At 45.3% G+C, this 121896-nt stretch overlaps 1 long non-coding RNA gene across 1 annotated transcript; it reads right to left on the reverse strand.

Annotated features, from left to right (window-relative positions):
* Positions 1–62061: 62061 nt before the first annotated feature.
* On the reverse strand, positions 62062–121673 carry LOC311611660. Its single transcript, XR_014793137.1, has 3 exons — positions 121629–121673; positions 63206–63293; positions 62062–62564 (listed from the first exon to the last, which is right to left on the reverse strand). It is a non-coding gene; the product is annotated as an uncharacterized lncRNA (long non-coding RNA).
* Positions 121674–121896: the final 223 nt, after the last annotated feature.

Genomic DNA, 121896 nt, shown 5'->3' on the forward strand with positions numbered 1-121896 from the left:
TTTAGTTAATTTAAATTTTAAAAAACCACATGGAGCTAGTGGCTACCATACTGGACAGCAATGTAGATTAGTATAAGGTTACCAGTGGCATCCAGGAAGCTCTGTGCCCTCTATAGCTCACCAGAAAGCAAGCCAAGCTCATCAATGGGCACTAAAAATATCCTTGGTAAAACTCAGCTGAAGCACATTGTTGAAAAACAGCAACTCATTAGGAAGTCTACAGACAATTCTTGTACCCCTTTCTGTTTCTCTCTCATTTGCAATATTTTGAATTATTAAGAAAGGCTGGGTCTGGAAAAGTATGCAAACACGGACCCTGAGCCCTACATGCTGGCACAAGAATAAGAGTTATTTAATCATTACTGGCAACCCTATAAGGTAGCTATTATCCCCCTTTTTCAGATGAGCAAACTGATGCTCAGGAAGTTGAATAATTTGCCTGATACTCAGCTAGTTTGTGGCCGGGCAGGAATTTTTGCCCAGATCTATTTGATTCCATTATATTCTTCACCATATGCATAAACATTCCATAATTCAAATCGCAAATGTACTTTTCTTCTCCAGTCTCTAGCACACAAAACATCTGGCCCCCTGATTGTTTTCTTTCATTTCCCCTTCATCACTGGTTTGATTCGAGAGATGCTAAGTAAAAGCAGTGTCTGGAACCACTGAATATTAATATCTAGCATCTGCAAAGCACTTCACAGTTTACAAAGCATCCTGACATTTAGTATTTATTTGCTCTCCTCACAAAACGTGTGGGAAATTATTGTCATTGCCTTTTCACAGGGATGGAAATTTAGAGAAGCTATGTACCCCACAGCTAGAGAGAGGTGAACCAGGGCTCAGACCCAAGGCATACAGACTGACAAGACTGGCTTATGTGCTGCTCTCAGTCCCTAGGAGGCATCAGATAGAGTCTGGGGCAGGCGGATAACAATGACCCCTTAGCAGAATAATGTTTTTAAATACACATAATCAAACATATAGGATTTTAAAGGAAACAAATTATATTCCACAAGAATGTATTTTAATCAAATGTGCAATGCAGTGTTATACATGTGCTTCTTTATTAACTAAACCAATATTCTACCAGCTGGTCTAATAACTTTTGCAATCTCAAAGCAGTGATCAGTGAAAATTGCATTTTAGGTATGTACAACAATGGTAATATCCTATGAAAATATCCTTAATTTCTGATGTAACATAGACACAGCTACTACTCATATTACTGTAGTTTGCTGGTCACATTTATAACTAAATAAAATACTTAATTTCCATTAAGTTTCAGTAGAAATAAACATTTAGTTTTTCCCCCATCTGAATTCACAAACTCTTTGAGTCCCATTCATGGGACACCTAAGACCATCCACTTAGGACTTCTTAATATGGGATCTTTAAAATCCTCAGATTGGATTTGCCTTTCCAATCAAGCAAATGGTCTACTTATAAAATGCATCAAATTTTATTTCCAACCTCCCTGCTATAAGACTAATGAAAACCAATGAGAACATTTGAGATTACTGGTTTAGATTAAGCAAGAACCAGAAACATTTTGAAGGCCATGATAGTCAACTGGCAAATTCAACTTCTGATGTGTTCTCACTATAGTGCCTGAGAGTCATTGAGTGTTCTATGTATCCCATTATAATGACCATGAGCACCCCAATCAACCATCTCATATCTATGTATCCATGTGGTACCTTCCTACCCAGGGCTCAGGAAAGTATGTCCCAGTATATCCTTGGATAGTTAGAGGCTCATGGTTTCTTCTACACACACACACACACACACACACACACACACACACACACACACACACACACTAGAGGCCCAGTGCACGGATTCATGCATCAGTGGGGTCCCTTGGCCTGGCCTGCACCCTCTCACAATCTGGGATCCCTCAGGGGATGTTGGAGAGCCAGTTTCAGCTCAATCTATGCAGGCCAGGCCAAGAGACCCATCAATGCACAAATTCATGCACTGGGCCTCTAGTATGCATATAAGATCTTTGGTTAATCTCTTCCCACCTTTCCTCTCCCCATTTCCCTCTGAAATTCATCAGTCTGTTCCATGTTTCCATGCCTGTGGTTTCTGCTTCTGTGTTGAGCACCTGCCCCCTGGTGGTCAGTGAGTGTCATAGCTACTGGCCAGTCAGACAGTCAGACAGTCACTTAGGCTTGAAATTTGTGCATGAAATTTGTGCATTGGGGGGGAGGGGTAATCCCTCAGCCCAACCTGCACCCTCTCCAATCTGGAATCCCTTTCACAATCCAGGACTACTGGTTCCCAACTGCTCACCTGCCTGCCTTCTTGATTGCCCCTGAATGTTTCTTCCTGCCAGCCTGATCACCCACTAATCACTCCCCTGCCAGCCTGACTGAATCCTAACTACTCCCCTGCCAGCCCGATTGCCCCTAACTGCCCTCTCCTGCAGACCTGGTCACCCCTAACTGCCCTCCCCTGCAAGCCTGGTCTCCCCTAACTGCCCTCCCCTGCAGGCCTGGTTCTCCCCAATTCCTTTCCCCTGCGGGCCTGGGTCCCCCCAACTGCCCTTCCCTGCAGGTCTGGTTGCCCCCAACTTCCCTCCTCTGCCAGCCTGGTAATCCCTAACTGCCCTCCCCTGCAGGTTTGATCACCCCCAACTGCCCTCCCTTGCAGGCCTGGTCCATCTCAACTGCCCTCCCCTGCTGGCCATCTTTTGGTGGCCATCTTGTGTCCACATGGGAGCAGCCATCTTTGATTGCACGGGGGCAGCCATCTTGTGTATTGGAGTGATGGTCAATTTGCATATTATTCCTTTATTAGATAGGATAGTTGATTTTTAAAAAGAGAATAAAGAAGGGATAGAAACATTGATATGAGAGTGTAGTGTGGATCACCTGCCTCCTGCATGCCCCCTACCAGAATTAAGCCTGCAACCCAGGCATGTGCCCTAACTGGGAATCCAACTGGTAACCTCTTGATATACAGGATGACACCCAACCAATTGAACCACACTGGCCAAGACTCATGGTTGCTTCTTTTGCTTTCATTTTAAACCTTCACTTCTGTAACTGATTCTCACAATATTTCATCTTGATAGTTCAGTAAATAGTATGATTATCCCTGCTCTATAGGTGGGGAAAATGAGGTGCAAAGTGATTGAGTGACTGCCCCAGGGAAGAAAACTCAGGGCTCCCAAATTTCAAAATCCTATTTACACTTGAGAAATGTGAAGGGAAGGGGTAGAGAAAGCAGACAACGGAATGAGGTCAGGTAAATCAGGCTGGCTGGTGCACTTTTAACCAGAATGTGCTCAAAGTTCCCAGAGTAAACACTTGAAAAAGAGAGAAAGGTGACCCTGAATTTGTCATCTTAAATTTCAAGGATCACACTGCAGATGGCAGCATGCCCAGACCTGGCAAGAGGGAGATGTTGGATGTGTCTACTGGTAAACTTCTCCAGAGAGATTTATAGTAATTTCTTGATGTACCCAAGCAGAGTGACTGGCTGTCCCAAATCATTCCAGAAATCATATAGGAGAACAAATCAGGGAAATGGCATTTATACCAACTCACCCTTGAGTAAATCACTTTATTATTTTCCTCAAGTATCCTATGATGGGTGAGAAAATCACTGAAAGCCTGGTTTTCCTTTCATCATTAGTCTTAGCCCATTAACTGAATGATAAACAAGGATTTAATTAAAAGCTACTGTCAGATTTAAAACTTGTGACACATACCAGGAATAAGCTCGGTAGTTGAAAGGGTCATAGTCTAGAGCAGCAGGGGGAATTCTAAGAAAGTTATTAAGCTGGAAATTCATTTGCTCCAGTGGAGAAACCCCAAAGACTTGATTTTAACTTGTCAAGGATCCTTCATTTGCTTTTCATCTAGTGAGGCATTTGGAGGTTCTTAAGTATTTGGAGCAATCTATCACTCCCTGCCCTTTTCCTTCTCTCTCTGGGAATTTAGCAAAGGAAGTCTAGGGCTAAAATATGAACATATAATTTGTGTGTGATATAAATAAAAACCAAAATGTCTTTTCTAAGATTGGTATACAATTATTACCAAAGGATACCAATTTCTTCAGGATTATACTGATAAGAGGGATGTTTTGGAATTCAAGAGAAGATGCACTTGTTCCCGTACTTTTATTACAAGAAGATACCACACATCCACAAGAGGTGGAGGGAGGGAGGATGAGAGGAGTACCAAGGACTTGCCTAGTGGCCTGGGAGGTCCTTGTCATACTACCATAATGCAGAAGAGACCAAGGAGCATGGGAATTCTTCCTTCTGGGTCAGTGGGAACAGAAATAAACACTTGGGAACCTCCCTCTATTGTCCTCTTTCTGGGGAAGGGAATTAAGAAAAGGGACTAGGGAAAGCAGAAATAGAGTTGGTTATGAAAGTCTGTCTATTGTTTGCACATTTCAAATACCTGAGACTGACCCCCCTCCCCCTCACCTTTTATGATATCACCAGTAGAGCTCAGGCACGGCCCCTAGTCCCTCTGCACATGCAGCCTCTACCCATAGAAACTGGTGTAAGAGAAAGAATCCCACACACCATTTTGGCCTTTGCACATGTGGTTGTGTTTATTGTTGTTGTTTCTCATGTTCAGTCTCCTGGATGGTGGCTGATGAAATGTCCACAAGCTCTCACCACCCAGTGGGTGAGGCTCACATGCATCATCACATACCTAGCCTGGTGGTAACACCTCAGCCATTCTCACTCCTGTGCAGGAAAGCATATCCGATGCAGGGAAATGTCAGGGACATTATTCTAGGGATAATACGAAAAACACTTTATTTATTTTCTTAAGTAAAGAATCAGCACATTTCATTATAAGTGCTATAAGTAAGACACTGCCTTAGACCACAGCTTCAGATCCAGGATCTCCAGGCCTCATCCTGCAAAGGCCATGATGCTGGTGGGAGTCATCCTGACATCCAGATTAGCAATGTTGGTCTGTCCCTTTTGTCCTGTTGCCTGTTGGCAAACTTTGAGAGCTTGCTGCAAGTAGACAGTCCTGGGATTATAATTAAGAGAAGCCAGGCTCTACCAATTTCTCCTATCCTGTATGTTTTCCCTAGACTTCACACCCCATCCCCCAACCCCCCTACCTCCACATCCCCATATTCTACTGGCTAGCAGTAGGCACATGGAAGGAAGGCTTGAGTGACTGCCAACGAGACAACAAAAAGAAGTCTGAACTCGGTGAATGGCTTTATTGCTCAGTATTTAGCCTCAGGATCTCCCAGGTAGGCAACTCTCTTTCCCTATTTGCTGTTCACCCTGAGGAATCTGAAATTTAATGAGGTTCATATGAGAAACACTCATAAAACCATAACTGTCCAGTGAATCTCTCCTGCTGGGGAGGTGGGAAGAGCAGAGAGTTTCATTGTGGGCATCACCAGAGCAAGGGGGAGACTGGGTAAAATAACTTTGCTAGGGAAAATAGTGCTTCCTCCATTGTCTGTATTTCCTCTCGATGGTTCCCAGTGGCCTCCTCAGTTGCTTCTGCCAGTGAGTAGAAAAACTTCCTAAATAATTCAGCACTTTACATGACTCAGCTCAACCAGAATCAGTTCTAGGATCCCAACATTTCAGGTCAGCGTTCCTGGTGAGACAGGCTGCACTCCAACCAGAACTTGATGGGGTGACCTGGAGGAGGACCCCCTGGCAGGTGAGAAGGAATATTAATTGGAAACTCAAAAATAAGATTTTTCACTTCGCCAGTGGCCCACACTGGATTGCAGCCATTAAAGAGTAATTAAAGAAATCCTGTGTCAACAACTTCCTGGGAAAAGGGATATGGCCTCAGGGAGACACTGGACCTTCAGGTTTCTCCTTCAGCTGGGCAGTGAGAAGAATCAATGCCGGGCACTGAGTCTATGATTGGGGCATAACTGGATAGTTTATTTCTTGGTGAAGACTAAAGAAAAGTAAAAGCGGAGATGGTAAATAGAGAGGAGGTTTGGCGGGTTGGGTAGGGACTCAGACCCTGCTGGCTGGACAGTCCCTAGCCCAGGTAATTCATTTAGTGCTTGTCTGGTAGTTGAGGGTGTTTTTGCTCTTGGGAAGAGGAAGGAGTTGGGAGCAGAGGATATTAAAGGAAAAGAAAGATGAACGGCAGTCATGGTACCCTTTCCTGCACAGAGTCTTTGTACTTAGAAAGTGATACAAGCTTGACAGGCCCAGAGATCCATGAGATGATCAGAATTATCTATTTTGCAGAAAAATAAAAATAAGATAAGTAGGATAGTCAGGATGGGTCCTAGAATGCTGCTGGAGAGGTGGACGCAGGTGAGGATGGAAGGCCCAGGTCTCACCACACACAGGCAGGCTGGGCCTGCCTGATGCTTCATCACTCCCTCTCAAAATCCATTAAAAAAGAAAGCATTCATTTTCATAATGCTGACAAAGTCTGTCAGGGACCCAACTAAGAAAGAAACTTTAATTTCTATGACTAACCTTTGATAATGATTGTGATGAGAATATATATTGAAAGCACATTGAGAGTGAAATACTGGCACGCTATTAAATGCAATGTGCTTAAGTGACATCTTTTAAGGAAGCCCGATAGCATCGGTGACCAGCAGTCATAGCCCCCCTCACTGAGGTGGGCATCAGGCTGACTGGTAAGCTCAGTGGCCTTCCAGTCCCAGAATCTCCTGAACTGTCACAGTGGCTGACACTGGTGGCCACATTCCACCCCAATATAGTCCCCAACAAAGGTCAACCTCATTTTTCTTATTATTCCAAGAGTTTTTATGACTGGCATTAGGAGTGAGCGAAGCACTAAGGCCATAGCAAACCTTTCTCATTGCAGATACCTTCGACTTGGCATAAACTGGTTTGCATTTGATTTCTGCAGGACCTCCCCACCCCGCCCACCAACACCACCATATGTCTGTGTGTGTGTGTGTGTGTGTGTGTGTGTGTGTGTGTGTTTTCAGATCGCCATGACTTTCTGTTTCCCTTCTCTGCCACCTGCCACTTCTCTTCTTACTCCCCTAGCTCCACAAAATAGCTTATTTTGGCCACTACCTGGATGAGATGATACCTTGGCAGAGAGAACCTCCTGGCCAGATGTGTTTGTTTCACAGTTCCAGAGCCAAGGAGTGTGGTTTCCTGTGTCTAAAATGATGAAGCACCAGTGTCATTGTGGGTAAAATCTAAAAAGTGCTTTGGGCAAAAGAACCATATTGTTCATTTGACAAACGTGGTATCCGAACAAAAGCCACTTGACCCTGGGAGATTCCAGGAACCACAAATGAATGTCTAGTCACAGGGCTCCCTTGCTCTGTCCTCTGGCTTAGACTAAAACATTAAGGATGAAATTCAGAATGTACCATTTTTTAAATACTAATAAGTTCCTGTCCTTGGTCAAGTGCAGAAAGCGGAACCGAGCACCACACTGGCCTGATGTTTAGAGGGCTGATGAGTCAAAAAGATGCGCCAGAAGGCTCTTTGCAAAACTGGTGATAACTGTGGGAAAGGCTTAACAGAAGGTAACAAGAGATTTGCAGAATAGTAAGTAAACAATGCCATCCTAGGAGAAACAAATGGGAGATATTAAGAAGAAAAGGAGAAAGGGTGGCTGGTTGGCTAAGGAGACCAGTTAGGACTAAAATAAAAAGAAAGTGATTACATTGGAATTGGAGGCAAAGGACAGATAATAGCTTGAGAGAAAGAGAAGCATTGTTAATTTTTTTAAAAAGCCGGGGGGGGGGGGGGCTTGGGGGGGAGAAGTGCATGCTCAAGCTCAGCTCCCCTCCCATTGCTACCCTCCACCTGGTGCCCACTTTGCCTTAGAACCTCTTAGGTTCCCAGATGTGTGGTGCTGATTCATACCTTCAAGCTTTGCTCACATGTGTCTGTCGGCAATGCCCCTTTCTTGTCATCACTGTGTCCCACTGATTAGTTCCATAGTGGGCACACAGTAAGAGCAAGAACATATTTAGTGACTGAGAGACAAGCCAAAACACCTTATCAAAAAAGACACTGGTACCTTTCCCAGTCACCCATGACATTGTATACAAGGAACTAAGTAGGCCCATGGGGTCAGTGAGAAGTCAGACCCATATCAATTATTAGTACTGAACACATTAACATACGGCATCATTAGCTAGGTAGAAAACAGCCCCTGCCTCATTGGCTAGGATGACTCTGACAGGAACAAGAAACCTATAGAAATGTGTTTCTTAGCATCACGGTCCCCCTATAGTGCCCCCTATTGGAAAGCCTAACAAAGCCATCTGCCAAAGCAGAACTGTGCTTTGCAGAGTTCCATTCAACTCCAGCACCACAAAATATAATGTAGAAGGGTGGCTTAGGAATCAGAGACAATAGCTTAATAGCTGGAACAGCTTGTTATAGAGGCGATTAGAAAGTGCACTCTTTTAACTTCTGCTAAAGCAATACATTAAATAGAGTGTTTCTTTTAGCCTGTAATGGTTAGTTTATGCTTTTTCTTTCCCTTTCAGCATCTCTTCCCAGCCAGTGACTCAGAAACAACTATTCCATAATGTTTGCCAGCGTGGACCCTACAGCGCCTGGCTGCTTCCACCCACATTTAATGCAAACAGTTCCAGGGGCTTCTAAAGAGAAGCCATGAGCCTTGAGTTAGGAATAGCTAACAGAGAGAGGTAAGCACTCTCCTCCAGACTGGAGGGTGGTGTTTTCCGACACCATTATAACTCTTTAGTAAAACAACTGCATTGGGTACTTAACTTCTGTGCTAATAACAACAGCAACAACCCTATTGACTCTGCTGCTGATGACTGACCAGAAGCCATATGTGAGCAGGTGAATTACAGGTAGAATCCACCCTCATCCGCTACAGAGACTTTTAACTAGCGGTTTTTTTGAAGCTGAATTTCCGAGTCCAGGCTTTTTTGCATGTAGATTCTTCATCCTGCTCTCCAAAAGGCGTGTTATTGTTCCTAGTTCATTCCTGCCTTGCTCCTCAATCAAAGCTGGGCAGTGAAAATCAATGTGTCTTTTCTGTCAGCACCTGCTTTTGTTTAAAAGTAAACTACACCTCCAGCCCCGAACAGCACAGCATGCCCACTCCCCATTCTCTGCTTCCTGCTATGCCTTCTTTTCTTCCGTCTGCAGCATTTTTCGGTGGGATCATGCAATGTTGTCCACCACAGGCCTCCCTGCCTCACACTGGGCATGAGCCTGTGCTTTCCTACACATTTCAAACACCATCATTTGCATAGGATTCATCAGGGCTAACTCTGTGCAGAGCCAAAAATCCAAAACGAAAATAAAGCTTGCAGAGCTTTTTATCACTGAAAGGGAAGCAATGACCCAGTGAAGCCTGGATTCCTCTAGAATAATAACTTGTATGCAAGACGCTGTTTGCATAAGGCATTTTCTAAGAAAGTCAAGATGGATTGTGGCAGCTTCCCTTTTTTGTAATGCAAAGCCAATTTAAGCAATAAAATATGTGGTGTCATCACAGGGAGGCATACAACATACGTGCCATCATTGATTGCTGTTTACGCTCCCAGGGTGTGAGCTGAACGATTGTGAACAGGAGGAGGAATGCTGGGAGAACAAAGCAATGTTCACTGTGCTTTTCAAGTAGACAAGGAAATTTTTTTTAAAGATGAAACTCCATGCCGATGAGGGCATGATAAGACACACACTCACTTGAACTGCTGATTAGAGACTAATTTTAAAGTGGTTCTGAAAGACAGTTTGGAACTATGTATCAGGAGACTTAATTAAAAGTGTCTGAAAAACAATTTAGAATTTTATATCAAAAAAACTTAATACTGTTAGTATACCCTGTCCTCATGATCCCAAGCTTCATGGGTCTATCCTAGGAAACAACAGGCGATGTTATTAAAGATTTATGCAAATGAATGTTCCTGAAAATGTTATTTATAATAGTAAAAAGTATTAAAGGTAACATGAATATAGAAAATGTCAAACCATGGCAAATTCATATGATGGAAAATTATTTTATACTTTAAAAATAATATTAACTTAGTAACATAAAATTTGAAACATTTAATTACATAAAAAGGTGTTGGTGATGTAATGACATAAAGAAGGTATAAAAAGCAGCAGAACACTGAGCTATATATGTAGTTTGAACCTGATGTTGCTGTAAATAAATAGTATATATCAGGTGAATTTTATCCTCTTGCTAAGCCCTACTGTAATTTCTAAATTATCTTTTCAGTGAGAAAGAGTTTACTTAAAAATATATACTTAAATTATTGGGTAGTAGAAAATGATACTAGCATATTTATTATATTCTTTAAAAATATGGTCTTAGTTGAATTCACAAGGACAATTCTCACAGTCTGGTTTCCATTTCTTTCCTTATACATAAAGTCCACTGGTCCATGAACTTTAAAAATGTTCCCATTTTTCTTGCTTTCCTGGGCTGAGAGAGTATTACTGGATAAAGTTTCACTCTTTGCTGCTAGAACAGCCAGCTGGGCATTAGCTGTAAGCAGGACAGTCCTCAGGCCTCAGAATTGTTTTAAAACTATGGGAAAGCACTGTTTTAATTTTTGAGAATTGAAGGGTGAAGTTGGGTGCAATAATGCATGTTTCTTTTGAAGAAAATTACTAAAGTAACATAAAAGCTAATGTTTTCTCTCGAGTCTTTCAGAGTAAATTGGCTGTTTGGGGCAATAACCAGTTCCCCTTTTTTCTTTCTATCCAGCAAACTGAGCTGATGGGGTGAATGACAAGAAGAAATTATTTTCTAAGGATTTCCTTAAATATATTCGTAACTAAGGTCTGGAGTCCTTTATTTTATTTTATTTTTCCAGCGTTCTCCCTATATCATCTCCTCAGTTCATAAAAACAATTCAATGAGGTACTCAGAACAGGTATTATAATCCCAAATTGTGGAAATTAAGTACAAAAGGATGAGGACATTAGATGAAGAGCCAAAGGCCACCTCTGATGAACTTTACCCATTGTTGCCCAAGGCTTCTGCTCAGGCCCTGAGCCAATAGGAACCAGATTTATGTTCAGAGCCCGCTCCCCAGAATGGACTAAGTTTAAGACCTAGCATGCCTGAAGTGAATGTCCAAAGACAGCCCTCCACCCTCACCTGCACCATGTGCCACCTCAGTGCTTCAGCAACAGGTTCTCAGTTCGGCTATGGATGCCAACTGGGGTCTGAACCCCAACTTTCCTCAGAGCCTACTTACCCTAGACCAAACCCCTTCCCAGAAGAACTTCACTCAATGGGTTTGGAGTCCCCCAGCTCTGATACCGCCATACCCATCTCACATATATACATCATCATCATCACCATCATCATCATCATCATCACCACCACCATCATTATCACCATTGTCCTCACAATCATTGTCTCCACCATTAGACTTTGGCTAATTTGGAAGCTGAGTCTTGACAGCTTATCACAAAGTCACATATCTATTTAGATGCCAGAGCTATAACAGAATATGTTTCCAGATTTTTTCAGTCTTGTCCGTCCCCCCCCCCCCCGCCCCTTTATTTTTCTCCCTTCCTGTTTTCTTATCTCTTTTCCTTCCTTCCTTCCTTCCTTCTTTCCTTCCTTCCTTCCTTCCTTCCTTCCTTCCTTCCTTCCTTCTTTTCTTCCTTCCTTCCTTCTTCCCTTCCTTCCTTCCTCCCTTCCTTCCTTTTTTTACTTGTTATTTTTGTTGTTAAATTCCTCAGTTCATGGCACATTGTCATAATTTGTCCTTGAGGCCTCTCTAATTGTCTTATTTATTAATTGATCCATTCTTATTCCCAAAGCCACTCCCTTTGTTCTCCCCAATGAGACAATTGCAATGTTAGGTGAATACATTTTGCTTAGAATAGCATAATAAGATGCAAATTGTTGATATGTATGCATATATTTTAATTGGCATAAACAGTTTGTCATTATAGATCTCATTCTGTTCACTTTTTTCACAAAATATGTTTTTACCAGTATGATCTATTCATGTAGCTAGGCACTCATCAAACCCAGTGCTTCCAGCTGCTGCACTCATGGGTACAGAACATGACATTTACCCATTCTCTTTCATTCTCACCACTGTCCAATTGCCAAGAAAAGCAGGTGTGGGCAGAACCTGCTCTGCCCTTACGCATTGCTGAGCTCCATCATCCTGCCCCACTATGAAGCATGAAGTCTCCTAAAAAAAATGTACACTAAAGTATTCCAAGGTTCATTCCTAGAATGACCACCAGATACATTGCCCTAAATTTTTCTGCCTCCTAATCCCTAATAAGACAGGGTTAGTCCTAAGTGTGTCTCCAAATGACATGTTGGACTGTCCCTTGCTCTGTGTGAGTTTATAACAGTATACTTGTAAAGGGCCAGAGAAGAAATATTTCAGGCTTTGAGAGCCATACAGCTACTGTTGCTACTGTTCAACTTTGCCATTTTAAACATCAAACCAACCATAGACAATATGTTGACAAATGGAAGTGGCTACGTTTCAATAAAACTTTATTTATAGCAAGAGAGGACAGGTGAGCTAGATTTGGCTATGAGCTGGATTTGGCCATGAGTCAGCTAGGGCCTTGAGTTTGCCAATCCTGTTTTATAGCCACTGGTCTCATAGAATAGAGATGAAAGTGATTAATTATAGGGATCCTAGTTGTCTTAAAGCCATGTCATTTGCCTACCTGTGAGAAGATGAGATTATAGAACTCTTAATTGGCATTCTTTCTTTTCCTTTCCTCCTCAAATACTGATTATATATCTATATATCTGTGGCTTATAGTATACTAGTACATTCCATAAAATGCTTGCTGAATGAACGAAGTTGACACATACACACACAAGTTTGGCCTTAAAGGTCACTAGAGACGAGCCCCCACCCCAGCAACCCAGGAGAATTTCAAGCTTATCCTAAGGAAGGAACAGTTTTCTGGCTACTGAGAGGCACAGCCCACTCCTAGGCAAGGCAGCCTCCTGCACCAACCCTCGAAGGAGCAGCTACCGAAAACGCTCATCTCAGACAAAAGGTGGTGTGCAATATGTGCTCTTTAACTTGCAATATTTGAATTGAGCCACTTTAATCCCCCTTTAGGCAAAAAGTATTAAAAGAAGAAGAGAAGGGATAAAGAGAGAAAAGATTGGGTAGGGGAGGAGGGGAGAGAAAAATATAAATTTAAGCCAAAAAGATAAGTCTGTTCAATGAAATTTTCTAATTCATTTAACAAATATTTATTTTAATTAACATCTTTTAACTTGGAAATGTAATACAATCACTGGCTCAGAAATGTCTAATGCAGGTAAATAATGAAAGAGCAGCCTTGCTTCCGATGGAGACCTCAGTTAAACACTGTCTATTCTTCCAGACCATTGAGAGTTGGCAAGCCTATACGAAAATTCTTAAAAGATGCACGTAGTCCAGCAACCTTGCTTTTATCACTTCACTAGAGGCTCGATGCACAAAATTTATGCAAGGGGCGTGGCCCTTGCAGCCATGGTGACTTGCTTTGGCCCTCTCAGCCTCGGTTTCATCAAGAAAGTCGTTTGGCTGTCGGGTCTAATTAGCATATTATGCTTTTATTACTATGATTCTCTGAGTTGGATTTAAATCTGCCATTTTTACTGCCTGTTTTCTAGTTTTCCAACTGTTCTGTGTACTTTTTTATTTTCTTCTTTGCCCTCTTTAGGATTCAACATTTTTGTTTGGCTTATAATTCCACTGTCTCTTCTCACTTTGTTAATTTTATAACCTGTTACTCTATTATTTTTAGGAAATTCCTTATAGATACAACATTAATTCAAAGGACCTTTGTGATTACCTTCGGTTCACCCAGATAATCCAGGATAATCACCCCAACTCCAAGTCCTTTATTTGACCATATATGTAAAGTCCCTTTACCATGTAAGATAGCATGCTTACAAATTCTGGAGTTGAAGATGTGGACACCTATGAGGGACCATTTTTCTGCTTACTATGCCTAGTAATTCAAGGATGCCTATATCCATGAATGGTATAGAATTATTCTGTAAGAAAAAGCTGTTTCTTCTTCCCCTTATATTTATTTATTTTATTTACCTGAGTATAGACTCATGGATATTTTTGTTTCAGTTTACAGATTACAAGCCAGTTCTATCATTATTTATTTTGTACTAGAATTATGCCAACTTTGGCCATTGGATGTACTTCAGTTGGGTTCCTGTGTCTTTTTTATGTACTCTATCCCTTTTTAAGTATTTCCTTTATTCTGGTAGAGCAAGATGTTCCAAGCTTATTTTGCATTTTCTGTGCTCAAATTGTAAAACACCGTTCTTTTTATTAGAGAAACTAAGATCTGGAAATGAAATAGTAAAACATGAAGAAAAGGCTAGATGGGATTGCACAAAATCATGCCCATGGTTGTCTCTGACAGTGAGGGAGGGGTACAATCAGATAAAGACAAATGGAAGGATTGGGGGCTGCTGACAATACTTATTTTATTACCTGGGTAATGGTTCTAGAAATGCTTATTTTATAAAAAGCTATTCCTTATTTTTGTTTTATATGTTTTACAGTGTATGTGTTCACCAGGTGAAATAGGTTAATAAAAAAAAGAAATAAAATGATTTGTAGAATGACAACAGTAGAGGCAGGCAATAACTCAAAAGTACCAGAAAGAGAGTCATGTCAGTGGTAATGGAGAGAAAGGCCTAGGGACTGAAATTATGACCTCCTTTGACTATTGCCTGGGATTGAGGGAGGAACTTACTTTACACACACTGAGACTCTATGCCTGAAAAAAATTGGGGAGCTGCTCTCAAGAAAGAGATGGCTATTAAGTCAGCAACCAACAATGTCTGCCATACCACCCTATGTAGTTAATCACATCCCCCCTACTCGATCCTTTTGTTACTGAACTTAACTCGTTTTCTTGATTGTGTGTCAATATGTACAATTAATTAATGAACTTGATTTTTGTATACCATAATGGATTATAAGTTTCTTGAAGTTTTGCCTTAAATTTTCCTTCTTCTCAATAAACCTCACCGCCCCCATCCCAACACACACACACATTCACTCTTATTGCAATGCTAGCATCTATTCAACACCAAGAAGACCTTTATGGATCCTGGGCACTTTTACTTTTGAAGACCCCCTTCCATTATACTCCACATCAAATCAAATCAAAAGTGTTAAAGTCTGCCTAGAGCCCACATTTAATGTAACTCTTTGTTGCAGAATATTTTAAAGATTCGTGCGATCTTTATAAATTTTATACTTTTAAGCTTTGTGAAAGACTTGGAAATGGACCCCCCAAAAAGATTATTGTATATCTGCAATGAAAATGTATATATTGAACAAAGCGGGAGACCAATGCATGCACAATGAAATCGAGGTGACTAGGGAAGGTGCTTGCCTGTCAGTCTAGCCTGAGGAAGGGGATCATTGACTAGGAGGGTGAAACCACTGCAGGCACACAAATTCTGAAAGATTAAAATTCCCAAAGAGTTCGCTCTCTCTTGCTTTCTGGTTCCCCCTTATTCACTCTTGCTTTGTGACCTGCATTTGCTCACCATGTGGCTTTAAGCAGCTGCAAAGCCCATGCAATGGACTGCAGCTGGGAACATGAGCTAAGCTAGTCAGATCCTGCACTAGACTGGACTTTAATATAGAACAGGAACTCTGGGCAGTGGCCTTAATCCTGGCCCTGCTGAAGACAAGACTGGACTTCTTCCACAGCGAGGGTGCAGGCTGGGCTGAGACACCCCCCGCCCTCAACCAAGGCATGTGCCCTGACCAGGACTCAAACTGTGACCTCCCAGTTCATAGGTGAAGACTCTACCATTGAGCCACGCTGCTGGGCAGGCCTTTACTTCTTGTAGTATAAGTGTGAAATGTTCCTCACTTGAGAGGATTTTAATAAATTAGATTATCAAGTATCTTTAAAGAAGCTCTACTCTGACTACTTAGATAAATACTTACATAAATAAAATATTTCTAAAATTTTAATAAAATGAAAACATTTAATTTCCGATGCTTTAAATGTGCTGCACTAAAAAATTATTGCAGAAACTAATTCAGAAACATTTTAAGAATCTAAGTCCTCATAATTAAGGCAACTCGTTGGCAAATAAGACTAGTTTAATATGTTTGGTGTAATAGAAAAATTGTACCTTATCTGATTTATCAGTGTTAAATATAAATGAAGCATACATTTTATTCTACTTGAGTGTATTTTTCCTATCATTGTATAGGTTACTGATTAAATTAACTAAACATTACTCTTATATAATGTAAATTTGTGTTCAATAAAATTGAACCATGATTTTCATAGCTTTATTTCAAGAATAATTGTGTTCTGTAGTATGCTAGCTTAAAGATCATTTCCAAGATTCCTCAGTGGCTTAAAACCTTGAACTAGTATTAAACTGAGTTAATGAATGTATAGCCATTATACATCTAGATAATTTCTAAGCAAGATAAAATACTGAGACATTTAATTAATTAATCATATGCTCTAGCGGGGCTGTATTTACGGGTCATGTTAGTGAGCATGTTCATTTTTTGTGACTTCAAGAACATGTAGAAGAGAAATGTGTGGCTATAGCAAAGTATGCTAATGGGTTTTTCTACTAGGCTGTAATGTGGGCGAATGGCAGGAAATTCTCAGTTACCCCTCCACACTGCTGCTTTAGTTAAAAGTTATAATGAATATGAGTGGCTGCAACTACACTTAGGAACAATAGTGACAGAGAACTCCGACTGCATGTATGTCTTGATTTTTCAAAGAAAAAGAATAGTTTTATCCTAAAGCAGCAGCCCTCAAGTTTTGTTGATCTTCAGACCATTTTACTTTTGGGACTTGTTGAGAACCCCAAAGAGCTTCTGTTGAGGTGAGTTATAACTATCAATGTTATATGAAAAATTAAAATTGAGAATTTAAAAAATACTGGTCTATTATTTAATTGCAAGATACCAGTAACGGAGAAATTTCCTGTTTACATCAATAACATCTCAGAATTGTAAGAAAAATTTGTCTGGATCTTGTGGATCCCCTGAGAGCCGTCCTAACATGTCAGTTTGCTTCAGAATCTAAAAAGTGACAATGAAAACAAAAACAAAAATATAAATTCTATTTGCCTTTGTAGATACACCTAAGTCTGAAAGGAAGTTTTGAAAGATGTTAGAATCTTGGCAAAGTTAGCTCTATGTTGATGGGTTTGCTTCCCTGGCTCACTGATGAATGCCTTTATTTACAAGATGAATGGTGATTCTTTCCTCTCTGTGTAGAGTGCTTAGAAAATATTCCACATCTTACTAGAATAATTTTTGTGTTTTACACTGACTCTGTTATGTCCTTGATTATTTGAGGGGAGGGGGGGGGGTGGAGAACAAAGACTCATTATGAGAAGGGTAACATTCTTTCCAATTGCATTGCTGTTGATGTGTATCTTTAAATATTTTATTGTCACTTTGATTAGATGGGTAATAAATGTTGTTTCTCAGGCATCCATCAGCCTAGCTTAATCAATCATCTAAACTCCTTTGACAACTTTTTTTTTTAAATTTTGCCTCCCCAAAATGGGATCCTTAATATAGAAAAAAACAAAACTGTCAGGATGTTTTTTTTAATCTTAAAACCATCTTTGAGATTTCCCAGAGAGCCCCTAGAAAACACAAAGTTACTTTTTCTTTTTTATAAGAAGAGAGGTACTAGAAATAATTAGGTTTGTTTAATATGTGACTACTGCAAGAGTTTCTCGGGAAGAACTATCAGCAGAAACACTGAGCATGTCCCAGCTTAAATTTGTATAAATTAAATGGTATTAAAATAAACACTATAGAAAGGTATGCTTAGCGGAAAGTCCCTGGAAATGTGTCATTGTTCTTGCTTTCTGTAATATGTTTTTACCTCAGGGGAAACACTGATCAAATTTCTTAAGAAATAGCTTCTTTCAGGTTTTCCTACATTTATTAGTTTCCTGGAGATGCTTTACTTAATGATATTAGTCCATGGCAGTATTGTGTTTTCAGTCATATAATTCAGTTATTATTTCAAATACTTACTTAGTCAAAACCTTACTTCTTTAGTTTAATCTAGAGGCTTGTAAGCTATTGATTCTTAGTCAGAAATATGCATCAGATTTTCCCATAGAATATGGGCATATAAATAATAACATACATACTCATTTATGTTTTACCCTATATAATAAAAGCCTAATATTCAAATTGACTGAATGGTGGAGAGACTGGTTGCTATGACATGCACTGACCACCAGGGGGCATATGTTTAGTGCAGGAGCTTCCCTAGCCCATAGGTCCCAGGCCAACCAAGGTGGGTGCCAGTGGGGGCCCCCCAATTGCTCCATGGAGGGAAGAGACCTGTGGCAGTGGCAGGGGGTGGGGTCATTGAGCAGGTGGTGCCAGGTCAGCCAAGGCAGGTACACACAGGGGCCCCCCAATTGTCCCAGATTGGCCCTTATCACCTGCCAGGCCTAAAGATCTTACCCATGCACAAATTTCATGCACTGGGCCACTAGTAAAAATATCAAATAAGATCCAGACTTATTGATTATCTTTATTTAATATTCTTGATATATTTTTGGTATATTTTATACAATATGTCTTACGATTATTGTATGCTATATTTCAAGATTGTTTTATCTTTATAAAAATTATATTTATGCATTTCTATAAGCCAAATGTGGCTTCCACTAACCTCTTTAGAAATAAGTTTAATTAATATGCTTATAGATCTTTTGTCTAAATATGTTGAATTACTTTATTATTATTATTATTATTGCCCATCATCAAACCTTTTACAGTTCAAGTTATCAGTAATAAACTAACCACAAATTTCTAAGTCTTTGTTTTCTACAGGTGGTTTTGTTTTACTCTAATGCTTCCTTGAGGTGATGCTGTAAGATGAAGGCTGGAGTACAGTTTATGTCTTCAATAAAGATTGGTCTCAGAATCTCACTGAAAAAGACTTTACCCAGTGCTTCAAACTACTGACATTTTAAAGAATATACTCCTGGGGACAGTCTTCTGAGATGACTTCCCTTAGGCAACTGCCAGACTGTACCAATGGGCTGAGTCAAGATTTCCAGAACTCTTCTCAGTTGAGAAGCAGATGGCTTCATGAGACTGCTAACCCAAGATTCAGGGTAACCAGAATTCAGTGTAGGACTGAATAAACTGATGAGGGAAATTTTGTCATTGTTATCTGGAATATTGTTGATTTTTTTAAAAAAAAATGTTCTGTTTTTTAGATCTATTAAAAAGCCATTTCCATTTCCTTTTACACTTCTATAACCCTCAACCATTTAGTGATCTCTGCTTTTGAAAACTGAAATGAAACAGATTTTAAATGATATCTGATTCTCACTGGGTCCCTCAACTCAGAACCTCTTAAAGAGCCTCACATTATATAGTTATTAGAGGCCCGGTGCACGACATTCTTGCACTGTGGGAGGGGGGGTTTCTTCAGCCTGGCCTGTGCCTGGGAGCCATCAGTCTGACATCCTTAGTGCTGCAGCAGAGGCAGGAGAGGCTCCTGCCACCCCTGCTGAGCTCGCCAGCCATCAGCCTACCTTGTGGCTGAGTGGCACTCCCCCTGTGAGAGTGCACTGACCACCAGGGGGCAGCTCCTGCATTGAGCATCTGCCCCCTGATGGTCAGTGTTCGTCATAGCAACCAGTCGTTCTGCCCATTGGTTGATTTGAATATAACCCTTTTATTATATAGGATATAGTTATTTGGATCATTTCAATAAGAACTAGTCTTCCTTTTACCAGAAAATAATTAGGCAAATTGACTGTGTCATATAGGTCTTATCTGAAGTGTTATATTTGAGAGTGTTGCTCATTGAATTAGATATAACTACCACTTTGTTTTAAGACACAGAGGTCCACTGTACTTATGGAACTGACTAATGTATACCCAGAATCTTCCCAGGAAAGCAGGCCTGGCTCCTGGCTGGCAGGGTGCCCACCTTTCAGGTGGTTAGGAAGGTCACTTCGTGGCAGACCAGGAACCATAGGATATTAAGATGAGAGGAATTCACCTAAATTCACAGGTACTGCAGGTGAACTTTGGTGGACAGAGTTTCTTAGGATTCATATCCTACTGTCAAGATGGTAAATACAAGAAGCTTTTAGATCCATCTGAGAGTCCTTATGCAAACTCCCAAACAGCAGTTAATTTTGTGACATTACTAGTTGTTTAATACTGTATGACTCAAGATTTGCAAAGCAAACTTAAGGAAGCCTAGATGTTAAATGAACACCCTTTCTGAGCTAATCAGACCAGATCTATTGAGGTCAGCCTTAATTTATGGTCAAGAGTAATCTTTCTTTGAGATTCTATCATCATAATGGAAGAAAGAGAGACTGTCAGAAAAATTGTGAAAGACTTTGAAATATACCCAAAAGTACCCCAAACTATGTATTATCTAGAGCATACCATTCTAATTCCATGGTATTAAAACCTTTAATTGTCTTTGAGCTATTTTATAATTCTATAAGTTATTTTTAAAAAATGTTAGCAATGCAACTAATTATTATCTATAGATACGCAAGTTAATTCTATGGTGGAGGAGCAATTGATCCCTTTCTCCCCTTCATTATGGAAAAAGCCAGCTTTGCATTTATTTGCAAATTTAATTCATGACCTATATATGTCTCTGGTCTTTGAATTCTCTTTTGAACCAGTTGTAACATTTCACTGATTTCCTCATTCATTAATAAGTTAAATAAAATACTTAGTACATATTCACATATTTATATTTGTATGACTAAGTCATATAAATGTATGACTTTTTAACCTCGCAAAAAAAAATATCCTTGGTTAAGGCAACATTTTACTGGAAAGCACTAGGGTACAACCTTAGCCAAGAACTATGTACTCATGAGCAACTTACTCAATCTCTCTATTAAAACAAGAATATTGCCCTGGCTAGTGTGGCTCAGTCAGTTGAGCAGCATCCCATGCACAAAAAGGTCGCTGGTTCTACTCCAGATTAGGGCACATGATGGGGTTGCAGGCTCAATCCCCAGTAGAGAAATGCTTCTGTCTCCTTCTCTCCCTCTCCCTTCCTCTCTTTCTAAAACCAATTTTTAAAAAATATTAAAAATAAGAATATTAATAACCTATAATCCTAAGAGTTGTTGTGAAGGGAAATGAGATAATGCATATAATGGGCTTGGCACCATTCCTGGCACAGAGTAAGTGCTCAATAAGCGGTAGTCATGGTAACACTCGCCCCAGATTCCTGCTCCTGGGTGACCTCATACTGTACAGGCTCTAAACTCAAGCAGCAGTCTGAGGCAGGGCCTGGGTTAGGAAGGAGGAATTGGTGGTGGAAAGACAGGATTTGCATAATCATTTACATATTAAGAAAACTCTTTTTATTTCACAATGGAACAAGTCTTTTGAGGCAAGGCTCTACAATCCAGGGACAATTTAAACAAATTCAAATTGGAAAGTTACAAGGAAGATTACAGAGGAAACAGGAGGAATCCAGCCTTAATGGCTCTAAATCCCAGGAGCCCCGAGCCAAGCAGGCTCCACATGGGCCTTAACTCCTGCCTGTGCGGAGTTCTTGCCGGGTGCAGCAGCCACTGGAACGTGGGAGAAGGAGGGATCTCAGGGCACTAGGGAGCTCAACCTATGCCAGGTCAAAAGCTCAGATCCCAGTCCCAATTTTGGAAGTCGTTTGCCAGTAAATGGAGTAAAACCTCAGAGGGGCTTGTATGGGTTTAAAAAAAAAAAAAAAAGCCCATCTTTAATGCAGACACAATCCTGAAATAAAACAGCAAACGCAGCCACTGTGATGTCATTTGCTTTTGTCAGTCCCTGTGGTCTCAGCTGCTATGTTCTACATCAAGGCGGGGAAGCGGGTGGGCAAGTGCCAACCATCTAAAGTGGGAAGCCAGGCAGGGAAGGGAGGGAGTCTGTGCAGGGAGGGTTTGAAGGGGAGAGGAAGGATGTACTGCAGGCACAGAAGCGGCCTATCACACCTCCAGGGAGGTCTTCCAGACACACTAGATACCACACTTGGACTTGACTATGCACCCTGGCAGCTGCCATGTGGCTTAGCGAGGGGGTCCAGCTTCATTTGCCATCAGCAAGACACTGGGTTCAAACCTCGCTCAGGCACCTACTAGCAGAGCGACTGATTTACTTCACTTTGCTAGATCTCGGTTTCTTCATCTGTAAATTAAGAATAATGACAAAGTCCCATAAGGCTGATGTAAGGAAATAAATGAGCTAAGCAAATGGGGATTAAATACATTTGACTCACAAGATGTTTTGAGAGTACAAGAGATGAAGTATGAAAACGCTATGTTAATGGTTCTGACTGGCAGCTGGGTTGCCTCTGGTCCTGAACAGGCTGTGCTCTCTGCGACACGGGCGTGGTCTGTCACTAAGGCATGGCGGCTTCCCTTGACTTGACACAACCCTCATCGGGACGTGAGCACTCTGAAGAGATCAGTCTTCATCTTCAGCTGAAGTACATCCTTTCTCTCTTGGGAGAAAGTAAGAACGATATTGATGTGCGAACACCTCCTTGTAGTTCACAACAGAGTGAGAAAGAGAGGCAGCGGGGGAGGGAGAGAGAGAGATCCCCGACATTTATCTCTGAAAGAAGACATGTGAGTAGCCAAATGCTGTTTGACAGGACAAGTATTTACGGTGCCTGCAAATGGCCCTGAACGCCAGTGCAGAGAACAAGACCAAGCCAAGCTGATCAACGCTCATCGGAGCCGCCAGGTCCCCAGAGCCGGGGATTAAGGGCATCATTTCACACCAAACCACCAAAAGGACTTGTCTCATTGGCTCCGTTTCCAAACGGGGTGTGTTCTTTTCATTTTCTGGAGTTTCCGTAGGCTCCTGTTCTTCAGGGCAAGTGTCTGTGAGCCCTTTTCATTCCCCTAAACTGTAATCTCACGGTTGATGTTACACAGAGCAGGCAGCTGGATTAGGGCTGCCGAGTTCTTGAGAAGATTTGCTAGTTCTCCAAAAAGAAAATAGGACTCCGGAAGACACACAGGAACATCACTGCTAATGGCAAGCAATGAGATGGGAAACCCAGCTAGAGACCAGGGCTGGAAAAAGTGCTCGCAGGTATTTTTGCAGCAGCATCAGCAGCCAACCACATAAGGGAGGTTGGGGGAGGGGAGGGGGGGGCGGTTTCCACTAACAAGTATGACAGCGCTCCTATAACTTGTAGAGAAGTCAGTCCTGCTTACTTCAGCAGCATCCGCCCCCCCCCCCCCCCCAGAAGTGTCTGATTAACAACCTCCTGCAGAGATGCTGTTTAATTGACACTGGCCACAAAGGCATGGGAGAGGTTTTATCTTCTGTCTTTCGCATGTGAGATACTTCAAGTCCCGCTGCTGCAGGCAACATTTGGGAACAAAGCTTTCCAGTAAACCTGGAAGGTGGCAAGTGTCTGGAGTCAGGCTGCCTGCCTGGATTGCTCCCTGGTTTGGGTATACTGAGCAAGCTATAAGCCCAGGCCTCAGTATCCTCAACTAGCAAACATTTTTATTTTTATTTTTTCATTTTTTAAAAATATATTTTATTGATTTTTTTTTTTTTTTTTTTTTTTTTCAGAGAGGAAGGGAGAGAGATAGAGAGTTAGAAACATCGATGAAAGAGAGTCATCGATCAGCTGCCTCTTGCACATCCCCTACTGGGGATATGCCTGCAGCCAAGGTACATGCCCTTGACCAGAATCAAACCTGGGACCCTTGAGTCCTCAGGCTGATGCTCTATCTACTGAGCCAAACCGGTTTCTGCAAGCAAAGATTTTTATTTAACAACTAGAGGCCCAATGCATGACATTCGTGCACTTGGGAGGGGGGGGTCCCCTCAGCCTGGCCTGCACCCTCTCGTGGGGAGCGGGCCTAACCCAGCAAGCAGACATCCCCGAGGGGTCTTAAGTGATGCTGTGGAGATGGGAGAGGCTCCTGCCACCACCGCTGAGCTCACCAGCTGTGAGCCCAGCTTCTGGCTGAGCATTGCTCTCCCTGTGGGAGCATACTGACCACCAGGGGGCAGCTCCTGCATTGAGTGTCTGCCCCCTGGTGGTAAATGTGTGTCACAGCAGCCAGTTGTTCTGCCATTCAGTCGATTTGCATATTAGGGTTTTATTATATAGGGTTTTTTTGTGGCAAGCACTCATTAAGTGTGCTCTCCTTGTGATCATTCTGACAAATGCCACAGTGAGCTGCCATGGTCAGGATAAAAGGAGTTGGGTACCGATTTTCGGTTCTACAAGAGGAAAAGAGTTCTGGAGATGGGTGGTGGTGATGCTTGCACATGATGAATGTATTTAATACCACCAAGCTGTTCAGAATACTTACAACTAGTTAAGATGGTCAATTTTATGGTATGGCATTTTACCACAATGAAAAAATGAAAAAAAAAATACATTTTTAATCCTTTTTGGACTAAAACAAAGAAACATAAAAAGGAGCTGGGTATGGCAGATAAACTAATGACCCCACAGAATGTTCTCTTCCTAATCCCCAGAACCTATGAATATTACTTTACAGGTCAGAAGGGAGTTTGCAGGTGTGATTCAATTCAGAGCCCCAGGGACATGACCATGGGTTACCCAGTGAGTTCAGTCACTAGGGTCCTGACTAGAGAGAGGAGGAGGGTCAGAGGCAGGAGAAGAGGGTGTGAGGACAGGAGCAGAGTCAGAGAGGAGAAACGCTACTTGCTGGTTTTGACGATGAGGAAAGGGGTCCAGGAGCCAAGGAACAGCGAGGCCTCATGACACTGGGAAAGGCTGGGAACCAGCTTCTCTCCTGGGGCATCTATAAGGTTCCATGTTCTAACCTTCAGAACTGTGAGATAATGTGCTATTTTTAGCCACTAAATTTGAGTAATGTTTTCCCAGCTGCCCTAGGACACAAATGCTCCGGGCGATGAAGGAGACCTGTGAGCCCAGGCAGGAGCAGAGGCTAGCACTCAAGAGGAACCTCTGCAGGGGCGGTCTGGCCAAGGCCTTCATCCTGCCACAGGGTGCCCCGCGGAGGTCGTAGCCCTGCAGGGAAGAGCAGCTGCCTTTCGTTCTCGCAAACACTCCCTGTTGATGGAGACACAGCTCCAGGCCAGAGCAAGTTGAAGGGCTGGGGGTGCATCCAAAGTAGAAGATGGTGAGTGAGAACTGAAAGTCCTTGGGCAGGCCAGGGCCTCTGTGGTCTCTCAGAGGAAAGACCTGCTGAGCAGGTGTAACTGGGGGGGTGGCTCAGTTTCCACATCCTGCCTGGAACTCCTGCGATAACGCGGACACTGTGCTCACACACAGCTTAGGAGACTCGATCTCATCCTTTTGCAGTCACTGCAATTGTTTCATCTGCCCCACCAGCCAGTCCTCAAAAGCACTTATTGAATGAATGAATGAATGAATGAATGAATGAATGAATGAATGACAAACGACCGAATGGATAAACAGAGTAGTATAAAGTACCTAAACATTATCACAAGATACCACTGCTTTGTTTAGCTGGGATTGAGATGGAGATAGGGCAGTGGTCGGCAAACTCTAGTCAACAGAGCCAAATACCAACAGCACAATGATTGAAATTTCTTTGGAGAGCCAAATTTTTAAAACTTAAACTTCTTCTAACTCCACTTCTTCGAAATAGACTCGCCCAGGCTGTGATATTTTGTGGAAGAGCCACACTCAAGGAGCCAAAGAGCCGCGTGTGGCTCGCGAGCCACGGTTTGCCGACCACAGAGATAGGGTAAAGGCCTCTTTTTTCTTTTTAAAAAACCTCCCTTGGAAGGGCCTGACTGTGCATAAGCCCCCTGCAGTCAGACAGCTGGCAGGTGTCTTCGGGCCCAGGACTGAGAGGTGGCTGGAGCCCTGCTGCTATGGGTAGTTGGTATGCAGGCAACTGCTCCCGGAGCCTTCGAAATCTGAGGAGGTGGATGCTAATAACCCATAATCAATGTCGCCTTTGCCAACAGTCAAAAGAAAAATGAACCTTTAATTGAGCAAGATTTGGCATCAATCAGTGATGTGACTTTAGTCAGGCAAAACCAACAGATTACTGAGTCAGACATCCAACTGTGAGAATGGTTCTCTACTGGGGCAAAGAAAGCAAAATGTGGATACACAGCACATCTCCCCAGCCCAGGGCCATAACTCACCGTGGAAAAATCCTCCATATCTGTGTTTAAATCTTCTCGAGTTTCTTCTTTAAGTTACGTTCTAGCAGAGCTTAATTTATTTTATTTCGCCAAGCTCTTTCACAGAAGTGCGTGGTTTATTATACGCTGATGGAAGTTTCTAAGAGAACAATAGGAAATAATTGAATTAACAGACACCTGGACAGAAAGCCATGGAGGAGGCACTTGAAGTAACAGCAGCAGGCCCAAGAATCCTGGCATGATGGCGGCGATGTGGCCCCATAGGTTGGGTCTTCTTGAGCCTCTACATGGAAACAGACAGAGCTATTAAGTAGCAAAATCAACAAACCTGGCCATGGACAACATTCACCACAAAACTAGCTAATGGGTTATCCTCACGAACCCCGAACGGCAGCCAGAGGGGATAAGCCACTATCAACAGCAAGCCCTGCACCCAGCACCTGGAGAAGCAGAGGGGAAGCTACCGGCGGCTACAGAACCAAAACAGGAAAACTCAAAAATAGCCACCAGGTGGGAGCCTGTGCAGGCCTGTCAAGAACAGCAGCCAGAAGTGTAAGGGTTCTGTGGTCAGCTCTGAACTGTTGGCTTTCCAAACTGACCAGCTGGGCTCCCCTCTGGGACAGGACCCCACACCAGGGGACACTGCTTCAAGTGGAATCAAAGCTGCGTGGTGCTTTAGACAGACTTGCCTGCCTGCAAATGCAGGCAAAGCCCCAGCGGCAGACCTTTGTGCTGATGACCCTCCCCCCCATCTGCTTAGGTGACCAGCTGGCTCTCTGCTGCTCTAAAGTCGTTGCTACGTTGACCTATCTGGACACAGTTCTGCAGCTCAACACGTGTCTCTCTTTCAGACACGCTGTTGCCATTACCCTCTGGCTTCATGCATCATTTCAATCAATTAGTCCTACCGTCTGCCCTGTGGATCTATAAAGAAGTCACCTCCATCCTCCTATGTCAGTTTCAAATATTTTATAACAGCTATCACAGAGCCTCTAAAAAGCACCTGCCTTTTAGGCCAAGCATCTTAAGTTTCTTCCAAAGCTCCTTCTTGAATGTGGCATCCAAAATCCTTAGTCCAGACCCCTGCTCTGGGCTTGTTGTAGTTTAATTTATGGAATAATAGAAAAACAACAGTCTCGCAGCCAGAGAGCTTGTATTTAAGTTCTGGAACCACCTCCTCCTAGCTAGCCTATTATCCTCTCTGGGCCTCATTTTTTTCCATCTACAATATGAGGATAATGTTAAGTCATAGATGGAGTTTGAGACTCAGTGAGATAATGTAGCCGTTTTGAGAACTTTAGAGTAGTTCTAAATCCGCAACCCACAGTTTGAGAACCGCTAGCAGGGTTGCCTAAGACCATCGGAAAACACAGATATTTACATTACGATTCATTAACAGTAGAAGAATTACAGTTATGAAGTAGCAACAAAAATAATTTTATGGTTGGGGGTCACCACAACATGAGGAACTGTATTAAGGGATCTCGGCATTAGAAAGGTTGAGAACCACTGCTCTAGAGTATGAACAAATTACACATAAATGTTTAGGCATTATTTCTCCAAGTGGTAACCTCATTGGCACCCAAGTTGCATTTCTATAAAGAGATTATTTCAGAAGCGATCTGTTAGAAGAGATGCCACAAGACTACCTTCTCCCTTATTCTAGTCTCCAGGCTTCTTCTAATGTTGTTTAAGTTACATGAACTCGGCAGGCCTATCATTCTGCTGGTCCTCACTGAGCTGGCAGCAAGCTGGATAAGAGCCACGCCACTGACTCTACTTTCCTAACTGTCTTAGACAAGGTCATATGTAGGATTACATGGCACCTTAGTGACGAGAGTTGTTGTCAGCCCCATATAAAAGGTGTTTCATGCTGAATTAGATCAGCCCATCATTCTTTCCCCAACTTGACCCCAAGGAATATTTTTTGGGGGAGGGGGGGCAGGGAATGTACAGAGATCTTTATATCTTTCTCATTTAAAAAACATTGTAGTTATATGTCCAATCTCCATTTTCCTAGATGTCTTTCTATCAATCTTTAACCCAAGAACTGACCTAAAACGTTGTTACTCTCATTTTGGGCCTATTCTCTCTCTCCTGAATAACAAACTCCATAGCCCCACTGTAAGATATATTTATTCATTTACTTGACTTAGATTTGTCTTTTATGTTTCACAGGGTATCTCCCTACCAATATGCCAAGATTTGTTTAAAAAGGTCCATCATGTAACCCATAGGTTCTTGACTGTTTCCTTAATTACTGCTCTAAAATTCAATCATCTTTAAAAGTGGGCAATAAAGTTTTAGAAAATGCATGTGATTAGTCGTTTTAATGAGAGAGTGCTTTTAAAAATAAGAGGCAAAACATGTTATTCACTTTGGTTAAATAAACGGGGCCTCCTGGGTGCCTGGATCCTTGGCCAGAATCAACAGGCCAATGCCCATGTGGTGCCAGTTACCTTGAGTTGCCAGCCAAGAACAAAAGAGGAAATAAACAGCCACATGCAGACTAGTGTTAAAGTCAAAGCATTCACATATTATTGGGGTCATTTATCCTATCACATATTGAGAGCACACATCGCTTTCAAATATAGAAACTTCTCACACACACATATGTCCAGATCTATACGGTTGCCCTTTATACCCAACAAAAACATTAATCTCACATTCTTGGAGAAAGGGTGACAACAACCTATAGATATGTAACAATACCATCCAATCACGGTAAAGCAAGGAATTAAAGACTTCAAAGGGAAAAGAGTTGGTGATGAACACTGAGCTCTTGGTTAATAGTTTCATTGGTGAAAAGAATGTTGATGGAAACATTGACTAAATCGTCACTGGCATTTGAGCAGCTGAGCAGATCAGAGACCCTCAGGTGAGATTTACATCCATGTGGCTAGATCCAGGACTTCATTGGTTGTATCTGAACACAGAATGTGTTTATGAAATATCCCAGATAAGATTGATGAATTTTCAGTTTTCCCCCCTCCCTGATATCCTTTTTGCTACTTTGTAGTTTATGGTTTCAGAGAACTCCCTTCAAATTTTTCTTGACCTGCAGAATATTTCCCAATTCTGTACATATAAATCAGGTCTTTGTATTCCTTTCTCTCTCTCTCCCCACTGAGCTCTTAATCCTATGCCTTTCATAGAGCAAATACCCAAAAGACATTGTTTGACCCTAATGTGGCCTTGAAGATATCAATGTGATGTCAGTCCTGAATTGCATAGTGCTGTGTGAAAAGAACTGTTCAGAAGGGTTGGGGCTTGATCACATTCCTATAAAACCATCTCTCCCTGCACTTACTAGTACTGCAGACCCTGTGATTTATTCATCTTTTGATGTTTTTGCCTTGGCTATGTCTTTGTTTTTTAGTCATGCCATTAGGATTTAGTTGCTCATCCAGGTAGTGGGTTAAAGAGATAACCCTTTCTAAATTGCTAGTGTTCCAAAGAGTCATGGGTTTGAGGTCAAAAGTAGCTCCTATGCAAAAAAAAAAGGTATATTATGGTTGCTCACCCAAGAAGCAGAGCAGGGCAAGCCACTGGCCCCAAGCAGAAATGGTCTCATGCTCATGAAGGGGAAGAGAAGCCTGCTTTTGACTGGTGGTAGCCTGCTACCTGGCATTGCCTGAGGTCTGAGTCTTGATGTTTTTTCCCCATTTTCCAAGCATATGCTTATTTAAATTTTATAATCATCTGGTTATAAACTCCCAGGGATTTCAAGGAGGAAAACAACAGGTCAGCTTGAAGTTAAAGAAGATAAATGAGCACAGGCCAGGAGAAAAAGATCCAACTCCTGCTGAAGACTCAGCTAGCCTAGTATCATGGGGGCACCAGCTTGACTGCATGAGGTAGCTGGCTCTGTACCAAAATTGGACGCATCTGGAAATGATCATTTTGCAGTTTACTTGGCCTCTTTCCTATGGCCAGACTTTACTGCCTTGTCTTGTATAAACCACAAATTCACACATTTCTGGCCAAAGGGGATGATTTACTTGGCCAACACATCCTTAAAAAATGGCCTCACTTGCAGCAGGTGGTTAGCAGGCTTATAAACAGGCCACAAACACAGGAACATACCCATCATCCACAACTCTATCCCTCAGTGTGCCCTTAGCCAATACAGTACGACAGCAGAGATATTGCTCACCCCAAGTCCCTCTTAATGCTGGCTAGCAGCTCCCCGATGGTGCATGTCAGGACTATCTCTACACAGCTAACAAACAGTGGCCATTCATTAAGTTGACCAGAGCCTGGCCTCAAAGATCCCAAGTCGAGAGCCTGAGATAAGGATGCAGGTGATGTTTCTCCTCAGATGCAGGGAATTTGGAGGATCACTTTCATCAGAGCCACAGTGCCAACCATCCGTTTATGAAGACTGAGTCTAATGGGCTCCTGGCACACACCCGAGCTGACAGGTCTGTTAAAAATGTGGGGGGAAAAACAGTGAACAGAAGCAATTACACCAGATAAACAAAACCAAAGGATACACCTCTTCTCCAGCTTACTGGGTGTTTCCCAGGCCTGCTTCCAGGTGCTCTCCTCCACCAAAGGCTGGCCCTGAGCCTGAGCTCAGTTGCTTCTTTGCTGGAGGACTATCCATGTCCCAGCCCACCTCTCTCATGAAAGGCACTACTTCTCTCCACTCCGAACCACCTTCACATAAAAGCAATAAATTCAAGGGCTACGATTGGTACCCAGGCCAATTAGTATGCTGATCCAAACACCACTGAGTGTGCTAGCCCATGGTGAGGAGTACAGCCTAGGAGGAAGAACACTGGTGTCATGGTTTCAAGACTTGGGAAATGTGAGCTGCGCTAGGGGGTAGAGCACAAGTGAAAGGCTTTTGGATAAGGTCCCACTTCTTTCTAATTGAACTGGATTCTGGTTCTGGCTCAGGAATGTTTGCCTAGTAGAGTGGTGGGCATCTGACATTTTAGGATTTGGGGGATAGTCAACGTCTGGACAGACACGTGGTTTCATGTTTTTTCTTTGGTGAAGGAAACTGAGTAAGGGGATGTTCCAGAGAGGAATCTTTTGGATACATAGAAACCATGTGTGCAAATTTAATAGAGGTAAATTTATTCAAAAGATTCAGATTAAGAAGGATCCAAGGAGAAGGTGGCTAACTAGATTCTGGAGCCAGAACCATTCAGAGGACCTCTGGAAGAATGTCTAGACCTTCACCTGTGCTTTAGCACCATTCCGCTTCCTGATCCTTCTCTCTGCATTTTTCAAGAGAAGAAATCTAGTTGTTTCTGAGAAACTGAACTGCCATTGGGGTGGAGGGAGAATACACAGTAGAAGAACTTGGCTGGTTGAAGTAACATAATTCCTCTAAGAAGGGAGTGGAGGGGGGCAGGAGAGGCCTGATGAGTCATGCTGCAGAAGACCCCTTCCATTTCCCCTTCTTAGAGCTGGGGGAAAATTCTTATTTGTATCACACCAATATGAATCAGAAGAGTAGCAATAAATTCCTTCTAACCTGGTCAACAAAGCTGATTGAAGGGAAATCAGATGCCTTCCAGTTAGTGCATAGAACACTTGAGAATGCTGGAACGGGAATGAGAAAGAAAGGGCAAGAAGACATGCACATTGAAGATTAATTAAATGTCTCGAAAGAGCGGACTCCCTTGCCCTTCCTCAGACCCTGCGTCAACTGTGTCCCCACCCAGAGGAATGGTTAATTAGTAAAAGGTCAGTGCATTTACATAGATTCGCTCCAATTTATCAGCAAGGCAGGAAGAGTCAGGCAGAAGTGTCTGGTTGACTTTATTATACAATCATCTGGTAATCTAATTTGTGGAACCAGTGGCCATCTGTTCCATGGGTAATGTGCCAAGGTACCTGCCAACCACAGAACAAGCTTTCGGCTGTTGGGTAACTAATTGCATCCAAGGATTAACACAGCATGAAACTCAAGTCATGGAACGTGATCTTCCACCAAATTACACCTTCTGCTTGGGTTTTTCCTGAGTGTCAGTAAACAGAGTACGCAGTCTGACACAGCAGCTGTGTGGAGAGGCTGGGTAGTCCTGTGCCTCCAGATGTGGTAAGTTAGCAGGTCTGAGGGGCAAGCACATACCTGGAGTGATGCAGAAGCTTGTGGTTCTGCTGAAGTTCATTCTTCCCTCCTGAGAAACAGGGAAGCCCAATTCAATGTGAAACTGGGGAAGGGGATGGGGGCCTAACAGGGCTTAAAAGTTGGCACCAGTGTTTCCTTCTATACTTGCTGATATTTCCTTAGTTCTTAAGTCTCCTTGTTTAGAGACTAGAGGAAGTGGAATGTGCATATGGTATGAAATCTATATCTTCACCCCTGTCACCACAGATAACATGGTGGCCAACCGTTTAGATTACAAGTTTCTTTGCTATAACAAAGTCCTCACAAGAAAAGACCTCTTGTTCTTTGGTGTTACCCACAATAACCAGCACCCAAAAGGCAAAAAATTGATAATAGGTGGGTTCTCCACCTTCTTTTGAACCTCTGATCTCTGTCCATCCAAGGTTGAGCCCTAGCTTTTTATAATGTTTAATAATTATTATGAAATGAATGAATAGATGGATGGATGGATGAATGGATGATCTATTCTTTTTTTTAAATATATATTTTATTGATTTTTTACAGAGAGGAAGAGAGAGGGATAGAGAGTTAGAAACATTGATGAGAAAGAATCATCAATCAGCTGCGTCTTGCACCACCCATACTGGGGATGTGCCCGCAACCAAGGTACATGCCCTTGACCAGAATCGAACCCAGGACCTTTCAATCCGCAGGCCGACACTCTATCCACTGAGCCAAACTGGTCTCGGCTGGATGATCTATTCTGCCTAAAAAGACTTAACCCCAAGTCCAAGTGACAGTAATTTTTAAATTTATATATATTTTTATTTATTTCAGAGAGGAAATGAGGAGAGACAGAGAGAGAAACATCAATGAGAGAGAACCATTGATAGACTGCCTCCTGCATGCCCCACACTGGGGAGCAAGCCCACAATCTAGGCATGTGCCCTGACCAGGAATCTAACTGTGACCTCCTGGTTCATAATTCCATGCTCAACCACTGATCGGGATCTTTTTTGTTTTTTTTAAGTAAATGTACCAAGAATACCGAACTTGCACAGACCTCTCAGTATAAGCCATTCTGGTCATCCAATGGAACCAGGACAGATCTCTCCTCATACTAGTATACCTGTCTCCTGGGCTCTTTCTAACCTCTCACTAAATCCATCTCATCTGGATTATTTCTGAGCTTTTGTGAAAAAAAAGCACATGTTGGTTTCCAGACAGACCAGTACCCAGCATACTGCCCATGTGTGATAAATATTTAGCGATGATCTTAGTGCAGCCAAGAGGAAAAAACAAGGGTTTAACCAGCAGAGGGGAATACGCTTAGCACTAAAGAAGCTAAGCTGCTAATGAAAAGCCTGAATCAAAGGTTACTTGGGAGTCTCTGGTCCTCGGGGGTTAGTGAAGGGATTTCACATCAAAGCTGCTATAGAAGGAAGCTCCCCACCAGGCAGAATGACCATTAGATGAGCCCATGGTGAAAGATAAATAAGGAATATTCAATAGGACTGAACTGGCTTTCCAGAGATGCCTTCATATCTACAGGAACGAGGTTTCTAACAGTAGGGATAATCCCACAAAACAAAACATTAAACCTACCAGTCAGTTATGGGAATGTATTCTATCATGCTTTTTGATTGTTTGTTCTTAACTTTTAAATATTTTTTGAAGAAGTGGTTATAGATTACCTTTCTGGTTGTATTTTTGCTTGGATGAATAGGAAAATTAAGTATATTCCCTGAGCATGCATGAGACAGGTGGCAGTTAACGGTGAAAAGAATATTGGCCTAGAATTCACAAGTCACTGTGATGACAGAGTGACATCTGCCCAGGGGTGTGCTGGTAAATGTGTAACAAATGGCTCTCCAATAAAAGCCCTGATTTGTAGTGTTTGCCATTTTTAGTGCTACAAATACTCCCTCTGTGGCTGATTCCAAGGTACCAACATAATACCGCTAAACACGGAGTTGGGAAGAGAGGCAGATCCAACACGACCCTGCATCTACTGGAACAGGCTAACTTCAGGTGACAGAAACCAGAAGACTCACCAACTTTATCTGGTGTCATAATTACATTCAAAGAAATTACTTGTAATAAAAAATGGTATATTAAAAAAATGATGTCAAGGAACACCGAAAGAATAATTGTATGGCTTTAGTCAAGTATCTTGAAATAAAATATTTGTATGTAAAGTTCTTAGATTGGCAAAGTATTGATTTCTAAAGATGTTCAGTAACATCTTATATGCAGTAGAAATTACAGTGCTGAAAAATTGCATTAAAGTGAATCATTAACAGAACTCTAATCATAACTCTAACTTTAACTAAAAATGTTAAGGAGATTTTAAGAAGAATAAGAATTTTTTTCAGAATCCCTTAATTTATATTGTATTCTCTATTTTATTGACCAAACTTTTAAGATACTATGCCTTTTCTTATAGATGTCTCTGAGAGTATCTGATAGCATTTGTTTTTGTGAAAAGGAGGAAGGTGAAGAGGCAGTTTTCTCTCCGGAAGTCAGGTACAAATATAACTGTACACAAGGCAGAATTGTCCAGTTCTTTATATTCTGTATTTTTGATCTATAAAAGTCTCTGTTAGCTCTAGAACTCTCAGGTCTTCATTTCTATTTGAAAGCTCAGGCAATGTAATTCTGTTGTGCTGCTAAACGAGTTTGATTTGGAAACCTTTTTCCTTCAATGATGACTATTTCCTCTATCAAGTTCTAGTTCATACTGTGACAATGAGTGCACAGTAAGCACAATATAAACATGCCCATTGTGGGTGTTCTTCCTGGGAATCCCACATGATTTTCCCTCTTCTAACCAGACAGTCACCATCAGAGATGAATGACCAGGCTAATGCTTCCTCCGTGTCAGGAAACATGATGTGCAATCTCCTGGAGCTAACCAGCAGACTCTGGTGATGTGGAGTAAATCTCCAGGGATTGTGCCCAAATGATTCATTTTTGCAGCCTTTAGCTGGAAGAAACTCTAAAACTTCCTGGGCCATGTGTTCCTAGAAAATTGCTACATTCTACCACTCAAGGGTGGGGTTCTATTGCCCCTTCCTCCTCCCTGAGTCTGTGTTTTGTTTCTTCACTTATCACTGTCCAACTCCAACTTCTGGGAAAAGGAAGATGCTCAAGTCCCTAAATCTGGTGCCCCTTTCATTTCTACACACCCACCTTTGTTAGCTTCTGGGAATGGAAACCACTTTAGATCTTTGTTCAGAAGTCGTATATTTCAAATATAGTTTTACCTGGAAAAATTCTACGTTAAACTGGTATTTATTTAAGTCAGTTTTCTAACGGAATAAAGTCCACGTCAAAAAAGCAGAGTTAGCTGATTCTCATCCAGTGATGGTTGCTAGGAAACCATTGTCTGGCAAATTAGAATCACATGAGCTCTGACTTCCCTATCTGGAGAACTCCTATAGAATGAATGTAGGTATGATTTATTCAATGATGAATCTTCATTATTCAGTGGCATCTTTTCTTACTATAAAATTGTTGTTTAAATAATTTACCTTTTAATCTACAGTTTACACTTTAGCTTCCTAATAGTCTTTAAGCTCTCAGAAAATAAGTCATTTTGCATGTACATCTTTGAATCCGGGCTCCCATATACCTAGTCACCAGAGCTTAACCAATGTGCACTGATTGTGTTTTTTATTGAATTTATTGGGGTACATGGGTTAATAAAATTACATAGGTTTCAGGAGTACAATTCTATAATACATCATCTATAAATTGCATTGTGAGGATATGAGAGCCTAAATGGTGATGGAAGGAGACTTGACTTGGGTGGTGCATCAATTGTACTTGAAGGGCAGTGGTCTCATGGAAGAAACACCTTCAGGATGGAAAAATAACAGTCTGAAGCAAGTTCCACTGATAATTCAATGTGTTCTCAAAGCTGTTTCTTTCCTTGATTTATATTTCTGTTCTCTTCTCTTAAATCTGAAGCCACAAAAGGGAAGACTTGCTAAAATATTCAGGAAGTGGTTATGGGAATTGGTACAATTTCTTCAAAGAACAATTTGGCAATATCTGTTAAAGCTGAAGATGCACATCTATTAAGACTCACAAGTCCATTGCTAGATACATCAAATCCTTACATGGCAGGAAAAACTTAACACAAAAGTTCATTTCAGTGTTGTGCATAATAGTTTAAAAAATGAAAACAACTTGCCTTGGCCAATTGGCTCAGTTGGTTGGAGTACAAGGTTGCAGGTTCAATTCCAGTCAGTGCACATGCCTAGGCTGTGGGCTCAATCCCCAGTCAGGACACATAAGGGAGGCAGCCGATTAATGTTTATCCCTTACTTTGATGTTTCTCCCTTACTTTGATCTCTCTCTCTCTTCTCTCTCTCTCTCTCTCTCTCTCTCTCTCTCTCTCTCTCTCTCTCTCTCTCTCTCTCTCTCTCTTTCCCCCACCCCTCTAAAATCAATAAAAACATATTTTTGGTGAGGATTAAAAACAAACAACAACAAGCAAACAAAAAAAAAACAACTTAAATATCTATCATCAATAGAATAGATCAAATTGGGTACAAATTAGTAGTTACAGAATAATCATGGCATAGAGAATAAAGTCAATAATCCTATATAATAAAAAGATAATATGCAAATTGACCCTAATGGCAGAACAACCAGAACAACTGGTCACTAAGACATGCATTGACCACCAGTGAGCAGACACTCAATGCAGGAGCTGCCCCCTGGTGATCAGTACACTCCCACAGGGGGAGCTCTGCTCAGCCATAAACCAGGCTGATGGCAGCACTAAGATTATCCAATTACAGCTTAGGCCCGTTCCCTAAGCCACCGTCAGACATCCCCCGAGGGCTCTCAGGCTTCCAGAGGTATGTCTGACTGCCAGCTTAGGCCTGATTCCCTGAGGAGCGGGCCTAAACTGGCAGGTGGACATACTCTGAGGGCTCCTGGACTGCAAGAGGGCACAAGCCAGGCTGAGGGGGACCTGCCTGAGTTCATGAACTTTTGTGCACTAGGCCTCTAGTACTATAATAACTGTGTGTAGTGTCAGATGGGTACTAGATTTATGGGTTCTACACCTGAAACTAATATAATAATGGGCACTAGCTGTAATTGAAAAATAAAAATTATTTTTTAAAAAGAATAGATAAAACTGGTGCTACACTCATTCAACAGCATACTTACTAGTAATACCATGTTATCACTCTCTGCTATACAATGCTGTGTCATACTGTGCCGTACTATGTAATAGTTAAATGAGCTGGAGCTACATATGTCAACATGGTAAATCACTGAGCAAAACAAACATTTGTAGAGAAATGCATGCTATGTGATATCATTTACATAAAGTTTAAACTATGTCACACCACATTGTGTAAAAATATCAGACACACACACACACACAAATATTTATGGGGCTAAAATCACTAAACCTGGCACAGTGCTTACTTTGGGGGGTGGGGAGAGAAGGATGAGTAAGAAAGGGCTATATCATTTTTTACATGATGTTTTATTTATCAAAAAATAGATTTGGAGAAAGCCTAACAAAATGTTAGGACTGGATATAACTGAGTGGTAAGAGTGTGGATGGTTGTTATATTATGCTCTGTGCTTTTTTTATGTGTGATATATCTCATCCTGTTCTAGAATGACCACAGACCTAAGGTTCTCTTGCCAAGGCAGGTCACCATTGCACAAAGCTGGCACAGGAGAAAGTACCAAAGATATTTTTCAATTTGGGGGGTTTGGTTTCCTCCAATTAGATGGATGGATTCATTTGAGTTCTTTCTACACATTAGGAAGCTCACATAGATTAGTTCTTTTTAAATACTGGCAATAAAACATAGGAAAGTCAGAAAACAAGGCATGATCTTTTTTAAACATAGTATATAAATCTTTGTTTTTCTCTGGGGAAGAGCTCATTATCAAAGCAGTGCACCAGGTGGGCAGCTGACAATGCTGAGAACAGGGGTTCTGACATTTTAATGAACATAAAAATCACCTGGGGCACTTGTTAAAATGCAGATTCCCTAGTCCCACCCCTGACCCACCTCCTCTCCCAGCACGTTTGTTTGTTTTTACTGTATAAGGTATTTTTACACAATGTGGTGTGACAGTTTAAACTTTATGTAAATGGTTTCACATAGCATGCATTTCTCTGCAAAAGTTTGTTTTGCTCAGTGATTTACCATGTTGATATGTGTAGCTCCAGCTCATTTAACTATTATTTATGGGGCTGTCATATTGGGAGAGTCCCATATAGTATGGCACAGTATGACACAGCGTTGTGTAGTAGAGAGTGATAGGATAGCATTACTAGTAAGTATGCTGTTGAATGAATGTAGCACCAATTTTTTTTTTAATATATTTTATTGATTTTTTACAGAGAGGAAGGGAGAGAGAGAGAGAGAGCTAGAAACGTCAATGAGAGAGAAACATCGACCAGCTGCCTCTTGCACACCCCCTACCAGGGATGTGCCCGCAACCAATGTACATGCCCTTGCCCGGAATCGAATCTGGGACCTTTCAGTCCACAGACCGACGCTCTACCACTGAGCCAAATCGGCTTCGGCTGTAGCACCAATTTTTAAAAATATATTTTTATTGATTTCAGAGAGGGAGAGAGGTAGAAACACCAATGATGAGAAAGAATCATTGTTTGGCTGCCTCCTGCATGCCCCTCACAAGGGATCGAGCCTGTAACCCAGGCATGTGCCCTTGACTAGAATTGAACCTTGGACCCCTTAGTCCACAGGTCGATGCTCTATCCACTGAGCCAAACCAGCTAGGGATGTAGCACCAATTTTACTTGCTACTTTAGCTCACCAATGCTGGGCTCTGTCATTTCCACTTTTATTTTATTTTCTATTTTTAAATATAGTTTATTGCTTTTTTACAGAGAGGAAGAGAGAGGGATAGAGAATTAGAAACATCGATGAGAGAGAAACATCTGTCAGCTGCCTCCTGCATGCCACCCACTGGGGATGTGTCCGCAACCAAGGTACATGTCCTTGACTGGAATCGAACCTGGGACCTTACAGTCTGTAGGCCGATGCTCTATCCACTGAGTCAAACCAGTTTTGGCTCATATCACCCAGCTAACTTGGTCACGACTAGTAGGTGAACAAAATGAACATAGAGTAAACTGGGACTCTCCCAAGCAGGTGGTCCCGCTCCTGAACCAGAAAACATCAGTGATTCTGATTATGAGAACACACTGTGAGCCTTGTGAGTGTCATAGTAATATTAGCTAAGAAACAGCTCCTTGAAAAATCCAAATGTATACCATTATATATACCACATACTGCTCAGCATTCATGCATTCACCAGATATTTATCAAATGTTTGTTACATGTCCAGTACTTCTTTTCTCTTCCTTAGTTGTACCCTATATTAATTTATTGACATGTATACATACCGTATGTAAAATTTCATATAAATGCATAAATGTGGTCGGCTGATTCTTCATTTTGGCTCTTTCCCCCTCCCACCACCCCAAAGTTGATCTGATTGGCCAGGAATGTTTTTTAGGTATAGTTTTTTTGTCCTTTTAATTTGTTTAATCTTCTTTTTTTTCATCCATATTAGCCACTCCCAACCCAGATAATCCACATTAGCAATTTAATATGTGCCTTTCCATATACTTCTTTATGCTCATATGGTCTTATATAGGCATATGTGCACACACACCTAAGCATAGCATATCCACATGCATAGATGACTCAGCATTGGAAAAGACAGTCTCTGCCAGAAGCTTGTCATCCTTTGGGAGAGAGAATGCACATCTGCAAAAATACCAGGACAAAGAAGACAAAGGAGGATAGATTGCACAAGAGGTATAGTGCTACAGTCGTACAATGAAAAGTGGGCCTATCACCTCCTATGTTGTAGGCTTATGCAAGGCAAAAAAAAAAAAAAAAAAAAAAAGTAGAAACTTTAAGGGTCATTGTCATTGTTTCCATGGCACATCAGGATCATCCAGCTCAACATCAGCTTAAAACCTGGATTCTATGCCTGCAAGAGACATATTCTCCCAGGGCAAGAAGGGACCGTCATGCCCTCCGAGGGCAGAGCTGAGGGCAGAGTCCCTCCCCAAGGTGAGCTCCCAGGTGCCAGGAACACCTTGGGGCTGGAGCAAGGTGAAAGTCCGGCAAGCAAAAGCTCGCTACTTAACTTAGCAAATGCCACGGTGATATTTGCAGGCGCAATCATACAAATGTTATTTGCTGTGAGAAATGCATTTCCAAAGCAGATGCTTCTCGCCATCTCTGCACTTGGCTGCCTGGAAATGAAGCAATTCCTTCCTCGGCCTCCCAGGCGGGTGTTGCTGTGTAGGGGCCTGGGATTAAGACTTGGCAGCCGACCTAAATAAGGAAGAGCTAACATCCTCCTCTGGGCTGGTGACGTGGGCTTCTGCCCTGGGGCTGGCAGAGACAAACACGCAGGCTCCGGAGGACCCAGGTCAATCCCAGCCTCCGGGTCAGCCCTGCGTCCTGACCGAGAAGGGAAGTGAGGCTCTGAGGAGAAGCTGACCACCTGCGTGAACCCAGAATTAGCACTAAGGTGAGCAGGAAGGGAACGAAAAGTCTAGAAAGTAAGTGGCACAGAGTCAAACCAGCAAAACAAAAGCAGCTGGGATCAGTGAGGCAAAAGGAGGTTGCTTTCTAGTTGATGATTCCCGGTTCTCCTGTGTGCTGGCTGCTTTATTTAGCCAGCTGGCTTTATTTTTTTTCAATCCTCTTGGCAGACCAGGAATGTAGGGTCAGAGGACTCCCCAGTTCTTGGCTGGCCCAGGTAGCAGATGGAAAAATAAAGAAGTCCGCGAAGCATAGAAACCTACAGCATGGCCTTTACTAGCGCTATCAGGGTTAGCCCCAGACCCCTCCACAGAGTAATAAGAACTCTGAGAAACACCTGTTGCGGTCCTATCATGTGAGAATATTAGCATCTTCCCACTTACCTCACCTGATGAATGGGAGGGTTGTGTGTGGCGCTGACTGCTGAAGCATTTTTGAAATCGTAAAGGTTACAACATGATAAGGTCCTTATGGCACTGCATCCAATCCTCTGCCACTCGGTGTGATAACTAACACGGGTTATCTAATGCTAACCTGAAAAGTTGGCTGGAGGGCATCTTTATTTTCAGTAAATATTAAGAAGAGAAAAGGATAATCACATGCACCTGTCACTTACTTCTGTTCTGTTACACAGCAGCTGGAGGTGGCTGAATTACTGATTTTTTAAAATTGTAGAATACTTTTCACAACACTGGGCCATTGTAGGAAAAACCCTAGTGAATGAAATATGGGACTTTGGAGGAGAGGGGAGCTCTTTGTGGTTTATTCTCAGGTCAGCCCTGAGGCTGAGTCAGCAGAGGCCCCTTAGTAAGGGGGAGACTTGGGTTCAGCTTCATATATACACTTCCAACTTGGGGGTGAAGATGATTTTTGTTCTACTCTCTGATAAAGCTATCGTGTGCTCCATGTTTACCTAGGTTCTTTAATTGTTCAATAATTCAAATCCTCAAGAACTGGAACGTCCCACTTGCTTCTCTGGCGATGAAGCTGAACCTGAGCTCCCCCTTATTAAGGGGCCTCTAGGTGTCCTTTGCTGATCCTCAGCCTCCACCTGCCATAAAGAGCCCCCCAACCCTTCATTCCCTCATACTTCTTTCATTAGGCTTTCCCTGCAATGGCCCAACATTGTGAAGGATTAAAAAAAAAAAAAATCCAGCAGTAATTCAGCCCCCTCCAACCTCCTGTGGGACAAGACAGATGTAAATGGCACGTGCGTGTGATTATCTTTCCCCCACTTCATATTTATTCCAAATGCTGATGCCTGCTAGCCAACTTCAGATTCACATTAGATAACCAGTATTCCCATGCCGAGCTAATAATATAATTCTAGCCAAAGGCAAAGAAACTTCACATTCCTGTTATCAGATACATTATTATCGGTACAATTTTCAAGAGCTTTTCTGAAATTTTGAAAATAGTCCGTAAAGCTCTGATGAGATCTGGAAGCTCAGATCTCCAGGTGGGCAATCGCTTCACCAGAAGGTAATCCCCTGGCCCGCTCCTCCCTCACGTGCTCTCCATCCAGGGGTCTGAATTGTCTCTCCATCTCAGCCCCAGGCAGGAGCAGATGCTGAGCTTCCTCCAAGCCAAGAAGCAAAATGGATGCATTGGACCACTTCTAGTTAACCCCTCATTGCTGACTTGTGGGGGACCTCGCAGCTCACCCAGAGCTGAGCCAACTGTGGCACCCAGCTATCCTGCCTCCTAATCTACTTCTCTCTCTTTTCTTCTTTGGAAGGCAGGGGTTTTCATATCTTGCTGTAAAATAAAATTAATCTCAGAAATCCCACCAGGGTTTTCTTAAAGCAGCATTGTGATGACAGAAGATTTGGGGGCTTGAGGGGGAGAATATTGGAAAGTAAAATTTGGAAGGTAAGATTGTATTGGAACATCACCGATAATGAGTAAGAGAGAAGGTGCCCTGGATTCCAAAGACCAGCACCAGCAAGCCAGGCAGGAAGCTCTCTCGAGAAGAGTTATTCCCTGGTGTTGTTCACTTGAGCAACATCCCTATCTGCCAGGTGGTCTCCTGAGCAGATTGTCTGCCGGAAAAACTACTATACAGATGGCTGCTGTGAGTCACCCTGAATGCTAACATCCACAAGCCCCTGTCCCCAATCTGGTTTGAGATCAGTAGGAATTCTTTCCCCCAGGCCAGACCCCCCTAAACAGACCCTCCAAATCTGCATCATCAAGACCCTCCAAATCTGTATCATCAAGACCCAGACCTGGGACTGAGGTCCCCTGAGGTGCAAACTCAGTCCAAAGATGGAGCCAAAACAGCCTCCCAGCTGTTGCCCTTGGGTCCCCATGCCTGCACTGGGGGGAGAGGGGAAAGGGGGAGCCTTGGCACCAAGGACTCAGGAAGAAGGAAGTGCCATGCAGCGGGTAAGCGCATGGGCTTTGGTGTCAGCCCTGTGACTGGGCAAGTGCTCCAGCCTCTCATAACCCGTGTCCCCTTCTACAAAGTGTGGATGGCGATAATAATAATAAGACTTACTTCAGAGGGTCATTGTGAGGATTAAATGGTGCTTAGCACAGCAGCTGGCACATTGTAACTGCTCCTTAAATGTTAGCTATTGCTATTAATACCCAGCAGGCTTCCACCGTGTTGCTTGGCAAGGGCACGGCCCTGTGCTCTGCAGGATTCAGACAGTGTTCTCTCTTAACAGCCTGTCCTTCAGCACCCTGGCCAGATTCCCCATGGTGTCATTTTCCTGGACTTTATGAGACAGGATCAGAGGACATCCTGCCTGCATCGTGGTCCTAAGCCCACACCACCAGCCCATGGGCCTGCCCATCTCTCTGAGGGGACTGTGAGCTCCAAACTTCAATCGCCTATAAATGGCACCAGATCAGGAAGCGAAACCAACAGCCCCTCTGTGACTGTGGTTCTAAATCTAAGAGAAGGAAACTAACCTCTGTTCTGGTCAAATCCCAGGTGGTGGAGCCCCGTCTGCTCATGGTGGTGGAGGTACAAGATCAAACCAGAGAAGTGTGATTGAGGACTGCCCCGGCCTCTCACGTCTCCTCCCTCGCCTCTCCCAGGGGGGTTCGGGTTGAAAAACATCAATTTAGTATCACAGCCTGGTTTAACGAAGGCTCTTGGAGACAACGGAGGGAGCTGCGACTCTGCAGCCCTCGGATGGAAAGGAGAGCCCGTGAAATGCCCAGGGCATTATTGCAAGCTGTTTTCTTGTAGATTCCAGAGCAGTCAAGCAATTACTTTTGTGCAAAATCCAGGAAAAGCTGGAGAGATGGACTCCTGGGAAAACAGAACTCATTCTGCAAAAAAGCAGGAGTGAGATGAGCAAAGAGCATGAAGATTGCAATCGGAAGGGAGCTCTAGGTGATTCGTATTTTACAAATGAGGAAGCAGGCTTGGGAAGAGGAGGCATGTCCTCAGATCACAATGAGTTGGAGGCAGGGGTGAACCAATAATGGAAATAACCCAGCAGCTAGCATTTACCTAGGGCTCACCATGGCTCAGGGCTTTACGGGACCCTGAACACGAAATTTAACTTCTGTGCCTCAGTTTCTCCATCTTTAAAATGGATAAAAATAGTGCCTACCTTAACCTTATAGGGTTATTATGAGAATAAAATCAGTTCTGCTTGTAAAGGTCTTAGAACACTGCCTGGTACACAGTAACTGCCATCTGTGTTAGTTCTTGCTGCTCCTATTATCACCAAAATGATTATTACCACCTTTCCAGGTTGATATCAGGGAGGAGTAAAAAAATATTGTCTCAGCCCAGCTGGCCTGGCTCAATGGTTGAGGATCGACCTATGAACCAGGAGGTCACTGTTCAATTCCCAGTCGGGGCACATGCCCAGCTTGAGGGCCCGATCCCCAGTAAGGGGCATGCAGGAGGCAGCCAATCAATGATTTTTCTCTCATCATTGATCTTTCTATCTCTCTCTCTATCCTTTCCTCTCTGAAATCAATAATATATATATATTTGTCTCAGAAGAATGGCAAAACCTGTGACTAATTCAAAGACAAAGGCAACATCAATGTGGTTAGCAGCCCTGAAAAGAAAGCAGCCGTGACCCTGCACAAGAGGGTCACCTGTTAAGAAACAGGAGACCTCAGCTAAGCTGCAGCCACCCACACGCACTCCAGGCAGCGCACAAGCCCCACCTGGCCCAAAGGGGAGCTGTAGCCAAGGAGCTCTATGGGAAGGATGGGAACGTAAGGGAGGCCAAGGCAGAAGCTGTGAAGAGAACAGCAGCAGGAGGGAGGGGCAGGTGTGGCAGAGGCAGAGGCGCGGGGCAAGATTCCCTTGGGAACACTTCATACAAAATGGAAGGCAACGGGAATCTGGGTGGTGAGGGGTGCAGCAGAGATAGCCAAAATGATGAGCTTTAAAGACAATTCAGGCATCGATATGAGTTTACCTTTGACTGTGAATTTACATAGTGTGACCTCATTTGTAAATGTTTTCCCCAGCCTATCTCCACAGAATGTTCTTGCTATCTGCTTCAGCAGCCTGGTTCTCGAAACACCCAGGTGCTTAAGCTGGTTAAATACGGGGTGGAGGTCTCTGAGCATGTGCAGACAGGGCCCGCAGCACTCCATGTCTGTGCTCTGGGAGCCGGCAGGTTTCAGGGTGGGGCCTGGCTGGATGCCCCCATTTCAGTCTTTGAGCCAAAGAAGATGCTCTGTAAGGCATCAGCAAGTCCCTGTGCAAAAGCTCCAGCCTAGGCACTGTCTTCCCATCCTACAAAGCCAGCTGCTCATCCAGCAGGGACTGGACTGAGCGGCTTCCCTGGCTGGAAGCAGAGACTGTGTGTTCTTGAAGCCCAGCTAGCTGGCCCTGGGAAACCCCTGCTCTGCATCCAGACTGTGGGGCCCACGAGGGGCTTTTTAAGGCAAAAAGCTGCAGGCTCCTGAATCCAGGAGTGTCCTTAGCCCCTCTCCACATGTGTTTATGTGTCAGGCAGCTGCAAAGCAACAAAAACCCGAGCCCCCAGGTACTGGCCATTGATATCTATCCACTGGTGTGTGGGCTTCAGATCATTTCCTGAACCTGAGGGATTGGGGATGGTGTCAGGGAGGCTATATTCGCCAAAGGCATTTAGTATATACATGAAAGTGGGTGTTTTAAAATAGGCTGGAAACAATTAGACTCAGGAAGAAAAAAAAAAAAAAAGCACAACTCATTCTACAATGACTTCAACACACAGGTTGCTATTGTATTCTGCCTTCTCCCCTTCCCTCCCCTCCTCCTCTTGTTTCCTTTCCATTCTTTCCCTTCTATATCTCATCTACTCTTCTACCTCCAACCATCATCTACAGACCTTAAAAGGTCTCTTGCTTCTGTCCTCTCCTTTATGTCCCCATCATCACTGCCACTTCCCTGACTGTGGCTGTGCAACTTCCTACTGAATTTTGGCAACCATCTTCTCACTGGTCTCCTGGCCTCAACTACTCTTTGCCCCCAGCCCAGTCCTGCCCAGGCTCTGTTGTCAGATTAATCATCCAAAGGATCATGTTTGATTGAGGCAAAGGGAGCTGCTTCCTTCTGTCATTGTCTCCAAAATAAAATGTGAATTCCTTGGACTTCAAAAGGGCAAAGAGGGGTGTGGAATGAGTTTTCCCTCATGAGCCAATGCTCATTGACCAGTGGTGGCTGTGAGGAGTGCAGTGTGGAAAAAGGACTCTGAGACTGTATGCAGAGTTAATGGAAAAGATTCCCAGGATCAGTTGGTTATGTCTTTCATGAGCACCCCACTTCCAGGCCTGCCATCCTATAACCCGACATCACCATCTCCTTAACATTAGAGCTCCCCAATCTCTTGCTAAAGAAACAGAACACCGCACTGTTCCCAAACCTATTGTATACCCACCTACTTCTCTGGTTTGTTCATAATTTAATTCCTCTTCCCCCATGCCATAAACTATGCATCTGCAAATCCAGCCTATCTCCCGAGGCCACACTCAAATTCCATCTCCTCCCTAAAAGGTTCTTAGCTCCCCCCCCCCCCCCAGCTGAATCACATCTCCCTTAAACTTATTAATTTGTAGTCCCTCTCCAATATTACACCTTCCTTCCCGTAAGCAACTCAATAGCAGAACCCATATGGCTTGTTCAGTACTTCACCCATAGTGGACAAATACTTGTTGAATGAATGAATGGATATCCAAATGTGATGTGTGTCCATGACAATGAAGCCATCTATCAGTTATTTTTTCAATTAGGTTAAAATGCAAGCATCACAATTGAATTATTGGCTAATTATTAGCAATCAAAGCTATAAAAGAAATGCAAGCTGAGTTCTGACATATTCTAAAACTCTGGGAACTTGATTATTAAGCATTTCAGTGCCTTCCCTTGCCGGGCACCCTGAGAACACATGTGTGGAGGATAATTGAACCTCTTCAGGGCCTGTGCTCTACTGAGGCAGACAGCAGAGCCTGGGAGAGTTGTCTTGGCAGCCTGATGCCATTTGGAGAATTTATGCTGATTTTCTTGCAGATGGCGCGTTGTTTCAGTTTGCCTCCTACAAGTTCATGTTCATTGTTCTCCCTCTGGTTTCCAAAAACTCAAAAATTAGTTGGCTCAGAGCCCTCCCTGAATTAAAAAGAAAAAAATTCAGATCCTGAGTAAATACACTGAAATAACTGTGATGGACTATGGTCTTTGAACCCTGATTTAAAGACGGGTCACCTATTGGTGTCACCTGTGTGTGACCCAGAGGAGGCCGAGCCCAGTGGTCCCTTCGCTTGACTGAGCACCAAAGTCCACATGGAGGTGCTTGGGCCCCACCCTCTGAGGTCCTATTTGAGTTGAGTAAGGATGGTGGCTTAAAATCAATCTTTTAGAGAAATCTTCCCCTGCAATCCTGGTGTGCAGATATGTTAGGAAGTCAATCGTGTAGCGGAGGGAATGGGTGGAGAACAGGGCCACTGTAAAGACCAACGGAGTGCCCAGCTGGCGTGGCTCAATGATTGAGCATTGACCTATAAACCAGGAGGTCACGGTTCAATTCCCATTCAGGGTACATTCTTGGGTTGTGGGCTCGGTCACCACTATGGGGCAGGCAGGAGGCAGCCAATCAATGATTTTCTCTCATCATTGCTGTTTCTATTTCTCTCTAAAATCAATGCAAATATATTTTTAAAATAAAAGACTGAAGGAGCACTGTGCTTGCCCACCTAGCCTTGGAGCCTGCATGCAAGGTTGCCCGCTGCCTGGCAGAGCTGGGACAGGTCTCCTCCGGGCAGCAGTTCTTTAGTTTAGTGTGCTGGAAGCATCTCCAGGAGACACTGGTAAACAAGGCCCAGCCCCCTTCATTCCCAGGTAGATTTGGGGGGTCCAGGAATTTGTATGTCTAATAAGCCCTCCATAGGAACCTGAGGCAGGTGGGCCAAGAACCACGTGGAGGAATCCCTGCTCCACGTTTGGGTCCACACCTAGCTCTGGGGTTGCCCCGTCCCAGCACTGCCAGCCTTCGGGGATGGCCCCAGTGCTCCCTCCTACTGCTTCAGCACACGAGGAGCCTTCCTACCTGACCCACCTGCATCGGCAGAAATAGCTATGATGTCTCCATTTCTTGGCACCACAGCCACATGGTGAGCCCTCTGTTCTGAAAAATTCTTTGAAGGGAGAGAAGCCTGTACCAGCAGCAAGTCTCTCTCACACTCTCGTCCATAGTGCCCTAGCCAGCAGGCCTCTCTCCCAGATAGTGGTAGGTTGCAAGGGATGGATAATGATGCTCTCTCGCTCTCAAGCCCCAGACCGAAGCCCCACCTCTACATGGCCTTCTCTCTGTGCTGCCACCCAAAGGGGTCTCTCCTTACTCTGAACTTCTCAAGAGTGAACTGTCCTCTTGAATTATCCTTAAGAGTGGGGGGCACTCAGCCAGCCAGCCAGGCTGGGTGCCATTTTAGACAAAACCAGACCTACCTTGCCTGAAACACCAGCTCCTTGCCCAGGCCTCCTCTAACCCAGGCACATGGACCCGCAGTCTATGAGTGCCCCCACCATAAGCCCTCATCTCTAGAAGTTCACAGGGCTCTCACCAGAGGCCAGGGAGTCACCAGTGGGATTACAGCATGACACCTGGGAGAATGAGGTGTGCAAGGTGCTGTGGGAGCTGAACAAGTGCACCTGACTGGTGTCTGAACCACCCCGTGCTCCCACCCAATCCTGAACACTCAGGAGCCTCATCTCCTTTCACTACAAGGTGTCGCTGACCTAAATGACTTTCTGTAGCTCTCTGCCCCACTCCCCCTGGCTGGCTATGGCTCACAGCTGTCCTCTCATACAACAGCCCTTCAAAGGCAGCCCCTCCCCCTTGATTGTCTGAGCGGTTGTGGCACAATGGGTGATCGCTGCGCCCTTCAACTCAGGCAACCTGGGTTCAAATCCCAGTTCTGTCACTTACAGAAAGCAGGACCTCAAGCAGGTTAGTCAACATACCTATCCCTTAGTGTCCTCTTCAAAAGTGGGAATAGTATCACCTGCCTCACACAAGTGAGAGAAATACAAATGAGATAATACACACACTGTGGTGATTATAAACGCCCACTTATGGCCCTAATGGTGAATTCCAGACCTGGGGGAGAGAAGAGTAGGCTGCCGTGGGGTTTGGAGCAGGTAGGACCTTGTGGCTCACCTCCCAAATGGTAGGGTCCTGCTTCCTTTTTGCCAAGGCCTGTGTTAGAGCACAGTCCAGCTGGAGGAGCAGGAATGAGAACAGCTCTGTGAGGACATGGCCAGCCTCTCCTTGGGGTGCTTTTCTGAGCCCCCTCACCCGCCCTGAGCTCCTGTGCAAAGGTAGGAGCAACCCACCTGCAGCTCCAAGTCCACTGGAGACCCAGCTCCTCTCCACGGGGCCCACAAACCCTCCTCTTAGGTGACTGCCAGCCCCCCTGTGCTACAGGAACAAGTCTGCAGACCACAGAGGTGGGCAGTGGGGTGGGGCAGAGGCTGCCAACAGGACAGAAGCTGTGTCTGATGGATTCTTGTCCAAAAGAGAGTATGAGAGTATGCTGGTTGTATTCTCCAATGAGAGTATGCTGGTTGTCATAGCAACTCCTCACCCTTCTGGAAGTCTGGCCACTGTTGGAACCAGCCATGTTTGGGCTATCCAAAGTGGATTGGTTTCTCAGGAATCATGCCACAACTTTCTTTACCTCCCATGGTCTTGGCTGATGAGTGTGTTTGAAATTCCTAGTAATAATCAATTCTTCCAGGCTTGGTAGACAGAATCTGCCTTGTCTGCTCATTGCTAAAAATGCATTTGGAATACTTGATGGGAAATTTGGGTCTTGGTTCTATTTGCCAACTGAAGTGTTGATGCATATATAAACGATTCCTGCTGTGTATGTGTGTGTGTCTTAGCAATCGCTGTATAACAAACCATCCTGAAACCTAGTAGCTTAAAACAGTACATATTGATTATTGGTTCCAAGCCTACAGGTAGGCTGGGAAATCTTCTGGCCACTCTTTCCTGCAGAGGAAACAACAGCACCCAGGCTTCTTGTCCAGGTGACAGGTTTTAAAGACAGAGCAGTGGTCAGGGTTTCTTGAGGCCCAGGTTCTGGACTGGCATGCCCTCGTTTCTGCACCTTCTGCTGGTAGAAGCAAGTCACACAACCAGCCCAGATTCTACACAGGAGAGATTCCTTCTTCCAAGGAGAAAGCTGCAAAGCCATGTTAAAATTATGTATGAATATGGGGTGGGGGGAGGGGGGAGGGGTGGGAAGGGGAGAGCAGGAGAAGTGGGGCATCTTTGCCAACAATGTATTTCAATGTGAAAAGATTGAGTGCTATGAAACAATTTTCTTTAACAGCCACATGAAGCCAAAACTGGTTTGGCTCAATGGATAGAGCGTCGGACTGCGGACTAAAAGGTCCTGGGTTTGGTTCCGGTCAAGGGCATGTACCTTGGTTGCGGGCACATCCCTGGTAGGGGGTGTGCAAGAGGCAGCTGATCGATGATTCTCTCTCATTGATGTTTCTAACTCTCTATCCCTCTCTCTTCCTCTCTGTAAAAAAAAAAAATCAATAAAATATATTTTAAAAATAAATAAATAAAAGCCACCTGAACTCACTTTGCAGTAAATTGCATATCTAATTATGTTAATGCCTGATGAGGAAATGAATGAATGAATGAATTTTAGAACTTGTCTTAAGCACCATTCCTTCCCTACTCTCGCATAGTTCAGGATTCCAGTCTGAATACCCAAGCTGCTCCATTCCTCCATCACAGAACCCTTCACAATGAAGATCCTGTGAATCGGGCTTCCCTGAGGCAGCAGGGTGAAGCTAGGTCAGCAGGAATGGGACCCAGGCATTGTAACCCAACGCCGGAGTGATGCTGAAAACTGCCGGAGCCGGATGCATTAGGACTCCTCTCTGGAGCTTTGTAACCCAGTAGTTGCTGAGTCTAGAGAATAAGTACACGGCTGTGTCCCTTTTAAAAACAAGTGGCACGAAGAGACCAACAAGATAATGTAGGACATCAATATCAATTGTACCTGGGAACATGATCCCAAGCTGTCTGAGCTGCCAGGAGATGCTAGCAGGACAGGGATAGGGGTGACCAGTGCGGAGACTCTGGAAACTTCCACACTCCCTGCCCCTCCCCCTTGGGCACAGAACCAGCGGCCCTGTAGCTAGATGGTTCTAATTTGCACTCTTACATGCCTCGCTGATGAATGGTTGCCTCCATCTTTCAGGTTACTCATAGCTCTTGATGTCCTGTGTTCCCAATGTGGATGTAGTTTTTTATTCCTGGGGGCACAGGATGGCTCCATCTAAAAAGTATGACCCCCAGTGTACCAAATGGCAGGCCTCAGGGAAGCTGCAGTGGCCAAACCCTCCCATCTGCTTGAGAACCTCCTCTTCTCTCACCTGCTCTGTCCCACGTTGAAGAGAACCTGGCAATAGTCATATCTCTCTTGGATTGTATTTTACTGGTGCCCTAGAAGCATCCTTGGGATCTGCCCCGGCTCAGAGCCCAGACAGCTTTTATTTTTATTATTATTATTATTATTATTATTATTATTATTATTATAAAAAGCCAGCGGGGGGTCGGGGGCAGCAACCCCCCCAGAACCCTGTTTTTATTTTTAACATCTGTCTCCTGCATACACTATATATAATCCTCTCTTCCCCCCTCAGTACTGTGATCAATTTGTTCTTTCTGGAAATGAGACTGTGGCTAAAAAGAAAGAGAGAAAAAATCCCAAATACTAAATAATTAACTCAAGGGCATCTTCCAAGAAATATACAAGAATTCAAAAGAGTAATCTTCCACTTGAATGATTTGGGCCTCTATTAATTATAACTTGCTATTCATTGTGATTAATGATTGCCAGGATGACATTTAGAACAGAAAGTTGGAAAAGAATACCAAGGGGAACTTGTCTTTGTGAAAAGACCTAGCCATGGAATAGTCTTTCCCAGGGGAAGGGGCAGAACTTCATTTCAGGGCCATTTTAACACTAGTCCTAGGACAGCCTCAGAGAATGCTCTAGAAGGAGCAATTGTCCTCCAGGGAGAGATCAGAGAGGCCCTGAACATTTCCTTACATCTTGGCTTTCAAAGTGATTGACAGCTGTGGCCGAGGATGACAGCAGCAAATACAGGCAATACAAATTCGGAGAAAGTTGACTTCGTGCTTTTAAATGAATTATTGCAGCCAGCTTAACAACTTGTTGGAGGTTATTGGTAAGCAGCTCATAGTCATCGGTTTCATGTTGGGAAGCCTTTCCCCCATGTTTGCATTTAGATCTATTTTCTTTTACTCCCCAGGCTCAATTAACACATTACATGTATCACCTGCTAAATCCAATACCAAATGTCCCACATTCTTCCGATGACAGCCTGTAATTTAGGAGGAAGCCCCCCGGAGATACAAGTGTCAGGAACTGTTAGAACATGCCACAGTCCCGTGTTCCTGCTCCAGGGTGGTGAGAGCTGTTGATAACTCGGTGACACTGAAAATGTACCAGATCCATTGGGTATTTAGAGGCAACAATTGCAAATAAGCAATTGTAGGAGCGTCTCAAAGCCCAGCAGCTTCGACCTCCACACAATTTCCTACCAGGATCCCCAGTCTTTGCCTGTGCTTTGTTTTTAGGGTTCCTCACCCTACTGCAGCCAGCTAGGGAGACAAGACGCCAGAGAGGCTCCTTGAGGCTGTCCTTATCAGCTCTTCCTCAGGGATTCAGTTACTCAGGCACCTCCCCTGCTCAGCAAGACAGGGAAGGGCCTGTGGCGACAGGAACAGTGTTCAAGGTCACGCTTACTCAAATAGGGCTCGCCCAGCTGCCTAGCTCCAGTCTAGTCTCTACCACTGCCTTCAGGCTGCATAAGATACTACTTAAGGCTCAGCTCCTTTCACTCCCACATCTGTGGCCATGTTACCTGTGACACACTCTAGTCACTGAGCAGGGCCACTCCAACCCATCAGATGTGGACGGGGTTTTCTTCACTGCATGCCAGCTAACGTATTGTGGACGCCCTGCTAAATCTACCGTAGAACATGCCAGTTCCCAAGGCTCAGCCAGGAAAGCCTCAACTCCTGCCCTTGACAGATTTCCTCCCAGGGGACCTGTTGTCATTTTCTGGTTGAAGTCAGCCCATACTCTCAGATCTAGCTTTCTATCTTTGCGTGTGTGTGTGTGTGTGTGTGTGTGTGTGTGTGTGTGTGTGTGTGGTGATGATGATGATGATGATGATGATGATAAGGGAATGAGACCAACAACAAGGGCACTCTCAGGACCCTGAGCTCTTCTCTCCCAAGCATCGCTGTCTCTGTATGACTAGGTAGATGCAGGTAGAAACCATTCTACCAACCCCAAGTGCAAATAGATAGGAGCAGAATAACCTCCTGAGGCGTTAATTTGCACTGGTTTTGCTTCCGTGGAGTCAAAGAATGAGAGGTATTTACCTCTCTCCCATCCCAAGAGGCTTTTGTGTGGGACAGCGGGGCTGCCTCGTCTCCATGGAGTTTTCCTGGCAGATGCGGCTCAGGTTGATAGCCAGAAATTGCAAATGCCCAGGAGATAGCCACGCGCATGCTTGCAGGACACATTACCTCCCCTCCACCATCTGTGAAACAACCTCCCTACGGGAGCTCTTGGGCATTGCTGTATTTCATGCAAATCACACATTGCCATTCTCCACGGGGTCACAGGGCAGGAAAGTCGCAGGAGCTGCCATCCTGCACACCACCACCCGTTGAACTGAACATACACATGGCCCCTCAGATGAGGTTTCACGTTGCAGCTGATTTGAACTGGGTCACCTTCCCCACGTTCTGGACCTCGGGGAGCACGTTTTCAAGGAGGTAGGTCTCCTCCTCACCGCCCTCCAGGCTGGTGTCTGGGTCACAGTCACCCCTTCAGCACTGCCCCATTCAAACACTGTAAACATGCTTCTGATCAGAAGGGCGGGGCTTGATGCTGGGAAGCTGTGTTTACATAAACACCTATCTCCAAATCCGCAAGCTCCCATTTTACTGTAGAATGGACAGTCAGCTCCACCTTTCCCCATCATATTCATCAGTCTGTGGGTGGTTCTGGGTTTTGCTCTGTTTTCCAGCATTTTCAACCCACGTCAGCCTTCTCTTGCTTTCTTCCTGTAGCTTCACTCTTCTTCTCTCTCGTTCTCTACCGTTTTCATTCTCCTTTTAACTTTCCTGTTCTTCCTGCTGTTTTCTAGCTGCTTCTCCTTTTCCTTCTTTATTCTGAATTCCTCTTATGCCTCTGCTCCCACAGCCACCACTCCTCATGTAATCGTTGCCTCTCTATCTCCAACAGCTTCTCTTGCTGTTGTTCAATAAAAGCTTTCTCCTCCTCCTTCTGTGAGAGTCCTGAGTCTCTCCATCAAGTGAGTTCCTGCCGGCGTTCCTCTTCTTTCTCCTTCTTCAGGGCAGCCCTGTACTTTTTTGGCTCAGTTTGGAAGCATCACCGTCTGGGATGATACCATGTCGCCAGCCTCTCTTTTCATTCTAAAACCTAAAGCCAAGCCCTGGCCAGTGTTCTAAGTGGTTAGAACATCAATCTGCACACCCAAGGCTCACGGGTTTGATTCCCAGTCAAGGGCATGTACCTGGGGTTGCAGATTCAATCCCTAGCCCCGGTAGGGGGCGCATGGGGGAAACAACCAATTAATGTCTCTCTCTCTCTCTCTCTCTCTCTCTCTCTCTCTCTCTCTCTCTCTCTCTCTCTCTCTCCCTCTCTCCCTCTCCCTCTCCCTCTCTGTCCCACCCTCCCTTCCACTCTCTCTGAAAATCAATGGGGGAAAAAAATATCCTGGGATGAGGATTAAGAAAACAAAACATAAACCTAAGTCAAGCTCCCACCACCCCACCCCAGAGGCCCAGCTCAGATGAACCTACTTCCCTTTCTGGCATCTCCTCTTCCCACCCTCAGTTCTTCCTGGCCACATTCATTTAGAGTCTCTCTTATGCCAAGTAAAGGAAACATTTCTATATATTTCTGATGTGGTTTGTTGTTGATTTGTTAGTTGACTACATGCTCCAGGAAGGCAAGAACCACGGCCTTTTACTCCACCCCCCACTGGTGCCAGTTCAAACGCAGGTCTCTATCTGTAAAGCCCCAGGCCACCTGTGTATTCTAGAAACACCCACCCAGGAGGACACTCTCTGGGGCCTGGAAGTAAATCCTCACTGCCTCCCCGCTCGTTCCCTTTGCCTTTCCTGCTTAAAGCCAGGGTTATACCACCTCTTCCCGCAGGTGTGAGAGGAGTTTGGGAAGTCCGAAGTGCCTTAAATCAGTACTTTGTGAACAGAACCAAATTCAAGAAAGAAAGCAGCCAACCAGCATCAGTCTATTAAGGCCCGACGTGCTTGGTTTGGCGCTATCAGTCAACAGTTTTCCCAGCTGGATGGATTGATTGCCCTGCCAAGGACTCGCACAGTGAACTGGCGGAGCCTCGGGTCCCTCTCTGCTTTTGGGTCGCCCCAGGGGCCACACCTTTCATGCAGAGGAGATGAGATTATCCACTTTGCTCCAAAATCGCAGTTCCGGGTGCCTTTGCTGTAGCATCTTTGCCGAAGACAGCGTTGGCCACAAGCACTTGATGAGAAAAGTAAATACATAAATAAATAAAGTAACTGTTTGGCAGTTTGGGTTTTTGTTCGGTTGGTTGGTTGGTTTCATTTTTCCATTGACGAATTGACTGCCATAAGAAATATAAAATAACAGTTTGGGGTTTTTCTTATTTGCTTCCATTTCTCCACCGATGAATCAATTGCTGTAAAAAAGATAAAATAACTGGTTGACGGTTTGGTTTCATTTCCCCATTGATGAAGTGCTTCCATTTTTATATGATATAAATCTTAGTCCACATTCCCCATAGGCCTCAGGATCGTTTATCAATGGCCATGTGACAACACGCCGAGAACAAACAGGGCAGAGGCTTCCGCAACGCAATGCAAAGCTGTTACAGCCACACATCCTGGCATTTGGAAACCGAAACGCCTGTTGATGAAGGAAGAAATTTTAGCAGAAAAAGAAAAAGCGTGATGCTGAACAAGGAAATGCGTCAAGAAAAACAATGCATCATACTATGTAACAGAAGACTTCAACGAGAAGTGCTTAAGTGCAACCCCAAAATAAATTCAGTTCTTTGAGCAGGATTGCTATGAATCGACACACACACTTTAAATGTATTCACATCTTTGGTATTTTGTAATAAAGTTATGATTTTCTCCTTTTTAGGCAAAATCGTTTATGGCCAATTAGTTAGGTGGCAAAATTGCTTGTGGCAAAGTAGTCTACGGCAAAGACGCTCAGGGCTGAAATACTGGGCCCACGAAATCCCAGCGTTCCTCTGTGCCAGGCATCTCCCGCACATCACTTCTCAGCCTGGACTTTCTTGCCGACCTGTTTCTAGGAGCACCATGTGCTGACGGGAGTGGAGGGTGAATCTAAAGCCACCCCCAGGCCCCCCCAAAGATATTTTAGGGTTCCTTAGAAGCATCCCAGGCAAGACACTGGCTGACCAGTGATTTCAGTCATTCCATATCTTAGAATGGAGAGCACAACCCATGCTGAGCAGCTCAGGGCTTACCCAATGTCTCCTCAGCTCTTCAGCATCCATTATCAGCCTTTTTTGTTTTACACCTAACCCATTTATGGCAGTAAATCCCGGTGACACCAGTAGCCACCACACATCTGTGTCTTTTTAAAAGGCTTCCAGCAAAGGTACCTGCTTCTATTGATACCACTAATTCAGCCCTCCCTGTCTTCTCGTGTTGGTAAAGGGAGAGAGAAAAGTCTCCACCGGCTGACGTCTCATCCGAGGTGCCTGGCCAGATACCCAGCCGAGCCCCGTGTGTGCAGGTCTCTAGCTGACTCTGCCTCATCCTCCCATGACCAGTTCTGCCCGAGAGCCCCGCTCTACCCAGCACTGCCCTGCCTGGCTGCCCGCTCTGGTTCCAGTTCGGGAGATTGCGCTTCTCCAGAACCCTGCGCTGCTTGGGTGTGGTTAGTGTGCAGCGGACACTCGGGGTGCAGCCTCCTAGGTGTCCACAGGACTTCTCTGCCAGGCTGGATGCCTGACATGCCATCTGCCTGCCACATCTGCTGCGACTTCGTAGTTTCTGACTCACATTTCCTGTTCCTTGTACTCTACACTCAGTCTATCAGCTCCATTCCCTCCGCCTCTGCAGTCAGAGATCTGATCTTCCAAAGTATCTCCTCTTCTGTGGCAACAGCCCTGCATGTGCAGTTGGCCAGCGGCCAGCCTACGCTTCTCTGGGGTCTCCCGGTCAGACACCGTGTGGTTCCTGCCTGCTGGAGCGCCGGGAGCAGGAAAGAGAGGCCCAATCCCACTTCTCACCTGCACTCCGGCCGGGCGATTTGTCACAGACTGACGGGAGCTGGGCGCCTGTTGGGACATAGGCTCTTATTTGTAAACATCACTCAGACTTTTGCATGGACTTTTTCAAAGTCAGAAAATGGATTTATAGACTTGGTCAGCAACCTATTTGTCTTACTGGATCCAGAGCTTTAGGCAAGACGACCAAAGAATTTCCTTCCACTGAGTTGTGGGCATTCTTGCCAATATTTCACACACTAACAAGGGGTCAGGTTAGAATTCTGAAGTGTTGGACAAGCTTCTTTCAAGGAAAAAAGAAGAAATTATAATGAATGAGGACTGATAGCTCAATTTTGAAAATGAAATGTATTTTATTAAACACTGCCTTTATAATTACTCTAAGGTGTGTATACATTTGGGGGAATGTGTATATATATATATATACACATATATATATTTATAAATATATATATTTATAAAGAGAAAGAGAGAGAGAGAGGCCAACATAAGACTAATAAAAAATTATTTACCATTACTGTAATAATTTAGTGAATTAATCTATTAATAGCACCAAAATAAAATTTTACTCCCTCAAGTCATTTGCAATAATATTTAGTAATTCTCAGTATCCAAGTAGTTAAAGTAGTAATTAACCCTTTTAATAAATCATGTTATTTAATTTAATTGTCCTTCTACCTTAAAAAATTTAATGTTTCCTCATAATTAAAACATTTAAATTAATTATAAGGATTTTTATATGATTAAATTTATTAATAACAATTTAATAACCAAACTTTAAATATGTCCTCATTCCAATCATAAAACTATTTTAAAGACTTTTAAAAATAGTATCCAAGTCTTTATATTAGCCAATTATTCCCGTTGATGTAAAAACATTCTAATTTGCTCTTGATAAAATCTGCTGGTATTAAAAAAAATAGGCCAGATAATTTTATAAATAATACATAACATTTTGTAATGAGTGTATACAGCCTATTGACATACATGCAATAACTAAAAATGGACACTAGAGGGAGGTAGATAGAGAGGGTAAGAAAGAAGGTAAAAGGGGATACTGTATATGGTGTTTGAATGAAGAATGCATTGGTTTGACCTCTCTGATGCTCATTTGTTGGAGGCCATTCCCAGGAACCTATTTAGGAATCTGACGTGTGAGTCACGTAACGTGAATTTACTTCATTTGGAAAAATACCTTAGCTCCTCAGGCCTGTCTCTAAAGAGAGAAACTCATTATTATGCTCCCTCTACCCACCAATACTTGTATAATGGATTCCAGTTTTCAAAATGATTTCATAGACATTATCTTATTTTGGAGGCAATGTGGTGTAGCAGAAAGAAAATTAGACTTGAGTCAGGAAACCTGAATTGTAGTCTGGTCTCTTCCACCAGATGCCGATGACCTTGGAAGAGGTACTTAACCTGTCTGGGCAGAAGCTTGCTCATATGTAACATGCCAGTGTTAGAACAGATTATCTCTAGGTCTTTTCAATTCCAAAACTCCATAATTTTATAATATAGTGAGAGAGAGAAAGAGAGAGAGAAACTATAATGTGTGTGTGTGTGTGTGTGTGTGTGTGTGTGTAACTTAAACTGAATTATTTCAAATAAAACACTACTCTGCCTTCCCTGAAAGCATTTTCTCCTTCTGCCTTGGAGAAATAATGCAAACCCCAGGAACTCCCAGGTAGTGAAACAGCCCCTCTGGGATTCAGCAAGTACCAAGATTGGGTTACAAAACCTAATGCCTATATGAAATGTTTCCATCAACTTATAAAATAAAAGTCTAATAAAAGCAGTGGCTTTTTATTATTATTTAGATTTAGATCATTCCCTGCAGTGTTGAAAACCCAAAGGCAACCTCCTGAGTTTAGTGGGATCTCAGGATGAAATGAAAACTGAACATGGTGAGGAAAAGAGATGCATTAGACATCATTGCCCTACCTAAAAGCAATTCTTGTTCTTTGTTTTCCGTGTGCTTCTTTAAGCCCAGCCAACAGCGCCGATGCTGAAAGCTCATTAGAATTTTAAAGGATTCTGAACTCGCTGATTAATTCTAACTTATGGAATTTCTGAATTATTTTCTTGTCTTCGCTCTGGCCCCTCTGTGTCATTTTCATTAAAGTAACACAAAGCATCTCATCCCCGGCCTGGAAGAAATCCTTTAACTCTCTTGTCTAGGAGTGTGTGGCTGCACGCCTTGCTTTTCATCTGCCTCTGCCTCTCAGCTCCCAAACTTCTGGCTCAAGAAAAAAACAAAGACAGATCCTAGGAGAGCTAGGAGTGTGCACCCAGAATGCTCATTCAAGGATTGGGGGGGATGTAAGGGGGTGTGGGGGAGGGTAGATTCTGTTTCCTGGACTATCAGGTAACCCAGAGAATGCACGCTGGGAGAGACCGCTGCAGAGGTCCACAGAGCAAGCGGGTAACCTGGCTAAGGTGAGCTCCAAAGGGTGGCTCAAGGGGTCAGTGCAACCCAATCGGCAAAGCGGAGCAAGCAGTCAAGGTTACTCAGAGGGCATCTAGATTCTCGGGTATTGAGGCTGTACGAGGATCAAATGGAAAGCATGCACACTGAAAGAAGGACCAGCAAGCGTGAACATGAGAAGCATCGAAAAGCTTTCAATTCGATCCCTTGAGCCCCTTTCTACAAAGGAATTCCAACTTAAGAGAAGCATTTCATTCAATAATATTGACTACGCTCCCACTGGCCCTGTTCTAGGCACTGCATACATCAGTGCACAAGCCGGACAAAACCTCTGCTTTGATGGACATCATGTCCCTAGGCGGGGACAGAGACAAATACATCTTCTCATAATAAGTTGGATTTTGGAGGCAGCTGCCATGGAAAAAAATGTCAGTAAGATAAGAAGGATAAGAATGATTAGGGATCAGGGACGGACTGTGTGCTACTTGGAAGAGTGGCCAGCATGGTCCTCCCTGAAACGGTGACATTCCAGCCGAGTTTAAAAAGGTGAGGGAGAGCCATGCAGGTATGTAGAGGAGAGCATTCCAGCCAGTGCAAAGGCCCTGAGGCTGTGGCAGTATGCTCCAGGGAGAGGAATGTGGCCTAAGCAGAGGGAATGAGAGGGGGTAGTATAAGGAATAAGGTCAGAGAAGTAATCATTGACAAAACGTGTAGAACATTGGGTGCAATTGTGAGAAATCGGGTTTTTACTTTGAGTGAAATGGGGAACCATTTGGAGGCTTTTGAGCAGAATTATATTTTAACTAGAGGCCCGATGCATGAAAATTCATGCAAGAGTAGGCCTTACTCCTCCCCCCACTTCCCGTGTTTCCCTACCCCCCCCACCCCCATCCCAGCACAGGCACAGGATTCCCTCCAGCACCTGGGACTGAGGCTGCTTTCCTCCTCATGGCCCAAGGGTATCTGGGACCCGGATGGCTTCCCTCCAACCCTGGCTTTATCAGGAAGAACATTGTCTGGTCTAATTAGCATATTACCCTTTTATTACATTATAGATAAGATCACTCTGACAACTGTGTTGAGGTTAGCCTAAAAGGACTTTCCATCTGAAATGGCCTCCCAACTGGGGCAAACTCCTAAAATCCCTGAGCCATGCCTACAATGCCCCTGTCCCTTAGAGGGGTCCCTGGGTCACAGTGGGATGATAAGTCTCTTGAGGGATGATCCTGCCATGTGGTGAAGGGGGTTTGCTCATTCCTTCTTGGCTGGAGCTACTGCAAGACAGCGTGGCAGCACCTGTGGCCCCTTCCAGAGTGCTTTCCACGCACTCAGCCTTCTCCAGGTCAAGCCCAGAGCAGCCTACAGTTTCAGAAAGCAGCAGGCCGAGGGAACGCATAGGCTCCTTTAGCTTGTACAGGAGAGCCTGCGCACACTTGATCTTTCATAAGACCCCTTGCTCCAGACCTCGGTCTCTTCCCTTCTCCATCCCTACCCTCCACGCAGCCCCCTCCTTCAGGTCCCCAGGCCAATCTTTTCCTCCTCCTCCGTACAGTAGAAACTCCACCCACCCCTCCCCACAGGAGCAGGTGCTGTCCCCTCGGACCCTAGCATCTCAGTTGTCAGCAAGATGCCCTCTTGTTGGCCCTTAAGCAGAGTGGGAGGATTGGGACATGGGGAGGGGACACTTGTTTCAGCCACAATGACTGGGCACACTGTGGGCATTTAGTCCTTGGGGCCAGGGATGCTACATATCCAACAGTAACCAGGACAGCCTTTTTCCATCCCAAGTGCCAATAATCCCACTGAGAATCATTCAAGTGCTTGGGAGTGAGAGCAGAGATGAGAGCCAGACCCCAGGACATTCCCACCTGTGAGAGGCTCTGCTGATTTTCTCACTGGTTTGCCTAAGAAGCAAGCGTGTTTCTCCAACACAAACTATAATTTAACATTAATTGTTCTTTTTTAAAATTTCTTTATTGATTAAGGTATCACATATTTGTCCTCAATCCCCCATTCCAATCCCCCCCTCATGCCCCCACCCCCTATTGTCCTTGACCACTGGTTAGCTCATATGTGTGCACATAAGTCCTTTGGTTGATCTCTTCCTTTTATCCCCACCCTCGCTTTGAGGTCCAACAGTCTAACCCATGGCTCCTTATCTCTGGGTCTGTTCTTGTTCATCAGTCTATGTTGTTCACCATTTCCCCTAGATGAGTGAGATCATGTCCTACTGGAAATAAACTTATAAGAATCAAAACTGAGACAAGCAATAATCATTTTGCTGAAAGGCATATGAATCAGTCTGTAGTGAGTTTCTTTATGGGCCACCAGTTCTTTTGAGATCCAATTTCAATGTCAAACAGTTCCTTATGTGTACATGTCAGCAATGATATTTCAGTTCTGGATGGTGGGCAAATGGTGGTAATGAAGGTCCAACCCTCTCTGGTTTGGTCCTGGGCAACCTGCAGTGATACACAGCTGCTGACTGCTAGTATGGCAAGGCGTTGTCAGCGTCTTCCATCTCTGGACTGCTTCTCTTCTGTCTTCATGGTTGGACCAATTGTTCTTATAGAAAACATACGAGGAAGGTTAATTCTTTCTGATAGCGTGCCTTTGACCTTCCCCTGGCAATATACTGTATAGCATATTGTATGGGCTGCCTAGAGTGAATCCTGACTCTACCACTGATTGATTAGTGTGTTGCCCTGAGCAGGTTACCGACCTTAGGCAGTTTTGTCATCTGTAAAATGGGGAGAAAAACAGTACCCATTTCACATGGATGTTGTGAGAGAATATGTGTTGGGACTGAACTTCCTATTGCTCAGGAAATTTAACTCTCTTTTAGAAATGCACCTGTTCAACCTGTTCCCCGCCTCCCCGCCCCCCAAAGATTGTAACATGTAATACAAAACACACGAATAAATGGAGTGTGTGTACTTTTCACATGGCCTGGTTAGTGACTGCAGCCCCAAGCCATAATTCAAGGAGAATCTAAACGAGTTACTATTTTGCCAAAGCTCACAGGGCTTGGCAAGAGCAGATGGCTGTCAGCTGTGACGCAAGAGTTGCTGCATAATCGCACAACAACATTCAAGGCATTTGGAAGAAAATAGCACTCCATGCAATCCGAAGGTGATGTTGCTCTGAGGGTTCTTATCTCTTCCAGAAAGTGCATCTGAGTAAAATAAGAAGCCAACTGAACTCACCTGTGAAAGAGCAGGCAAATCATCACCCCATCCTGGCTTTTTAGGCAGCAGCTTGGGCCTGCTCTTCTCCAAGACTTTTGGGGCAGAACTGGAACCAAATAGCAGAGTTGGTGGGGTTTTTATTAGGTTTTTGAAATTCTTCCCTGAATTGTTACTTTGTTCTTTCCCCCATTTAATTCCTTGAACCTCTCGTAGAAGTAAACTGCATCCTTTCTTCTCTCAGTGAAGTCAAATGGTCTTAAGGTGTTCAGATCATAGCACAGAGTCTCCTTTTTCACTAAGTCTGCTGTGTAGATGGGAAACATGAACATGTATGCATGTGATATATGTATATAAGGGTAGAGGTATATATAGGGGGGCATGTATGTGGGAGGGAATGTGTTTGTATGTACCCCTGTGGTATGCAATGGTGTGTGTGTATGAGTATGGTATATGGTATGTATGGTAGTGTGTATTGTGTGATGGTGTGTGGAAGGAATGCGTGTATGTAAGAAGAAGGGTGTACGTGTGTATATGTGTCTGGGTGTGTGGGTATGATATGTGTGATATGTATGTGGGTATGATATGTATGTGTATATGTGTGTTTAGTGGTGGGGAAGTGTAAATATGTGGGAGAATGGTATGTGTGTCTGCCTGTGTGTGTGTGCATGTGTGTGTGTCTGTGCCTGTGTGTGTGTCTGTGTGTCTCTCTGTGTTGGGCAGGCAGAGAACCAGGAACGAAGAGTGCTCCAAGTCAGACCTCACTGGCTTTGCTAAGTGCCTGATCTTTGAGTGACTTACATACATAATATCTAAACTGCACAATTCCACAAGACTTGTTTACAGATGAAGAAACTGAGTTTCAGAGAGGTCAAGGGTAGGTAACTTGCCCAAGGTCCTATAGACGGTAAGCAGAATAACTGGGATTCAACTAGGCCTAGATACCCCTAAAAGGACACACTCTATGTTCTCAGGTAGTTTACCATATAACAGTCTAGGGGAAACTAAAACATTAATGTTTTAGTCCATATTTCTTTCTCTTTCATGATTCCTTTTCCCCAAAGTTCTTTCTATCCATTAAGTGCTCTGATGTTAGGAATTAACTGTGTGAGTGGATTTGGGGGGGGCGGGGGCAGGGAGGGCGCGTGCGCATGCAGAGCTGGGTCTTAGAATCCTGTCAACAATCACAATTCTCCACTCTGGCCCTTAAGAGTGAGCAAGAGATGACAAAAGAGGAAGAGGAAGAGACCACTCAAACCATCTTCAAGGAATTGGTTGGAGGAGGCGTTGGCCATGGTACAATAGTGTTCGGTCATGGTTATTTGTAAGCTAGTGGTCATAGGACATTAGCCCCAAAGAGCATGGCATAGAGTCTATGGGAAAGGATAATGAGTGAAATGAATGGGGTCATAAACAGAATGGCTGGCACCTACCAGATGCTTGACAGATTCACGGGGGCCATTTGACCTCAAGCCTCTCATAGGTGAAAAGCTGAGGACATCTTGGCTCCATTAACTGATGCAAACACAAGGGCTAAATCTGGTTCATAGTGGGGCTGTAGAAGAGATGCATAGAGCATCTGTCAACAGAAGCAACTCTCTAGCTCTATTCCTTCCATTTGGCCCGAGACACCCTCGGACCATCTTGGCTGTGAGGAAACAGTCCCATGGCACAGGCATTGCAGCACATTTGAATAGATATTGGAAGGACTTAAAATATCCGGGAAGAAAGGAAAAGCAGGCATTAGATTCAAGCTGTAAGAGGCATGAGGCATTGTAATCTGTTACTATTGAATGAAAGAACACATGCAGGAGAGTATTGAAAATATTCTGAGCTCAGTAGAAATGCAGGTAGGATTATTTTCCCTAAAAAAAAAAAATCCATGGTAGGTTGGTTCAGTTTATTTATTGATCCAACAGAAATTTATTAGTGCCTACTATCTAACTGTGATTTCAGGGCTAGACATACAATGAAGCCATCAGTGGGACATCCTTCTGCTGCCTTGGAGGCAGGAGAAGCTCCCATCGCCACCATTGCACTTGCCAGCCATGAGCCTGGCGCTCCCCCTGTGGGAGTGCACTGACCACCAGGGGGCAGCTCCTGCTTTGAGAGTCTGCCCCTGGTGGTCAGTGTGCCTCAGAGTGACCCGTAGTTCCACCTTTCGGCTGGTTTGCATATTAGCCTTTTATTATATAGGATGTCTGATTGACAGATTGGAAGCCCATGTAAAATCTGGTTCCTTGGGAGGCTAGTGAATCAGGTTACAGTTTCATTCTAGGGAGGCAGGACTCATAATATGGGGAATTCTTCAAGCAAAGGAAGGAAGATCAGAAGTGCTGGGTGCTATGAATCTCAAGTGTCCATGGTACAGAGCAAAACCACCCATTTCTAAAACTACTACTTCTCTCCCCTAAGAAAACAAATTGGCACAGAGATCATCTTTGCAAGTGTGGCTTCTCTCCTTCTGAAGTTATTTTTTTAAAAAGGGGGAAAGGAAATGGGGAAACAACAAAGAGACAACATTTTACACCATCATATCAGCAACATGTAAAAGTCTAACAATACCATGCATTGATGAACAGGTGGAGAAAAGAAATTTCTTGTACATGGTTAGTGGGAGTGTGGATTGGCACAGCCATTTTTGGCATGCTATTCAGAAATGATCACTGGAATTGAAGATGTGCATGGTCTTTGACCCAGAAATCCAATCCTAGAGAAATTCTCAAGTGTACACACAAAGAGACACATAAAATGTTCACTGCAGGACTGTGGGTAGTAATGGAAAACTAGAAAGAAAGAAAAAAACAGAATGCACACTAAACAGAAAACAGAAATAAACTGGCTTATCAAATAATGAAATAGCATTCTGCAGTTATAATAAATGAACTTACAGCATCATGGATAGATGCCTAACATATGAAAAAGAAAGTCACAGAAGGAAAAAAAAGAAAAGAAAACCACAGTCTGATATCAATTAAATAAAACTTGAAAATGTAAAACCCTGCCGTCACACATTGATGGGTACATTTACATGGCGTGAAAGTGTAAGTCACACATGGGGGCGATAAATACCACAGTCAGATGGTGCATCTCTCTGGAGAAAGAGGGAAGGAAATTAAATGAAGGCTTCGATTCTGTATAAAATATGATGTCTAAATAAACAGGCTCCTGTTGGTGATTAAAATGTTTTATAACTTAAAAAAAAAAAAAAAGAAACTGAAAGGGTGGTGGATATAGAATCAACTCTGGGTAGAAACTCTGACTCTTCCACTTACTGGAAAAAAAAAATTGTAAACCACTTTTTACCTGGAAAATGGAACTAATGCTACCTGAAATTGTCTCTTTTCCAGGACAAAGGCCATAGCATATCAGGGGTTTCATTGGTTCCATCTAATTTTACCCAGCAGAGCTATGGTGAGGACCAAAGGAAAGAGCATGGCAGAGGGCCACTCTAGTGCTCATGAAAAACTGAGGTGTTTTGCCGGAAGGTGTGGGTGGATGCTGGAAGCACAGAAGTGAGGTGATCTCTGGAGGTCTGCAGTCTCAGGGAGCCCAGGTCCTATCAGGTGGGTCCAGAATTCCCCAGACCATCGGAATAGGGTCTGAGATGTGGGAAAGACATTTGCTGATACCGATTCTTGCAGCACAGAGTTTTTAATATCATTTCAAAAGGAGAGTATGGGGTAGAGGATCCCCTTTTAAAGACAAACGAGGCTTTCTCTGGCTGGTGTCAGATGGAGAGGCCTGCAGAGACACATCTGTTTGGCTCAAGCGCAGGGCAGCACCAGCCAGGGAGCAGACGGTGATTTCAAAGCCAATCAGCTTGGCCAAGCTGCCAAAAAGGGCACTGAGTTAGCCTCCATCAACCTTAAGGAGAACCGACTGGCACTTTCCCCATAGAATCAGCCTTCAAAACACTGAATGCATATCTTCAGTGGACTCAAGACCAAACAAATTGCCTAGTAATTGTTTGTAGTGGGTTCCAGAAATGGCAGGGTGTGTGGGAGCGGGGGAGGGGTCCATTTTGTTGTGCTGTGTTTATTTGTGTGCGTTTTTAGGTGGGGATGGCAGGAAAGAGCTGAAGACGATTAATGATCAGAGCCTAGGAAAAAAACACGCGAGCCAATTTGTGCTGATTTTCTTCTGCCTGAAAATGGGGGAAACCCATGGATTGCTCAAGCTTAATTGATGTCTTTGCAGTAAAGGAAATGAAAGGTGCTTAATTCATATATACACTCTCAGAGGCCCATTACCAAGCTGTCACCCCATCAGCCAAGCCAGTAGGTTTTCCTTGGGTTCTGCTGTCTGTGCTCGCATTAATCTGCTCCCAGCCGTATGTCAATCCCCAGGCACCTGGCTGGATGGTTGTTTATGAGGAAAAAGTAGATTTGAGAAAGAGCTAAAAATAAATAAATAAATAAATCTGGACAGGAAATCAACATCTTGGTCTTTGCAATTAACAATTAAGCAATTTAACTTGTTCTCCTTGAGTTGCAATTTTTCTGGCTCTAGCCCTGAAAATAGTGTTGAAAAATTTATCCAGAATCACAGCAACTGTGGTGACCGAACTCAAACTTCTTGGGCAGGTGCTTAACTCCCTGAGTCCCAGTTTCTTCGTGCATCTACCATGGAGACCTATAAGCTAGGGACAGCACTTTTCTCAAAATCGTGTTGAGGTTTGAGTCACAGAAGATATAAGTGACACAGACTGGATGTTCCATAAATGTTTATTCTCTTCTCCCTGGCATTTATGAGGACAGGTAATCTTCATGTATACGGCCCACAGTACTTAATGAGTGCAGGTGGAGGAAAAGGGTACAGGAAAATGTGTAGCATGCAATAGCAGCTGGGCTTTGTTAGCTAATTCTTCCCATTCCGACCTAATGAATACAAGTGTAATAGCTGTACATACTCAAAACCCACAGAGTGTACCCAAAAAGTCAACACACGATGAACTACAAAATTTTATATAAACTAGAGGCCTGGTGCACGAATTCATGCACCAGTGGGGTCCCTTGGCCTGGCCTGTGGATGGGGCTGAAACCAGCTTTCTGACATCCCCCGAGAAGTCCCGGATTGTGAGACGGTGCAGGCCAGGCTGAGGGACCTGCCTGAGGTTGGAGAGGAACACGGGAGGTTGGCCAGCCAGGGAGGGACTGTAGGAGGGCTCCAGGGCATGTCTGGCCTGTCTCACTCAGTCCTGATCAGCTGGCCCCAGCAGCAAGCTAACTTACCTGTCGGAGCATCTTCCCCCTTGTGGTCAATGCATGTCATAGTGAGCAGCTGAGTGGCCTTAGCATATTACGCTTTGATTGATGGAATGAACGACCAGACACCTAGCATATTATGCTTTTATTATATAGGATGCGAACTGTCCAAATGAAGAGCATGAAACAAGTAAGCAGCAAAGCTCCAGCAAGACCATATTTCCTGGTATGTGAGTACCTTTCATTCCAGCTGTTGTTGCTAAAAGCATGTTTGAAAGGGAGGGACAATAAAGCAATGATAGAAACAGGATGTTTGCACAATGAGAAAGGTTGTCCAGGCAGCACTGAGCTGTGAACATGTGGCTCACCAGAAGCCCCTTTGCCAGCCAAGGCTGCACAGAATGCATTTGCATTCAAGGAGATGCCCCTCCAGCATCTCCCAAATTGCCCGGATGGGCATTCCCTGTGAATGCAAACTTAAAGCAACAGCACTGGAAAATCAATTCCATTCTGCAATGAGCATGTTATTTCTTTTGCAATCAGAAGACAATAGATTTCACACAAAAAGAAAATTTAAAAGCTAAATTGATTAAGGTGATCCAATTGAGTCAGAAGTCCAAGTAAAGGGTATGGCAAAAGTAGGTTTATAGTTGTTCATATGGAAAAATACTACAATAAATAATAATATAATAATAAATTGTTTCACATACTCACAACTATAAACCTACTTTTGCCCCACCCTGCGTATTGAAGCCTCATCTTTACAAATAGTTGGGGACAGTGTGAGAGTACACAACAATCCTTGTAGAAGCTTTGATGTGGAGGAGCAACCAATACAGTACTGACCAGCAGGGGCCAGCAAGGGACATGGGTAAGTATGGGACATCAACAAATAACAAGCTAAGGAGAAGACAATGAAAAAGATCTTTGGAACAAGAAAATAACCACCTTAGCATTACTAATACCCCTGGAGAACAGAGGAGACTAGTTGTTATCAGCACATCTGCCCTATAGAGACAACACTTATAAATCAAAAAAGTTCCCTAGATCCTATCTTAGGCAAGGTCACTTTAATAGTTCATAGTATGTCCTCAAGATCAATGTCTACTACCTACCCTGTTACATGATCTCAGTCTTCCGCTTTCTTGTATCTCCCTTTGGATTACACTGTTTCCATTTGTCATCGAAGTCCTTCTCCAGTCTCTGTCCTGTCCTCTAGCCACTATCTGGTGTCCATAGCTAGTGACACGTGCCTAGTGCACCTCATTTTATAAGGCTGCCAGCCTGGATGTTCTTCATGGCCATTGCCTCTGCCAAATGCCTCCAGAAGGCTGGCCTCTGCTCTGTTCCGTGCTACTGCAGATCTCCCACTCATGCTCCTGATACAATGCCCACTCCACCCACCCAGAGCCCTATCTCCCTCGAGTCTGTCCCACTAAACTCTGGTCCTGAGCTTTCCCCCCACCGCTGCACCGCTTGCCTGAGTCACCAGCCAGTCAGGAAACACAGCCCCTTTCCTAGTTCAACACTTTCAGTGGGGTTCCCAAAGGAGAGTTGCTCAGTCCCAGTCGTATGGTTCTTTCCATTTGTCACACAGTCTTCTCCCTGCAGGAATGCCTCCCACACAGATTGGGGGTAAACAAAGATGAGAAAAGCACTCACCCTAAAGAAGCTCACAGCCCAGTGGAAGGTACTTTGCAGATCTCCTAGAGAAGAGGCTGCCTTCCGGGCACTGCGGCCAGCCAATAGTAGTAACAGTCATCATTTTTGAGCTCTCACTGTGTGCCAAGATGCCACACTAAGTGCTTCTTAAAGCCCTTCTACCATTGGAGGTAGGTACTGGGATAGATCAAATTGTTGTTCAAACCATTTCTGCCCTTCCCGGGGGATCAGCTCCCCTTTCCCATTCACTTGGAGAGTCATCAGTGATATTCTCTCTCTCTCTCTCTCTCTCTCTCTCTCTCTCTCTCTCTCTCTCTCAAGTAACTGAGCATGCCACAAAATAAGGCTTCACTGTAGCACAAAGTTGATGCATTTGTACTTAGGCTAAATACAAACACACATGCACACACATACATACATGTATACATTAATATTTACCTACATGCATGCATTCATAAAACAAAACCCAGGGCTAGCCTTCAATCTTTACCTTGGATCCAGTCTGTCAGCAGATCCTGTCTTGTCAGCCTCTGTTCTTCTTCTGGCCACCACCACCTCCCAACTGGCATCCTGCTTCTGCCCATAGCCCCTGTAATCCATCCACAATAGGGCAACCAGAGGGATCCTGCCCAAATGTGAATCAGATCATGCTGCTGTTTTGCTTAGAGCCCTCAAATGCTCCCACCTCACACACCCTCACTGTGACTTCACATGTGCCCATGCCCAGTGTCTTCTTCTCGTTAACTCCATCCCCTGTAGTTTAGCCCTCACCAGACCTGCCAGGTCAGCTCCTGCTCTAGGACCTTGGCACTGGCTCCTCTACTGGGAGCTTTTACCTGGTGACTGCTTGGCTATTTCCTCACTCTCCTTAGGTCTTTGGTCAAGCGTTGCTGCTCTGATCACCCCGTCTAAAACATCCCAGTCCCCCCAAATATTTATTATTGTTTGTATTGTATATTTATCTTGTCTATTGTCTGCCTCCCCTCACAAGGATATAAACTGCCTCTTGCCAGTTTTTTTCACTAAGTGCACCCAGTGGTTGGTAAATAATCATGAAGGAATGGGAAAAGAGAAGACATGTCAGATGGCTCTTAAAGGACAAGGACATAAAAGGATTCTGACATCCATGCAGCCACACATTATTATCAGGTTGTTCTTCAAGGGAAGAGGCCCACAGCCTACAACTACTACTCTAATCGGTTTTCCTCAGTCCAGAATCTGACCTCCGATCTTTTAAGCCAGAAACCAATTTGTACCTTCTCTTATGACCAAATTATAAAATCAGAAATACCATTTACTTCCTTACAACCATTTTCAAAACCTCTTATTTAGATGGAAAATGTCTATGAACATATGTGATCAGTACATTCACTCTCCCTGGGAAGACCTACTTGGAAAATCAACAGTAATCAGAAGGCAGCTTGATGATAATGAAATGAAATCAAGGAACGTGAGAAGAAACAAATGTATAGTTGCCCTCAGGCTTAGATGGCCTGATGTGTAAGTGGCATTGGAATTCTTATGGTTGCAAGTGACAGAAACCCAATTCAACTGGCTTACACAAAAAGGGATCTACTGGTTCATACAACTGATAAAGTCAGTAGAGCTGACCTCAGGCATGACTTAATGCAGGAGCTTAAAGGAAATCAGTTTCTCTCTTTCCATCTGCTTGGTTGACTCCATTCCCAGACAAATTCTCTCCACAGAGTGGCAAAATGGCTGCAGCCGCATAAGCCTCACACTCACAACTCCAAAACTAGGTAAAGATACAGCCTCTTCTCTGGGAGGCCTGCAATGTTCTAAGATTCACACACTGCAATCAGGGGAATGAAGCGTGCTGACTAGCCTAGGCTCATCTCATGGTCTACCCAGTAAGTTGGGGATCAGACCATATCTAAAAGATGTGGCCTTAGAATGAGGGAAGGTGAATCACAAATATTAATGGGGGCTACTAATACAAGGGGATGAGCAGATACTAAGAGGAAAAATTAAAAATTTTCCCTGCAGCCTACAACTTACTATTATATGTTCTTGTCAACGGTGTGGTAACCTGCACATCCCATCTCCACATTATGCATGCCTGGAGTCTGCTGAGCAGGGCACTTCCTGTCTGGGTTAGTGCATGGAAACACTCCCTTTTCTGGGGCTCCACTGCTGACCAATCCCAGTGTACACAGTGAGTCCATGACAACCAGATCTGCTGGCTGGAAATCCTTCCTTCTCTCTCCTGTAGGTGACTTTGCATGCCTATGCTCCGATCCAGGCAACTCGGGTCCTTTATGGGAAGAACAAGAACTGAGGGCATAGTCTGAGACAAACCCTGCAGACACATGTTCTTTAACATCTTAAGTTCCACCTTAGTTTTTTTTTTTAATTTTATTGATTATGGTATCACATAATTGTCTCATCCCCCCATTCCCATCCCAAACCCCTCCCCACATATGCCCCCATCCCCCTGTTGTCCATGGCCACTGGCTAGACCCATATGCATGTACACAAGTCCTTTGGTTGTTCTCTCCCCCTTATACCCACCCTCCCCTACTTTCCCTCCGAGGTTTGAGAGTCTGATCGCTGCTTCTCTTTCTCTGTGTCTGTTTTTGTTCATCAGTCTATGTTGTTCATCATTTCCACTAGATGTGTGAGATCATGTGATCCAAGAAATACCCTTATAAGAACCGAAACTGAGACAAGCCATAATGGTTATACAGATTTTGCATTTCATTCTATAGCATTGTACTCACCTCCCAGTGACAATGGAATCTCCAGGAATATGCTTCCTGGCCACACACTGTGCTCTATTCCCCTGAAATGCCACCCTGTGAAGCATGCAATCTGGCTCCTTAATGTAGTCCAACCTGCAGGAGAGATACTGCGTGTGGTGTGGGGCTTTTAGATATGAGGTGTATATGGGTCATCACAAGGAGTCTGTCTAGAGGACAATTAATGATTAGGGCATACAGCTCAGGAGAGAGGTGGGGATTGGAAAGACAAATCTGAATACTAGCATGGTGTGATGGTGGAAGTCGCGATGGTGCACGGAATTGCCTGTGGGAGGTGAGGAGAGAAGAGAGAAACCTGAGGGTAAAACGCTGAGTGCAGCCCACACAGCTGAGTGACGGAGAAAGAAATGGGACCAGGTGGGTAGAATCAGAACTATCTCAAAAGGCAGAGAAAGCTTCAGAAACTCCAAGCAAATGGCCAAGAAAGGCAAACCAAGGTTCGGTGATGAATAACCTGAGGTTTCCTGAGCCAGTGCACAGTATAGGCCAGTGCTAAGGCTGAAAACAACCCCAGAAACGGGTTTCTGGCCTGCTGGGCACAGGACTCACATCACCCCATCAGACGGAGCTCCAGGCTGCAGGACCACTGGGCATCGCCTCCAGGCCTCAGGGATGCAGCTGTTGTACCACAGAAAGCCAATTTCGCAGCACAGGCGGGCAAGCCCCTGAGGGTCCTCTCTGCCGGCTCCACGCCTTTTGTCACTTGCTCCTTGATTGCCCAGGTCAAGGCCCAGAAAGTGGCGGGAGAGATCAAGGTATGTCGCTGTCTGCACCAGGGTTTGCTAAAGAACTGTGACTCTAAAGATATCTATCTGTAAATCACTGGACTGAACAGGTAACCACATGCTTTTTAATTCTTGGATCCTTTCTAGAGGTCACGGTCACCAGGGTGTTTGTCATGGGTCTTTGGCCATCACGGCTTCAAACCTCCCTTATGACCAAGCTTTGAACGGCCGGGAGTAGAGAAGGAACTAACATGGGTTCTGCACCCACGGGGAGCCGTATGCATGTTAGACACCCCCCACGCCCGCCTCGTTTCCTCTGCAGAATGACCTGCGGGCAGGTGCTGTCATTACCTCCATTTACAGAGGGGGACGCAGGGCTCAAAGGACTAGTGAGCGGAGAGCTACACCAGAGAACTTTCGTTTTTCAGTTTCCAGTAACGACTCTGGCGCTGACAAAGCTCTCCCACTGCAGTGTTTCCTTTTGAGTCAGAGCCTCACACTGAGAATTCGCCCCATTTTACAAATGAGAAAACCGAGACCCTGCGAGCTTCAGGGACTTGTCCGCGGTCGAAGGTGAGGCTCTCTGGAGTTCAGTGTTCTTCGCTTGATACTTCTGTCTCTCTCACTCCGAGAGAAAGCCTGGGGCATTCAAACGGGGAACTTTCCCTAACAGACAGATGATTTCCTAAAGCAGGGCCTCTTTCCTGAAGGAGGTGCTAGAATCTGCCAACTCCCAGAGCAAAGTCAGGAGAGGGCGTTGATGTGGGGAAATGACTGCTCTGGGAGAATGAAGCCCCTGCCATCTTTCTCCCTCCTTGCCCAGCCTGGACTTCTGCTTCTGAGGGGCCCAGCGAGGTGGCCATCTTGGCCTTCACTGTGTCTCCTTACACCTCCAGTTTCATGGACTTGGCTCCTAACAACGCCTCTGTCCCACCCTCCCACCCTCTGTCCCTCATGCACCAGCCAGCCACGCAGCGCCGTGTGGGGCCTGTGTGCTCTGCACTGTATTTTCATCTAACTTCCCTCTGTTATCCGCTTCATGCTCAGATGTCCTGCTTTCCCAGCATGAGAACCAAGGATCTTGTCTTGCTTCTCTCTGGAACTCTGCGTGGATCCACACTTAGAGGCTTTTCTTGGGATATAGCAAATCAGATTAATTTTTTTTACTATAATAATCATTCCAAGTTGTCAGGGGGAGATGCTGGCAATTTCCTCATTGATTTTCTTCATCATGGACGCCTGCTCACAAGCAGCTGTCACAGCATCATTCCACAGAGAAGCGTCTGGTCCACCACACGTTCTGAGCTGTCTTGTTCCCTTTGCTAAGCATAGGCCTGAGGAGAATAGCAGACTGTTTGGTACCTTAGTGAGGCCGTGAGTTTACCACTTGGAATAATCTATACTAATAAAAGGGTAATATGCAAATTGGTCATGGCGCCCTCATAGTAACAATGGAACAGCAGACTATGTGGGAAGACAAGGCTGGCAGGGGGGTTAGTGAGGGTCGACCCAATGACTGACCAGGCTGGTAGTGGGGGGCAGTTGGGGCAACCAGGCTGGGGGGGGGCAGTGAGGGGTGACCAGGCCAGCAGGGAGGGCAGTTGGGGGGCAACCAGGCTGGCAGGGGACAGTTAGGGGCAATCAGGCTGGCAGGCAGAAGTGGTTAGGGGTGATCAGGCTGGTGGGGGAGGTAGGGCAGTTAGGCAGGCAGGTGAGCAGTTAGGAGCCAGCAGTCCCAGTTTGTGATAGGGATGTCCGACTGTCGGTTTCGGCCCGATCCCCCTAGAGGTTCTGGATTGGAGAGGGTACAGGCTGGGCTGAGGGGCTCCCTCCCCCCGCCCCCTCAGTGCACTGAGCCTCTAGTAACAATTGTAATAATAATACCAAGTATTTATATCACAACTTTTCATTTTTCAAAATAGCTATTGGAGTTCAGAGCTGGAAAGGGCCTAGAGATAGAGCCAACTCTTTCATAGACAAATGAAAAAACAGGAAGCTCAGAGCACCTAATATCCTGAGTGACCCTCTCAACACTCCTCCTGGGTGGTCCAGTTCCCATTTCACAGATGAAATGGACACAGGAAGTGCCTCGGCCAATTCACAGCAGAGCTTAGACTTCCAGTTTCCCAATCCCCCTGGCCTGGTGCTCTTTCCCCTCAGGATTTCTCTCTTGAACAAGGGACCATTGAAAGGTACCTAAGGAACTGGGTCATCTGTGACACTGGATCTGACCTTGGCCTGTCCCAGTGTGGGCCCTGCTTCCTAAGGCCTCCCTGCTCCGGGGTGGTCTCTGTGCCCACACCCGGCCCTTTCCCTTCCTGTCTGCCTTCAGTCAAAGTGTGAAAACCCCGAAGACCCTAATCATCCGTTAGAGACAACTTGGAGCCGAGAGTTTCCCGTCACTTTAATGACAAGTACAGTTCCGCGGTTTTCCATGGCAGCAACCTCCACAAATTGGACTGCGTTCGAGCCGTGAGGGAATCCTCCTGCAGCCAGGTGTGGCCGCTCAGCTGAAGCCGCTGATGAGAACCAGGGGCTGATCAGGAAGTGAGCCCAGCTAAGCTGCAGGGACAGCACCCAACCCGCAAGACAGTGAGGGCGCCCCTGGTGGAAAGGTACAAGGTGCTCCCAGCTCCCCGCCTCTCCTCAGGCAAGGCGGGGGTGTTGACAGCTGCTTTCCAAGGTCACGCCCAGCTGAAGGGCCCAGCTGATTCCACAGCAAGTGTTTCTCCTGGACTCCCACTCACCATGGAGGAGTCAAGACAATCTGTGATCCAGGTTTCCAGCTCGAGGAATTACATCTTGTTGGAAATTCAATAGGTAAAATTCTGCTATCTTTTTTTTGTTTGTTTGTTTGTTGTTGTTGTTTTTTTGCGCCTGCCTGGCATTCTGTCCTCGCTCCCCACCCCTCCGCCCCCATACACACACACTTTTTTAAATTTTATTTTAGTAACAACACCTTGGTTTCCCTTAAAGGTCCATCACTCCCTCGGGTGTGAACCACCTTCAGCCCCTGTGGTTCACCTCCCACCTGGTAGCTTGCCAGCCTAGAGCCCCTGAGTAGCACCGGCTGAGTCCTTGGTGACCCAGATAAACAATCTTCCTCTTGGAAGCCTTTCTTGACCCTGAAAAGCAGTTTCCCATTTTCTCCTGTGACACCTGAATCTGCATCCACCACACTGCACCGTGTGTGTGTGTGTGTGTGTGTGTGTGTGTGTGTGTGTGTCTTCCCTTCCACACTCTGGGCGTGAAGCACTGGAGCTGTCTTTTCATTGTATTCCTACCAGCAGTTTCTAGCACCGCGCCTGGCACATGACCAGTGCTCAATAAACCTCGGTGGGAGGATGGAGGGTAAGACTCGCTCATAAACTACAGATCATCATGTAAGTACCACCTGGCAGACCAGACCCTCCAGGCCGGTGGACATTTTATTAGCCTCCCGTGCTACCCACCATGACCCGCCAAGGTTTTACTGCATTTATTAGTGAGGCAAGATAAACCCCATCTGACAGATCCTCCTACTGCTATATCCAACAGACAGCGAAGGTTAAACAATCGGCCCTGGCACACAGCCGCCGTGACCCCGGGGCCAGCCTGCATCTGGCACCCAGGGGCTGAGGGGGAGAGCTGCACCCAGGACTGGAATAGTCCTCAAGGCCTCTCCCTGGGCGGGGGGTGGGTCAGGGAAGGAAGCCTGTGGGGGAGGCGGGCTGCCCTACGTGTGCTCGGTACAGTATCTGGTTTAGAAAAACAAGATCCTTGCCGGAGGCAACAGAGGACCACCAGGCTCCGAAGGCCGATGCTCAAAAACAAGATATGCTGCAATAAGAAAGAAATAAGAAAGGGTTACACCATAAAAGAGATCCTGAGCAATTGAGGGCACATCTCTCCTTGTAAAATGCATGAACTCAATCGATACACATCCTTCCTCTGGCTCAGCAGTCCAGGACAATCTGACCTCAATGGGAGAATCTCACCTTTGGCAGGAAGGGGGTGAACTCAGCCTTGTTCTCAAGATAAGCAACTTCCAACAGAGAGGCTGTTTCTCTTCCCCTTTCCTATGCCCCCCCCCCCCCCCCTCAATTTAGAAGAATGAGTGCATTTGCTGCCTCCCCGAGTTAGGATCCAGAGGAAGCTGAAGTCAGAGCTATTTCTTCATGGAGGTTTGATATTCCTCTAAATCTACTTTCTGTGGCCCCGAGCCAAAGCCAGTTACCTGGTGATGGAGAGAAATTGTTTCAGGGTGATATGATTTGTATCTGGTAAGTCGTGCACCCTGCGGATTATTGTCAGATTCCTGTCCTTCAGCTGTTTCCAAAATGACAGCCTATTGATCCAGTCATCGCCGCCCGGGTTTGAAGTTCATGGGCAGAGACGTCCCCCTGGTGTTGTTCGTTCGCGCTGTTCCTCGCGCTGCAGCTCAGAAGAGCTGCCTTTCATGCCGTGTGCTTCCCCAGCCCCTTCCCACGAGGACAGATCACCCAGGTCCTTCTGATGCCCACCAGGCACCCATCCAGGTGCTGAGCTGGCTCCCAGGGTTTGCTGAGCTGAATGGAGTTGAGTGTAACTGTCGCTTCCAACCTCTGCTGAGACTCTGCCCTTTCAATTAAGAAGTGACAGCATCGCAGGTCCTCTCTGGGAAGGCAGCAGGTATAGCAGACATGGCGTTACGGAGGCCTCCTCTGTCTTGCTGGCGCCCTACCACCATCAGCGAGGCAGGGAGAGGGTTGTTGCCTGGGCAGGAGCTGGGTTTTCCTGAAGGACTCCGGAGCCACAGCGCTGGGCTTTGGCCCTGGTGTGCTGACACCAGGCACAGAGCTCTTGTCTCTCTTCCGTATCCCTGAGCCAGTCTCAGTATCCCTCCACGGCAAGCAGCATTGTTTTAACAGCACTTGCCCTGCCATTCGGGTGCTGTGGGACCCAGAGCGAGGTTTCTCTCTCCCAGCCTCAGTTTCTTCATCGGCTGACTGAAGCTCACAGGCCCCAGTTAGCATTCCCCAGGGCTGCTGCCCAAGCAGAGGCAATGACGCCGCTGAAGAGTCTCATACAGCTGCTGTCCCTTCCCAGAGACAAAGTGCTTAATGCGAGCGAGGGAAGCTCTTCCTGCTGTGACCAGCAAATTGCCTCTTGGGCAGTGCGGCAGTCAATAATAGTACAATAACAGCCATCATTTGTGAGCTCTCACTGTGTGCCAAGATGCCACACTAAGTGCTCCTAAAGCCTTCCTACCATTGGAGGTAGGTACTGGGGTAGATCAAATTGTTCAAACCATTTCTGCCCTTCCAGGGCATCATGCTCTCCTCTCCCATTCACTTGGAGAGTCATCAGTGATATTCTCTCTCTCACTCTCTCTCTCTCTCTCTCTCTCTCTCTCTCTCTCTCTCTCCCCCCCCCCCCCCCCCTCTGTTTCCCCATGTACTGCCATTGAAATGACAAGGCCTAGACGGGGGCTGCATCTAAGTCTGGGCCACACTGAACCTGACCTGGATCAGCAGAGCTAAAACCAATCCACAGTGAACATGGAACGTGAAAAAGAAACAAACTTCCATGGGATAACACAGCATAGCTTGGTTTAAATGGACATGATGATAATAGGGGACATGGAGGCACAGTTCAGACTGGGCAATTGCCCGAGATGGCACTGCCAGCAGGTGGCAGCGTCCCTCCGGCAGGCCCCTGCAGCTCAATGTCCTCTCCCCTGCTCTCCGCGCAGTCCCGGGTCCTCCGGGCAAAGGCAGCCTCTCCCTCGTCCCCCCACAGGCTTCTCTGCAGCAGGGCACCCGGAGCCACTTTCTCCTTCTTCAGATGCTCCTGTGGGGACCTCCAGGACCCGCACCCCTTCCTGCCTGCTCCTCAGCATCCCCTTCACCCCCTGAGCCAGCCTGACTCCGGAGTTACAGCACAGGCTTGAGAGTCAGACAGAATCCAAAGCCCAATCCCTGTCCCAGCTCTGCGGCCACAGGCACGTCACTCATCCACTCTGAGCGCGTTTTTGAAAGGGAGACAAGGATAAATGCCTCCCCCGCAGGCTGCTGGGAGCATCATTAAACCAGTGGGCCTGCAGGAGGGGGGCATGCCGGCCATGTGGCCACTCATGCCCTTACCTGAGCATCTTTCCTACCTCACTTGACCCTACCCTTCTCCCTCTCTGGTCAGTTCATCCATCAAATTGAACTAAAAGATCCAGAAACAAATTAGATCCATTAGCAATTGCTCAACCTTCCAACCCATCCATAATCTCATCTCACCTCGCCACCCCTCAGCTTTCCGCCTGATGCTGCTCTGTCCTCGCGTCTAGAGCTCCGTAGTGGCCTCCTAACTGCTCTCCCTGGTCCCACACGGTGCCTGCAGCTCGCCTGTTACCACCACGTCCCTCCTCCACTCTCCACCCGCCGGAGACTGTGTCTTATGGCTCATATGCCTCTAGGCTTTGAGTAAACTGGCCCATGGCCCCTCTCAGAGCTCAGCTCCTCTGACGCTCGCACGCGCGCGCGCGCGCGCACACACACACACACACACACACACACACACACTCACACCAGCCACACTGGTCCCCATGCACTTCTTGAGCGCCTCAGGCTGTGGCCCATGTCAGGTCTTTACCCACATTCTCCCTCTGCCTCAGACATCCACTCACTCACTCACTTTCGAGTATTTGCTCTGATGTTGCCGGACCAGAGGGAGGCCTTCCCAGACCGCAGTTATAAACACAGCACGCGGCCCGCCTTGCAAAGTCATTTTCCAGACCCACCCTTACCTCACTCACTCTTCTTCACAGCGGCATTGCACCCGGAACCCTGTATTTGCTCACTGTCTCCCTTGCTAGAAGGGACGGAACTGCTTTGATAGCTGCTGTAACCCCGGTGCCTAAAGTCACTGCCTGACACATGGTGGGTATTCAATACATTTTATTGGATGAGTGATTGCATGGATAATACTGGATTCTTGAACTAAGGCCACAGAGAAACAAGGAAGGCATCCAACAGTCAGCAGAGAGCAGCAGGAAAATGGAACAGGCACAGAGAGGAAGGTAGAAATTAGATACCTTTTGTCCCAAGAAAGATGGATAAAGGGGCTGCCATGCCTGACTCCTACGGTCATGTTCCAGGGACTCCAGCTGTGTCATGCCCTGGGCTGTAATGACACTACAGACTGTGCACACACACCACACATGCACACATGCACACATGACACATCACACACACACGCACACACACATCCATATGCATACACACCATACACACACATAGACACATACATGCCACCACCACACCTGGCACATGTACCACACACCACATCACACACCACACAACACACTTGACTGGAATGCCCGTGAGTGAGCTTCTGACTCTTGCTGCCTAATGGTCCGCACGGCGGCAGTGGGTGAACCACCCACACAGAGCCAGGCACACACTCGTGTTCATTAGTGTGAGCTCCTTTCTCCCACAGAAACTCCAGCCCTGAGCAGTCCCCAAGGGGAGCACTTGCCCAGTGTTCAAGTCCGTGTAGTCTTTATCCTTAGAGCCATCGCCTCATCCCCTCACCCAACTTCCCCCTGCTCCCCCTCCGTCCCACCTGCCTTCCCACTTTGCTGCATTTCCAGTCCCTCCATCTGTCCTGTCCACCTGCTTTGCGCTCTGCTGTCCCCCCTGCAAAACCGACGCCCGTCCCAGCTGCCCGGTCTGGCAAGAGCGCCTTTGACTTGCAGGCTTTCTGGTCAGAGACCCAGACCTCATCCTGAGCAGCCACGATCATCACGCCTGCATCTGTCAGCGCAGCCTGCTAATTCCTCGCAAACACTTCCTGGAGTGACCTCTCTCTCCCATCGCCACGATGTCATCAGGAATCCTTCTCGGAGCCCAGAACGAGCCGGGTCCCCTCATGCTCTAAGAGCCCTGGCTTTCATTCCCAGCAGGGGCATGCTTTGTAACCGCCTGCCTGTGACAGCGCTGCATACTGTCTCTCTCCCCTGCTAGACCAGGCACTCCACAAGGACGGTTCTCAGTAAATGCCATTGGGTTGGAGCTAGTTTTCTCTTTGTTTCTTTGTCCTCATCCCCAGCGATTATGTCAGTTTCCTGCAGGACAGAGCTGTGCTTGTTACTGCTTGTATCGCCCCCAGCCCCAGAGCTTAGCATGACACTGAGAGCATCCTAGGTGCTTGGCAAATAGGGGCATATGTTACCGTGTCCCTGTCAATCAAGCAGATGGTGAGTTTGTGGAAAAGCAAGATCCGGCTCCCAAATGACCAGTAGCGTAACCAGGCCTTGCCGGCGCCAGAACCCAATAATCTGGATGTCGGTGTTGCCCAGCGGCGCACCAGGCTAGCAGTTTCCTCCCTTTGCCTCCTGGCACCGCAGTAATTAGAAACCGCCGTCGCCGCCACATTGCGCTCCCCAGAGCACCCCGCAGGATGCGCGGAGCGCGTGTAGCTGCCAGCCCCCTGCCGGGGAGAGAATAGAGGCCTCATTTGCTGAACATGGCCGGGGTGCCGGTGACAGCGAAGGGGGTGAGACGCTGCATAGCAAATAGCGGCCCCGTCTTCCCCAAAGCCCTAAATAATTTCTCCACCTGAAAAAAAAAAAAATGAGAAAGAGAGAGAAATGCACAATTAATTTTTCATGGAGATCATCCCACTTAGAAGCGTAGGGAAGGGCTGCGCATACTAAAAGCCTGGCTTGGGAGGCCACGGGGTCGAGGCTTAGACAAAGACGCCGAGAGGGAAGCAAAGCAGGAAACTGGTGGCGTTTCCGTGGCTCCTGTGGGCCTGGGGCGGCAGGACGGAGGCTGCCTGTGTGCTCTCTTATCTCCGCGTCCTGCTCTGGGCTCTGGCGGGTCGCTTCCACTGCCATATGTGCCACACAACCCTGGGGGGCCGACTTCTCCTCTACAAGAGGAAACTGAGGCTAGGGGAGCCGGGGGCCTCAGCCAAGGTCACCCCGCCAGTGGGAGGCCTTGCAGGACTCCAAGGCCAGCAGGGCACCACGCGCAGGCCCGCCCAAATATTGGGGAGGCGCTGGGTGACCATCTGTCTAGACAGTATGGCAGGCTGGCCTTCACGCCAGCGAGTTGCCCATTCAGGTTTCTCTGCGTATGTTAACCGTTTACACTCTCTGCCTTAGCCCCCAAGGGAAGAGCAGGCAGGAGCCCGGGGAAGGCGGCTCACTCTCTGCCCCGCCCTCCGAGTAGGGGTCCCTCCGACATGACACCCATTGCTGCTAGGGAGCCTGTTTCCACAGAGAATAGGGTGAACACATCAGCTCAGAGACACCCACCCCGCCTTCCATTTCCTCTGCCACCACCTCACTGGCTGTGTGACCCGGGCAAATGGCTTGACCTCTCTGTATATAGGCTGCTGGGAGGAAGTACTGCAAACTGAATGCCTTAACACAACAGCAATGAATCCTCTTATCCTTCTGGAGGCTGGAAGTCCGACATCAGGGTGTCACCAAGGATTGGCTCCTCCTGAGGGCTCTGAGGGAGAATGGGGTCCCGGCCGCTCTGCAAGCTTCTGGTGGCCGCTGGCCTTCCTTGGGGTTGTGCCACCTGAGGAGGCATCACTCCACTCTCTGCTGCCTCTCCACATGGCATCCTCCCTGCCTGTCCTTCTCTTCCTACAAGGACAGCAGTCCGACTGGATTGGGGGCTGCCTACTCTAGTGTGGCTAACGAATGCAACCACTCTATTTTTTTTTTAAAGTATTTTTATAATGTGTATTTATTTCAAAGAGGATGTGTGTGTGAGAGAGATAGAAAGATCAATGATGACAGAAAACCATTGATTGGCTGCCTCTTGCACGTCCCCTACTGGGGATATAGCCCCAACCTGGGCATGTGCCCCGATCTCCTGGTTCCTAGGTGGATGCTCAACCACCCAGCACACCAACCGGCTGCAACCGCCCTGTTTCCACATGAGGTCGTTCTGAGGTGCCGGGGTTAGGATCTCAACACACCTTCTGGGAGGACAGAATTCAGTCCTCTGCCTCTGTTCCTCCTAAAGGAAGAAGAGAACAGCACACACTTCGCAGGGTGTTTGTGAGGGTGGCTGAGTTAGCACCTGGTGGGGACTCAGAGGAGAGCCTCGTAGGCGGTAAGAGTGCCACACGTGTTACTTGTGATTAATGATGTTGTCAGTGTCACTGTGGGGGGGGGGGGGGATGGAAGTGTCCTTTTTTCTCTGAGACACCAGCTCAATAGACTGTATCCTATATATCGTATTATAATAAAAGGGTAATATGTAAATTTTCCCCTCGACCTAGAGCTCTATGGGAGTTTGACCAGGAGACTGGGTGGCCTGCCAACTGCCGGGGGCCCCTTCCCCTGGCCAGCCCAGCCCTATCGGCCCATCAGGGCAGGATGGCCGGACCCCACCCATGCATGAATTAGTGCACTGGGCCTCTAGTTTTCATATAGAAACTAGCTCTATTCCCACAACTGGAAGTTTAAATATTCATTAGCTCGGGTCCTTAGTGGCGTATGAAGGAAATCTCTTCGGGCCAGCATTAGCAGAGAGGGGAGAGGCCAGGACAGGAGGGAGCAAGAATTCCCAAACAAAAGCAAGAATTCCAGGAGGGCTGGGAAATCGAGGTCTGGGGGCTGCAGGGAATTCGGGAGCCCAGCTTTCTGCCGTTTCTCTCTGCATACTTTCTCTGTTCCTTCACCTACCTGATCACAGACCCTTATTCCCTGCGTGATTTAGGGTGACTTACTGAACCTCTCCGTGCCTCAGTTTCCTCATCTGAAACGGATGAGACTAAGGCAAAATGAGATAGTAACATGTAACGCATGTAGCATGGCACAGAAGAGCACTTGGCATGTGTCAGCTGTTATTGTTCTCTCTGCTCGGCTTTTCCTGCTGTTCTGTCTACAAGGAGGAACACAGCTGCGGACCACCCCAGAGGTTTTCCCAGTCCTCCCCTCACGAGAGCAGTCCAGAATGGGACCAAAGTTCCTCTTGGCAACAGCTAGTTGCTTAAGAGCGTCTGGCCAGCCTGGGTGGGGGCCTGCCCTTGTGGTGTGTGGCAGCCTGATCCATGTCCAAGGCCATCTCCTCCCTTTTCCAAACGCTTCCCGAGAGAGGGGCCCCACAAGGGCCAATTGTAAGTTTGCTGCCCAGGCTTTCAGGGTCAGATCCCTCCGCACCACCTCCTCTGGTTTCGCACAACACCGCGATGAAGACCCTCGTTGTCACTCTGGTTTCAAAGGCCCTCCCAGGTCTAGCCCCTGTCTGCCTCTCAGACCTTTCCTGGGCTCTGCTGGCCTTGCCAGGCATGCTGGCCTTCTTTCTGTTCCTTAAGCACAGCAGGCTGTGACCTCCCCAGGACCTTTGCATGTGCCAGTCCTGCTGCCTAGAACATCTTTCCCCAAGATTTCCACAGGCCTGTCTTTTCTCACTCTTCAGATCTCTGCTCAAATGCCACTCAGCTTCCCAGAGAGACCTGCCCTTACCGCTTTACTTAGCAGCTCCTGTCACCGCCCCAGTCACTCTCTTCATCACCTGGTTGTCATTTCTTCATAGCAGTGGTCGCTGTCTGGTTCTATCTTGTCTGCACACGAGCTTGCTTACGTGTTTTCAGTCTGCTCTCCACAGGACATAAGCTTCATGGGAGTAAAGGCATTATTTTTGTCTTATTCTCTCTGATGTCCCCTACGCCCACAGCAGAGTTTATCTCTCCTATATACTCACAATGATTGGGGGAATAAACAGATCTATGAATGAATGAACTCTGAACCTGGCATCACGTGAGTGGTGGTCAGAAGTTTCTCTTTGCTTTGAATTGTGCCCTTCATGATCCTCCCTAACCTTGCACCTCCCGCTCCAGGGTGGCAACAACATGCGATCAGGCTCTGCTGCACCGTTAGCTTCTCAGACCCCCATATTGAGCAAGACTTACGTATTTTGGAAATTTTGTACCAGCTTTTTTTATTTTCCCATTGCCCTAGTTTTACTTTTTTCTTACTCACTTGCCCGTAGTATAGTTCTTCAGTTACTATCTTAAATATCACTAGTAGCATTTATCAAAATCAAGCAAGGCTCTTCCCCCCTTTTAGTCCTGGGCAGCCGGAGAACTTTTCCAATCCTCCAGTTTATTATGTAATTTTATCATCACCCAAGGATGCAAGATGATTTATTTGTTTACATGGGTTCAGATTGTTCAAATATGCCTTTATCTGCTCTGGAGTAGCCATTCTTCTTCTATTGCCTTAATTGTATCTTATTAGACGTCTTGGCTTTGTTTTATGTTGTGTGGCCTCGGGATATACTGATGTGTGTAAACATCCTCACACACACTTGGATATATTGCAAGTCATTTATTTAGACTCATTGCAACGTGTCTGGGAGCTAAGAAACCATCGTGGATCCCTCTCTTACAAAGAAACACTAAGCCAAGGGCCGTTCTCCTGCATCCTGACGGGCAAACAGTCAGGCTCCGGGAAGGGTGTTTACACCTCCCTCCCATGCTCTGCCCATCCTAGCTCCTTTCAAGAGAAAGAGAAGAGCCCTAACTGCTTTGGCTCAGTGGATAGAGTGTTGGCCTATGGACTCAAGGGTCCCAGGTTCGATTCCGGTTAAGGGAATGTACCTTGGTTTCGGGCACATCCCCAGTAGGAGGTGTGCAGGAGGCAGCTGGTCGGTGTTTCTCTCTCATTGATGTTTCTGACTCTCTATCCCTCTCCCTTCCTCTCTGTAAAAAAAAAAATCAATAAAATATATTGCGGCCTAATGAATCACACAGCCCTGGTCTCACTCCGGCCCTCTTTCCTCAGCTGCTTTTTGGAGTTTGATTCTTATGGGTTTGGTTGTTGAATGTTTCCTCTCTGTGTCCCACGAGTCACTGAGCAATCCACCCGCAAGCTCAGAGCACTGAGCTGGGGCTGGGTTTCTGTTAGAAAGGAACCGCCTCCCCCTAGGGTGGTGGAGGTCTCGGTACCTCCCTCAGGAGGAGCTGTCTGTCCCTGTGACCTCCTCCTCAGCCCTGCACCTCGGGGGGCTGCGGGCGATGGCTAACAGGGTCTTAGTCTGGAGCCCCGGATGGCTGAGGCCCGTCAGAATGGAGTCACTTTCCTGAGGCAGATCCAGAAGCGGATGCTGGAGCAGCCACCCTTTCCAGTGGAAAAGACCCAGGGCAGCTTAGTGTGATCTGCGATGAAGTCCCTTCTTGAGTGAATTGCTCAGGGGACTTTTCCCAGCTTTCCTTCTGGCTTCTGGCTTTATGGTTTTCTTCAGATTCCGTTCCCTGCATTGCTCTCTCCCCTCCACACACACACACACACACACACACACACACCCATCAGCATGTCTTCTTCCCCTGCTGAACCTCCGGGTTTATGGTCGCGGGCACAGACGCTTCCCTGTGGCTCCTGAGCTTCCCAATCATTTCCTTCCTAATAGGAAGCAGCAGGCTCAGAGGGATTGCATTGTCTTATTTCCAAGTCATAAAATTCTCTTCCTTCCTCGGGGATGCTGCCTGGGTCTCCCCATGGATAGCTGCAGTTAAACCCTGCACACGTCCTGCTGGCGGACTCTGTGTTTACGGTGACCTGTGGCCTGGCGGCCAGGCCATCACCGGTTGGCTCCGTGAAATTTTCCAGAACACTTACAACATCCAGCTCTCACTGCACACCAATGCGCTGTGGATTAACATGACTCCGGTTACTGCAGTCGATCAAGGCCACCAAAGCCACGGAGGTCCGTGTGGCTGACCCAGGGCCCCTCTGTAGAGCAGTCGGGCAGCCCAGCCCCTTTGCTGGACTGCAAGCTCTGTCACAGGAAACGGCAAATTTTGCTCTCTCCATCCTCGAGCCACTTAGAGTCTCTCTATTTTTGTTTTCCTTGCTCCAGTCCCTCCGCCCCCCACCAGGCCCCCAGAATACAGAGAATGGAAAGTATAACCTTCCTTAGAGTCAGACACTAAAGAAAACACCTAGCTATGGAGGCAGTGGGTTTTCTGCTTGAAGAGTGTCCTTCCTCCTGCAAGGCAAAGACTTTTACAAAACCGCCATTTCCTGCTGAAACTGGTTTTGCTCAGTGGATAGAGCGTAGGCCTGTGGACTGAAAGGTCCGGGGTTCGATTCCGGTCAAGGGCATGTACCTTGGTTTCGGGCACATCCCCAGTAGGGGATGTGCAAGAGGCAGCTGATCTATGATTCTCTCTCATCGATGTTTTAACTCTCTATCCCTCTCTCTTCTTTTCTATAAAAAAATCAATAAAATATATATATTTTTAAAAACTGCCATTTCCTCACATAGCAGAGGAAACTGGTTTATTAAAAAGGGTAGACACAGATAGAAGATAAATTGGCCCAAGGTCCTATTTGGGAGTCAGACGCAATAAGAAGTGGTCACTGGACTTTTCCAGAAGCTTCCTTGGAGGTGCTGAGCACGAGCTCCAGGCAGGCAGCGGCCGGGAGCCCTCCGAGAGGGCTGGCCTAGGACCCTTCTCTGCCTTGTACCTTTTCAGGGCTTCAGGGCCGGGCAAATACAAAACACCTTTCCCAGTCCCGGGCTACCATGTCAGAGTCCACGCCTTCGTCAGAGACCCCCGTGTGTCGAATAAGCTGCCAAGGCACCACCCAAGCTTGGCTCCCAAACGCTGAAATCATAATTACACCGGCACAGGTTCCTGAGGGGCCCCAACTAAGACGTGTGACATTTACGGAGAGGAATAGCGTGACTGCGTATGTAAATTATACCACAGGATGCAAAGGAATTTAATTATTGTTCGGTTGCTTTGGCAGCAACAGACAATGACTTTTAACGAAATATTCAAGGATTTGTTTATCACGTTGTGTCCTTTGAGATTGTTTGTTTTTTTTTTTTTTTTCCTGGAGTATGTATCTATTCGCAAACAGTTAAAAGACAATGTATGGAAATATAACCCAATGTTCATAACGAAAGCTGAGGAAAAGGCTGGTTTTAAAAACTGCCTTTTTGGCGTGGGTGTGCAAAGCAGCTCTTGTGCTCGTCCTGTTGACACTTTCATCCCAGAGGGGAATGAATGGGGTGGGGGGGGGGGGGGGGGGGACGAAGGCAGGCAGGGCAGAGGTGCCCAGCCAGACTTGGAAGTCAGTCTCCTGGGGTCAAATTCCAATTCTGCCCCTTCGGCCCTGGCAGTAATGGGCCTCCCTGAGCCTCAGTTTTATCTCAGTAAAATAACAATCACCATCTTCTGCCCTGTAGCACAGAGGCCTACGAGAATTCACTTAGCTCCACACCAGCCACATAAGCGCTAGAGAAACAGTAATGATTATTATGAAGAGGAATGTGGCAAATTTCAAGTATGCCCATGCAAACCAGGACAGGGGTGCCGTGGAGGAGGGAGGACCTGCAGGCAGAGCCATACGTGGCCACGGCAGTTAGAGGCGAGAATATTTTATCTATGAAATGTGGACGGTGCAAGAGACAGATGGGTGTTGACTAAGAAGAAGGTGCCATTCAGTAGAGTTCAAGAGACAGGCTGCCAAATTCTTTGAAGGCCATAGCTATAAGACGTCTGAGAGGCCTGTGTGAAGGTGAGGGAGAAAGAAAATGTGAGTAGCGGCCCAGACCATGCCAGCCCTTCGCTGGTGTCGTGTATTTGTAGGGCATCGTGGCTAAAGCAAAACTTAGTGGGGACAGATTTGTTTAGGGCTAAGGCCCCTCTGTCCTCTGGAGCTCAGCCTGGTGCCTGCTACCTGCACCAGATCGCCCTGTCTGCAAGGCCCTGTGTCAGAGGAGTTTCTGGGGTGGGACAGCATCTCCCCTAGTCTGTAAGGGAGGCCGGCCATGCACTGTGGACAAACTGAGGTGCTTGAAGAAAGTTCAGAGCTGCCCTCGCTAGGTGGCTTGGGTTGCAGGTTCGATCCCCAGGCGGGGTGTGTACAGGAGGCAACTGATGGATATTTCTCTCTCACATGGCTATTTCTCTCTCTAAAACTCAATAAAAACATATCCTCAAGTGAGGATTTTAAAAAACATATGTTTATTGATTTTAGAGAGGAAGCGAGAGGGAGGGATAGAAACATCACTGATGAGAGAGAATCATTGATCGGCTGCCTCCTGCACACCCCACTCTGGGAACTGAGCCCATAACCTGGGCACATGCCCTGACTGGGAATCAAACCATGACTTCCTGGTTCATAGGTAAATGCTCGACCACTGAGCTACACCAGCCGGGCCTCAAGTGAGGGTTTAAAAAAAAGGTTCACAGCTCACTGGTTTAAACAGGTCATGGAATAATTGTTTTCTTCAAGAGAAACTGCTAAGAATATAAATTTTCCTTTGTCCTTGTGTTTAAGATTCCAAAAGTTAAATTTTAATCTCCTGTTACTACTATGTTAACCCTCGTGGTTAGAATGTTTGCTTTTTTCTTTCCTTGGTCCTGATTTCCCATTTTATTGGTCCTATCTTTTATGCCCTGGATTGTAAGCTGCCTGGAATTCCTGTTGAAAGAGGTGAGATCTAAACCATAAAATAAAAATAAAGAGAAGACACTCCATAAAAGTTTGCTGAGGTTATTGAAGTGTCTAATGTTTCCACATTAAAGCGGGCTGCTTCTGAAAAGCAAGTAACCACAGGAGAGAGCAATAACCAAAAAGCGTTCTTCTTATTTTCTTGTTTATGTATCGGAATCCCGCCTAAGAGAGCAATCCCGTTCCCCCGTTTTCTGCAGCCACAACCCAAACCCCCTCTTCCCTGCCAGAGGATCTGAGAACCTGTGGGTGCAGATGCTTTGAAGGCTGGCGGCATGAGCTGCTCACCATCTGTTCCTCCTCTGCCTGGAGGCACAGGCCGTTGCTCGCTGGAGTGAGCATCTTCAACAGCTCAGTCCTATCCTCACCATCCTTCCCCCACTGCCCTGCCCTGCCTCGCCTCCTGGAGGGGGGAAAAAGAGAAGAAAAAAAGCAGAAAAACACACCTGCATTCTCAAGGATCAAAGAGATCTCATCTAAAGCCATTCTTGAGGTTGCTATGGTGAAGGGCAATTCTGATCCCAGGGTGCAGGGGCCGCTGGGGTGAGGAAAGCGTTGAGTTAAAGAGCTGTGGCCAGAGGGGTGGCGAGAGTGCCAGAGTGGCTCCCCACTTGAGAAAATGACTGGCTTCTTCAGCACACTCTCCACACTCCCGCAAAGCCTGCCGGACAGGAAGCCGGCCTCTCCACACTCAGCTTGAACATTACCTGGCCCTTCTCTGCATGCTCTGGAGGAGGCCTTTTTCCATTACCTCTAATGGGCCCTACAAGGATGTCCTGAAGGAGGGAGCAATTTGCCTCGGAGGGTTCTGAGGTCGGTTGATTTGAAGAGGAGCCTGGTTACTCCTCTAATGGACTCCCAGGGTGCTGCCTTTCCCACCACAGCCCCAGAGCTATAAACTTTGGGCCTGGTCCACACTGGGACTGGCTTCTGCTTGCCTGTGGAGTGACAACGGGAATGGTAGGCAGATGCAGTCCGACGTCTAACCAACCTGAGGCCACCTTCCTGCAGAGCCTTGTCGCCATGTGCTTGTCCAGCCTTCTTTGCACAACTCTGTCCCTCTGTCCCTTAGACAACTGTATGCTTTTCCATTTTGAAAAAGACTTGTTCAGTCTATTAGGGAAAATTCACAGGATCTAACAACTGAGCCTATTTGTTTGCGCTGGCTAAAGCTAACTGGCAAGGAGAACAATGAACCATAAATAGAAGGAAGACAGACAATGCCTCCATCCCAAGGCTGTGGGCCCCTGAGGAAAACGGAAGGTTGGCATCCACACACATTCCTGGCCCATTCCTCCGATTGGCTCTCCTATAAGGATGGGGAAGGCTCAAGTCTCTCCTTGCCCAGCCTCCCTTGAGTGCAGGAATGGCCATGTGACATCATTCTGGCCAGTGATGTCTGCTAGGGCCTCCTGGAAGGTTACTATTTTTCCCAATAAAAAAGTACCACCTCTTTCTTCCTTCTTCCTTCTCTCTCTCTCTTTTGAATGGAGAAGTGATGACTTGAGCAGTGACTTGACCACCATGAGAGGTAGATGCAATCTGTGAGCCAACGTCAGCAATGGCCATGCTTTTTGTATGAAGAAAATCATCCCTGTTTATGTAAACCTTTGTAGTTAGGCTGTTCTTTCACTGGCAGCTGAATGCCTTCCTCATTGATTTAGGCTCTCTCATTTCCATGTTCTTTTTTTCCCCCCACTTAAAACGATTTTTTATTGAATTTACTGGGATGACATTGGTTAATAAAATGATGTCTGTTTCAGGTGTATGATTCTATGATACATCATGTGTATATTGTGTTGGGTATTCACCACCCCAAGTCAGGTCTCCTTCTGTCACCATTTATCCCCCTTTTCCCTTTTCTACCGTCCCCAACCCCCTTTCCCTATGGTACTCACCATACTGTTGTCTGTCTATGAGGGTTGTTTTTTTTTGTGTGTTTTTTTTTTTTTGGTGTGTTTGTTTTCTTTAACTTTTATTGTTTAAAGTATTACATATAGTATTAAATATGTCTCATTTCCCCCCATTGACCTCTCCCCAGACACCCCTGGTGTCTGTGTCCATTGGTTATGCTTATATGCATGCATACAAATTCTTTGGTTGATCTCTACCCACACCCCATCCCCACCTTCCCTTTGAAGTTTGACAGTCTATTTGATTCTTCTCTGTCTCTAGATCTATTTTTGTTCATCAGTTTATGTTCTTTACTCTGTTCTACAAATGAATGAGATAATGTGATATTTATCTTTATCAATACAGCTCCTAGGGCAATGGAAACTAAGGAGAAAATAAACCAATGGAACTACATCAAAATAAAAAGCTTCTGCACAGCAAAAGGAACCATCAACAAAACAATAAGAAAACCCACTGCATGGGAGAACATATTTGCCAATGTTATATCCCGTAAGGGCCTAATCTCCAAAATTTAAATGGAACTCATACATCTTAACAAAGGAGTATAAACAATCCAATAAAAAAAAAATGGGCTTAAATAGACACTTTTCAAAATTGGACATACAGAAGGCCAAGAGACATATGAAAACATGCTCAAAGTTACTAATCATCTGAGAGATGCAAATCAAAACGACAATGAAATATCATCTCACACCTGTCAGAATAGCTGTCATCAACAAATGACAAGTGCTGGTGAGGATACCAAGAAAAAGGAACCCTCATGCACTGCTGGTGGGAATGCAGACTGGTGCAGCCACTGTGGAGAACAGTATGAAATTTCCTCAAGAAACTAAAAATGGAACTCCCATTTGACCCAGTAATCCCACTCCTAGGAATATATCCCAAGAAACTAGAAACACCAATCAGAAAGGATATATGCACCTATATGTTCATAGCAGCACAATCAACAATAGCCAGAATTTGGAAACAGCCTAGGTGCCCGTCAGCAGATGACTGGATCAAAAAACTATGGCACATCTACACAATGGAATACTATGCTGCCATAAAAAAGAAGGAATTCTCATCATCTGCAGCAACATGGATGGAATTGGAGAACATAATGCTGAGTGAAATAAGCCAATCAATGAAAGAGAAACACCACATGACCTCACTTATTTATGGATAATAAAGAACATTATAAACTGATGAACCAAAAGTAAAGCAACAAGCAGACTGTCAAATTACAGTGGGGAGGGGAGGGAGATCTGGGGGAGATAATAGACCAACCAAAGGACTTGTATACATGCATATAAGTACAACCAATGGACATAAAACTCTGGGGAGGGAGGGTATATATGGGAGGGAGGGAGGAGGGCAAAAAAAACCACAATAAAATATATTAAAAAATAAATTAAAAAGAAAAAAAATAATACTAAATACACTTGAGAAATAGTCTTATGACCTGCTCATAAGAGGAAAGGATAATGTGACCTACTCAAGTGACCTAATGTATTCCTTCATTTAATAAATATAGTGAATGACTATTATATGCCCGGTACCAGAAATAACAAACATTAAGCATGGATCCTGTTCTCAAGTAGCTCACAATAGGATGGGAGATGGAGGAAGAGACACATCATAATATGATAAATACTATGATAGATATAAATATGTAGCAAGAGCATGCAAGCTTCTAGAATGCTGAGTAGAAATTAACTAACCAAAAGAGGAAGTACAGAGGAGAGGGAAAAGAAGTACACAGTCCTGATGCAAGGGGAATGAGCTAGGAGTGTGGGAAAGGCTGCTTGGGAGGTGCTGGATGAGGGGCCGGGAGCACTTTCATTGCCCAGGAGTTGCATGTGGTCAGAGTCCACATCTGCCAACACTAGGGCTTTATACCACCGGCACCCCAGAGAATTGTAATTTCTTCTCATTTAGACCAAGCTGCCTATAGGAGGAGCAAAGCCCATCCACGCCAGCTCCACATGTGCTTTCCCTTGGCCACTTCTAGCCATCCTCGAGAGTGCCTCTCTGCATTGCCAGCCTGGGTGACTATAAGGTTAAGAAAAGAGACCCCTAGGCAGGATGGTGCATCATTCAAGTAGAGTCATGCTTTCATACAATCATTTCTGTAATAACTGAATAATGGCCAAACACCATTGTATTGAAGTGCCATGCATTATTGAACCAGTTCCCTTACTGTTGGACCTTTGGGATGCTTATTAATATTTTTTTAATCCTTATGGGAGGATATATTTCCATTGACATTTTTAAAAAGTAGAAGAAGGAGGATAGGAAAGAGAAACTTGAGAGAAACATGTCAGTTGGTTGCTTCCCACACGTGCCCCGACCATGGCCGAGGATGGAGCCTACATCCAAGGTCTGTGCCCTTGATGGAAATCAAACTCAGGACCCTGCAGTCTGCTATTCACCAAGCCAAACCGGTCAGGGCTGGGTTGTTTATTATTAATGATGTTGTGATGAATATCCATTAAAGAAGTTTCAAGCAGTAGTTTATGTAATATATTCAAATTAACCACCTGAAGGATCCTTATTTTTCATTAACCTTTAAAATCTACTTTAACTTCATTATAATTTACACCAAAACTATCAACAAACCCCATCTCTGCCCTGTTGATTAGAGGCCTGATGTCGTTTCACTGTCTTGCATAAGCAAATGGTTTGATTGTTCATTACAGGAACTTCTCAAAAAACCCATCAGCTCCTCAGTGAAAACATCAATAGAATGTGCCCTAAAATTCTCTGAATCCCTCCCCTCAAAATCCTCACTTGCTGTTTCCACCAACCCTGGATTAGTGTAGAATGGTTCTTAGCCAATCCTCAACGAGGATTATGCCTCTCCTCACCTCCACTGAAAGACTCACCTTAAACCAAACTTCCATTGCAGCAAGTTCCGACCTCCCATCCCCCTTTTGGAGACATTGCCAAAGATTTTGGAGGCAGTGGTCTCCTTCATGGAGGTAAGCAGTAAACTCCGCTTTGTCTTAGCCAACAGGGTGCATTGGGGAGACCTGGGGAGCCAGCTTTGACAGGGCCTACACATTTTGTGCCGTGATAGCCTCAAGCTACCCTTGGAAAGGTGACACTGGTTGATAGTCTCAACATTGCACAGGCATATGAGCCACTTACTCATCTCTCACCAATACAGTTGTGATATTTTACTGTCTTTCATATTTGCTAATTTCAGAGGCAGAAGAACCAAATCTTCATTGCTATTTGCATTTCTTTAATGTTTGGTGAGCTAAGCCACACATGGTGAACTCTGAAATCAGACAGTTTGGGTCCTCTTACCAAAGCCATGAATCTCAGTTCTGTGCTCAGATTCCACTTCTGTGAAATGGGGTGTGTTAGCCTGAGTTCTCCAGAGAAACAGACCAATAAGACATAAGACTATATAGATATAGATATACTGTATATATATATATATATATATATATATATATATATATATATATAGAGAGAGAGAGAGAGAGAGAGAGAGAGAGAGAGAGAGAGAGAGACCGTATTTTCCAGAATATAAGACGACCCCCTAATTTTACAGTTAAAACATAGGTTTAGGCCTATATTCGCTGTATAAGACTACCCCCCACTTCCGAGGCAACACCAGTTCTTTTTTTAATAGACCGCCTCTCTGACTCTGGCCAATCTGAGCAGGCTTTTTACTAGAACACAGTGTTCTAGTGGGTGTGTTAGCCTGAGTTCTCCAGAGAAACAGACCAATAAGACATAAGACTTCTTTTTTTTATATAAAGAGAGATATACCGTATTTTTCAAAAGGAGATATTAATTGATTAGATGATTATTTGCTGTAAGGAACTGGCTCCTGTGATTATGGAGGCTGAGAAGTCCCAAGGACTTGTCAGTTGACAAGCTGGAGACCCAGGAGAGTGGGCCATGTATGTTCCATTCTGAGTCCAAGTCTGAAAGCAAGAGCAGACTGGTGGCCCATTTCCAAGGTAGGCAGGCAGAGAGATTACTTACTTTATTTAGACCTTTAATGGGTCCACACAGCGTGGGGAGGGCAATCGGTTTTACTCAGCCCACCACTTCAAACATTATCCTCACTCAGAAACACCCTTAAAGACAAACCAGAAATGATGTTTCACCAACTCTCTGGGCATCCCATGACCCGGTCACAATGACACATGCAATTCAACATCACATGGAAGCAATAAATTGGCCCTACAAAAGAATGGTTGTTGTGAGAATTAAATAATACAGATAAAGTACTTAGCATGGTGTCTGGCACATGTTAAGCACACAATAAAATATTGAAATTCTTCTGTGAAAGTTGTTTTGTATCAGAAGAGGAAGATCCTATTACCAATGTTGAGTTAAGCTTTAACCTCTTGAAAGATTTTTATCTCACCATTTTCAAATTGCTCTAATGGCATTATTATTTCACAATAGTACAATTAATCAGCCCACGCGAGACCTCTCCTCAGAGTGCAAATGTGCCCTCCTCACAGGAGAAGGTCAGTGTCAGAGGAGGAAAGTTAGTCCATGGGGTGCTTCTACTGAGAAAGGGAAACCATTAAGGTGAGCTCCTGTTGATTGACTGCCCTGCTATCCAAGTTAAATGAGGATTTTTCTTCTAAATGCAAATCATAGGTCCTTTCACTAAATGACTTAATTTGAATGACAATGTTGTGGAAAAGAAAATGAAGACTCCAGTTTTTTCATCCCAGATGAGGCCTCTATTCTTAAAGAAAAAGGCAAGGATGGCAGGAGAGGGGAGAAGAGTGCTGAGCGAGGCAGGGTCCCTGATGATGATTCAGTGGTGATTCAATGGCTCTCATCTCCCAGAAATTACAATAAGAGGACATAAAATTACAGCATCGCGTTCTCTGAAATGGCCCTGTACCTCTTCGGGAATGGTCTGAGATACATGAGTATTCCTATGGATGGTCTCTGAACTAGAAATGGTATTGGAGGTCTCCGTCCTGTGTGAAAACCCATCCATGACTCCCTGGCCCCTGCACCTTAATTGAAATTCAAAGTTGTGAGAAAAGCTTCCATCATCCTCCACCGGATCTGGCCATGCTCTCATTTTTGTTCCCACCCACCTTCAGGTGGTTAATTTGAATCCCAACCACCTCAAAAGGTTCTGCCTGGGGGACAGGGATGAGCGGAGCGGGATGTGGAGTCTAAGGCTTGGGGACATTCGACTGGTCCTGAGGAGGAAACTTGTCTTGCAGAACTTGTTATCTAAATGCAGAGGCCATGGACCTGTGAACTATGCACTGCCCTGGTGGGGGGATTGGGGCGGGGAGGGTTGTTATGCTGGTGCCAGGATGGACCATCAGATGAGGCCTGACATCTGGGGGCCTTCCTGCAGGGCAAGAAGGGAGCAGGGGGCATATCTGTTAGACAAAGACCCCAGCTGGTTATATATAGACAGGCTCTCTGTGTGTTTCTTCACTCAGATTTGGAAATTATTCCCAGAGTCCACTAGTGTTAACAAACGGGATTCCTCCCTTTCTCTAGGAAGTGTGCTTGGCATTTCTTTGGTCTTCTGTAACAGTCCCATCAGTGATCCTGGCTTCTATGTCTATGCCAAATGACACTTCCTGTTCAGTGATACCACTCAGTGACATCCATCTACATTTTCAAAAGAGAAGAGCACCACTTCAGATACTTTAAAGAAGAGAAGAATTTTAAATGGAGCACCAACAGGTATTTTATTATCTTTTAATGGAGTCAAGACTTTTTCATATTACTAAGCCCTGGTCTCATTCTCTGGGTATCAGAGCTCAGACTAAGGCTGAATCACAGGGAATACTCTCAAGCATTTATTTTGAATAATGAGAGTATTTAAGGGTGGAATGGAGAAAACTAGACACCATGAGAGGGAAAGGGGAAATTGAGGAGGGAGAAGTTTGCGTAGCTGTGAAGTAAAGAGGGTTTGCAGACATCTAGGCAGGGAAAGCTCATGTGCCCTGCCCTCCCCTCCACTTCTCTTTCCTACTGCATCAGAGATCTCCAAGCCCACCCCAAGTTTCATGGTTTTTTTTGTTTGTTTGTTTGTTTTTTTCCCCCAGGAGGACAATTCATTATCTAGTCACACTCATGGCTAAGATTTATTACAGCAAAAGGATACAAAGCCAAGTCAGCAAAGGAAAGCTGGGCACAAACTTTCAAGAGCACTATCCCTGTCTAGTCATACAGGACACAATTCCTCCAGCAGCAACCAGTGATAGCGTGGGAGATGCAGTCCTCCAGGGAAGCTGACAGAGACTCGGTGCCCTGGAGTTTTACTGGGTGCTGGCCACACAGCACCCTCTTATGCACACACAGGGAGCCCTTGGATGGTGGGAACCCTTCTGAAAGCCAAGTTCTCAGAGGCCAACCTTGTAAGCAGGGCTTTCAAATGACAGCAGTCTTGCCCTGATAAGGTGGCTCAGTTGGTTGGAGCATCATCCCACATACCAAAAGGTTGTGGATTCGATTCCTGGTCAGGGCACCTACCTGGGTTGTAGGTTTGATCCCCGATTGGGATGTGTTCAGGAGGCAGCCAATCTTTCTCTCTCTCTCTCTAATCAATAAAATATAAAAAATATATCCTCAGTTGAGGATTCAAAAAACAAAAACAAAATATAGCATCTTAGGGCTGCTATGCTAACTCTCTCCATATACCTTTCTGGATCTGTTCAGTGTCCCCTGCAACAAGAGCCGCCCCCCCTCTCACCCCCCCTCCCCCCATACAAGAATCTCACTCAGGGATCTGAGGCCACTGTGGGTCCCCTCAGAAAAGGGCAAACAGATCTGTTTAGCGAAGTCATACATTTACATACACATATATTTCAAGTGACCTTCTACTGTGGTATCAGAACTGCTGACAAATTTCTATGCTACTTGTCACCCAAACCAGCATCTCCCTGCCTCACTCACTCCTCCACACCTGGAGTCAGGCTCCCTGGCCAGGTGGGTTCAATGTCTTGCCTGGCCTTCGGGAGTGAGTGTAGAAAACCCCTGGCCATTCCCACTCCACAGGAGGGAGAGTTCACTCATCAGGTATTTATTGGGCATCTCAGGACACATGAATGGTCTAAGAAGTCACAGTGAGTGAGGGTGCATACTGCGAATAGCCCTTCCAGGAAGAACCCTGATTGGAGGGTGAATCACCCTGGAAATCACACCTAAAAGCAGAAGGCAGAGGTGAGGGAGAGATTCTGGGGCCTGGGTTTAAGTTCTGGCTCTACTACTTGCAAAAGCAGGGTGATAAACTCCACTTCACATTTATTGGGAGGATTCAATGAGATACTCAACATAAAGTGCTGGTTCTCTTGCCTTTCACCTTTTCTCTGATCTAAAGGGCTCCAAGCCATTCTTGCTTCTCTCAGTAGCCCAAGCCCAACCTTAAAGGCATTAGAAGATAGTGCTGGAGTACAACAATAACCCTGTCTCACTCTCCCAGCACGGATCATCGACCCAGACAAGGTCTGTTTGCTCAGCAGGAAAAGGCTCTGGATAGAAAGGCTCACACAGAAATCCCAGAGCCCCAGAAAGCTAGACTAAAAGAGGAAAGTTTAAATAAGTTGAAGCTGAGAGTTGATCACAATTAACAAATATTTATCATAGCCCTAGTCCTGGGATGTGTACAGTGGGGACTCTAAGGGAAGCAATGGGCAAGACCTAATGGTTTTTGATACTAGGGTATTGGAGTTCCAGGATGAAGAGGAGCCTCAGATACTTGGGCTAATAAGACAACTATATAGAATAGAGTAAAATCACAACCTTGACTACAGGGAAAATAGACTCTACCGTGTGCTAAAGGAATAACTAGGTAAGGGGGAGCCTGAGTGGCAGGCCCCCAACACCCCCACTTCCTGGTATCCAAACTTCAATGATCCTGGCAAACTCCACCCGTGTGGGCTGGACTTAGGAACATGGTTTCTAACCAACAGAATACAGCAGAAGTCATGGGATGTCACTTCTGACATCCTATATAATAAAAGGCTAATATGCAAGTTGACCAAACAGCAGAATGACTGATTGCTATGACGCACACTGACCACCAAGGGAAAGACACTCAACACAGGAGGTCCCTCAGCCTCTCCTGCCTTCAAGGCAGCACTAAGGACCCTTCAAGGGATGTAGGACTGCGAAAGGGAACAGATCGGGCTGAGGAATTACCCCCACCCCTGAGTGCACTAATGTCGTGTACAGGCCTCCAGTTTGGTTATAAAAGACTCTTCCTTCCATCTTGGGTGTTCACTCTTGCTTGCCCTCCCACTTGCCCACTTGCCCACTTGCACTAAGAGAAGTCACTTGCCATGTCGTAAGATGCCCTAAGGAGAGGCTCCCATAGCCCTCGGCCAACACCAGCAAGGACTTGAACACTGCCAGTGCCCATGTGAGTGAGCTCGGAGATGAGACTGCAGCCCTGGCTGAAGGCTTTTAGTCTTATGAAAATCCTTGAGCCAGAGGCCCCTACCTAAGCCATATCTTGATTTATGACTCATAGAAGTTGTGGGATAATACATGTTTGTTGTTTTAAGCCACTAAGTTTTGGGGTAATTTGTTATGCAACAATAAGTAACTAATACAGGTGAGAAGGCAGAGTCAGATTGCAGGGTGTGGAGTATATGTGTGTGGGGGGGGGGTGGAGAGGGGAGTGGGTAGAAGAAAGAGAGAGAGAGAGAGAGAGAGAGAGAGAGAGAGAGAGAGAATATGAATGAATTTCAAGTGAACACTTTGGTGAAATAAACAATTTCAGGGCCTTCCCTGGTCATGCTCCTCACATGCTGATTTTCCCAGCTCAGAGGCAGCTGCATTCCTAGTCTCTCTGAGGCTTGGGCAGAGGTCCTCTTCAGGTGCCCATCCCTGCTGAGGTCTATTTTCAGGGTGGGAAGTGGGTGTGCAAGGGAAAACCATGAAGACACTTGCCCCATTCTGTCTCAGTACCCAGTACCTTCCCACGCTTAGCCCTTCCCCCTCACTCTGCCCACAACCTCAAGATCCATAAAACTGAAGTTTTTTGTTTGGGAGCTTCCTCAACAGCTAGACAACCCCCGCATTTATACTGACCACCGTCTCTAGACTGGTGTGTGTTCCACGGGGGAAAACAGAACAGGGAAAAATTATTATCTTTTCTAGTTTTAGACTTTTGCTTATACCCTCACAGTAGGTGATTAACGGCTTCACTCTCGTTTTTTTGTGGCCGGTTGATTTAATCAGCTATTCAGTCACTCAGTGCTGTCTCCCAGCTCAGCTGAGCTCCTGACACTATCAACAATATGGAGGGAGCAATGTCTGTGCCTCAGGCTGGATTCTAGTTGGAGAAAATGAGACAAAAAAGCTCCAGAAAGTGCAGCCCATCACCGAAGGAGGTGAACTCCAGAGGAGACCAAAGCTCCTGAATGGGAATGATGACACAAAGCAGGTTCCTTGTCATCTTCAATATGTCTCCACCTGCTTTTTAGGGCTTCACCCCCTTATGGACAGGCACAACCTCTGCCTTGATGGCTTTGCTCTGCAGAATGTGTCCTCGGACTGGCAGCAGAGGGGCGTGTTAGACATGCAGGCTTGAAAGCTTGCTCAGACCTGCTACAGAATCTGCGTGTTGACACGGTTCCCAGGTGATCTGTCTGCACAGGAAGGCTGAGCAGCACCGGTCGACAGACTCACACACTTAAAAACAAACTAACACCTTAAAGTGATTCTGTTAATAAGAAAAGTTGAGAATTAGGATCAACTAATTTAATTACTCATTTAATTATTTACTTGTTTATTTATTTAGAACATTGAGCATCTGTACTGAACATACTAAGCTGAAAAAAATATCTATAATAATAAAAGGGAAATATGCTAATTAGACTGGATATCTTCTGGACATCATTCCTGATGTTGTTCCTGACAAAGCCAGGGCTGGAGGGTGCCTGCGGGTGGCCCCTGGGAAGCCAACCCGGGTCCTGGGTTCCTTCTGGCAGCAGGAGGAGGGAAGCAGCCCAGGTCCCAGGTGCTGGAGAGAAGCCAGTGAGGCAGCCCGGATCCTGGCTGCTGGAGGGAAGCTGCTGCCAGCAGCTGGGGGAAGGAAGGCCTACTCTTACATGAATTTTCATGCATTAGGCCTCTAAAATATATATATACATACACACACACACACACACACACACACACACACACACACACATCCTTGCCCAAAAAAACTTACAGCTGGAAGAGGGGGGTCACACATGTAAACAAAAACAGGTGTTGCAGGTAGAGATAGTGACAGATCCTGAGGGGGCAAAGGAAAAGGATGGTCCACTCTACAAACAGTGTGCAGAGTCAACAAAAGCTTGAATTGGGTCTTGTAATGTGAGTAAGTGGTGACTCCATGGGGAAGGACATTCAGGCTGAGGATTATAAAGCTTGGGCCAGTTGGCAAATTGTTTGGTGTAGCTGGGGATGGGGATGCAAGGTAGGGTTGGCAGAAAATGAGCTGGAGCAGGATATGGGGGCAAACATGTGAAGGCCTTATGTTCCCTGCTAAGAAGTTGGATTTTATCCTGCAGGAATCTGTGAACAAAGTCTTGGTTGCTCTGCCTATAAGTAACAAAAGCGAACCCATCGAAAGTGGCTTAAGTTATAAGGACATTTACTGTTTTCATATAAGAAATGGTGCAGCAGTAGGAAGCTTCAGGAATGCATCGGTATAAGGTTCGGGTCAGCTTCCCTCCATAATCACAAGGTGGGAATCAAGGTCCAAGCACCGTGGCTTCAACACACAAAATCCCAAAGCAAGAAAGAGGAACTTTCTCTCACTTGTGCTTTTTCTAATAAGGAGGAACATATTTCCCAGAAACCTTTAGAAGTGTTCCCCTCAAGTCCAGTGAGCTAGAAGTAGGCTACAGTCCTATGCTCCAGCTTCAGGGAAATCTGAGAGAATCAATATTTGCCACTTTGGGCATCTTTCACAGAGGCCATCAGTGCCAGCGAGGAAGCGCAGCTCTGAGGATGGCTGAGAAACAGCAACTGGCAGCACCTGCCACAGGTGGACAGTAAACAGGAGGATCATGTAAGATCGTGTAAGATTACAGCATTGAGAAAGGATTGAATGAGGAGAGAAGGCAATCAAGGGACAGGTTGAAGGTAGACCAGTGGGAGGTGGTAGACCATTAACAGCCCTGAAGGAGCAAATTTCCTCATGCACCTACGTGAGACAACACCTGGAGCCCTCAAAACTAGTCCAGGGAGCACTTTCAAGGCCTGAGCTGCTTCGTGAGCCCCTGGCACCTGTGTTATTTTGTGCACTGGGCCTCCTTACTTAATTTGTGCACAGGGGTTAGGGGGGATCCCTCAGCTGGGCCTGTACCCTCTCGCAATCCGGGACCACTGGATCCTAACCGCTCACCTGCCTGCCTGATCATTTCTAACCACTTGCCTGCCTGCCTGATCACCCCTAACCAATTGATGTGAATGTTCAACAGGGTTCACGGAACTGGAATTCCAGCAAGCCTGCAGCCCAGCCTCTCTGCAGCTGTCACAGTTCCAAGTTACCTGGAAAGATTCTTCAAAAGGCTGAGACAGAAACCTCTGGCCTTTGAGATCTTGTTCCTGGTTTGAGGAACAAGACTTACACACGTGGATAGTACAAGATAATGCCCTGATTAGAGGTCATGCTTGTAAGGGACTAAGGCCAACACAAATAAAAGACGGGACAGAAGACTGAAAGTTCAGTGAAGTAAGGCACGGCCTCACGAGACCAGAGAGCACTGGGGGCTGAGCCCCACTGTCCATTTCTCTGGGGACACAGTAGCTTGTGCCCATGTGTCCCTGTGTTGATTCCATCCTCTCACTTGTTTTAAAAAACTAAACATTTCTGCACAAAAGCAAAGCCCTAAAATGATCGTGGCAATTGTAGTACCCAATTCTGTGCTGCCTTCCAAATCCAGCATCGACTGACAACTGACCAGATTTTTAACGTTTGAAAGCAGGCCATTTCCTTGGCAGGTGATGGGTCCGTGAATGGGATTCTGTAGGGTCAGGCATCTCTGTCTGCTCCAATTGGCTGTACCTGGGCTCTCCATCTGGGTAGGAGAGAAGCAATAGCCTTCCTGCAGTCAGCCAGGATCCAGTCCAGGTTGAAATGGATGCCCAGAAAACACAAGGTAGAGAGTTTGTGGAGCTGGAGAAGGAATGGAGGCATTTTCTTATCAAGAGACTGAAGTGGAAACATTAATCTCATTTTTTTTACATCATCCCTGTTTTATGTCTATTTTTCCAAGATGGCAGAGACACCCCCGCAAAGTAGGAACATAAAGAGCATTTAACTTTTCCCAGGCCACGGAGAGGAGGAGGAGGGTCCCAGAGAACCATGTTCCCAAGGCTGTATTCTCTGAGTCTGCAAGTCATTTTGGCCCTCTGAGAATGAGAGGCTGCACTGATTGATTTCTGAAGTTCCTTCCAGCTGGGCCCTCCCGTGCTGTGGGCTTTGTCCTTAAAGAGAGTGCTGGGGAAATGAAACAGTGAGGAGCAAGTCCTGTCATCATGAAAAAAGGCCTCGTCACTCATCACTCATGGGCTATAGTACAATGTTTTCTTGGCATTCATGACCTATCGTCTTCTGAAAATACATAGCACTGGAGGAACTAAGCTCTTAACTCTCTAATGTAATTAAAAAAACTAAAAAAACAAAAAAAAACCACAGATGACCAGAAGGAGACCTCTGTTCCTGGCTGTGGTCTCCTGGTGGCAAAGGAAAAAAGAAACGCTGCAAAGTCCTCTGTATGTGGCATCTGAAATGATAACCCTGCACGTCGCAAGGCAGCAAGAACTGAGGGCAGCATCAAGGTCTGGAGCTGGGTTGCTCCCAAGTGACTCTGGAGCTCAGTGAATGAACTGAGGCCTGGAAGGATGGGGGTGCAATGCACTCACCATCAGGAGGGTTTGTGGAGGGGCAGTTAGCACCATGAGCCTCCAAACGTTCCCTTGGTCTCAGTCGCTCAGCCTGAAGCAGCCAAGCCCCCTGGCTGCTCACCTAGAAGGGGCGGTCCCTGCCTTGGAGCTGTTGAAGCCAGGTGACATCCCTCAGTCAGGGCTGGCTGCCATCTGAGACGAGCACACTGGACTCCCTTACATGGGGGTCAAGCAGCCTGACCGTTAGGAGAAGAGGAAAATGTGTCACCTTCCTACTACAGGCAGTAGGCAGGTGGCCCGCTATGAAGAATAACCTCACTGGAACAGTTTTAAAGGAGGTAGAGGAGAGCCCCTCAAATGAGCTGGGAATAAAAAATTGAGGTCAGAGCAAAGGCACACGGCATGAAGTTTAATTTCCATCAGCTTTCCACGATGATCGCATAATACCATTTTCTCGGGATCTGATTTATCGCCTTCCCTTCCAACCTTACGTGGGCATCAAATTCACTTAGAAAGAGAGCCAGCGTCTTTTGTGTCATTAAATTGGAGTCTGTAGGAAGGCCAACAATGCTGGACAGTTTGAGCCATTTTAGGGGCTAGCATGTAAAGGGTTAGCTTTCTTTCTAAGCAAGTGTCCATGACAGCTTCCTTGGTGACCCTCGTGAGGATGATGGTAAGAAGGGGGGTGGGGGAGGGTCTGAAATCTGGTGAGACCTTTTACCACAGCCCTACTCTGGAATGAGAGAGAACAGTGAGACTCAGCCCTGGGCAGGAGCCTCAGTCCTGCTTCGAGACACTCTCTCCAGTGCAGGGGACATTTGTTGTCATTGATCTGGGCAGCGATTAAAAGAGACAAGTAGAAATTAGAAAGGAGACTGTCCCAAGTGGCCTCCAGGCAGGTGATTTTTCAGCCAGCTTCCCCAGCCGGAGCTGATCGCCTTGGTGGGCTCCAGCTCTGGGAGAGATTTATCTTATGAACGGGCCGAGTTGCCTGCTGTCAGGATGGGGTTTAACACCCATGGGAACAAGACCTTCTCCCTTCTGCTCACACACACCCACCAGGCGCACCACTTCCCATGAAACCCCTGACCACTCAATGCCCATAGATTTGTCCCTCCTCTGAACGCTTCATTGAATTACTGTCCCAACACTCCACTTGTGAGGTCTCAGAGTGAGAGAATGTCACTTACAGGTCATCCCACGCATTGAGGGTTGGCATTTCCCAAAAGAAAAAAGCGATGCTTAGCAAGGTGTAGTGACCTACCTAAGGCCACCAGCCCTTTTGTGGCAGAGGTGGATTCGAACCCAGGTTTCCCGATCCTGTAGTCCCTCTCTGTCATGTAGCATAGACTGCCAGGGATTCTCAGTGTGCCTCATCTCCTGCTTTATGTCCTTATGGGGGTCTCGAGGGCTCTACGCCTGAGGTGAAAGGCTTATGTAGTGAGCGCCCCATTCTCAGCGTGGAGGAGGGAACTCTAGGCGCTCCAAGTCTCAGTGTCGTCTCTAAGAAAGGCCAAGCAGTGGCATTCTTGCTCACTTCCTTACTCACTTGATGCCCCGAGAAAAAGCTCACTGCCCTCTTCTCTCGGGCCACTGGGGACCCCCATCTCCATGTGGCTGCCTGGGGTCAATCAGTCTTTGCCTCAGGCTTGTGTTTGGGCCTGTACCTTGGACATCATGGGGTCCTCCCCTGTCTTTCTGTTGTGGGATGGGGAAAAACTACCACCCTCAAGGTATGGTTTACTTCCTTTCCTGGATTTTGAGGGTTATCACTTCTGACCAAAAAAAAAAAAAAAAAAAAAAAAAACCCAAACAAAAAAAAAAAAACCACACTCCCCCAGCCTTTTCTAGAACAAAAAGATTTACTAGCATAATGCAAATGAATGCATTCATAATAGCTAATATGTATTGCATCCTACAACATGCCTGGTACTGTTATAAAGACTTCTTATGCATTCACTTACTTTATCCTCCAACAACCCTATGAGAGAGGAGAGCATCATCTTCCCATTTCACAGATAATGAAACTGAGGCTCAAGCATGTGAACTTGCCCAAGGTCACACAGCTGGTAAATGGCAGTGTTGACTGGTCCCACAGTCCAATGATTTAACCACGCTTTAACACTGTCTTGCAACACAATGCACAGTGCAGTCCAAGAATATACACTTCTCTTTACAAAAGGCTACGGGGATGTGTTTAGTTATTCTCTTGACTCAGGGCCTGAAGAGCCACCTGGGGCTTCTGAGCACTTCCGAGTCTGGTACAGAGCTGTGTTTCACTGGGGGAGATGACACCAGCTAACATTCTCTCAGCACTTGCTCTATGCCAGGCATTATACTTAGCACTTCACTGAAATTGTGTCCTTTACCACAGTTTTGTGAATGACATCCTTTGTAATTGCCCCCACTTTATGGACAGGGGACTGGTGCTTAGAGATAACATGTCCCAGCATCCTCAGCAGTGAATGCAGAGTCCACACTCTAAGTACCGCCCTTGCATCCCCTTCTTCCCGAGGGGTACACTGAGCGGCAGCACAGACCTACTGGCTCTAAAGAGCAGAGGAGAGATCCCATAGGTCCAGGACCACCTTTCTAAGACCCCTGTCTCTCAGCGATTCACTGATTTGTCCCCCCACCACCACCCCTTGGCTGGTTACCCAGCCGCGAGGGGCAATGAAGCTCATGGTTGGCTGCACCTATGACTGCAACAGAGGTTAGTCAGCTGACTCCAGCTAAGGTTGTGACCTTGGACAGAATCACAAGCCAAGAAGAGAAAACAGATTCAGTGGGAATGGGTAAGGTCCAAGGGTGATTCCCTTTGGCTACCATTCATTGCAGTGGGTGGGAGGGAAGCAGTGATGCAGGGAAGTGGTATAATGTGATGGTTAAGTGTGAGGATTCTGGAGCCAGACTCCCTGGGTTGTAAACCCCTGATCTGCTACCTACTAGCTGCATGACTTTGGGAAAATTACTTAATCTCTCTGTGCCTCAGGGTCCTCATTTATAAAATGGGAATGATAATAGTATCTACCTCAGAAGATAAATTAATATAGTATTTAAAAGCTCTTAAAGTATTATATGGTATGTAGTGAGTGCTATGTGTTTGTTAAAAAAGGATGGAGAGCAGACTTCATCTTAACCTAAAACTTTATACCCTATCTTATCTTCAGTGTTGTTGGAGTGGAGATGGAATGGTGTTTTGTTTTGTTTTGTTTTTAAAACAGTAAGGCTCTGTCAAAAATGTATCTCTTATTTTAGGGTACAGGAGAAAAGGACAAGAAGATACTTACAAGTAAAGAAAATTTACAAGAAAAAAATATGACAAAAATTTTTCAACTGAAGTATTGTAACATTCAAACCTGACTTAAAACATAACAAAAGAAACAAAATTGCAAACAAAAATGTCTATGGTTTGTCCAAACATAAATAAAATTAGTGTTTAGGCAGCAGGGCTCGTGCTGCTGGCCAGCAGGGAGTAACAGAGTGTACTCTACTCAGAAAATTCGTTAATATGCAAAGAAGCCCAAATTATGGACTGCAGCCCCTTTCCTACTTCCAGAATAAAGCCTTGATTAAATTATTCATGCCCTATATTCCTCATACTTCACTTGAAAGACTAAGGAACTATACACAACTGAATTTATTTTCACCACAGGGAGAGCACATTGTACCTGTGTCCAAACGTTACTTGAAAACCTTCCTTACCAAAACAATCTGACAGCAGCTATAAACAATCCAGTAGATACATAATGCTCTTCCATCGCCATCCCTTAAAGATGCATGTTAATTCATGCTGCTAGCCTTAGGATCACAGTACATAGAATCCAAAAAGCAATGAGTTGGGGTGACTTTCAAAGTAATGTCGGATTTGTTCATATTCCCACTAGAGCTGGTAAATTCATTCCATAGATCCTGTCAAGCATTAATCACTGGGTGGGAGGAGCTAATAAAAATCTTTCCTGTTATGACATCCATTGTCGGCAATGAATGCCCCCAAACCACCATGGAAGTTATTGTTAATGCCCAAAACATGAAGACCTGAAACTCTTCCAAAAGCTTAAAAAGTGGAATTATAGTTGGCATTTCCTGACACCTGTATTAGTGCTATATGACTAGTAAAAGCATGTCTGTTACCTGGACTGAACCAGTGATCAACATGTGCCCAGAATCACATGAATAAAAATGCAGTGAAAGGAAGTAGTATTCATTGCCTGTGGGCCACTTCCAGTCAACGGTTAAAGTTCAAAGACAATGACCAAAGTACTCATTTTCACAGGAGTAGGTATGATAGTAGTGGTATCAAATATCATCAAACCACCATTTTGTGTTTTTGGGTTGTTTTTTGGGGTTTTTTGTTTTGTTTTGTTTGTTTGTTTGTTAGTTTGTTTTTTTGGATTCTTGTTACATGTTCAGACATAGAATTACCTGGTGGTTGTCTCTTTCCTTTGCAGCTGGAAAGCTTACTAATAACGCCAAGACAAACTAACCGGCCTAAGAGCATGGGGTCCAGTCTTCTGTTAGAATGGAAAAGCAGATATGACCTTTGCAGTAAAAATGAGGATGAATGGGGACATCTTCACCAGTGAACATGATAGGCAGGGAGTCAAAGCGATATCCACTAGTAAATGTAAACAGAAGCTGAAATGTCTTCTGCATCCACAATCCACTGTGAAACTGAATTTTGAACACTCTTTTCATTTAAAGTCAACCTCGGAGGATAATAGGAACTGTTCTCTACCATTATAGATGAGGCCAGTGGTCAGCAAACTCATTAGTCAACAGAGCCTCATGTGGCTCAAAAGCCGCAGTTTGCCAACCACTGGATTAGGCAATAGGTGCCCTGCAAATTGGAATTATTTACTAATTACTGGAGGCATTAAGTTTAGAATACACAGCTAGGAGAGGAGAAAGAAGGAACTTTTACTCAGTACCAATTATTAAAATAAGTTATTAAAATAAGTCATCTCTTCAGAAAAGACCCTTGTGAAATAGGCATATTTCCCCCATTTTACAGATAAGAAAACAAGATCACATAGCTAGAAGAGGTGGAGCCTGGGTTTAACTCAAGTCTGACATCCAAAACCTGTTGTTTTCATGAAGCAATAATGTGACACACTTTGTTTACCCTCATTGCAGTCTCACCTAGGTTAGATTACATGCTTCCTTATATTTATGCCTGGGTTCCTCCATTGCTCTATGTGGCCTCTTCATTCAACATCTCTAAGAGCCATGGTAACTAACCCAAATTGTGGTAACAAACCACCCTTCAAATCTCAGTGCACAACATAATATAACAAGCTTATTTCTCACTCACATCATAGTTGAAGACAGTTGGGCAATTCTCCTCCAAGCAGGGACTCAGAGATACAAACTTCTTTCCCAATTCGAGATGCTGCAACCTTGCACGTATAGCTTACAATGTGAACTTGGAAGAGGAAGAGGGTGAGGACAGTTGCACAGAACTGGAAGTACCATACATCACCCCATTGGTCAGAACCCACTCACATAGCCTCAACCCATGTGCAAGGGAGAATGGGAAATGTAGTCTCCTGTGTGTCCGGGGAAAGGAAACCAGATTGGACAATACTAGCCAGTCTCTGACACACCCACTGTATCAATTAGCCCAGTGGTCAGCAAACTCCTTAGTCAACAGAGCCAATCAACAGCACAACTTTTGAAATTTCTTTTGAGAGCCAATTTTTAAAAACTTAAACTTCTTCTAATGCCACTTATTCAAAATAGACTTGCCCAGGCCATAGCATTTTGTGGAAGAGTCACATTCAAGGGGCCAAAGAGCTGCATGAGCCGCAGTTTGCCGACCTTGGAATTAGGGTTCTTGCAGCAAACAGATGGCACAGCTCACCGGGATTTTTAATTTAATGAAGTTACTATCTACAGAGGTATGAATGGGGTTCATCTATGAGAGGTTTTGATGCATCCAGGGACTAGCAAAAACAGGAAGCTCAGACCACCCTTATTCCCAAGGCGAGGAGAGGAACAGATGTTAGAGCTCAGGAAGAGCCGAAGCCCTGGAAGAAGCCACAGTTGCAGAGGGTCAACCCGGCCAGAGCTGCAGTCCCTAAGCAGGAAGGGATTGGAGGAAGAAATGCCTGAACTCTCCTTCCTTCCAACCTCAGATCTCCTGTCAAGGCCTCCCTTTGGTCAAAGCCGGAAGGCAGGAGAGCCTGCGTTATGCAGTCCCTGGGTCAGCCTCCCAGGGCACAGAGAATGGCAGACAATGGATCTTGGGGATTGGGATTCAAAAGATTAAACAGCACAATAACCATTTCATCTGGACATCTCCCTCCCCCAGGAAACATCACTCTCCCTTAGATCTTTCCCTGCTTGCTCCTTCCCCCAAATTCTGCCTATCCAGCTTCATTTCCCCCAGCCGGGCACCCTGCATCCAATGCCCCACCCTCCCCTGCCATGCCAAACCTTCACGAGTGGGGTGGGGGAGAATGCAATATCACCAAGAATTCCTTTCACTGTCATTGGTTTTTTTCCAATATGATTTGTAAAACCCAATATGCAGTTTTATAGCATCTTCTTATTTCTCTCTGTAAGGAGAGAGGAGAGGACCAGGCTGAGAGAACCTCTGTTCTGAGAGATCTGGACGGTCCAGGCCATGAATGCCTCAGCCTATCACTCCTCCCGCTCCCCTCCCCAACCTTCTCCACCTTCAGGTACCAGCCCTTGGGACCTGCGTCAGACCTGATGCTGTGTGGATTGAGATGAACTGTACAGATGGGTTCACAGGAACTCGGTGCTCTTGCATGGTTTTGAGAAGCAGCTGCGGTAATTACGGTGGATTTCTGGAATGGAAACTAATGGTGCAGGTTCAGATCTAAAATGCTTTTGATCCCCTTATCATTAAAAGGCCATTAAAGGAACAACACATATATTACTGGACATCAAATCCACATTGATGAAAAAAGAAATTAGGCTGGTAATTGTTCCCAAGGCTATTATCTCCAGTGAGTAAGGGCACGTGGTATTCCATGTGGTTCTACAGGAGGACTTCCCTTGACCCCGATCATTCAGTTGAGACAACATTGGTTAAGCTCATTCTACATGCCACCCTAATCAGATGTCTACTCCTGTGACTGCCCTGATTTAAAGGGTGACGTTCAAGGACTTGCACTCTGGTTTGCAGGCTGAGCCCCACGGGGAAATCTACCAGGCTTTGAAAGATCACAAAAGTTTGTGGCCAAAAAAACAAAAGAGTTTGTGGCAACAGCAATGAACAGGACAGTAGGACTTAGTAGCCCCACCAAAAAGGGCAACACCAAAATGTGTAAAACGATAAAATAGAGGTTGCAGAACCATCTAATAGAGTGCTTTTCATATAATAGGTAGTCAATCAATATCAGTTTAATCAAGAAATTAACCAGTGACCCAAAGGATTCTTCTCTCTTTATAGGCTTAATGTAAGGACTTAATGTATTGGTTTAGCTGCTAACTACCCACAACCCCCACCCCGAACTGCTACCAAAGAGATTCTCATGAAGACTTACATAGGCTGAGCCCTCCTCACCTAACCCCATACACCCTCATTCCTAACCATCTGGCAGAGCCCAGCAGATCAGCTGCCACCTCCTGTCACCACTGTACCCCTGGCCTGGCTTCTCATTGTGCCTACACTCCATTAACCTAGTGTGCGAGGTTAGGTGATAACACCAGAGTCCTATTTCCAGGTACTCCAAGGTGATGAATTGATAATGCTCTGGGATTCATGAGCCACAAATGTCTCAAGAGAAAAGATGAGGGTGGCAGACAGTGCAGAAATAAACAGTGATGCAGAAAGAGATTGTTAAGCACATGGCACATGGTAGGAGCCCTTAGATCCTGGACCAAAGTATCTTCGGAACCACTCCAGACCCAGTCACTGCCAGAAAAGAAAGAGGTAGGAAGACTGTGACCAGTATAGGTGTGAGCTATAACTAGCACAGGGTCTCTTGGAGGCCCTCGGCCGCAGAAGCTAAGGCCAAGGTCTGAATGGGGTTTATGGAGACCAGAGGTAGGTGGTCAGAGCTGAAGTACAGGCCATCCTGGTATCTGGGGCTGCCTCTATAAGGTGTCACTGAGTTTCATGTCCACCCTCAGGGAATGGTTAAATATGATGGTGCAGCTATAAGTTATGGTAATATCTAAATGTGCTAACATGGAAAAATCAGCAAAAAAAGAACTTAAAATAAAAATGCAAAGGGGGTACAAACTTAGTATAATAGACTACCATTTGTGTAAAAAATGAGTGAAAAGAATGCATACATGTTCTCTAAAGGACATGTAAGAAACCAATAACATTTGTTACCCATAGGAAAAGAAAGAGTGTGGCTACAGGCCTTGGGTAGGAGGGAAACTTTCACTGTCATGTTTCTAAAAGCTTGAATTTGAGCATAGGAATCCTTTTGTCTTCTGCTCTATTTCTAAGACTTCTAACAGTGTCTCTTGCCTTTCTCTAAACTCTACCAGCTCAAAGGGGAAGGAACCCGCACAGGAGCAGCTTCGAGGAGCACACTCTGATGGCCCCTCACCTCAACTTCTCTTCCATAATTTTCAGGTCTTTCTGCCCTTTCTCTTAATTTGCTCCTTGCTAGCTGTGAGTTAGAGCAAATTACTTACATTCTCTGAGCTATAGTTTCCTCATATATACAATGGAGTATATTAATACTTTGCTCCTGGGATTGTTGTATGGTCAAATGAGAAGTGTATAGAGCACACAGCAGGTAGTGAGTAAGTGAGCTGTGGCTGCTGCTGCTGCTGATGGCAGCATGGAAATAAGATAGAAGGAAGCTGTTTGACAGGCATGCCCCCAGGGTCTGCTGGAGGCTCAACCCCAGACCACCGCAGGCACTGAGTTAAGGCCGAGTCCATCAAGGGAGAAAAGCCTGGTGGTATCATATCCCAATTCCCCATCTTGGTCCCTCTGTTCATGCATATAATATGCACTGCCCCATCGCATCCTCTTCCCTCTTCACCCATTTCCCTAAGAAAGCAGCTGAAGATGTAGATGTTACAGCCCCTCTGAGTTCAGTCTAATTGCCACGCTCCTAAGTGCTCAGCACCATGCTGGCAAACGAGGCTGTGGGGACGCATAATGTTTAAGCTCCGGTTATATTAATAAGGAGACACGGCCAAGTGATAAATAAGCCAACTCCGGATGAAAAATGATACGAGGGAGGATAATAAGGTAGAATAAAGAAAAGACAGAGGCGGAGAGGAGAACAGGGAGGTGGGATGGGGTGCAGACCTCTGCTGGTTTCTATGGAGCCTGCAAGGACAGTGCAAAGGGCACAAGCTCAGAAGCAGTCCCAGGCTTGAGTTCTGCCTCCGACACAGTGGCCATGTGTGTCTCGAGAAAGCTGGCTAAACTTGGTTTCCTGATCTAGAAAAATGGGACTAACGAAAATATTACCTCCACTAAACTGCCGTGAGAATTAAGTGTTGTAAAGAGACTAGCACAGTTCCAGGAATGTGGTATGAGCTCAGCACATGTTATTTTCTTCTGCATGCTCTCAATTCCCACAGCCATGCCCAGCAGAGGGGCCTTGGATCTAGCCCAGACTCATAGCCTCACCCTCCTCTTGGGGCAAAGAAAGATGCTAAGCCTGTGGGAAGCACGGCAGACAAGGAAGGCCAGGAGACCACAGTCAGGGTTTCCTCCAGATGGAGCCAACGGTGCTCAGCCGCTCCACCAAACTGCGGTACACCAGCTTGGATATGAAGATGAATAAAATGTGGAGTCTGCCTTAAAGGAGCCAGAGGTTGAGGGAGAGACAGACATATAACCATAATGAGTATGGAGGCAATAGGGGCTTCCCTTGTGGCATCTATGAATCCCAACATCAAAGAATCTGCTTTATTGTCCCCACCACCTGGTTTGATTTGGATTTTGCAAAAAACAAACCAAGTCCTCCCAGTTCCATCAGGGCTGAGCCAAGAGCTGCGCGAGGACAGAGGAGATTAATGAATTCTGCTCAGGAGTCAGGAGCGGCATTTGCACAGGGCAAGGGAGGAGAGCTGAGGCTTATTAATGTTTACTGAGCACTAACACGTCAGGCACCGAGTGCTTCACACATATTAACTCCTTCATTACTCCCAGCAGCCTTATTTTACAAGGATAAAGTCACAAGTTTGAAAGTGGCAGAGCCAGAGTCTTATTCTAGTTCTCACATTCTTAATGTTGATACCAAATTGCCTCTTTGAATCTTGAATAAATATTGTGGCCATTCTGTGATCCAAGGTCAGTTTACCATCACCACCACCCCTCTGGCGGCCCCCCTACACACACACACACACACACACACACACACACACACACACACACACACTGAAACTGCCAGTAGAGATGGGGTCATCCATGTAGTCATGCCATGCTCATTAGCACCTATTCTGTGTAGGACTCAGAACTGTGGGATTTGTGTGTATATGTGTGTTTGTGTAGGGGAAGAAGGCGGGGGGGAGAGACCCAGAGCCCCTTTCTGCTCCCATGAGTTTGTTTTGCAGCAATGTCCCTTGGCTCCAGGGCCTAAAGAGTAGGTGAGCTGAAGTTGAAACAGTCAGCTGGGTTTCTTTCCCGCCTCTGCTCCTGGTAGGCAGGAAGGATGGTACCAGGGAGGTTTAAGACATAAAAGTCAGGCTCAAAGGCTTGGAGACTCAAAGGACCTTCCAAAGCAAAGCTATTCTTCTCTTTAGTATTTCAAGAGTGGGACAATTCTCTAACTGCAATATTACCTGGAGCAGATAAAGCAGAACTGCTGTGAGGTAAGTTCGGTTGGAGGTTTTAGAGCCCCACTCAGCATCCTCCATATCCTTCCCCATCGTCTCAGGTGGCCCCTGAAGCTTTTCTATGGGGTGCATTTCGAAACCCATCCCAGGTGGAGCACTGCCGAGAGCTTGATGGTGACTGGGTCCTCGGCTCTGTTGGCTGTTGAGCACCAGCAGCATCCAGCATCAGCAGGCAAGTGAGGTCAGAAAGCAAGGGACTGACTCATTCCTGCTGTCATGTGGAGGTTTCATGAACATGTATATGACTCCCAGCCCTAATATGTGCTCTGAGTTGCCTGGGAGAGATATAGGTTCTGGGTTGGGACCAAGGAGAGGAGAGTCACAATGGATGGGCCATGTGCAGGGTGGGGGAGGGGGAGAGGCTAGTGGAGCAGGTAATAGATATTTTCTCCTTGTTGCAAAACTGAAGTGGCCACGGCTGAGTGGAGAGGCTAGAAAATTAAATCAGAAAACCATTCAGAGTGAATGAAGCCTTCACAATTGCTTTTATCCCAGATGATCAAGGACACTACAGTTCAATTCTGTTCACAGGGACACCTTTTCCAGGGCAGGGGAAGAGCAGACTCGGTCTGCATCCCTCCCCAGAATGGGGGCCCAGCACTATAGGTGATAGGACACACTGCCCAGATACTACCTCTTGCTGGTACTCATGCCCCGTGGCCACATCCAAGAGACAGAGCCTGGAGTCAGACCCAATTTGTATCTTGGCTCCGTCAAGTTACTTATTCTTTCAGTTTCCTCCTCTACAAAATGGCAACCGTATCAGTTTCTCTCTCAGAGGGTTGTTGTGAAAAATAAATGGCTGAATGCATATAAAGTACTTAAAATAGCACATACGGTGGTTACTCAACAAATGTTCATTTGATTATCATCACTGTCAAAGGTACTTAATTATAGCTCTGAATGCTCTAAAGCAGTGGTCGGCAAACTGCAGGTGCCACATGAGGCTTGCAAGCCGCAGTTTGCCGCTCCGTTGACTAATGAGTTTACCGACCACTGCCCTGAAAGGTCAAAGAACTACTGAGTGCCTCCTCCCATGTCGAGCTGGGCTTAAAACCTGGTTTGTCAGATTTTGGGCAATTTAATACTGTACTTAAACACACACACACACACACACACACACACACACACACACACACACACTAAAGGCTTATCTCAGTCTGTCTCTGCAGAGTATAGGAGCCAGTTCTGTTCCACACAGGCATTCAGAGGTCCTGGCTCATTCACCAAGGCTCCACCATTGCTGAGGCATGTTAACTTCTTTACTAATTTTTGCATCCATCCTAGAGGCAAGGGATGAGAGAAAGTGTAGAGGATCATGCAGAATAAGAGCCACACTTGCAAGAGAGAGACTGACATTACTTCTGTCCACATCTTATTGGTCAGAACATAAGTCACATGACTCAATTACAAAGTACAAACTAGCCATGGGCAGGGTGGGGGAGAGGGAGGAAGGAGGAAGTGAGATGAGAGATGAGACTGTTTGGAGAGCACTGAGCCAGTATTTGACACAACTTTCAACATTTTTAATACTTAATTTATATATTAATAAAACATTTTATTACGGAAAATATTGAACAAGACTAAAAAGAATAATGTAACAACCTCCCCCTCTGATATATCATTCATCTCATGGTCACTCTCATTTCATCTACACTTCCATCCAACTCCCCCTTCCTCCCATAGTACTTGAAAGCAAATCCAAAATACTACTTCATTAACTTGTAACTATTCCAGCACAGTACATGTTCAAGCACTTACTACTGTGCTTCCCCGAAAATAAGACATCCTCCGAAAATAAGACCTAGCGCATGGAAAGATAAGACATCCCCTGAAAATAAGACCTAGCGCAACTTTGGGAGAAAAAATTAATATAAGACACTGTCTTATTTTCGGGGAAACAGGGTATGTGCTAGTCACTGCACCTATACTGAGAACACGATGATGAGTAAGATAAAATTTTGTCTTTGAAAAGCTGAAGCTGGGTGAGGAGCTTATATACCCCAGCATGGACTAAAAAAAAAAAAAAAAAAAAAAAAAAAGTCACCCTTGAAACAGCCAATGTGACCACAATGATTAACAGTCTGATTTCCCCCTGGCCTCTCTACCCGCCAACGGGTTTCTGTAGCATCTTCCTTGAGAAGCTGCTCCTCTGAGAGCCATTTTAGCTGAGGAGCTCAACATATCACAGGACAGGAGCTCACCTGTCCATAGAGGACTCTGACACTGGAAAGACTGCTGACTGAGGCCCTTTCTGGCTCAATCAGCTCCTGAGGCTTCTGCTAAGCAATGACCTAGGGCTTTCCAGCTGTCTTTTCTTGGAGGTGGGAAGGATAAGTGGCCTCCAGGGTTTAAGAGGAAGAACCTTAATAAAAAGGACACTGCGGGTTGACAGCTCTTGTGGCTCTAAGCACTCTCTAATCAGAGCTCGGGACACCTTAATGGGTCACTAACCTCACCCCAGATGTCCTGCCACATCTCACCACCTGCACAGCAGCCGTTCAGCATGCCAGACAGAGCAAGGAATAAAATACCATCTGTATTCTGGCTCCTTCAGCTATCCCATGTTGTAGAAGCCTGGAGTATGAAAAATCAAATGCAAGTGGGCTTGGAAATTAGGCAAGCCCAATGGTTTTATATATGATGTAATAATATGATTTCCAATATCAACTTCAGTAATAGAGTATCCACCTGCACGGGGATGGTGGGTGATCTGAAACACAGCAGACCAGAGGTGCTCAGAGGTGTATCCTGTAAAGCACAGAAGGCAAATAGGATCACTTCTAGAGTTCCTTCTGCATTTAGGGGTCAGGTGATTGCTTAAGTAACCATTTATTATAATCTAGCATCTCTGTGAGCCCAGCAGGCTGGGCTGATGAACACTCTGTGAGGACTCACCTTCCAGTGGATGCAGGTAAACAGAGCTCTAAAGAGGAGAGAGAGAGAGAGAGAGAGAGAGAGAGAGAGAGAGAGAGAGAGAGAGAGAGAGAGACAGACTCTCCAGATAACAGGAGCAGCCTGCTGCCTATAAGCTCACAGAATTTTCATTTGTCTTGCCTGCCCATCTATTTCCTACTATGAATGTGGATAGAGAGTGAATAGAAAGAAGTGTGGAATGCTAGTTCTAAAATTTTTGGAGAATGAGGTAGGGCAGTGGTCGGCAAACTCATTAGTCAACAGAGAGCAAACTGCATCTGTGTCCCCAACCCAGCGCTGGGGGACCTAAGACTGTGCCTCCCACTTGGCACCGGGCTGGGGGACCTGAGGCTGCACCTCCTGCCCAACAGGGATTGATGGGGGATCTTAGACCTCGTTCCCTGCCCTGCCGGGCTTGATGGAGGACCTCAAGGTTGCCCCCGACTGGGCCTGGGCTGGGGGACCTCAGGCCATGCCGCCTGCCCTGGCACCGGCTTGGGGACCAGAGGTTGTGCCCCCTGCCCAGCAGGGCTTGATGGGGATGGGGCTGGCCAAGTCTGGATCTTGCCCAATGGGGGTGGGGCCAGCTGAGTCTGGGTCTCATGAAATTTTGAGGTGCCGTGGGTGGGTAGGGTCTTGACCCACAGCACGCCCCAGACTCTGACAGGATGAAGACTTTCATATACATTTTACTAATTTTCTTTCATCTCTGACACTTCTATTATAGAGAAAGGGCAAATAGCAATATTAAAATATTTCCTCTAATTAATCCCCTTTTAATGTGCACAAATTTTGTGCACTGGGCCCTAACTAGTTTTATAATAAAAATTTAAGGCAATATTTGTAACTATTCATTTTATAATAGTTGAAGTTATGTTTGAACACTATTTGCATGGGTCCCTGTGAGGTTTCCTGAATGTCCTAATTGCTATTTTGTTGCATACTTTACACAAAGTGCCCTTGACCAGAGAGCAGTCTGGGATGACTACAACACTTCTTAATCACCTACTGTTAAAAGTAATATAGATGCACTGAAACTTTCACCAAACCCCATGTAGATTCCTCAAGTACCCTCAAATTTACCTCAGAATGCCAAATAAGTATTATTTTCTATGTATGCCATCGTGTGGAAAAGATTGGAAGGCACTCACTTAATCTCTGAATAAATTTCCTCAAATGAAATATGGGAATAATCTATAATAATAAAAGCATAATAGGCTGAATAGACTGGACATCCTGCTGGACATCCTTCCTTCCAGACAAAGCTGCAGCGGGCAGGGGCCGAGGCAGAGGTGGCTGCTGTGGCGGCGGGGGCCAAAGCCCTTGCACAAATTTGGTGCATCGGGCCTGCAGTAACAGTATACATCTCATAGGGTTTTGTGATGATGGAATGAGTTAAAATATGTAAAGCATTAGAATAGTGTCTGGGACATAGTAAATGAATAAGGAATGCCAGTTGTTATTTTTCTTTATCTGTGAGATTTGGAGAAATGGCTGATGTGAAGATTACATGTGACATAAAACATGTTAAGGGCTTAGCACAACATCTGGTATATAATAGGTCACAAACCAGTATTACTAGTACTCTAACTAGTTCAAATGTTCAAAACGTTTCATGTTAGATTGTTCTTTCTAAGTTCTGATTAGACTATAAGCTCTTTACACTGATTTCCTTCTTTCAGACCTATGACAAGCCTAGAACTACAGACGCTGTCCAAAACATAGTTGGAGATTGATTTTGTAGAGCTGTGAACCTTCACAAAGCAATATTAACATCTACTGTTTGATTCAATTTCTCAAAACAACTTTAAGCTATTTCCATTTGTAAAGGTAAGACACCAACGTCATGACATTATGTGGTTTGCTCAAGATATCAGGTTTCAGAATTGGAAGCAAAACCCAGCTCTGTTGACTCCAAGTAGTGTTTTTACCAGATCACAGTTCTGTACTAGGGCTGTTGCACACAGTTGTACAGGGGAGTGCAATTCATACTGCAGATGTTATAAATTTGTCCATTTTTATGAAGTACTTTTATGGCAGATGGCAGTAAGAGTTTTGTTATAAAAATAACTATCTATAATAATAAAAGCATAATATGCTAATTAGACCAGACGTCCTTCCGGATGTCCTTTCGGACGACCCTCCAAACAAAGCTGAGGCAAGCTACCATAGTTGCAAGGACCAAGGCAAACCACTGGGTTGCAAGGTGTGAGCCCCTTGCATGAATTTTGTGCACTGGGCTTCTAGTATTACAATAATTATCTAAAGGAGCACCTTTATCCTATTTTCACAAAGGCACCATATAGAGGCCCTATCACAACCCAATTTTTATCTGATAATTTAAACAGTATTTTGGGAAGTTGAGCCCATTTGGATTATCAATTTAAATTTAACAGTTAGGAATACTTATACTATTAGTGGTCAGCAAACCATTTTCTGTAAAAGGAGAGATGGTAAATATTTGAGGCCTTGTGGGCCACACAGTAAGTCTTTGTTGCAAGTACTCAGCTTTGCTTTGTAGCCTTAAAGCTGCCAGACAATATGTAAATGAATGGGTGTGGTTGTGTTCCAGTAAAACTCTACTTAGAAAAAAAGACAGTGAGTAAAAGCTTGCTAATTACTGACTTGTAGAAATATGGTTATTTGAATTATCAGTAAGAATTTCTTGAAAGAGCAATGACCTCATTTAGATCCAACATGTTAAAGGTGAGAAGCCAAAACTTGAAACTAGAACTGATTTCAAACCCGTGTTCTTTAATCTTAACACACGTGAGATGTTCTCATACTTGGCAAGCTGGTAACTAGCAGTATGCAGTGAGGTGTTGACAATTTCCAATGTTTATGGGTATCACTTTAAAAAATTAAATAGGGACTCACACTTGTCTTAATTTCATGAACAGGAAGGAAAAGTCAGCTCTAGTCTAGAGGGGATGTCACCCCCACTCTTGGCCTCCAAGGAAACTGACTCCTCGGTTCTCTTGGCCTCAGTCTCCACAAACTCCTCTTCCCTTAGTTTAGATGAAAAGAAAGCCGTGCTTCTATGAAAGAAGTTTTGCAGGGAAACAGAGTGGGAAAGAAAGCAAACAAAAGAGGAGTTTCCAAATTTAAACAGGTAGGTTTACAAAGACTGTTTCATTAGGTAAGAAATTGAGTTACCTGATTGAAATGGAGATCTACAGAAAGACCTGGTCACGGGGCTGGTGTAGCAAACAGAGAGGCCCTTGTTCCTCTTTCTACCCGGCTGTTGACCCACATAGCTTCAGCTTGGCACCTCTTAGGACCTTATTGGAATCTCAGTCTCTACAACGTGACCATAAATCCATGACCCTTTTGGAGATTAGGGCTGGAAAGGAAATTGGAGATTATCTAACCTTGTTACATGCTTAAGGTTCCTTCCCGCCCTTTGGCACCAATTCTGCTTGGA

The sequence above is a fragment of the Pipistrellus hanaki genome (assembly GCF_964339955.1).
Source record: "Pipistrellus hanaki genome assembly, chromosome: 1".
Lineage (NCBI taxonomy): Eukaryota > Metazoa > Chordata > Mammalia > Chiroptera > Vespertilionidae > Pipistrellus > Pipistrellus hanaki.